The sequence below is a fragment of the Gordionus sp. m RMFG-2023 genome, chromosome 5, assembly GCF_954871325.1.
Source record: "Gordionus sp. m RMFG-2023 chromosome 5, tfGorSpeb1-WG-v2, whole genome shotgun sequence".
Lineage (NCBI taxonomy): Eukaryota > Metazoa > Nematomorpha > Gordioida > Chordodea > Parachordodidae > Gordionus > Gordionus sp. m RMFG-2023.
In genome coordinates, this window is record NC_088779.1 from 11,902,626 (window position 1) to 12,025,502 (window position 122,877).

Here is a 122,877-nt window from a genome sequence, read left to right on the forward strand (position 1 = left end):
TACACCGATTGAGCGCATCAATAGCATGCTCAGGTAAAATAGCTAAACGTAGTAAATATTTATACCACAATTCGAATTCACTGATTAAATTTATTTCAGTATCAATATCATAGAAATTAAATTTTGCTAAATATTTAATTTTACCAGTAGTGGCATTAGAAAACAAAGAAGGATCTTTGGGTAATAAAACTTGAAGATTGCTAAAGACTTGTTTTTTATCTAAAAACCGTACTTTTATTTACGATAAAGAGGTATCTAAGAATGGGATGATAATGGATATTTTATAATATTCTTAAGTTGAGTCAATATTTATTTTACATCTCACTAATTGCCTAGGTGCTAGACGAGGTTTAATTAGTGTTATATCATAAAATTTAGCCTTCGATTCAACGTCTAGATAAATATTATGAAAATATTCATCTAACATTCATTCTTATTGTATCTACCTGTTTATATATATTTTCTGCCAAATCAATAACCTGAACCACTAAATTTGGTTTATGTAAATTTCTACAAAGTAGTAAGCTATAGGAAAATAATTTATTGATGCAACTAGCAGCAATGATAAACTCTGATTGATCAATTGAATTCAATAATGATAATGATATCCCTTCTGACGACACATTACTTTTTTTCATGCTCAACCTTATTTAACTTTTGTATTTCTATTTCTTCTGTTCTACAAAATGGTAGTAAAAATGAAAAATATTTAAAAAATTATAGATATTTATTAATAATTAAAATACTTATTAATTCTAACTCACTAATAATTTTGAATTTAATAAAATAATTATATATAATAATAAAATTAATTACCGTTTGATTTCAATCTCTTTGACTAATAATTTTTCCATTATTAATATTTTTGAAATGTTAATGTACTCACAAGGAAAGGAAATTTTAATAAAATTTATTTAAAAGAATAAGTTCTATGTTGGTGATATTCAAATAGTTATGATTGGGGGGGGGGGGGGGGGGGCAATAATTTTATTAGCTTAAAATGATATTTATGAAAACAGTCAAATTTGCGATGGGGGGATCTTAAACTACGAAATTAGTCCTACCTCGTGGAAGCAAGCATCATTTTCTTCTAAACTTAGGGTGCGCTCTCCTCTCCAACATCCTTAAATCCCAAGGTCTTTATTTTATCAAAATCACGTGATATATTTAAAATATTACACGATCTCATTTGTAAAATCTAGAACTATTATATGACTCATGAATAGATCTATCAAAAAATCATTCGTCTTTCATTCTTTCTTCCTTTCTTTCTTTATTCGATTCAAAATTTACACATATACGTTTAAATATTAATAAAATAATAAAAAATTGAAGAATAATACATTAATATTTGACTCATATCATAGGCAACTTGTAGTGTTGTTAATCGATTAAGTCTAGTCGACGTAGCCTAAAACTGGAGTCTATCAATATGAGTCGACTAGAGGACGAATAGTTCTATGAACTTAGTCGACTAGAAGTTGAATAGTTCTATGAACTTGAGTCGTCGACTGGACGAATAGTTCTATGAACTTGAGTCGTCGACTAGTGGACAAATAGTTCTATGAACTTGAGTCGTCGACTAGTGGACAAATAGTTCTATGAACTTGAATACTAAAGGATGAATATTTTAAATTAGTTATTATTAAAAAAACATTTGTTTTTTTATATTTAACTTTAGGCTTCCAACTTGAGTCGTTATACGAAATATAATATACTTGAGTCGACTAGAGGACGAATAGTTCTATGAACTTGAGTCGTCGACCATGTTAAAAATGCAAAAAGTCTGAATGGAACCAACAATATTATTAATTAATAAAACATTTGTTCTGTTTTTTTTTATTTTTTACTTTAGACTTCCAACTTGAGTCGTGAACACTAGTTACTTATGTCGACTAGACAACGAATAAATTATTGGGAATGGGGAAGATATTTAAATTTAGTCTAGAATTTTTAAAGCTTTTATCAGAATTGTAAATAAATATTATAACAATTTAATATATTGTTGATTATAAAAATCGAAGGGGGAGGGGTGGGGGGGGGGGGGTATATTACTGTTTAAAACCTATTCATACTGTGATGTATATTGCCGACTTTTTTTAAAAGAACCAGAGCTCTATTGTGTCAAGACAAACATTGGTTTTATTTTAGACCTTTTGTTTTATCGGAATAATTTTTTATCCCACGAAAATAATTTAGCTGGCTCACTAATTTTATATTCCTATCCAGGCCTAAAAAAAATTTTTCAATAATTAATATAATTTGAATTTATTTTTTGTTTCTTCGAAATACTCCCTTTTTCCTCTTTTTTAATAATATATTATTTGTTTCATGGTACTTTTAAAATAAATAAGAATTAAACGAGATTTATATTAAAAATTGAGATCAGAAATGCTAAATTTTGACAAAAAAATAATATCCTGATTTTTTATGGACTAGATGATTTTCCAATATGACTAAAGCCGGACTCTCGCTTTTTGAAAAAATTTTTCTTAATTAATAATTACAATACAAAACGTATTTTGATCAGCCCCCCCCCCCTTGTCTTGTGAATTATCTATTTTCCACTGATAGAACACCAACTTAATCTTTTTTTTAGCAAAATTAAGGGCCACCTTCACGAATTTATTTTGTTTCAATTTCCTCTAGAGATCAAAATAGGTGGCTGCCTATTTTTAGAAATTAAAGTCTTTAATTTGTTCCACTTGATAATTAAGTTGATTAGTCACTTTGAAGCTCGTTGAATTGCATGAATATTTCCCTTTTTCCTCGAGAATTCAGGAATCAAACTTGGTGTATATAATCATGTATTAATTTTATCGTTAATAAGATAATCATTTGATAAGATTTTTAATTTACAAATTATCGTTCAATTTTTTTTAGATATAAATAAAATGGCGTTTAATAATCAAATTTCTTAATAATGAAAATATTTTGTGTTATAATTTATGATTAGGAAAAAAATTTAAAGAAAGGTGATTGGCAAGCTATTTTCCAGCATAATGAGAACCCTTCTAGCCCGTTTTTTAACTAATAAGTAGTTGAGTGTCTTGAGTTTTTTGTCATATTTTAAAATATTTAATCTCAATGTTCAAAAAACGACTCGGTCAAAATTCTAAAAATTTTGGATATTATGTTTACATATATTCTTCAATAAAATATATAATTTCATTTAAAACGGAAGACCTATTTTAGAGTTATATAGATTTCAAAACACGACGCTTTTAAGCAGATGAGATGAAGAAACGATTCTTCTGAATAAATTTAAAAATTGTGAAATTTGGCATTGAACAAAACCCTAACCAACACTAGGCCTTTCTGGCAACTTAATTGATATTCAATTAGTTGTAGAAAAATTTACAAGCTTTATAAAACAATTTTGATAACTAAAGTTGCATACTGAGGCCTAAGGTAATCGGGCAACTATAGACTTAATTCCTTTTGCAAATTTTTTATCAAACCTGTTGTGATAGTTGATAATATTTATTTTAAATTGAGGTTTAAAAAATATTATCAAATAGCCAAAACAATTTTTTTGTATATCATCATCAATCCTGTGCTAAACAAAATATTGAATATTCAGAATTAATTCCCAGTTTCAAATAAATTAAATTGTTAAGAAAAATTCTAATTGTTCAAGATTCTTATCTTAGCATGTCTGACTAAGACCTGAATGTGAGTGCGTACATAAATTATACAGTAGTCTATTCTCCATATAATTATGTCTGTTTTTATTTCAATGATACAAACAAACCTTGTAATTCAGATAAATTATTTAAAAAATGGGTGGATGAGTGTATTAGAGTAGGATAAGAAATATAGATGCAAAAGGAAATTCCCAGAATATTGTTCTGCAAGCATGATTGATAAATTCTATAAATAAATAAATAAAAACCAATAAAACATTGATACAATTTATCCACTTTATTCTCATTTATACAATTTAACCACTCACATTTATCCGCCTTAATCTCATTAAGCTTGGTTACATCCCATTAATTTTATTTATAATTTAATCTACATGTCCATAAGAGTTAAGGATTAATATTAAGTAGGTTTTGAAAGGTAAATATATTACGTTTTTTTAAATGTTTATCTTAGTTAAATATCAGCACATTAATTATATTAGAGGTTTAGGTCGGTTCTTAGTCCGCCCACCCCCGGTCGTCCATCTAAGTAGACGGGCGAGCGGGTTAATTTTTTAATATAAGTGTGGGCGGATAAAAACTTACAATTTTTATTTGTTATTTAAAATCATTTAAGTAAACATATAAAAAATATGCTCCCTGAAATTTCAACATTTTTAATACCAAAGTACCGATAACTTAGGATATTGTCGTCGAAAGAAATTAATTAGGTAAAAAATATATCGAAAATATGTTGGATATGATTTGCATGGTAGAATTTAACATCAACGTGGATGAAAATCTGATTTTACCCGTTTCTCCAAAAGCAAGAAGAATTTAATTAAAATTATTAAATTATAAATGCAATGAAATAGATAGCACCATGTCAAAATTAAGCAACAAATGGAAACATGTGGATGTTAGTGTTGTAAGAAAGCTCTATTCGCGACTTTAAAAAACGGCCCGAAGATTATAATTAAAATAACATTATGTAAGCCTACAGATTTTATTCATAGCTAGCAGAAATGTTTGGACATCTTGCCAAATCTAGATGCTTATATAATATTATTTTAGCTAAAATCTTAATCGGGCCTTTTTAAAAAATAAACCCAAATCGGGCTTTTTAACAACACTAATGGTTGTTACAGAGGAGAGCATTACCTAATGACATAACAAAATATTTAACTCTTAAAGTAACGAGTTTTTGTATAATTTAGCGAGATTCTAGGCTATTTAGTTTAGTTTAAAATTTATAAACAATTAATTTAAATTATTTTTCTTTATTTATTATTAATGGTTTCAACCCCAAACTCGAGTCTGTTGGACTAGGAAAAATTATATTTCGTATTTAGTCGGATTTGAACCTTTATTATAAAATTTCTTTCGGATCGGGATCTCAGACCTGACCAAAATTTTAAATTAAATTAAAATATTTTTATGGATATAATTTTTATGGAATATTATTTTCAAGAATACAAAATAAATATTATTTATTTTATAATCCTTTCATCTCTTAGAATTTTTCCTTTAGCTAAAATATTATACTTTTAAGTTTAACAGTCCACTAATAAAGCACGAAATTTGGCATAAAATTTAAAATTAATGCTTCCAATCGTTAACTTAACTTTAACGGAAATCATTTAAAGATACACGGAAAGATGATAAATACAAAATCAGGATTTTCCATAGGCGAGATCTAGCCAACGACCGGCCAACTAAAGGTCCCCCCCCCCTCCCACAAATAAATATAGAACCCTCTTTGGATCATTCTAGTCACGTCACTGTATACATAGCAGTTGTTCACATAGGGTTAAAGATCAATAAAAATATAGGCAAACCTAAGAATTTATTCTAATAAAGTAAAACATTAAAATATTTCTTAGTCCGAAATATTATTTCGCAAGAATAACATTACCGGATAATTGAATTCGTTTATTTTTATTCGATAGACAACAGAGTTGTTAAAAGATATTTTTTAAATGGTTCTAGATGCAGACATAGATAAATCGTCCAAAAATAAATATGAATACAGATATTATTTTTATTAAACTTATCAGGGTTAGCCGTTGTTCCCGAATAGAAACCCTTATTATGAGCACCAACATTTTTATATTTTGTTCTCATTCAATTAGAACACCATATACGTAATAAAAAAAATGTCAATACCCCTATCTTTTTAGTTCTTTCGAGCTAATTCTCATGTAAAACGAGCATTTATTTTTAAAAAAAAATTTACATTAAACTTGTTAGCAGAATATGTATAAAATGATTTTAAAATTCTAAATGAATTTATTTGCTTTAAATAATTTTGTGCTTTAATGGTATTGTTTTTATAATTAATGTGCTCATCGCTAAGCAAGGATTTATATATTCCTTAACGTGATAAAAATATCCTACACAATCTTGAACTGATATCTATAGTTTTAAAGATGAAAAAATAATATTTAATGAATATTTATATATATTTTTTAATATATTATTCTAAATATTTTTTAATATATTTTTATTAAATTATATGCTCATATGAGATAAAATAAATTTTGCATTATATTTTTGTTTGTAAGATAAAAGCGCATTAAATGAAAGTATATCAAAATGTATCTTAAAAGTACTTAAACAGATACATATACCTCAAAAATAGTATATAGATACAGATCAACAAATATTTTGTATCTAGATACAGATACTTTTTTATAAAGGCGTATCAACATACAGATATAACGGCATTTTTAAATCCTGATACTTAAACAACTCTGAGAATTAATATGATAAAGTCGAATATGTTACTTTAAATAGTAATAATTATAAAAAGAAGAATATTTACCAATAATAAGAAATCATTTTTTGGAATATCAAGTATACACTTAAAAGTTATTAGTTAATCTAAATTAAAGATTTCATATTTGACTAATGCCTTACGTGGGCGTATATTAGATATAGAAAAATATTTATTTTTTTATTTTATATTATAAGTGTTTATTCTGTCACTATGATTATTCATCCATGATTTTGCAACAGCACAGCATCCCATATAGAGGGAGGTATTCCAATCAAGAGGATGGTCATAAAGTAATAAATATGATAGTCTGATAAGAAGTGTGGTCAATTGGTTTTTGGTTGAAAAAATGAACCAGAACCAACCCAACCAAATGGGTCGACCTGGTCGCCCAAATCCAGAGACCCGAGCATCGACCCGAGTACCGACCAGAGCATCGACCAGAGCGCTAACTCCAAACCAACTTATTAGATTTCTTTTTAAAAAATTGTTCTTATAATCTGAAAATTATAAATTAGAGGATGAGTAAATCATTTCCATATTAATTAAATAATTGATATCGAATTCGAAATAATTATCTTAAGGAAAATGTCGTGTAAGAACACTCTCCCCGGTCTCTCTTGATCCTCGTCTCGGCATATTGATATAAAAATACTAGATATGTTTTATAAGATATCTCCATTTTTTAAGACAATACTATACTTGTTATGGTGAACAATTGAATATATAAAATTTAAATTGCTAAACAATTATAAATTTAGAAGAATTAAATAAAATTTCAGAAAATCTTTGTACATAGATGTGCCCAATTTGTTTTAATATATCTATTTATCTTTCTAAAAATAAATAATTAATTTGTTAAAAAAAATATCATGAGTGAATAGACTATATTTTATTTATTATTAATTTAATGACCCGTAAAAATATAATATATTTAAAGCTTTTACTTGATATCTATATTATTTGTTAAAATATTACTGATCAAGATCACCTATGCCAGCATTTTCGGCGGCGGAATGATCGGCTGGCGGCGGCGAATCGATTTAGACGTCGCCACAAAAATCGGCGGCGGCGCGGCGGCGTCAAATATTTTTCTAACAAATTTTTTTAATTAAATTTATAAATTCATTGGAAACATTTTTAAAATAAAATTTATACTTTATTATGTTTATAACTATAATTTAATGATTTTATTAAGTTATAATTATCATGAATAAATATTATTTTATTAAGATTTATAATAATGATCTTTTAGAGTTCAGAGTGAGCCCAGCTATAGAAACTATACGCTCGCTGGGTGTGCTCGTAGCTGGAACGCACAGGACCTTTCTATCACGTTGTGACCGGTTTTTACGAATATTAGAATGATGATCCCTCAAATGTATGAATAATAGAATAAATTTTATTCACAAAACAAGAAAAAAAAATTTTATAATCAAAAACCAAAAACAAAATAGTAATCATAAAAAAAACGAAAAAAAATTGTTAAAAAAAATTGTTAAAAAAAAATTAACTAAAAAAATGAATTCAAAAAAAAAGAATTGATTTTTTACAATTTTCGTATCCCTTTTATAGGGAAGCAATAATCATCACAAATAAATAATTAAAATTTAACAATCTAAAAATATCTTCTTATACAATTATAAAATACCTAATCCTGCCTAAAATTAAAATTATAAGATAAAAATACATTTTTAGAAATTATAATCCCATCATCATAATAATGACTTAAAATAATTAACTTTTATAAATCTAAAAATAAAATGTTAACGCCTAAAACATAAAATTATAAAAATAACAATGACTCATCAAACGCAATACATACTGACTTTACGAAAAATCAAATTTTACAAATCAAAGTCTCCAAATTATGACACTTTCTAGTTAATATTGAAAGTTTAGAAAGATCCAATGCTCTTATCTTCCAAAAATCTAAGACATCTTTTATCTCTAAATTATAAAGGCGAAAATAATGAATAACACTTTTTCTAAACTAGTTAAATAGTGTTGTTGTTACAGGCTATTGTTTTAAATAGATGAATGTTTCGTAGCCAATGACTTAAGATAATCGAGTTTTGAAGCAACTTGTGTCGTTTCACATTCGTTTAATTCGTCCGTGTAAGGCCGTAGAGAGGTAGCGTGTTGACATAAAAATTCAACCGGAGTAATATTTTTTTCCTTTAAATATTCATTTACTATGTTTATTGATTGAAAACGAGGATCCAAAAGTGCTCCTAACACCTAAGTAAAAAATTTAAAGGAGAAATAATATATAAAATAATTTATGTATTTTAAAATACTACCTGAAGATAGGTTATAATCTATGATCAAATTTAGTAAGCATATTTTGTTTAAGGGATGCTATGGGAGGACTATCATATTCTTTTACAATATGATTTTTAATTTCACAACGAAATAATAAGGCTAAATTTATAGTAACTCCTTTTTGGACAGATAAAAATTCAGTTTTTTTGAAGGTTTTAAGAAAATTTAAAAGTTCATGCACCAAGTCCCAATCGGAGTTAAATAATTTGAGATCTGATTTCTCCATTCTATTTAATAGAATATTTATAGGATTTTTCTTATTGCCATTCACACTTTCCAGCATTATTAAAATACTATGCCAACGTGTAGGCACATTTAATTTTAAGATTTTATGTTTTTTCTCATATGATTTTCACTATCATCATCAAACCTCAAACGATCTTCATAAAAAGGATCATTATCATCCAAATCTAAAATATCCGATGTATATGATATCTATTCAAAACATTTTCTATTTTCTATATCGTTTATATTTTCAAAATCCGCTGTTTTTAATCTTAAGGCAACTATAACTTCTCTCACTTTTTTAGTGAGATTTTCTATTTGATTAACTTTTTTTATTCCATACTACTGTCACTAGATTATGTAATCCATGCCCCAAACATAAATGATGGTCGTATTCTCCTAGACGAGCACTTTTATTTACATTGGGTCCTGCATCCGTAACCATTTGAATTATCTTGGACCCTAAATCAAATTCATTTTCAACCTTTTCTATTACGGAAAGAATAGTTTCAGCGGTATGTTTTTGAGTGACATGATGTGTCGCCAATGTATAAAATACAATATTAAAATTATTATCTATTTTGTGAAATGTAAAGGTGATATAATTTCGCCGTCTATATTTATCGGTCCACATATCAAAAGTTCTAACACAAAATTTAGGACCTTTATTAATTTGTTGGCATATGTATGCTTTCATTGATAAATACACATCATCTAATCCACTCCGGCTAAGTGTAGTTCTATCTGGTAATTCTTTGGTATCTGAAATAATGCCATATTTCTACATAATAAAAAGTTAATAATAAAAATATTATGCCATAAAAAATTCTAAATGTGGGATGTTATAAAATAATTAAATATCTTAACAGTTAAAATAAAAATTAAGATTGCCCTATAAAAAATTATAATGATTTTACAAATAACCTTTAGAAAATCTTGCATTCCAGTATTATTTATAGAAGAGAATGGCATTAATCCTTGCAACACATAAGAACATAATTCCTTACCAGAATCCATTTTTTATCTTTAATAGGGTCAGTTGTATCTTTTACAATGGATTTGAAAAATAACTTTAAATTTTGTTTAGATATTTCTTCTTTACATGATAAATCATGTTTATCAAGTAAATGTTTTGTTATATTTGATGTGCTGATATTTTTTGAAAAAGATTTGATTGGATAACTAATTATAAAATTTACAAATTTTTTAAAATAATCAAAAAATTTACTCTGAAAACGAATAATTATTTTCATTCTCACCATCTTTATCAAGTGCTATTTGCAAGCATATATTACAAAAGACTTTATCTGTAGCAACACTGTTTCTCTTATTATTTGTGTCGGTTTTTAATAATCCAAAATGTTTTCATGCAAAAGAAGGCTTTGTTTGCAAGGATATACTATATTTTGTTACAGGGTATTGCAATGCTGCATCCATCATAATTGTTTTAGTCCTGGTATTTTTATATGTTATAATGGCAACAAAATAAAATCATTAATTAAAATTTCCTATTATGATAAAAAATAAATTTTATATAACGAGTTTTAAATTTTTTGAAGCATCAAAATTAAAGAATAAAATATACAATTTCCTTTTCAAATTTAATGTCCTAATCTTATTTTATCTATCATGTTGGTCACAAACCTGCCCAAAGTGTGCAAATATGGATTGTTACAAATCAAATTTATAGCAAATAATATTTATTAATTTTAAAAAATAAAATCGCATTTTTAAATATCAAAAAATATTTAATATTTTTCTTCTAATACAATTCATAAATAATATATAAAATAAATTAATAATAATAAAAATGTAAAATTTTTTGGCGCGCGGCGTCGGCGTGGTCAAAATCACCGGCGGCGGCGCATATATGCCTAATATTTAATATTAAAAAAATTTCCCCAAGCCTAACCAAAGATCATAACAATTTTGGTAGTTGAGAACTGGAATAAATATTTTAAAAATCTAATGAATTTATACAATGAAAATCAGATTTTTATGGGCATTGGTTTTGGCCTGGAAAGTAAAAATATATTAATATTGGCTATTACCTGAGACCCATATAAATATTCGGTGTTAAATATTATGCCTAATATATTTACAGAATTCCCAAACCCGGATCATGCACATAATTATGTAGGGAAAATTTTCTCAAGCTAGCCAAAGACCATATTAGCTTTGGTAGTTGAGAACTGAAATAAAAGTTCTAATTCATTTATTTCGTAATGTAGTTAATTAATCGTAGTGCATTGAAGGATCTTTCCATCGATACTTGAGGACAAGGGTCAGCTAGACTTACTCGCTAAAGGAATATTTTGGATAATTGTAAAAATACTTTGATGGGAATGTAATTTTAGGCTATATATTAAGAAATTATTTTTTCTTGTAATATCCATTACATATTTAGAGTTAAACAACAAATAAATACATTTCGACTCATAATGTCAACTCCTGAGCCAACTTATCTAATCGGTTTGAGCCTTAACCAATTTTACAACTTTAGGATTCGTCTTCTATGCATAAAATTGAGCAAAATTTATTAACAATAAAATACTGGAGTTGGTGCTCTGGTCGATGCCCGAGTCTATGAATTTGGTTCAACCAGGTCGACCCATTTAGTTGGGTTGATTCATTTTTTTGACCAAAAACCCAACAAAAATCATACTAATTTTACCCAACCAAGCAATTTAACCACACAACTGATAAGTTATTTCTACTCCCAGTCATTCTTTAAATTGTCCAAAGCCCTGCTAGATCTTTTTATTAATTATATTAATAAATCAATCAATCCAGTGTTAGATATTATAGATAGTTCATCGTCCAAAGCCCTGCTAGATCTTTTTATTATTTTAATAAATCAATCGATCCAATTGCAGTGTTAGATATTATAGATAGTTGATCTAATATCTTGATTTTGAAAATGTCATATATAAGTGGTAATTTCTAAAAATGAAACCATTCACGAATAATATATTTTTGGAAAAGGGCAAGTATAATAGGAACCAGATTTCTAACTTGCTATCATTGTGGATAAGAAATAAATGCTAAACAAAGACTAAGTACTAATTCATTTTTTACAATTTGGATTCAAATCACTATACTATTATTAAACTCGTGATAAAGTATACAGGGTAAACAGCAGAAATATATATTTAAAAAACAAAACATTAATCAATTAGCCAAAATTAATATTCCAAAATTTAAACAATTCCTTAACTAATATTGTTATAACTCCAATGAACTATTTCCCAAAATATCTTACTTTCTTAATTAATAAAAATAAAGTAACATTATTTTAAGTAAAGAAATATCATTATTTTATCATTTAATGCAGTCAGATCAACATAATGCCTTACTATTATATCTTTTCAAAGATGCTTATTCATCAAAAGTATCTCAATAATTTAAATAACTACAAATAAATCTCATTACATTTTAACATCTTGATGCAAACAAATATCCTGGTGGATATTATAAACCAGTCACAACTTTTTTATTATTTATATCCATAATTTATAAATAGTAGTAATATATATTTAAAGTTTAAGATGTTTCCTCATCTAATATTTTATCTATTTTTTTGTGAATTTGATTAGCTATTCTATCTAAATCCTTTCTTCCTTGGCTTGTGAGTTTTCTACCACTAAATAAAGATTTAAAGCCTATCACTTAAGAATGTTTACCCTTTCACTTTATCAAGTTCAACTAAATTCATCTGTTCTAATGATTGTAATATTTTTCTAGAAATACATGCTGAACCTCTTGAAAAATGACTTGGTTTTACACCATTGTTCTTTCGAGCTATTTTAAAATATAAAAACTTATACATTGATAAATACCTCCATAAATTTTAGTAAAAGAACCAACACCTGCAGGTCGATTATATAAATGCCTAGCCATTGAAGCTAAATAATAAATATTATAAGAATGAAATAAATATATACCTGCTCTAATATAAAACCAATCGTCATTTATTGGCGCTAACTCATTGTGCTTTGCCAATTTTACATGATCAACAAACTCAGGGAGTTTTATTTTACCACTTCTGTAATTAAAAGCATATTTTTAATTGTTCTTAAGAAATCCAATAATATTTAAATTATATATCAAACATTATAGATATTTTCTTAAAAAGTATATAGCATTACGCAAACCAATATATGAGAGCATATTATGGGATCGGCAATGCATAATTATCTAAAATTAATTATTACTTTTTTAAATGATCAGATAGTTCTATGACAAATTTTTGTTGATCAACATCTTTAGCCGAAATACCTGGCATTTTATAAATGTGAACAAATTAAGCAATCTAATTGGGAACAGGTTTTTACATTGAAATTTTAAATATTTAAAAAAAATATTGTTAAAAAAAATTTTAATTTCTCTTATATAATATAAATAATAATTTATATAGGTAAAAAATTTAATCTGACTTAAAATATACAATCTCAAATTTAATTTATAAAATTATATAAAATAAAATAACAAACTAGAATAAATAATAAATTGTTACAACATAAAAGATAAAAATTGACATAGTTCCGACTGCAAACTTTAGGGGTAGACACCAGTGCGTCGCTATGGGGGCGCAGGGACTCGAGCACCCTGAAAAATTTGAAAAGCCCCTTTAAGCAAAAATTTTTTTTTAACGGCTCCTTAATATCCCCTTGAACTAAAAGTAATTTTTTTTGATTGCCTACTGAATGATTTCTTTTATAATTCTATTGAGTAATATATAGATTTAATTTTATAATTTAAAAATTAATAAGTCTATCTAAATTATTCTTAAATTAATACAATTTTAATTATTAGATTAGATTAATACTTATAAATAATATTTTCACTATGTCAGCTTGCAATCAAATTCTGTGTTAAAAATAGAATATTAATATCACTCACTAAATATTATTTTAGCTTAAACAGTTGAAGCTTTATTGACTTTTATTATTTAAATATTTATACCCTAATTAAATAAATATTAATTGAAAATTAACAAATTTAATATTGTAATTAGCCGAGTTCAAAATAACTAATCAACTATATTATTGATAATTAAATTTAATTACCATGCCTCCTCTTAAAATTATTTTCAAGGTCCAAATCCAAGTGTAAGAGATTTATTTATAAAAAGTAAGTAAACATATAGTTTATATTCCTCTATTAGATATAATTGGTTATAAAATATTAGGTTAAATACCACTTTTACAGGCGTATTTAACAGTTATATAATATATTACAGTTAATATTTTAATAAATTTTCCTAATAAATGCTTTTGATAATAAATATAAATTGCTATTAAATATTTAACGCCATCTATTTATTTAAATTTTTTTAAAAATTTAACATTTTATTTATCCAAGAATGGATAAGATAACTTTTCTTTTCTTTTTTATGTGTTTTTAGGAAAGCTCTTTTTTTCTCATTTGAAAAACAGTTTTGAATTAAATATTTTTGATTTTATTACAAACTACTTATATACCAACTAGAGGTGGTGCGACAATAATATATAAAATCTTAATTAATTTCTTTTATCATATAATATCACTTTTTTTTAATTTATAATTACAAAATGTTTCATTTCTAATATGTCATCCCTGCCTTGTAAATAACTTAAGGCTACAATACATTTGCATATTTTCTTCTAAAGATTTTTAGTGTTTTTGTTTTATCAATTTATCTAGCATAATAAATTCTGATATAAGTTTATATAGTGAATGTTTGACTATGACTGCAAATTAACCAGCATCTATTATTTGTGTGGCTATGTAATTTAAGATTACTATTACAGCTGCTGAGAGCATATGATTGCATAATTTATAAGAAATAATGGTCAACTGTGTAGTTGTTTATATATCATTAAAAATGGAAGATAATCTTTTAGAAATTAAATATTTCACAATTTTTTTCTCAATTACTTATCTAGCTTCCATCATGTCATTTAAGAGGAAGCTCTAACCACCATATAGTTTTATGATTTGGCATAGGCGTAGCCAGGGGGGGGGACAAGGGGAAATTTTTCCCCCCTTCAGAAATTTATCACTTTTTGTAAATATCATTTATAGCTAATAAAAAATATCCCCCTTAGTCCTCTCCCCACTCCCTGACCCTCATATATGTATGCATATATCTTAAATAATAATTTAAAAGAAAGAATGTAAAAGTTGATATTTTTTTATAAAACTATTCATCATAATTTATAGATTTTTGAGAAAATAAATTTATAAATATATAAAATGAACCAAAAATGTTTTTTAATAAATGGAATATAGGCCAAGGATAAGTCTCAAGACAGAAGTGAAATTTATTATAATTATTAATAATAGATCTATAAAATTACTAAATAATATAATATATCAAATATAATTTTTTATAAAGTGAGTAATTTTAATTTATTTATCTCAATAAAAGTAAAATATAATTATAAAACTATTGATAAAATTAAATCATAAATTAAAAAAATATTAAAGCACAATATAAACAGTGGAATATTATATGTCGTCGATTTACAATATATCTAATTATCAAATGACAATCAAGTATTTTTACCAATATAGCGAATTATATATTTTACAGAAAACTATAAAATATTGATAAGGACATCAGAAAATATCTTTTAAAGACATTGTGGGGTGAATAATATGAAGATTAAATTTATATATACTTAAATAAAATAGATGGCGTTAAATAATTGTATGCATATTGTTGCTATATTTAATATTAAGAGCATTGATTAGTAAATTTTGTCAGATTATTAACTGTAATATATTCTCTAACTGTCAAATATGTCTGTAAAATTGGAATTTTACCTAGTATTTTATAACTAATTCTATATAATAGGGTAAAATCAACTATATGTCTACTTACTTATTATAAATAAATTTCTTATAATTGTTTGGAATAAATTATTAACATGCTTTTATATTAAGGTATATACAATACAAGTAATTTATTATATTTTTATTTTATATAAACTAATAAAAATATATTTCATATTTGTTCCAGGCTTATTTTTTTTATTAAAATTTGTAAAAATATTTTATGACTATATATAGGTTAAAGTAACCCGGCCGAAGGCCGGGGAAAAGCGGGCCGAAGGCCCGCCCAAAAGAGGGTCTGGGGGCAAAGCCCCCAGTACTTTTTTGATTTCCCCCCCCTTATGAAAATCCTGGCTACGCCTATGTGATTTGGATTGGTCGTTTATATTCCTTTCTCCAAGAATTGTTGATTTGGTTAGGCCTATAAATTTTTCCTTAATAGTCCATTCTATAAAACATTGTCTCAGAGTGTTATATTAGTTTCTTGACCTATTGTCAATGTAAGTTGCTAATTTTATAATATGTAGTTTTTAAAAATATGTCATTGAGTCACATAAAATTATTCTGGTTAAATTAACAAGTTTATTCTTATTTATATATATTAGTTATTAATTAGCTTTTATAATAATACTTACTAATAATTTAGGGGAAAATCATATAATTCTAGTATTAATAACTTACATCTAATAAAAAATCAAGTACTGATTTTTAACATTTGAAGAAAAAGAGATCGCCAAAATACTTTTTTATAAATTGGAACTTGTACAAAATTTAAATAATCAGAATATTGAAATTCTAGATACTAAGATAATTTCGATGATGATATTGAAGATTTATTAAAGTCGCATTAAGCCATAATAAGAATAATTCTCTGGGAGAAAATTATAATAAACTAATAGATAGCCCGTCAAAAATATATCCAATTTATTTTATTTTTAAATCCCCCCCTCCCCATTCAGGTCAAGTAAAACCAATGTCATTGAGTCCAACCCATTAGGACTAAGAGTGGAAACTATTTTTTGAGTCAAAATATATTTAAATGAGCTTTTACCCAATATCAAAATTCTTTGTAAATATATTACTGATTACATATGATTAACATTTAACATTAAAAAATTTCAAGCCAGGTCCAAGCTCATAATATTTGGAAAAAATTTCTAAGCGTCCAAGACTTTATAATTTTTAAAAATATTTCTCAAGCCTAGCTCAACCCATAATAATTTTGAAAATTTTTTCCTAGCCCGGCCCATAATAATTTATAAAAGATATTCCCAAGTCAAGTGCAAGCAAATATTAATCTTGAGGAATATTTTCCAAGCCCAGTCGAACCCATATTAATTTTCAAAACTTTTTCCCAAACCCTGAGATTGTTAAATTTCTAAATAATTTATCAACACATGAAGGGGAAATCTCGGATTAGTGGGTTAACTCCTTTTATCAAAAAATTTGATAAGGGCTATCTATATCTTTATGTTAAGTACAAAAAAATGCTATCTATTTAAATTACAAAAATGCCATACAATACTAATGAAACTTATAAGCAATTTATTTAATTTTTTAAGAAATTTGTTTTTCTTGCCATATAAATTTAGGTATTTTTTTAAAAAATGATGAGGATTAATTATTATTTTGTGTGTCTGATAAAATTAAGAGCAAATCCTTTATGACATTTTAATTTATGATGGAAAAGCGACAAAATAAATCTGGGCAGTCGTCTGCAGAGTGAATAATTAATGTATAATATCATCCCATTTAGGGTTGTAGGTGAAAGTAGCGAATAATGACGGATTACCAATGCAGTGTACAACCCCATTGCGTCCTGGTAAAGCTGAGGCCTTGGGCCTCTGGTAAAAGAAGAACTCAAAATGATATTTTTGCTAAAGTGTCAGTTTTGGTATCCCCCTCTAAAATAGAATCATGAACGACATTGTCAACTCAACCATAAAACGGTCGTAAGTATTGTTATAAAGGCCATGACAAAACTACCGCATTTTTCCCATTAATAATGTTAATGAAATAGGCCGCACTACACATTCACGTTTGAACATCCCTCTAAATATTCATGAAAGTTCCTCACGGAATCGGATAAAGTATTATTTATATTAACTCCTAGTGAGGTGAATGATAGTGGAATTAAATGCTTATATTTGTTAAAAATTAGGCAGAAGTGGCATAGGGATTGTGGTAGTGGTTATAGAAATATCATTTAGAGGCAACTGGGTGAATATAAAATAAACATATAGATATAAAACATTAGATAAAAAAACAAAATAAACCTCCAGAGGAGTTCATAGTTCCTTATTATCTTGGCCACCAGTAACTCTAGAACGGGTAAGGCGTTTGTTGAATCGCTATTTTTTTCTTTGCTTATCTTTAATAATAGATTCATCATGTTTTGTAACAATGTGAGGGATTAAGATTGGGTTAGCCTAGACAAATAAAGAAATCAGCCATAAATATAAATAAACTATTGTTGAAATTAAACAAACATTAAAATACTGTAAACCTGTAGAGGAGTCAATAATAGAAGTATATTTCTAGTAGTTGGGGAGCTATAATCAAAAAAAATTTTTTGGGTGACTTATCAAGCCTATCATGTTCTTCTAAAGTTATTTTGCATTTGTTCATTATTAATGACTGATATATCAATATTTGAACAATTATAAAAAGGAAATAAGATGGGGATAGTTAACTAAAGTATAAACAAAACTATTCTCAAGTTAATTTTATAAGGTAGGATTAAAGTAAAATACCATTCGGAGAGTCCAATTGGCTAATTAAAAAACAATAGGAACCTTGTGAATAGATATAGAATAATTTAAATAATATAAATACCGTAGTTTGTATTTTGTTTTGGAATAATTGTAAAATCCTAAAGATAGAAAACCCCATTTTGTCTTTTTTATTGAGTTATATAAAAAAATTTAGTAAGAATAAAAAGAAGTATTGTTAAAAAAGGTAGGATCCTTAAGAATAAATATATAATTTTAATTGAATAAAAAAAATATTGTATTATATATATATCGATTTTTTGGATAGATATAAAATCCTATATAAAATTATTTATAATAAAAATAATGTACTTATTTTTGGTGAGTTATACAAAATAACCAGCATGCATAATAGAGCAATTGTGGATTTGACAAAAGGCAAGCTTTTAAAAAAGTAGGATCCTTAAAAATTGATATATTAATTTAGCTAAATACTAAAAATAATGTACTTTGAATATTTTTCTGTTAGACAAAATATTCATCAGAGATAAAAAGGCATATTGTGCGGCCCGACAAAATGGATAGCTTTAAAAATACATAGGATGCTTAAAATAGATATATAAATTTATTTAAATTATAAAAAATATCATACTAAGTATTGAAAATGGAAAATAGGGAAATTAAAAGGGAAAGGAAGTTAAAGAGAAAGAAATAGGAACTTAAAAAGTTTGAGAAAGGTGAAGATAATAAAAGAAATTAAAAGGGAAGGAAAGGAAAGGAAAATAGAATAATTTTTTTAAATTTTTTATCAGGCTGATTTTTCACATATTATTTGAGACTATTGTTAAAATAATTCATGTTAGTGACATCTTCAATAATGATATATATGTTGTCGGCGTAGCATAGCCAGTCTACATTTTGTAGGTTACTGGTATTTATGATGTCACTAATGAGTAGATTGAAAATGGGGGGGGGGGCACATCCTTGTTTTATACCACATTTATGTTTAAGAAAAGGTAGGGTTAATCTTTTGTGTTTTAAAACTATTTTCATAAATATTTATAATAATTTTGAATGTGTGTAGCTGGAATGAGAAAGTTTAAATTATTGATGACATTTTGTAAACTAAGGGTGTATGATGATTGTTTGATTTGTAAAAACTCATTTTTATAATTAAAAATATTATTTACCCTTACTTTGCTTTTCTTCAAAATAAATATGGGCTGAATTAATAATTAAATGATATTTATTTTTTGATATCAACCTTTGTAAAAACTTATTTTAATAAATAAAAAATAATAATTTACCAGGATAATTGTTGCTTAATGAGCATCTGTACAATCATTAAGAGAGGTTAAGACAAGGCTTGTTATCTAAAATAAAAACATAAGAATAATTTTAAAAATATTAGTGTATTAAACCTGAAGAGGAATCAATATTAGGTTCAACTCTCTAGAAAGAGTGGGAATATCATCAGAAGCTAAAATAGATGTATTCTAAATGTAAAAAAAATATAAGCATTTATAAATTAATTTACTTGAATATGAGTTGAATTAAGAATTGAATGATATTTATTTTTTGATATTAGCCCTTGTAAAAACTCATTTTTTGGAAAATAAAAGTGTATGATTGTTTGATTTGTAAAAACTCATTTTTATAAATAAAAAATATTATTTACTTTTTCTTCTCAAGATAAATATGGGTTGAATTAATAATTGAATGATATTTAATTTTTGATATCATAAATTAAAAATATTATTTACCAGGATTATAGTTGCTTTTTATTTGAGTCTTGCTTTTATAAAAAATAAATAAATTAATAAAAATAAATAAATAAATACGTAGCGATGACTTGACGTAGCGATGACATGACGTCACAATGACGTAGTGACGACAACGGAAAATTATAATATAGATGTATTGAAATAGAATATATAATTCAGTATTTGATAATATAGAGATATAAGAAAAAGATACTAATCTTTTGAATTATTGATAAAATGTTGCCAGTTTATAAGTTAGCTATAATTGTGCTAGCAGTTCCACTTCCAGATACGCAAGTATCCATAGAATGAGCATTTTCTAGCCTTAAGTTCATATTCTATTGAGAGAGAACAAAATTAAATATTGAATATTAGAGTTATCCGTTCTTTCTCTTTTTAAACATAAATAGTATCAATTTCATTATTTTATATTATTCCTCATTGTATTCGCGCATGTTAGTTTTTATCTTATTTATTTATGAAATTAAAAAAATTTATTTGTCCAATTTATATTTACTAAGTTTAATAAAAATAGATATTATATTATCATGGTTAAATTAAATAAGAAATTATAAAAATATAAATTAAAAAGATTTTACTATAAAATTAATATATATGTTTTATGATTAATTTTTTTTTAAATTCAACTTATAAACACCGAAACAAGCCGAAAAACCCCGTTATAAACCTATATATATTTTTTCACGGCTCAAAACCCTGGTCACAGGACAATTCAAATCCATCCACATAGATCTAATTTCCGACAATAATAGACTCGATGGTGTAACTCTTACTTCTTGGTTGAAAGAGCAATCTTTGGTATGGGATTATACATGTATAAATACGTTTAAAAAATCGAATGCAAAATACGCAATTATTGCGGCCGTTGAATCATCCAAACGTAATAATTAGTCTCAACCAGTAACGTTGCTAGGAAGAGTGAAAGAAGAGCCCCTCCCCTCATTTTGAAATTTTTTTTATCCACTAAAAAAATGATAATTTTGGATGAGGCTAACAAAAAAAAATAAGGCAATTTTAGATAATGTTTTAATGACTAAAGAAATAAAAGGTAATTCAATATAATTTTACCTTAAAAAAAGGTAATTTTCAAGAATGTTAGCTAAAAAAAATAACTTTTGATAATGTTAGTTAAATAAAAAAATTAGAGCCCCCTGAGATTGTAATGGCTAGTGGCGGCCCTGTTCCCGACTAGAAAACGTATCTTTTAACCATTGTCACTGACACATTAGGGAAATCAGGTTAATATCTCCCGAGATATGTTTATATAATTTTATTTCCAACCTGAGCTCTATGCCTGAATGGATTTGGACAAATGCTCAAGTGTTGTGAAACATTGAACACCTTTATTGGTCAATTTATTTTCATAAGTTTTTAAAATTTAGCAAGAGTTAAGAAATACCAAAGAATTATGTAAATTATTATTAAATTGCATTTTAATTTTGTTTTTAATGTAAATACTAGGATATTTTTAGTATTAATTCAAGTAACAATAAGGGTAAAATTTAGTGTTGTTAAATGGTTGGTTTTTTTCGACCACGACCCCGAGTCGAAGTCGTAAAAATTGGGTTAATGATGCTTACTACCAAGTGATTGTATGGAAATATTCTAAATACCAACATAATGTGCTAAATACCGACCAAAATTTATTAAAATGTAATATGACTTATTATTTAATATATTAATATAGAATCACGTGGTCGAGTCCGGCCTCCTATATATCATACCCCCAAGGATGGAACCACCAAGTTAGAATAAGAAAAAAAACATAATTATTATCGGGATTCGAACCCGTGACCATGGGATGAGTAAGCGAAGCTCTAACCGACTAGGCCATAGAGGCTTTCCAAAAATTACGATTTTTCAAATATATATTATAAATATATTTAGTAGTGCCTATCCAAATGAAAATAAACAAAATTCAAATTTGATAGATGGTACCTTAAGGTACCAAGCATCATTAACCTAAAAATTGGCCCAACCCTGAGCCAGGGTCGAACATTGACCACTACCCAGCCTGACCCATTGGGCCTGTTGAGCCGACCAGGGTTGGCTTACTGGATCGACTTGCTGGGTTGGCTTGCTGGGCTGGCTTGGATCGTCCTGCTGGGCTGGGATCGTCCTGCTGGGCTGGCTTGGATCGTCCTGCTGGGCTAGCTTGGATCGGCCTGCTGGGTTGGCTTGCTGGATGAGCCTACTGTGTCGATTGGTTGGGTCGACCTTTGGGATGGCTTACTGGGTCTATTTGTTAGGTCAACAAAATATATAGAAAATTAAACTAGTTTGTTTTAATCTGGGTTCATTGTTTTTGACATGTTCAAAAATCATTGGTTCTAGTAATAAATAGGCACTGCCATTATATTTTACTTCACGAGGAAAATATAAATGTAAAAATTTTTTTTAAATTTGTCTTAAGCCTAGCTAAAAATTTTGATACTAAAATGGGTCTTGTAGGCACTGCTTTTATATTTTACTCCACGATGAAAATAATTGCGAATTCTTTTTAAGACGTTGTTTTAAACCTAGTTAATTGTTTATGATATTAGGAGGATGTTCTAAAACATTTGGGTTTAGTAAAAAATTTTCACTGCTATTATATTTTTCTCCACGAGGAAAATAATTTTGAATTGTTAAGACGTTGTTTTAAACCTAGTTAAATGTTTATCATATTAGGAAGATAATCTAAAACCTTTGGATCGAGTAATAAATTTCACTGCCATTATATTATTCTGAAAATTATTTTAAAAATTTTTCTTAAGCCTAGTTAATAGTTTTTGCTACTAGAAGGATGTTCTTAAATCTTTGGATCTTGTAATAAATTGGCACTGCTGTTATATTTTAACCCACGAGGAAACTAAAATTGTGAGGTTTTTTTTATTCATTTTTTATAAAATTTTGTCAACCTTAGTTTAAAGTATATTTAGAACATTTTCCTCTTATATTAAACTTTTAACTAGGCTTAAGATATGTTTAAAAAAAATTTATAATTTATTTTTTCCTCAAGGAGTAAAATATAATAGCAATGCCTATTTATTACAAGACCCAAGAACATCTTTCTAGTATCAAAACCTTTTAACTAAGCCTAAGGTAATTTTTTTTAAAATTTAGCATTTATTTTTACCTTGTGGAGCAAAGTATAATGGCAGTGCCAATTAAATGCTAGACCCAAAATTTTTAGAACATCCCTAGGCTTAAAACAAAGTCCTTAAAAAAATTCTTAAATTTTTTCCTCGTGGAGTAAAATATAACAGCAGTGCCCATTTGACCAAAAGGTTTAGGAACATCTTTCTAGTATCTAAAACCTTTAACTAGGCTTAAGATATGTTTTTAAAAAAAATTATTTTACAATTTATTTAAACCTCGTGGAGTAAGATATAATAGCAGTGCCAATTTATTACTAATTATCCATTCTGCATAATTTTAATTTAAGCCTATATTAATAAAAGATTTTGAAATACAGTCGTTTTTCATTATATATAAAATAAGTTTAGTTTATTATAATCAATTAAATAAATCTCAATAACATGATAACCATCATTATAGATATGATATGAAATTCAAACTTTATCAAATTTTAATTGTAGCTGGTATTTATATTATAAAATAAGGCTCTATCAAACCTAAACAAAGATTAGTTCGATAGAAAAAATGAAATATGATAAATACGTTGACATCTCTTATCAATATCATTTTGTGCTAGTTATAATTACCACATTTGGTCCTCAAACTCAGTGTCTACATGGCCGGGGTGGGTAGGAGACAAATGCCTCCAAAATATATTGGCATTTTTGGGGATTGGTATTAATTTTGGGGGTTGATATTAATTTTTTGGGGGTAGGCATTAATTTTTGGGGGGTAGGTATTTATTTTTGAGGGGTAGTCTATCACTTGATTTATATTATTTTTGAATCCAATAACTTATATGATATGATGTATCGTTGATCTTATTCTGACAAATGAATTAAAAAGTGATCTGTTTATTAACAAATAATATAAAACTCTAAATTTTTTCTTTTTGAATTTTAAGCCTCTTTATTTATTTATTTACCATATTATTTTGCAATTTCACACTTAAAATATTAATATTATGCTTATTTGATAATTTTCTAAAAGTATAGGGGTTAATAATTTATTTTATATTTTAAATAATAAAATTTAGTTCCTATATATCAGTTAAGGATATAATAAATCATTTAAAATTTTAACAAAATACTTTAAATATTATTATTAAAAATAAGATTATCAGTAGGTAAACAAATTTTAACTATATTCTTTATTTAATAATTAACAAACATCCAAAGTTATCGACTATTCTCTGATTATATTTTCTTCTCATTTAATGATCAATCCCAATAGAAAAACCTAAGCAACTCTTCCTTGAATTTTTTTAAAATATTTTTTACGCATCTCTTTTTCTACAAATAAAAATGACTAAAATTTAATATATATATAATTTATTTATTTTTTATCGCATCCCAAAATTAATAACATTTCTATACTGTCATCTTACCTAGAGTGTGTCGATCAGAAAGTATAATCTATAATCAAATAATCGTTCAACCCTAGCACTTGAGGGCAATGCAATATTAAATTTAACATATATTTTTTATATAAGAAAAATCATCAAAAATTGTCATTTGATTATTTATAGATAAAAATGCGTCTAAAAGATTTTAAATAATACTATTTATTCCAAAAAAATCATTTCTTTTTTAATGTGTCTAAAATTATAATAGTAATGGTTAAAATAAAAATTATGTAGGGGATAAGTGCCATAAATGGCCATGCTTGCTGACTGGCCAGGTCAACATCCTTTAACATTTTATCTATTTTACTAAAATTGTTTAAAATCTGAAAATATTTATTTCAATAAGTATTTTTTTAGCAAGTTTTTATAAAATGTATTAATAGATATGGTTAATTTTAAACATGTTTAACAACCATGTAATAATTTATAAAATATTGAGTCTGATGATAAAATGAAAATTTAATATTAATTATTTATTGTAATTTTTTATTTATAATATAGTTCTTGATATGTTTGAGGCCTAAAAATATTTTCAAATAAACTCATCTTTCTCAAATATTAAAGATACAGCTTGATTCAAATTTTATTTTAAAAATTAAAGATTGGGCTTTACAAATTGATATTAAATTTGTTTGATATTAAATTTGTTTGATATTACTTTCATCTAGTTGATGCTACTAGTAGTCTTATTTGTAATAAAACCTTCGGTATACCATAAATTTATACCCTATGTTAATTTTTTTATCGAGATTAAAATATTTTGCGAGATCAGGAAAAGAAAATTCTATATCATCATCATTTTCCAGGGAAATTAGTTTGTTGATATGATCTGTACCCAAAATTTTTAAATATTAATCTCTATCGTCGACATTTCAATTTATTTTGAAAACTAGATTTATAATGGAGATTTTTAAATATAAAATTCAAAAAAAAATTATATTATATAAAAAGAATATGATTATAGAATTTATAAATATATTTCTATAATTTTATGTGTATTCGCTACCCATATTAGTAGCGAGCTACTTCTATAGCTATTATTTTTTTCTAAAGTAGCGCGATTAAGCTATCGCTACTGAAAAAACACGCTATATTACTTTAACGACACTGATTATAACCAACAAAAAATTAATTGGGGTTTAGCCTAAATGGCCTGAAAGGATGTAAATAAAATTTTATTGTCTGATTATAAGTGGTAGCTAAACATAAGATTCTTTTTAACAAAATCACTATAGCATAGGGGTTTAGCGAATATGGCGGCCGAAGGTAGTAGAATTTGTTGGGGTAGGGGCATGGGATGATTTTTAGGGGGGTTTGCCTCCATAAAATTTTCTGCCATATAGACGCTGCTCAAACTCGACCTATTCATAAAATTTGGCAGACAAATTTTAGTCAAAACAGAAGATCTTAAAGAAGGATTTTATTTTTGTCAAAGACTTGAAATCCAAGTCATTAAATTAAATTATTGCCTTATTAAGTCATTCCCCTCTTTAATATAATATAATCCTATCAATGTTATGAAGTATGGAAAAAACCAAAAAATTTTACTCATCTTTTATTTTGATTTCAATGAAATTTCATCCATTATAAAAATCAAATAATCTAATATATAGTCATTGTAATTTTATTTAATAATTATATAAAATATTTAACAAAAGTGTGAATTAAGTCACATGAACATATGCCAACATTAAAATTATGATGAATGGTAAATTTTACCCTTATATTTGTTAAATTAATAAAAAATTATTGCTGTAAATTAGTTAAAATTTAATTTTGTTTTAATATATATTATTTTCTAAACCCTTGCTAATAAATCGTGAAATGAAAATTAAAAAAAGAAATTATTAAAAAACATGAAAATAGACACCAAAACAGTGCCCAATATTTCTCAACATATTGAGCTTTTGTCCAAATGTTCTCTATTACACGCAATGATTACATATTAAAGATTATACAAAGCACTTTTAAAAAGAATAAATATAATCTATTTGTGAGTTTTAAAAAAATTCATATATTTAAACATCGCATATAAATTTGGCACCAAAATGGTAATATTTCGCCAAGGTCTTAAGAATACTATTTATAAATGATGATAAATATATAAGGTAAAATTCAAATTAAAATATTATGATATATAGGAAAATAGATAATATCTTATTAAAAAATAATACTAAATACCTTTTGAGATTAAATATCTCTAAATAATATGGTAACTAATTATTATTTTATGCTTAAATCAGAGATGTCGCTAAACATTACAATCTCAGGAGCAGAGTTGGTAAAGTAGCGCGCTAACTTTTTTGGTAGCTATAGCTAATAGCGGCTACTTTTTTTGAAAGTAGTTCCCTACTTTTAAAAAATATAACGAAGGTAAGTGTATTTAAATATAATATCATAATTAATTATAATTTTTATGATTTATTATTTAATTTTGAAATTAAAATGTAATTTCAATTTGTAATTTATATTTTCATTTGTATTATAAACCTAAATCACGTGTTAAATTTAAAATGTCATCGCCTATGGATATCCAAATCGTTGAAAGTGATTCAGACAATGATATTAATGAAATGGAAGATACCAGGGAAGAAAATGTTCTTAATAGCTATAATACAAATTTCCCATTCCCTAGATTTGAAAATTTTTTAAAATAAATATATAACCAAAACTGGTTTCAAATTTATTTGTTTAAAATGTAAAAAAAAAATATTTCCTCAAATCAATCCAGTAGCTATAACCTCAAGAAACACTTAAAGGTAAATTGTCATTTTTACATTCTAATAATATTTATTTTATAAGACTGTTCATGAGTTTTAAGGAAATGGAGAAACATCTAAATAATTTTGGTATAGGCTACTCTACATCCAAAAAGACTCATTCAATTCAAACCAAATTAATTAATAATGCAAATGACAATATTTCTCAGAAATTGGCTGATAAAGTTTGTTGATTTTATAATTTATACAGTTCAGCCAATGTCCTTAGTTGATAATCCATCATTTATTATGATGAATAAAACTCTATCCTCTGGTAGAATAATTTTGTGCCGCTAGACACTAATGAATAAAATAGCATATAACTTTAAAATGATGAAAGATGCTCTAATAGTAGAGTTATCAGAGATATCATATATATGTACCACGGGAGATTGTTGAACACAAAACAGAAGGTAAACTTATTTAAATTGATCTGATTAAATATTTTTGAGCTTATTTGGGAATCACAGGCTATTGGCTAGACCTTATAACTTTAAAAGAAGATCTGTGGCATTAGCCCTCAAAATGATAATAGGATGCCAGACATACGATGTACTTGCAAATAAAATTATTGTTAATCTATCTTATATTAAAAATATGCATATAAGATTAAATACGCCCTTACCCTCAAGTGCTAGTGTCGAGAGATTATTTAATAAGGCAAAACTTATACTTTCTGATCGTCGCTCTAGACTTGGGGATGATAATATTGAAATGATTTTATTATTAAAATGCAACAAATTACCATAAATATTTATTTTTATTACATAAATTTTTTTATAATCAAAACTAACTATATTTTAATATTTATAAATGTTGATTTTTATATATTTATTATACAATAACATTATAAGCAAAAAATAAAAAATTTGTTTGTAAATTTTTTTTATAAAAAGTAGCTTAAAAAGAGCTAAAGCTACTTTTAAAAAATAGTAGCTAAGCGAGCTACTTTTTTAGACAAATTGCGATAGCGGTAGCGCGCTACTTTTAAAAGTAGCGCTTAACAACTCTGCTCAGGAGGCTCAAAAAATTTAAAATATTTTTAAATTTATTTTTATCTAACATTATCTAAAATTACTTTATTAAGTTGTATAAAAAAAAATTCAAAATTTTGAAGGGCTCTTTAAATTTTTCAGGGGGCTTGATTCTCTAGGCCCCACCCCTAGTGACACCTAAATAGTTATTAATATATTTAACTTATAGAATAGAATCAAGTAAAAGAAATATATTATCACAATATCATAAAACACACCTGCAAATAAGAAAAGGAGCTTCTCAAAATCAGAGGTAACATTACTAATTTGGCGTGTACAGATGCGATGCAAAAATTTTAGTCTGATTGGCTTTCTTTTGCTAGAAAAACATAGAATAAAGCAAAATATTTAATAAAACCCTTAATTTTATAAATATCTATAATTTTTAAATTAGGTGCTCCAGAGATTTAGGAAAAGACAAAATATTAATTTCACACAATCTAAAAGAACGAGAGTGCAAATTATAAAATTTATATTAATTCCTAGAAGATTACGATAATGCAGAAAGGGATTAAAATAATGTCAGCCTCTCCATGACAGGATTTTTACCAGGTGAAAATCCCCTGAAAAACCTATACCAAATCGCCTATAAGATTTTCGCATGTTTTCACATTATTTTACACCTTTTTAATTATGATAGTACTCCTTTCATAAATTTTAAAAAGAATAACTTTCACATTATTTTACACCTTTTTAATTAATAGTACTCCTTTCATAAATTTTAAAAAGGATAACTTTTAGTTCTACTAGCAACTATAAAAATATTTTGAATATAAAAAAGTTATTTTTTAGATCATGAATAAAATTAAAAACCCGCTCATTTGCAATGAATGAATTAATATAGCATATTGTTTAACATGGATGTGAGTGCTGAGAATGTCTAACCCTTTTAAATTATTAAATAATATAATAGAAAGATTTATTTGGAAAATCATTTCTATTGTTGTTTGCAAATATAGATTTGGTCGATGACAGTGGCGTCGCTAGGGGGCGCAGGGGCTCGAGCGGAAGGGGGGAGTGGGTTTGATGAAAATCTTATTGCAAATTATTTTATTTAAAATATGGTTTCAATTTATAAATAATTATATACTATATGAAAATAAAATATATTTTAAAAAACAAATAATTGTTAATTTTAAATGATAACATGGTTTAAAAATATATATTAAAAATTATATTCTAAAATATTAAATAACAATAAAAATATATTGTAAATTTTTTCTCGCATAGTTAAATTAGATAATAAATTTTATATTGTTAAACTAATTAGATAGTTTTAAAAATTTAAATTAATTTTTTATAATTTTTAAATAAAAGAAAAATCATTTAATTTGATTAATTTTTTATAATTTTTAAATAAAAGAAAAATCATATAATTTGGGAAATATAATGAGAAAGTAAAGGTGATTTAATATGTTTGGGATTAAAAATTTTAAACCTAGAGTAGTTTCTAGATACGCTTAAATATTGATGCATCTACGATTGAGGATTTTTATAAAATAAATATTTTTACTCCCCTTATTGATACATTTTTATTTAAATTAAAGGAAAGATTTATTAGTCACATTTTTATTTTAAACAGCTTTTATTTTCTGTTGCCGGTTGAGTTTAAATACACTTGAAACGCGAGAGGATATTAAGAAAATCTCAATTTTATTCTGATGAATTATCAGGATCGTATGATAAATTACTTTGTGATGTCGAATTTTGGTATAAAAATTTTGACAGAATAGAGTACTCTTTGAGACCAAAATATGCTTTGCAGGCCCTTTTTTATGTATAATTGCACTTTAGATTCCCTGCCTAATATCAAAACATTGCTTTTTATCTTGGTTACCTCACCGATTAGCACATGTACTAATGAGTAATGAAAGGTCTTTTTCAACTTTAAGGTTAAAAACCTATTTAAGAAATACGGTAAAAGCTGTTTAAATAATTCGCAATATTAAATATTTATAAGGAGATTATTCTAGATAAAAATTTGATTCTAGACGAATTAGTCAAATCTCAGAGAAAAGTAGACCTCTCTTTATAAATTCAAATATAAAATAGCTATATTATTATATGATCTTAGTCATAAAATTTTTATATTCAAAACGTAATTAAAATGAATTCTTAGTTAATATTTATATATTATACTATTTTTAATAAAAATATTGCATTTGCACTAAGAATGATCTGCATCGGGCCTAATTTTTCAAGCCCGGCCCTGCCCGAAATTTTTTGGAAAAAGTTTTGCTGGCCCGAACCCGAATTCTTTTTAAAAAGGTTTTGTCGGCCTGGCCTGAATTTATTTAAATATAAAAATTCATTTTTATAATTACTCAAAATAAAAGATATATGTTATATGGCGTCTAGTTTTTATAAATAAAATCAATTTTTTTATTTTACATTGAAAACTAATGATATATATATAACTATAGATTGGCGATCATGCATAAAAAAACGTCCACACATTGAAATCAGCTGTAGCGCCATTTTGTAGCTTGTACGTTGATCAATGCCTCAATAATAATAATTTTTAAAAATTTTATATCTAATAAATTGTTAATAATTAAATGAATCCTAACCTTAACTGATCTTCAATTAAATTATATTGGTATTCTATAAAATAAAAAAACTCAACATTTAATCCAATAGTAGTACATAACATCATTGTTGAAAACTTAACACAAAATTGATATATTTTAAAAAAATTCCAAGGCCCAACCCCACCCGGCCTGAATTTTTTTAAGAAATTAGGCCCGATTTTTATACTTTTGCGGATCTCTAATAAGAAATATTTATGTTTTATTAATATACTCATTTGTATTAATTATATTATAATTGTTAAATTAGATTTTTTTAAATACTGCATAAGAATTACTTATACTTTATTGTAATTCTATTTTTTTTAAATATAGTTATTTAGAATAAATTTTTAATATAATCTGTATAAAATTTATACATTTTGAAATTTATTGAATTGTATAAATAATAAATAAAATCTATAATGAAATTCTCTGCAAATTTTTGTTATGTGCAAAAATTTAATTAAAATAATTATTTTTAACATAGAATAAGATATATTGGGTGATCATAAAAAATGGTAGATTTGGGGGGCGATTTTATTCTTATTTCTACACCGAATGGATTGAAATAATTTACAATTGACTAAACATTGATAAAATTTTCAGAATAATGCTTTCAGTCGCGTATTAATCATAAATTTGGCCAAAATTTTGTTACTAATATTTTTTTCATTTATGCTGGCTAATATAGTGGTTAGAAAAAAAATTTTAAAACCCCCCTCAATGGATCAATCCTGGCTACGCCACTGGTTGGGATATATAAGTAGTCAAGCTTTTTATATATTTTTGGCTTATTTGCCGTTAAAGGATTTAATAGTCTCGGGAATAGAGGAATTTTTAAAACATAAAAATGATGGGCTTCAATTAATTTTAAGTATTTATACAAATTTTTTGTAACACATCATGATTTTATAAGGACAATTTTGTAAATTCATAAAAGATTTTAACATTAAATAAGTAATATATAACATGTAATAAAATAAGTTGATTTGAATAAGATTTCATGGGTGTTAGGTCATGTCTAATTAAGCTAAACAAATTTTTAAAATCAACTTAATTATAATCGAAATCCTTCTTAATATGATTTTGGTGTTTAAACATATATTAGACTATAAGATTTTGAGTAAACATATATTAGTTTAGAAGCAAGCAATATTGGTAAGTTTTAAAAATGAGATTTAAATTTGCACATACATATGGATGAATTAATATTTAATATATAATTTTAATTTTTTGATTAATTATTATTGCAGTTTTCCTTAAATTAAATATAATATTTTACAACTTAAATGCTATTTTGAAAACTAAATATAAAAATCACATTTATGAATTTTAAGTTCGGTTATTTAAGCCAATATGATAACGGCCATTTTTATTTATATATTTTTTTATAAGTTAAAAAATGTTTTATTGATTATTTGATAATATGAATGAATAAAATAGATTACTATATTAAAAACTTTGGAATTCAATAATTTTCTACTTATCAATTGTACACCATGAATGATTTTGATGGATGGAAATAACTCAATAATTTCACCTAAAAGTTTATCAAGTGTCATAATTTATTATAGAGACCACAAATTATCACCTCTATATAAATTAAGTGTAGATCTAATTAAAACATATAAATACATAAATGGGGTAATAAAATATAAGATTATTATTATAGATGTCTTATGTTTTATAATTCATTTCATCATGCTTTTTTTTATGATAAAAGCTATATTATGCAAAAAAGAAAAAACGAACCCAACATACATTAGAAAATTTATCAAAAAAAAATAAAATATATAATGATGGATTTGATGATGAAAATCATGATTATATAGTTAGACATGGTGAGAAATGGTTCAATCGTTATCAGATTCATTCATTGATTGGGAAAGGTTCATTTGGCCAAGTACCTTTTTTGTTTTATTTATAAATTATAATATAATTAAATTATAAGGTTGTTAAGGCATATGATTTTGTTGAAAGAGAATATGTTGCAATTAAAATAATAAAAAACAAAAAACCTTTTTTGAATCAAGCAGAAATTGAAGTGCGCTTACTAGAACTTATGAATCAAGTAGATGATGATAATCAAAATTATTTTGGGAAAAATTTTATAGGTAACTATTAAATAAATAACATTTATAATCTCTTATATTCAGTTAAATTAAAAAGATATTTTACTTTCCGGAATCATTTATGTATTGTGTTTGAGTTATTATCATATAACCTTTACGATCTATTAAAGAATACAAACTTTCGAGGTGTTTCACTAAATTTAACCCGTAAATTTGCCCATCAATTATGCACAGCATTACATTTCTTATCTTGCCCATCAATAAATATAATTCATTGTGATTTAAAACCTGAAAATATTTTATTATGTAACCCAAAAAGAAGTTCTATCAAAATAGTGGATTTTGGAAGTTCTTGCCAAATTGGGCAAAGGGTACTTAAAATATGTCTTTAGTTAACCTGTTTATTTGTTAGATATATCAATATATACAGAGCCGATTTTATCGTAGTCCTGAAGTTTTATTGGGAATTCCATATGATACAAAAATTGATATGTGGAGTTTAGGCTGTATACTAGTAGAAATGCATACAGGGGAACCATTATTCAGTGGCCAAAATGAGGTTAGAATTCCATATATAATTTTTTATATGGATATTTGTAAAAAAAAAACACCAGATTGATCAAATGTTCAAAATTGTAGAAATCATGGGGACACCACCAAATTATTTATTAGATAAATGCCCCAAAACAAAACTCTTCTTTGAAAAAGAAAATGACAATTATCTTCCTAAAGTTAACATCAAAGATACAGAGAACCATCTAAATGTTAATGTAAATATCGCAAATATATATACATTTAAAATGAATGTTACAAATTAATTTCTGTTGTAATATATTGTTTAGTTTTAAATTACCTACAAAAAATCTTAAGCAATTTATTAAAAAAGGTATACCATAATTTTTTTATAAATTGAACCAATCATACCTAATATTTTAGAATCTATTTTATAATTGAGATTATTTATTGATCAAATGGTTAAAAATATAAATATATTTGTTAAATTTAAAAACAGCAATTAAAACACTTTGTACATTAGAATCAGTTGTAGACGCCATTTTTGTGATCTGCATAGAATTAATATATTTTACTTTAGTTTGGATATCCCTAAAAGTATGAGATCTATATATTCGTGAACACACTTCTGTTAAATTTAAAAACAGCAATTAAAACACTTTGTACATTAGAATTAGTTGTAGACGCCATTTTTGTGATCTGTATAGAATTAATATATTTACTTTAGTTTGGATATACCCTAAAAGTATGAGATCTATATATTCGAGAACACACTTCAACTAGTGGGGGACCATGAAAATATGTTGTACACTTCAGCTGATACAGGGGGTTATGAAATTTTCAATTTCTGGTAATAATGAATGAATGTATATTTTTTTAAAGAAATATAACGATAAATATTATTTAGTCATCTGCAAACCACAAAATGGCGTATACATCTGATTATGATGTGTACATTTTAAATAAATAAATCGTTAATCTAGGTTATTATTTATGTGTAGTCTAAACAATTAAAAGTCAGAAGAAACAAATTTTATATAGAGGCAAAAATATTATTAAAAATATTTGGGTTATTTATAACCTATTTCTTTACACAAGAAATAATTACAAAAAACAGTTCATTATAACGAAATCAGACTTAAAATGTGTAATATTTTAGTTATCAAATTTTTTAATCAATTATCTTGAAAATTTGCCGATTTCAGAATATAAAAAATTTAAAATAATTACATTTATTGTGCATTATATAATTTGTATTTAAAATTTATAAAAAAATAGTAAAAACTTGTAACAACTAATAATCTAATAAGATATATATTTTGTATGCATAATACATAATTTCATTAGGTCCAATTTTTTTTAGAATATATTATTGGTCTGGTTAATAAAAACTTGCAACTATATTTAATATCTCATTCATTAATAATTATACATTTGTTATTATATTATAAAGGAACAAAACCCCAAGAAAAAATTTTTGGATGATATATTGGGAGTAAATATAGGGGGTCCAGAAGGTAGAAGAAAAGGTGAAACTGGACATACAGTTCAAGACTATTTAAAATTTAAAGACTTGATTTGCAGAATGTTAGCTTATGATGCTGAAACAAGAATATCCCCTCTTGATGCACTAAGACATCCATTTTTCAAAAAATCACTTGACACCTTTGACAGTATAAACCAAAAAGATTTATACAGCAATAATAGTAAATTTTTACTGTTAAATATTAAATTAATTTACAATTTAGCCATCCACAAAACACAAAAAAATATTAATTCCTTATTACATATGATAAATAATGAAAATACTACCAATCCTTACTCTTTGATGCTACATAATTTAGATCCAAAGTTAAAAAATATGAGTGCGATAAATATGGATATTAACAATAATTTGGTTTTGCCTATAATACCATGCCATAACACACCTATTATTAAAAATATTGTCACATCCCCATTGCATTATGACTTCTTTGCAAATCCCTCATTACCACAGTGCCATGACTTAAATCATGAAAAACAACATATTCTCACCCATAACACAAAGACAAGCTTGAGTAATGAGCAAATAGGAAATCAAAATGAAATGTTTAATGAAATTTTTAAAATATTTTTACCAGAATATTATAAGGATCTTAAAACCAATGAAATAAATTATCCTAATATTAACTTAAAGAATAATGAATTTAACAATATTTATAATTATTATTATCAATTATATTTGGAATATCTAACAAAAGCTTTAATAAATGAAAAAATCTTGACACATAAATATCATCCAATAAAATATAAATCTGAATATGAATCTTCCATACCAAACATATTACCTTTAATAAATAATGGGCAAACAAATAACATTCATGATATTATATTTACCATGTTCGCAAACAACCCATTAATATTATCTAATTTTTTATTAACAAATTTTATGTTTAATCACAATAATGTCACCATAAATGATGCAGATATCAATGAGGGCCATAAAATAAATTTTAATAATTATTTTGATAATTATAAGTCCAACAATATTAGCAGTAGTTTGATTACCACTCAAAACAACCAATATAAAAATTTCCCATTTTATTTATCTTCAAATCAATTCCCAGGAATAAATTTATTGGATTCACAAATAAAAATGCATAAAGAGGATTTCAATGAAACTTTAGATGCTAACCTAGATTTGTGCTCTCAATATATAAATGCTAATGATAACAATAAAAATAACCTAAAAAATATTATGTCGTTTATATCATCGTAAAAGAATATAATGATAAAAATAATCTTTAAGCATAAATTTACAGGACAGAGCTGATTAAAATTTTTTCTTTATTATAACTGCCTCTTTTTTTATATATATATAGCAAAATGTTTATTATTACTAAAAGGTGCCATTTTTATATTGTATATAATTTTTATATATTATGTAAATATTGTACATTATATGAAATTTTTTGTATAAAATATGAAGCATTTATTTATTTTATATTTAATAAATTATTTAATTTATGTAAAGTAATGCTTCATTCCAGGTATTAGTGATTGGGTTAAATAGTTATTAGGGTTTGGTTAAATACATACTCATTCAATATTCAAAAAATTAAAACAAGTTTTTCAGGTAAATCTGACCTATAATAGTCAAGAATAAACTATCATTGAAAATAACACTTTCCCTCAAAAAATTTATCACATTTTTGTCACAAATGCTGTATTTGTAATTAATAAATTTTTTATAGGTTTTTGGCAATTTACCTATAAAATAATTAATTTTTTAATATATAGTAATATTTTTTTAAACCTTTATGGACCAACTTATAAACTTATTTTTGTTATGTTCTTTTGTTGATGCAAATTGGTTGAATGCTTAAGCTGGGTTTTTATAAAATTTTAAATTCGAAATTTTTTGTAAATAATTTTTTAAGTATAAATCTTTTGTTATTTTTTATACATAAAAAATCATTATGATAAAATCACAAATTAAAAAAATATATTTTGATTAAAATTTAGAGGATAAAAGTTTTATACATTTTTTTTAAACTCTAAACTAAATATAATTACATAATAACCTAATTCATCATACTGTTTGAAATAGAATATCTGCCATACATTGGAGTAGTTAATTTATTTATGCTTTGTTCAAAGTTGGAGCTATATTATCAAACTAAAACCTGGAGGTGATAGTTTTAGCTAAAAACTAAGTTTATTCATTATTTTATTAAAAATAGAGTAATTATTCAACTATAAATTGTTATTTTATTGATTATCTCAAAAAGAAATTCATTCATGGAAGGAGAATATTTAAACAAAAAAATATAAGTTTAAATTTGATGAAAGTTAATATTATAATGCAAATTTATTTATAATCATCAGAATTGAACCTAGTATTGAAATATATGCCTTATAAGTATAGTATTAATAAACCAAATTGATGATAAAACAATATAATCCTAAAAGTAAAATTTTTTTAAAGTAAGATTTATAAAAATATTAATAGCAATTACCTGCTAATAGTAACTTGGTAGTGCCTATTCTATCACATATTCTTACATCATACTTAATAACAGATATTAAAAAGTATGGTAAGTGAAAGATCAGATTTTATTGAATACATATTTAAAAAATATTGGCTTAGAAAATGAATATAAATAAGCTCTGCTTATATTGTCAAGCATTTTTTAAGCATAAAAAGTAAAATATTATACCTTATAATTAATTCTTGTAAATATCGATTTCTGACAAAGGATTCCAGACTATAATTATTTAAAATTAGAATTAATAAAATTATAATCTAAAAAAAACCTGATTTAAAAATCTTATGACTTAAAATTTTATTATATTGTTTCGCAATCTTAATTCAGTTAATGCTTTATTTCCAGTCTCCAAAATAACTGCTCTAAAACAAAGGTATGTGACGTCATGAACAATTTAAAGTTCTGATGACAAAACTTCGTAAAATTAAAACAATTTTGAGGTATGAATATTTAAGGTAGTAGAGAAGTGTTAGGCATTAACAAATATATAAAAATATCACATTTAAAATTTTATTAAATAATTTAATGATAAAATGTAATAAGCGCAATAATCTCAACAGATATAGTATGATATTCTTTTAATAGAAGTTTTTCGATATTTTAAACAAATCATTATATATTATATTCGAATAAAATATAGATGTTTTACAATGACATATTATATGTCATTGCTGTTTACATTATAATTTTATTTATTATGGAAGCAAATTAAATTTTTAACATCCGATGCATAGCTAAGATTTTTTGCAGAATTTTATTATAGATAAAAGTGTTATTATATATACTGGGTTTATATAACGTTGCTTAAAGCTCAATTTGGGTAGGCTTTTAAAAACGCCCTGATTATAATTTTCGACAAAATTATATTATTAAGCCAGAAGATTGTTATAGATGCAGAAAGGGGTGGTTATATTTGCCAAATCTCGAGGCTTACTTATATTCTGGCTAAAATCTTAATCAGACCGTTTTTAAAAATAGATTAAAATCGGGCTTTTAACATAATAGTTTACATATTGAGACGGATGTAAGAATATAATTATTGAATAAGTAAGACATACAAGACATTTAGAGAACTAATAGAAATAAGGGATATAAATATAAGTTGTAGTTATATAAATTAATTTATTTTCAACATATCATATTTACAGGGTTGGGAAAATTTTCAGAAAATTGTATTCGGATACAGATACTTTATAAAATTTTGTATTTAAGATACAAGATACTTTAGAAAAATTTCAATAAGATACAAGATACTTTTTTAAAAAACTTTAAATGGTCCAAATCAAAATGCATAAAGCTTTATTTTCTTATCTATAATATAAATTTATAAAAAAATATTTAAAATAAATTGTAGAAAATAACAAATTTATTATAAAAGATAATGCGATATTCCATTTGATAATTATATAATTAGTAAATAATAATAAATCAGCATCAATCAGCATTATTTTTTAATATTATTAATTTTTCAAATGATTTATCGTTCAATCTTTGACGATTTGGTTTATTAATCATATTAGCAAAGCTAAATAATCTTTCAACGGGGGCTGAGGAGGGTAATATTGTGTTATATTTAATAAATATTTCTTTTATATATTTATAACTATTTAACATATTTATACTCCGCATGTCATCTTTCATATAATTTAGGACCTCTATTTCAATATCATTTATCGAATTATTAGAATTGGATGTGGTACTTTCAAGGCAAAAGTAATCATCATCTTCATCAATTGAAGATTTTGTTGAAGTATTAATTTCAATATTATTTTTAAAAACAATTAAAACTTCATGTAATAACAAATCCTGAAGATATTTTTTTTCACCATCAATCCAACGATTTTTAAAATAGGGATGAGAAATAGTTGCCAAAAATGCACTTTTAAAATTGTTATCAAAATCATATATATTTTTAAATCTTTTATTTAAATAATTTTCTATAATGGTTTGCAAAATTGTAGATTGGTTTGAATTAAATTTGTAATTTTTTTTAAAGACATTTAAAATTGGAGCTGATTCTTTTCACTCTGTATTTTGTCGATCGCTATAGCCAATAGGGCCTTTATATTGCAATATTCTTCTAAATATTGAATTTCAATATCTCTTAATTTAGGAAATTCTAATTTTTGATATAATTCAGGAAGTTCGCCTTTAAATTTTAATAAACTATGAAGATTTTCATACAAACTATTCCATCTAGTGCAACAAGGTGTAACTAATTGTTTTCCTAAAACTGCTTTGATAAGTTCTGCAGTTTTAGGCCTATTATTTGCATTCCATAGCATAGTACATTTAGCTATTGCAGGATGATGAATTTTAGAAATGTTAGGAGAATCCTTAATAGCTCTCTCGACATCTGTTGTGGCAATTAGACTTATCGTATGGCACAAACAACGAATGTGTTGAGGCAATGTTATTGAGGCTTCTTTAGACCCTTAAATAAACAAATAAATAATTTTATTTGAATAAAATTTTTTACTAAATTTACAATATCATAATAAATTTTAACATTGATGTCAAAGTCATTATCTACAGCTTCCATAGAATATCCAAACTCCTTGAAAGCTTTCTTAAAGTTAGAGCCGTTATCTGTAACAGTTGCTCTAACTTTTTCGTCAATACCAAAGTCTCGATGAATTTCTTTATTAAGATCATCCTGAAGTACTTCAAAAAATTTGCCATTAAGTATGCTTAGTTAAAATTTATTGTTATAATTTTCGGTTGAAGAATCATCTGAAGACGAAGATAAACATATTATTCTATTTTCTTCTTCCATAATTTTAAAATAGACAGATATAAAACGATTCAAATATAGTAGTTCTAATTGTTAGCAAATTGCTATATGACGACCAACGTCATATATCAAAAATTATCTTAAAATATCTAAATTTTGATTAAATTTTTCATTTAAATCTTAAAACAATATCATTTTAAATTTTAATACTATTTTAACCAATATAAATTTTTTTTAAAGTATTTGTACCTTTTTGAATACAAAGTTGGTTAAGATACAAATACTTTTAAATAATATGTATCTTAGATACTGGATACAAGATACTTTCCAAAATTTTAAAAAAGATACAAATATCCGCGATACTGCCCAACCCTGCATATTTATAGTATATTAACTTTCAGGCAACGTATCAATATAAATGATTTGCTATAAAATTAGTTGGATAATAAATATAATTACCTTAGGTATCTTTAAATAATCGTAAATAATTCTTTTTATATAAATTAATTAAAATATAATGCAGCAACAACAGAGGAGCTGGGTTTAAAAAAAATATATATTATACTTTTTAAATTGAAATTTGTAAACTCTGATATAATGTTCAAATTCCATATTATATTATTTATTATGCATACATACCATAGGCGTAGCCAGGGGTAGGGGGGTAAGGGAAAATTCCCCTTTAGAAATCTATCACTTTTTGGATATCATTTTAAGCTAATAAAAAATATCCCCTTAGTCCTCACCCCGCTCCCTGACCCCCAAAAATGTATGCATATATCGTAAACAATAATTTGAAAGAAAGAATGTAAAAGTTTATAACTATTCATCATAATTTATACATTTTTGGAAAAAAGCATTTGTATATAAAAAAAGTGAACCAAAAATGTTTTTTAAGAAATGGAATATAAAACAAAGATAAGTCTCAAGGCAAAAGTGAAATGTATTATTATTATTAATAGCTCCATAAAATTACTAAATAATATAATATATCAAATATAATTTTTTAATAAGTGAGTAATTTTAATTTATTTATCTTAATAATAGTAAAATATAATTATAAAACTATTGATAAAATTAAATCATAAATTAAATAAAAAAATTAGAGCACAATTAGGTTCCGTATAATGATTTGGATCTTAGAAATTAAGAATAGGTATACGTCAGAAAGCGCATACGCCCTTTAAACGTTGTAGGTACAACAGAGCTACGCTAGGTATTTCTCATTTGCATCTAATTGAATAAAATAAAATTTGGGGAAAAGATGAGAAGCCCTTTACACGTTTGTGGGCAAGCCGCACGTACTTGTAGGCACAACATTTCGAAAAATGTTACTTAAACCTCTATAGGCTTTAATTTAAAAGGAGTGGGACAAATAAAAAGCCTATACCCGAGAACTACAGTATAATTTAATTACTTTAAAGGTGGGTGATGGCTGATTTTAAGCTTAATTTCTTTAATGTAAGTTATATCTGTAAATAAATATGATTAAAATAAAATAATATTTACCACCGGATGAACCGAACACAAAGCTTAATTTTAAAACATTGAAGAATTCAAATTTAAAATCGATTTAGAACACAACAAAATAGAAATAATTCCATTATTAAAAAATGAATCAGAATAGGTATAGTAAATTTAATTTAACTATGAGTAATATAGTTGATTAGTGATTTTAAACTCAGCTAAAGCAAATCGCTATATTAAATTGGATTTATTCTATTTTATATTAATAAATGATTATATTTATTTAATTAGAGTTATAAAATAATTTAAATAATAAAAATCAATTTAACTGTTAGTGCCATAATATTCATATATTGTTATGTATATAAATACCTATTAATCGTCATATAATATATTATATTTGTTATCTATTTAATATCGTATTTCAAACACTAATAATTCTATAATAATGTATAATTTTAAAATAATAATATACATATAAGTAATATAAAATTATTATAACTCTGAGTGATATTGTTATTCCATTTTTAAAACAGAATTTGATTGCAATTATTAACATAGTGAAAATAAAGTTTATAGTATTAATTTAATAATATTTTTTTTAAAATAATATTAAATCTATATTTAATACATAATAAAATTCTAAAAAAAATTAAAAAGGGGGCTATTAGCGAGTCATTAAAAAATTGTTCAGGGGACTATAAAAATTTCGAGGGGGATCGAGCCCCTGCAAGCATCTCATAGTGACTCTACTAAAAAACAACGCTTATTTAGGACCCGTAGCATCACTATGTGGGAGAGCGCAGGGGCTAGAGCCCCTTGAAAAATTTGAATAGCTCGCTTAAGCAAAAAAATTTTTCTAATAGCTCCCTAATATCCCACTAAACTAAAAATAAATTTTTTTGATAGCGCCCTCAACGATTTCTTTTATAATTCTATTATTATTATTATATATTAGTGCTGTAAACATTTCTAAAAAAATCGAACGCGTTCGCGTTCAACGTTTATTGACAAAAATTGAACGCGTTCACGTTCAAGTTCATGTTCAAAAATAAGGAACGCGTTCACGTTCAAGTTCATGTTCAAAAATAAGGAACGCGTTCACGTTCAAGTTCATGTTCAAAAATAAGGAACGCGTTCACGTTCATAAAACCGTTCAAAATTTTATGATAAATTTTTTTTAAATTTATATAATATAATATAATATAATATAATATAATATAATATAATATAATATAATATAATATAATATAATATAATATAATATAATATAATATAATATAATATAATATAATATAATATAATATAATATAATATAATATAATATAATATAATATAATATAATATAATATAATATAATATAATATAATATAATATAATATAATATAATATAATATAATATAATATAATATAATATAATATAATATAATATAATATAATATAATATAATATAATATAATATAATATAATATAATATAATATAATATAATATAATATAATATAATATAATATAATATAATATAATATAATATAATATAATATAATATAATATAATATAATATAATATAATATAATATAATATAATATAATATAATATAATATAATATAATATAATATAATATAATATAATATAATATAATATAATATAATATAATATAATATAATATGCAGATGAGGGGATTGCGGTATTATACTTAATAACTTTTAAACCTCCAATCCATTCTCTATTCTCAACAAAAAAAAGGATATCTCGAAATTAACAGTTCTCTAGGATTTTCAAGCATTTTTTTTCAATAACGCTATAAGTTTATTTTTAATAGGTTCATTCTGTGGAAGTTTTATCCATTGCCATTGAAGTTTGAATGCTGGATGTATAATTGCAGAAAGAACATATTGATCCTTATATATATGTTCAAATCTTTAAAATAATAAAATATATGTAATTAATTGCGAGTGAATGGTTTAATACCTTTTATCATTCCCATTTAATACGGCGTCTATCAATGATTGACCGTATTTGAGGCCACTAATTTTTTTAATTTTAAAATAACTATCGTTATTATTGGGGTCAAATATCTTAAATGCATTATTTCTTCAAATTTAATGATTTAACTTAGTTATATCATATAAAATCAAATAATTAATATTAAAATCAAATGTCGTTTTAAATTGGAACCTGAAGATTTTGACAATATAATACATTTTGGCCACATTTTACACTTGGTAAGCATTGGATTAGTTCCTTCAATATAGGATGTAAATGTAAAACATTTATCATATTTGGCCATAGTAATAATAATTCATCTGATTTTGGATTTTCAGAATCAGATGATGATGATTAAATAATAATATCCATGCTTATGCTAATCTATTAAATTAAAATATAAACAATAATATTCAAATTAATAAACTATGTGTTAAAAAAATTGAAATGTGAAAAGGAAATACGCAGCCGATTAAAAAATATAAATAATACATTTTTTTAAAAAATATAAATAATACATTTTTTTAAAAAATTCTGAAATATTAAATTTTTCAAATAAATAAAAATATTTTTAAAATTGAACGAACGTTAAATTCGAACGCGTTCGTCATAAAAAAGAAACGCGTTCACGTTCAAAGTTCGTCAAAAATAAAAGGAGCGCCTATCATCATTTTTTTCAAAAAAACGAACTTCGTTCCCGAACGCGTTCATTTTGAACGCGTTTGTTTACAACACTATTATATATATATTTGATTTTATTATTTAAAAATTAATAAAATTATCTAAATTTTTATTAAATGAGTGCAATTTTAATAATTAGATTAGATGAACACTTATAAATTATATTTTCACTATGCCAGCTTGCAATCAAATTCTTTGTTAAAAATGGGATATTAACATCACTCATAATGATTAAATATTAATTGAGTATTAACAGTTGAAGCTTAAGTGATTTTATTATTTAAATTATTTTATAACCCTAATTAAATAAATGTCATCATTTTTCGCCGAGTTCAAAATCCCTAATCAACTAATTATTCATTTTAAATTTTATTACAATGCCTCTTCCTAAAAATATTTTCAAGGTATAAGAAATTTCTTTATAAAAAGTAAGTTAGATAAATAGTAAATTAAAAAAATATATATAAATAAAATTAATATTAAAATCAACATATCAAATATAAAATACAATATTATATAAAAACGGAGGTGGGCTACAAGTTCCCAAAAAACATGAGTAATTATATTTTAAAATAGTGATTTGAAGGTTTTGTTTTAAAAAATAGAATTCTTTTGGTTCTGATGTAAGGGCTCTTGTCTTATCCCTTATATTTTTTAAGATCTTTAAAGTTCCGCTTGGCATATGTCCAAGGGAAGAGATTAAGATCGGTGTAGAAATATAATTTGTGAATTTGAAATATTTCATTGTTTTTTTTTCTCGGCTATATCAACCAGATTAGAATTTAAATTTTTTGGGAAAGAAGATACGCATGTGAAGTCCCAAATTAAGGATTTCCCTAAAGACCAAGGCACGGAAGTTAAGCCATCTGGTCTTAAGCCATCATCTAATGATAAATTTGTAGGCTCCAGGATGTTTGGTATTCGGGCCCTGATAAGAGAACGGCTAATAGCTAAATTAATTGCTGCATGCCTTGCATGTCTGCCTTGACTATATATATAAAATTTAGACCATGTCTCCCTTTGGAGTCGTTGATAATTCTCTATTACATAGAATTGGTTACAAAATATTAAGTAAAATGTCATTTTTACAGACATATTTGACAGCTATAAAATATATTACGCTTAATATTTTAATAAATTTATTAAAATTTGTATTCAATTCTTATTTTTAATAAAAAATATATTATTAAAAATTAAACATATTATTATTCACCCCTCAATGGATGTAATCCTAATTAGTTATCTATTTTTCTTCTCTTTTTTATGTGTTTTTATGAAAGTTATTTATTTCTTCTTTGAAAAATTTTTTTGCGTTAAATATTTAATACAAGTAGAAAGCCCGTCAAAAATGACGGGGAATGAGATTTTTATTCATTTATTTACGATAGATGTCATGCCAGGTCCAAGCTCACAATATTAGGAAGCATCCAAGATCTTATAATTTTAAAAAAGTTTTTCAAGCCCAGCTCAACCCTTAATAATTTGTAAAAGATATTCCCAAGTCAGGTGCAAAATATTAATTATGAGGTTCCAAGCCCAGTTCTACCCATTATAATTTTGAAAATTTTTTCCCACCTGGAGATAGTTAAATTTTTAATTGATTTGTCATCACATGAAGGGGAAATATCTGATTTACCACTTAGTTTACGGGTTAACTCCTACTCCTAGTTATATATGCAAAAAAAAACATATGAATTCCATAATAAGGGAAACTGGGACAGTCTGGGGAAACCACTTATTAGAGAATCATGATAAAATCAGGTCTGCCCTAATATTATTGTAAGAATCAAATCTTACTTCTTTTTATTGGAAATAACCCAATATATTGTTATGGAGAATGACTCTGGTACTTATTTTCTAGTTAATATGGCATCCTTACCGTGTAAATAACTCAAGGCTTCAATATATTACCATAATTATTTATTCTAAAGAGTTTTATTGCTTTTGTTTTATCAATGTATCTAGCTTAATATATTCTGATATGAGTTTACATCGCAAGTGTCATGGCTATGACTTAACCAGTGGCTATGTAATTTAGAATATTAATCCTGCTGCTTAGAGCATTTGATAGCATAATTTAGATGAGCAATAATGGCCAAGTGTCTATTATTTATATATCATTAAAAATGGAAGATAATCTTTTAAAAATTTATTATCTCACATTAATTTTATCTATTACCTATCTAGTTTCCATAATGTCATCTAAGAGGAAGCTTTAGTCACCATATAGTTTTATGATTTGGAATAGACATTTCTATTATCTTCTTCAAGAATTATTGTTTTGGTTAGCCTTACAAATGTCTCCTTATTAGTCTATTCTATATAAAATTGTCTAAAATGGTAACAAAACGTTATAGATATTAGTTTCATGAATCATGACCCCTTTTGTCAATGTATTGCTAGAAATTATATTGCCTTATGTGGTTTTTAAAAACCATTACAATTGAGGCAGTGCGGGAATTAATTAACCTTTACTTTTAATTCTTTAAACATAAAATTTTTGATATCCTCAATCGAAAATATTTAATATTGTAATAAATGGATAATATTATCCTGAAATGTCTTGTATTGTTTTGCTTTAATCATTTGTGTGCAAAATAAATTACAAATAAGAAATTCAGAATAATTGTTCAGAGTTTGCAAATTTCAATTAAAAAGGTATAATTTATGGGCAAAATAAAGGCTATGGGGCCTTCGTCCCACATAAAATATTTTTAAATTTAGCTCCTTATGAATGTAAAGGCTAGTGACGCCCCTGATAGAATAACTGATCAAATTGAACTGAAATTCAAAGTTATTTACATGGGATTGAAACATCCGCAGATTCTAAATCTTTTATATTATAATATAGCCAAAGAAAGTAGAGTTAATTATAATTAGAATGTTTCAATGCCAGTAAATTGATAATTAAATTTTTAGTGAGTATAAAAAATTTGAACCAACATTGAAATTATAGGAACTTGAAAGGAATTCCAAATTTATATTAGGAAGGAAATTTTAAAGGTCAGAGATGCAGCTACCCACGATTCCCCAAATGTTGATGGTAAAAATGGTAAGTCGAATAAAATTATTGAACAATCTTTGGAATTTAATGAAGATGGAGCTGAAAACTAATGTTAAAAAGCTTGATTTTGAGTATATTTTTAAAAACTACTCGATTAATTTTAGCCAAAATAATATTAAGAAAACCTCGAGATTTGGCAGATAGATATCCAAATCTTTCTGCCTGCCATGAGCATCCAGGTTAACATAATATTTTTTGATCATAAATCGGGCATTTTGACATCGAAACAATACCCAAAGTCAAAAATTACAATATAATAGTAAAAAGAATAAAATAAATATAAATCATAATGTTGACAAATAACATATATATATATATATGAAAAAAAAAGAATTATAATTATGATGATAAAATTTTCAAAAGTGAAAAGTGTTATTTATATGTTAGTAGTAAAAGTATAAAATAATATATATAATAGATAATTTTTTTAATTTGTATTTAATTTCTATAATCGAAACCCAATGATATATCCAGGAGGACCATTATATAAAATGTTGTGACAGCCTGGACAATTTTGGATTTTTCTTTGAATTTCAAGCTAATATTTATTTTGATCATTATTGAAAAAATGTTACAATATCCTAATGTGTGTATTTTAAGAGCTTTTCAATCAAAATACTAAATCTTTAAATAAAAGAATTAACAAGAAATTAAAGAAGTTGATTATGATATGATCTAATAACAAATATAGTACAGATAACAATGATTTATAAAATAGTTGTTAAAAAAATAGATAGCCACCCAGGAGAGATATAATATAAGAGCCTAAATTGACATTGAAAAAACATTAGATATTGTTTATAGTATACATTAGATATTAAAAATCTGAGGGCAAGGAAATGTGTAAAAAAAATCAGATCATGGTGGGTTTTAGTAAATTTTTAACAATCTGAGATGGGTCTGACTTTCATAAATTTTGAGCCATGCTACAAAATTTTGGGGCAAATTTTTTTTTTTAAATTTCAGGGCAGTCAAAAAATTTAACAGGCCAAGCTGGGAAACATAAAAATTATTAATGGACTAGGCCTTACAGACCTCCACTAAGCATAGTTGTAGAAAAATTATTTTTGCCTAAAGGTAGCTTGATTGCCCAACATACTGCTAAAAATTATATAAGAAAATGAAAAAGATGCTTTTGGAAATAAAGTATATTAGAGTATCATTTGTCAAATAAAATGAAAAAGAACATTTTGATAATAAAGTATATTAGATATAAACTATTGATTATTAAAATGCTTTTAATATAAGAAGCTTTAGATTTAAAGAAATAAAAAATTTAAAAACAAAATTAAATCTTGGCTCAAAATTGTCATGAAACAATAAAGTTAGTTGCTAAATTGTAAACAAAACCTTATTATATTATTTACTAAAATTATTTTTTTATAATAGTTTATTTATATCAAATGCATAATAATTGAAACATATTTATATAATTTAAGCATATTAAAAAAGATGACACAATTGGCAAAGGTTAATTATACAAAAATATCCTTTAATATAAATTAGCCACATATGCCAAATCTTATTCAAAATTATTTGCAAAATTATAAATAAAAGAATATTTTTGCCCATATTTATTAAATATAATTGTATAATTTATTCTCTTATTTTTATAATAAAGATAGATTCAATAAAAATACATAATTTTATTTTTGATGATAAACTAAACATATTAAAATTTAGCATTGATTAAATATAAATGATTTAATGAATCATATAATATAATAAAAATACAAAACATGTGGAAATAACAAATGATAAAATTATGGTTTCCTTTCTCTTTTTTAATGAGATTTTTTGAGACAATCTATTTATTATTGGAAATTTTTCAATAATGAAATTAACTTTTTTTGATATCTTTAGAAGATTTCTTTTCTGCAACTTTAAATTTTCCTTTGTAAAAAAAGCCATATCAATGTGATGATCAATCAATTTTTCTGAATTTTTTAAATGTTCCTGTTCTTTTAAATGTAAATCTGTCCTTCTATTTATAGGAGAATATTTATAATATTCAGGTATTTGTTGTTTTTTAATTAAATTAGTTGTAGATCCTATTAGATCTTCTCTTTGTTTTGTATGTTTTAGATTATTTTTCAATGTTTCAAATTCATTCTTATAATCCTGATATATTTCTCTATGCCTTTGAAGGGTATGAAAATAAGTAGGAGGAAAATTTGATTGAGTTGGAGTTGCTTGATGATTTTGTACATGATTGCCCATTTTTTCATTTATTTCCTCTAGATGAATTAACAATCTTTGTATATCATTTGTTATCAAATCAATAGAATTTGTTTGCAAATTAGAATCAATTGCAGATGAATCTTGGGTTACAATATCTTTAACTTGCTGAAAACTATCGTTCCCTTTTATGGACAATTTACTCAAGGATATTAATTTGGAATCTATTTCATACTCCCATTGCATAGCCTCCTTTCGATATAGTTCCCACATTCCAGACATTATCATTTACAATAAATACTCAACGAAATAAATAAAAGGACAGGTGCAAGTTCACTGAGCAGAAAAAATTTCTATTTTATAGATATAATATAAAATACTAATTTATATATTTAAATTTGTATTATATTAAATATATAATCACACATTTGATAATATTTTTCTCTTAATCTCGTAACCTCATTTTTTTAAAAAATATTATTTAAACTTCTCTTATCAGATCATACAATGGGACTGGGGTGATAATCCCAAAACTAAGCTGAAACTCAACCACACCTTAGGGGATGTATTTAGTGTTGTGGATTAGGGCCTACTGTTTTTCAGTAATATACCCTACTCATAGGGCATTTTAATGATAGAAGAATGACAGTCTTCATAGTCGTAGCAGGAGGTGGAAAACAGAAATCACCCCTCAGAAATTTGCCTATTACTAATATCCTTTAATTGAAAGAAATAACTTAACATTTATACAACTACAGTGAAAAGCGTCCATAGAAGCAAGGGGTACATTGCCTCCCTTGAAATTTTTCTTACAAAATTTTTAAATAAACTTAATATAATCTTTGTACTATGCTAATAAACTAAACTGACTTCGTTAAAAAATTAATATAATTTTTAGAACGTTAAAAAGATTAATATAATTTTTATAACGTTAAAAAGATAATATAATTTTTATAACGTTAAAAAGATAATATAATTTTTATAACGTTAAAAAAGATTTATATAATTTTTATAACATTAAAAAATTAATATTATTTTTACTATATTAAGAAATACACTATTATTTTTACTACGTTAAAAAAGTTACTATTACTTTATAAAATTTACTATTATTTTTACTACCCTACGTTAAAAAAATATATACATGAGGGAAGCAAATTTAATATTGCTTATTCTTTTTAATAAATAAAGATAACATGGTACTGTGTAATTTTACCATTAAAAAATATTCATTGGGGAAGCAAGTAAAAAAATGCTTATTTTTTTAACAAATAAAAGAGAATGAAATTTTTTTATATAATATTTTTTTCCTTACTTTTTTAAAATAAAAAATTTTTCGTTTTAAAATCCTTAATTAATGTTTAATAATTGTAATTGTATTATTGAAAATTTATTAACATTATCATTTAGCTCAAGATATTTTGATGCGAAAAAAATGATTATCGAAAAAGGAAGTAAAAACCGATTTTACAAAACTTAAAAAAAGAAATCAAAACTTGCATCCGTAATTTTTTTAACGATAAATATGAAAAATATGAATGGCTCACTGGATGTAAATTTTCTAGGTCATGCTTATTATTCCCAAAGGAAAAATATGCTTTGAATGATAAAGAATTTTCGGATATGAATAATTTTTCAAAGGCAGTTCATAGAATTGTTAGATATTACTATTAGTAAATTCCAAATAATCAATTTCCCAAAATATTTATTAGATAATTTAAACGACACTTATTCTCAATTTTTTGACTTACACAAGCTGGAAACCGAATTAAAGGTAGTGTTTCGGGATGTTGAATTTAGAAAGAAAGAGAATGTTAATGAAATACTTGAATTTTTAATATGCACCGATTTGAAAAGTTTTAAAGAGTTTTTTAAATTATGCAAATTCATCTTAACTTTGGCTTCAACAACAGCAAGTGCAGAACGAAGTTTTTCATCTTTAAAAAGAATCAAATCTTATTGCAGAAACAGGATGAGCCAAAATCGATTATCGAATCTATCTTTGATTTCGATAGAAAAAAAATTATTAAAAAATTTAAAATCTAGAGTTAACTTTTATAATGCAGTACTTGATCATTTTACTCAAAAACAAAGACGAATACCACTTATTTATAAATCTTAATGTTTTTATGGTTTGAGTTTGACTAAAATAAAAATAAAAATATTTTTCTGATTGCTTCCCTATTAGTAAACTTGACGCTTCGTCACTGTACAACTACATTACAATATTACTCGTTTTAATGAAACTAACTAATACATACGTAAATATATCATTATTCTTTAGTAGCTAAATATGGAAATTATTCAATTATTTAAATTGTCATTCTTATGTGTGTAATCAGTATTAATGAAAGAAATATAGGTTCTTATGCAACAACATATGCTTGCATTCAAAGAAGTTGGTGAACAGTCTTTATTTTTTGATGATATAATAAAAATATTAATGGATGTGAATCTTATGTTCTCAATGCAGAAACTTTATTTTAATATTTGGTATTGGCCGTTTAAGGGCCCATAGTGTGAATGAACAAAGATGCCCCTGGCTCTGTCCCCTTTATTCCTCTCCTAACAATCCCCCACCCCACACCACCCTCTTGAATACTGTGACACAGTAGGTTCCATTAACATTAAATCATGATAATATTGCAACATCAAGCATTCTTGAATATAATATCACTGATATCCATTTCACCATTACTTCTTTGACAAATTCCTTGGATTGCCCAAACCTCGTTTGATTTCCAGAATTCCAAGAGGTGCCAGACAAGTTGTTTTTACCATTGATAGGCTGTTAAAAAATTCTCCTCTAAGTATGCATGGTCAGCCTTTCTTTTATTCGGCCACAAATCTTTACAAATTCACTGTGAATAGTAAATATTTCACTACGAATGTTAAACTAGCATCTTCTAATATCAATTATGAACCCCATGATATCATAACTCATACGTGAAACAAACAGGACGATTTAAAATTCAAGGTGAAGCTAATCAATAACAAAATAAACAAGCTCGACATAAATGGTGATCTTAGACTGTGCAGCTCCTTTGACACACTTGCTTCAGTGGATGCAGTGTCATACCAAAGACTACTAGATAAACATCATAAACACCGGAGGCTATAATGATTTGTGAAACCAAGAACCCTTCTCCAATTTTCACTTCGTAATAAGTATTTTCAGTGAGATCTTTTCAGAAGACGCGGCCCCTAGATTTGAAGGATGCAACAAGGTCATCAATGGTAACGTCCCTGTCGCCCTGAGAAAAAAGAATGGTGATATCAGGCCTATAGCCGTTGGTGTGGTGCAGTATATAGAAGATTATGTTCTTTATAGCTAGCAGTTCTGCACAAGTCCCTAACATACTTCTTCCTCTTCAATTAGGTGTTAGAACTAGCTCAGGATGCAAAGCGGCTGCACATTTAACTCATATTTATGTTCAGGATGCTACAATCATTCAACACCTTGTTAAAATCTACTTTATAAATGTTTGCAATGGCATTCACAGAAAAGTAATCATTTCACAATTCATAAAACATTATCTTTTCATCCTATAAAAAACCATCCCATTTGGTATTTGGCCCTATATCTTAACCTCTTCTGAAGCTATTCAATAGGGTGATTCCCTAGGCTCCATATTATTTTGACTGGGTATCCATGATTTGATCACTACGTTACCCCTACATTTATGGTACATTGATGATGGGGTCATCTCTGGGAATTCTGCTGAGGTTGAAAGGCTGTTAATATTATTAAGGCTTCCACTGACAGTCTTGGACTTGTAATCAATCGTACCAAAACCTAATATTGTGAAATCAATACAATTCCATCAAACATTTTAGGCTTTAAGCCAATGACATATGTGTCATTGCTTTAAGCATGTCCCCTTGAAGAATTTATCGCCTTTGAGCTCTCTCATTGGTAGGAGTCAGTGAATTCTTTTTTATAGCGATATGGACGATATATTTAAAAATTTAAAACAAATTCTTCCCTGTCTCTCACAAGGCCTTTTTTAAATTAGGAACTTCTTCAACATCCTAAAATCCTTTACGCCCCACGATCGAGCCCATTATTTCTAGAGAAGGTGCATCTAGTAAGATTCAAAACCAGAATAAGAATAAATCTTAGTGACTACTTAAATATCAAATTTACAGACATTGCTTGGCATCAAGCCACACTTCCTTTCAAACATAACGGACTTATGGGCAAAATCCGTCAAAACCACAACAATATTTCCGAGATCTACCACTTGTGAAAAACACCGTTGATTTCCTTATTTCGAGTCTTTCACCTTTGGCTAGGTCCACATTCATTGAAATTATCAAGGATCGGGGACATGAATCTTTAGATGTTATTCCATCTAGCAATCTTAAGCTTGAATTGCACAATCACGAGCCCAGCCATGCTCTATGTGACAGGCTCAACATTCCTTTCCATAACCATATAAATGCAGCAAATGATATACTTATGCTGCCAATATGGCGTTTCATCCTTTACATTGCAATCGTAACCCCGGTCGGCAAACCCGGCATTCAAGGTGCAATCAAATTATATCTCTTGCACTTAGGTTAGCTGGTTTTCCCACCTCATTGGAGCCTTCTGGTTTTCCCGATGGTAGGCGTCGTGAAAAAGTTACACGTATTTCATGGTTACAAGGTAGTTTCTAATATGGAATTTTTCTCGTTTCGACATGAACTCCCCTTTCAATTTTAACCAGGACCCTCTGAACAGAGCTCAAAATTTTAAGATCACCAAATACAGCGCGATTCTTCTAATTACATTTTCATACCAATCATCTGCTCCACTTTAACAACATATGATGATTTTTGGCTGAAATGTTATTTTGTTATTATGATTTTTTTTTATTTATCGTTTACTAACTATTTACTTCATTAATTTTTATTAAATATTTTTTAACGTGTCTCTACTAAATACTTTCTAAAATATTTAAATAAATACAATTCTAAAATAAATTATAATAAATTGTGTTTATCTAAAAAAAAGAAACAATTTTTAACCTTTTATTTTTAAATTAAAGAAAAATAATTTTCACATTTTCCAATGAAAATAATTATATTATTTTTCTTTGTTATAATATTACTTTTTCTCTATATTAAAAATATTGCAAAATTTACAATACTGGGACATGTCACACCTTAATAGGTACGAGGGATTCACACAAAAAAACTAATATTATATGTTAATAACTATTAGATAATTAAACCATAGAGTCGCATGTTACAAAATATTTTAAATAATTAAACTGAGAGGATTTTTCCATATCATATCTATCTTCATGGTGAGTAGTATTGATATTATGAGAGTAATTGCTATGGTATCGTCCTTCGGAGTCAATGATATTTGTCTAGCTCATCAATAAAGTTAGATGGACAGGTCAATGAGCATAGTATGTTTTTTCCCAAACAGTCTGGTTAAAATTGGGGTATTGTTTGAGGGGACGGTAATATTGTTGTTTATTTCTGGAATTGTTTAATTTTCATCTTGACATTCGGGATCATGGTCACCTAGTATTTATTATAATAAATTGCATAGTAGCAAAAATTTGTAAATTAACAAATTTAATCAAAAATTATTTATTTTATAAATTTTTTATGTTGTTTATCCTTCTGTAAAACAAAAACTATAAATTTATTAAAAATAAGTATTTAAATTTATAATAAAATTTTTTTAAAGGTAAATAAACGTGTTAAATTCAAATCAACATTTTTCTTTTTGTAGTAGAACCAAAGAAAACTTGCACATGGTACCATTAAAAATTGAATTTATTCAATCAGCAATATTCATAATTAAGCATATAACTGGATAGAATTTGACTTGCTATTTCTATAATAATTAATTTGTAAAGAGCATGCATTCACTAAAATTTAAATATAATATTCCCATTCTGTTAAGTCTGGCAAATGAAATCATGTATGATAACTACTTCATTTATTGTTCTTAATTATCAAAAAAAATAACCAAATCAATATATTTGAGTATTTTTACAGATTTTATGATGATTATTTTAATATATTAGCTAAGATTAATATTTCACATCTTATATTAGGAAATAATATTAATTAATACTATATAATACATTCTAAATTTATTTTTTTAACAGTCAATTTGATGGTATTGCGTTATAACTAAGATTTTTAATGGTAGTTAGGTAATTTGTCTATATTAAGCTAAAATTATAACTTTATAATAAATATTATTTAAAGAGGAATCATCATTAATATAAATGACTAATTTGTAATATAATTTTATAATATTTCACTCTGAAACACTAAAGGGAGTAGAGATCAAAACCAAAATTTTTGGGCATGACTAAAATATGTGCCCCTAAAAACTATGCTACCCTATCAAAGAAGCTTAATTTAAATTATATTAATACAGAATCTTATTTAGTTTCATAAGATGAGTTAGAAGATGTTTTTTTTATTTAAAAAAATGGCAACATAGTAAAATTTTAAAAAAAATTTAGTCAAAAAGAAGAAATTAAGTGTATTTTCAAAATCTCAAGTTATAAATAATTTATAAACTTAGTATTAACATTTTTTTAATAAGTTATATATGATTCTACGTTCATTTTTCTATAAATTAAGCTTCTTTGATAGGGGGCACATAGTTTAGTCATGTAGAAAAGTAATTTTTTAAAAATTTTACTATGTTGCTATTTTTAAAAAAAAAACATTTTCTAACTCATCTTATGAAGCTAAATACGATTCTGTAATAATATAATTTAAATTAAGCTTCTTTGATAGGGGGCGTGTATTTTAGTCATGTCCAAATTTTTTGATCCAAACCTCTGACCTAATTTTTTTTACATAAGCCTGGCCTACTGTTGTCTCTGGCCTGAATTAAAAAAAAATATATAAGGGATAAATATCATTTTTATTTTGTGCATTAAATATAAATATTCAATAATAACTAATGACATGAAAATGAATAGGTAATATACCTCCTCTTGTAAAATTTCTTTAATTTTTCATTCATATTATAATTTAATCATGTGAAAAATAAAAAACAAAAAGGAAATTTAACATTAATATTTTTGGGGTCATAGACCAGGCCTATGTTTTATTGATGATTTTTATATGACCCTGACCCACAAGGTTGATGGGCTGTCCTGTAAAACTCCAAGTTAGAACCTGGCTTTGTGGGCTGATTTGTTTTAATTATTTATCTATTTTTACTAAGTATTTATTATATAAAAGGGGTTGACCAGATATTAGATATAGTGCTGCTAGATATTTATTATTGTTAGTTAAAATATGGGTCTGCATAAATTTTGAAACTGAAAATATTTTGTGATTTCTATTGTTTTTAATTTAAATAATTCTAAATAAGATAGTAATATTATCTCTTCTAAATTATGTGTTTGGGTGTAAAGTCTTCTTATAGAGTTAGTTTTAGTCAAAAAAATTTTTTTGAATCCAAAATATATATTAAATTGTTAATCTTGCAATATTATGATATTAAAAGCAAGTAAACAAACACATTCACATTATACAACCCATGCAGAACATATTTACATCTAAGTGTGTCTCTATTTTCATTTTTTATATAAACTTAAAATCACCCCATCTTATAATTTGGTTATGGTTTTTTCACTTTACTCTATTGAAGGTTAATGATTGCAACACACCCTTTTTTGCTATTTTATATTATAAATAAAAAAGCTTAAGTTTATTTGAGGCTGTTAATTAAAAAATATATTTAATTCAAAAAATTTTGAAACTATATCAGAAACATGAAATAAACCTTTTTTAAAATAAAAAAAATGAGTAAAACATATTTGTAAAATTGCTTTCCTTTCTCACTTTTATCTATCTTTTTCTAATATGGTTTATAGTTTATTATGTTTTAATTTATAAATTTTTTTGATGGTTAGGACTTTTGTCTCTTCCAGGGCCTAACATTAAGTATTTCAATTATAATTCTTTAAAACAAACATTAAAATAAATTGTATGATTGTAAATCATGGAGCAATTTTAATTTTAAGAAAGTGAAAATAACATTCATTTGGGCTATTTGACGCTTTAAAATAACAATAATATTACCCAAATTAAAAAAAATACATGTTTAACTTACTATCACCCAGGGGTTTGAACCGAACCCAAACCTGGAGAAGAAAACCTGAATTTATGGGAAAAACCTGAACCCCGTTTATAAAATTTTCAAAACCCCGAACTAGGGATGTACCGATATTTTATATCGGATCGGATCGGGCCGATATTTCGCTCATTTTAAAATATCGGTTATCAACAAATATTATAAAATTTTCCCATCCGATATAAAATGGCGCTTTTAACAAAATTTAAAAAAAGTTATATCTAAAAAACCATTTATTTTTATAAATAAAATCGAAATACATTTTTATGTTTAATTTTTTTAATAGAAATAATTAGTTAATAAACATTCTGCAATATAGTTATTTTTTTTCGCATTCTGTTTAAAAAAGTGTTCATTAATCTCTTCAGTATCTGTTTTTAGTGATGCTAGTGATATTAACAGTCCCCATCACCGCCGACATATCTCTGATATAAATCGATATATTAATTTTAAATATTAATTTCAAATTTCATAATATATTTTTTTATTACTAATTATGTAAATAGATTAATGTTATTACTTATTATATAAATAATATCAATTGAATTGAATATAAACTATAACTGACCATTATAATATATTTAAATGACATATGTTATGGTATAGTAAAATTATAGATGTTGTACTAATAAAAAGTATATTAAAAATTAAAACCGGTATCTTTGCAGAATATAAAATTAGATATGATATCGGATCGGTTATCGGCCGATATCAATTTAATATCTGAAATATCGGATCGGATCGGCCTTCAAAAAGTGGTATTGGTACACCCCTTACCCCGAACCGAACCCGGGAATTTTATTTGAACCCAGGTTCAACTGGGCTCAGTATATTGTTTAAATTAATATAATATATTTGTATAATTGTAAATATAAATATTAATAATTTACTTGACATTTTATAATATTTTCAAATTTCCATTTAAGTGAAGTGTTAATAAATTTTAAACAACTTAATTCATTTACTCCATTTTTAAATTTTTTTAAATTTTTTCTCAAAGATTCCTATTGGATTGTTAATAAATTTTAAACAATTAAATTCATTTATGCCATTTATTTAAAATTTTTAACTTATTCACAAAGATTATTAATTAGAGGAAAATGAAAGTAAACAAGTCAAAGTAAAAATTATTTTATTGGATATTGTTAATTTAAAGAAAAACGTCTAAATAAAATTTTTTAAATATATATGTACATGACTATGCTTTGTATTTTTAACTATTGCCTATAAATAAAATAAAAAATTTATTTTTACACCAAATTTATGTCTGTTTTTTAATTATGATTTAAATCTAGAATATTTTTTTTTATCACAAAAATTCTTAAACCTGGAACCCGGTTCAATATTTACCTGAACCAAACCCACCTATATTTTTTTAAACCTTATTCGCATCCCTGCTATTACCACTAATGAATGTATTAATAGATGAGATTGATAAAAATTTAATTATCTTATTTATACTATATTAAATTTTTTTTAAATTTAGTATATAATATATAATATTAAGATCAATATATTATTTCCTCTATATACATTTGGTACCATATAAACTAGTTATCATAATTAAAGAAACGTAGAAAATCAAGAGGTGTAATAGTCTCGGAGTCAGAACAGTGAAAAATTGGGCTATGATTGTCTTATCGTATATTTTTTAAACAAAGATAAAACATTAAATATTTTCTAGAAGTATAACCTTTATTCATCTAATTCAACACTGCAATATCGCCCTAAACTGGAATGTGTTTTTTTTAGCATGAAAATAATCTTCAAAATAAAAAGAATTTTTTTTAAAATTTGTGATTTCATTTTGAAAGATTTTTTATGCACGAAAATTACAAAATTTTTTAAAATAGAATTTGGTATTTTTAGGTAAAATTTGAAAATCTCTCTTTAAAAAATATTTTTTTCAGACTCTATTTTTAGCCTAGCATATTCAGTAAACTAACCAAGTGTTTGTATAAAAATTTTGGAAACCGATTTTATATAATTTTATATTTTTGCACATCAACCGGCTAACATGGTGTTATTATTAACGCATTTACGAATTTGAACGCGTTTCTATATTGAAATTTGTTTTCATTTTTTTTATTCTTAGCTTTAATATGTCATTTTACAAAAAATATCAGAGTTTATTATTTTTCGCATAGACCACTGGTATTGGTTGAAATGGAATCGGCCAATACCGATACTGACATCTTTGTCCAATAGTCGTTCGATATTAATTTTAGGCTGTTTCAAACTTCAAAAAAGTTAAAAAGGGATCGGCTACATACAGATCTAGAGCAAATTTAAATATAGTTATTTTATCTGCCAAAATCGACCTTTACTATCTCTGGGTTTCTTATTTAACAATCTCTGCCCAAACTTTTAGTTACGTGGAGGTTGACAGATATGTTAAAATTGAAGTATCTTTTTTTTGATGTATCCCAGATTCTTCATATCTACATTATTAAATGAATTTGCTTTTATCATTTATTTTATAAAATTTACTTGCATTTAGTTTATAAAATATTTCAACTGGGGGGGGGGACTCGCTGCCTCCATAAGATGGCGTCAATGTCTCTGTTTTTAAACAAGGGAATTGACATTGACAGGCCGTTTATAACCTAAGCCTAACCCATATATCTCACATCTTTAACACTAAGCTATATCTCTTTCTCTTAACTCATTTTACGATTTGGGCTAAAGAGTTTGTTTTGCACACAATATTATATGCAAAGTAAATTACTTTAAATCTATTCAAATCAAACACGGTTTTAAAGATGAAAATATACTTTTTTTAAAAAAAAATTATAAATTGCATCATTTCTTGGTAGCATATTTATCCTATTAATTTTGTCCTTAAGTTAAAATTTAAAACAAACCATCTTCATCTTTTTTAAAATTATTTTACGTTTTCTTCATATATTCATAATAAAATAGCTTATTCAAATCTCCTTTATAAATTCATCATTTTTTTTTTGTATTTCTTCAAAGTTCGTTATCCGATATCCAACACATTTTATTATTATTTTTTATATACAGACGTATAATACGTGTTGTTACTCATCTTCATCTCATCATTATGACGTAATTGTGTTTAGATTAAACATTATAAATAATATTTTTTTAAAAACTCTAACCCTCCCCCTCTCCGCCCTTCTCATTTTTTCACTTAAAATTTTGTTTATTTTTATTTGTTGTTAATGCCGATTTGTTTCTAGCCATGCTAAATAATTTTTCTTCTTATTTCTCATCATAATTCGTTTTTCTTAATTTTTTTTTTTAAATTTATTTATTTAATTTATTTCTCGGAAAATCATTATATATTATTTATTTTTTTAAAATTATTATTTGTCATTTTTTTTTTGAAATAAAATAAAAAATAATTGAAATAAATAAAGGGGATAAACGAACCAATAAAATAAAATATAAAATTTAATGTACTTTGTAAAACTACCGGGGTCAAATTTTTAGCTCAATGTGGAGGATGGCCTCCCCCGCCCTGATTTTAAAAAGATTGATAAATCTCTCTTCGGGCTTCTAAAAGTTATCAATAGTTTTGTCGGCTATGAATGTCGTCACGAGATTTTTAAACAAGGTAAATTATTAACCTCGGCTCGGAAAATTAAATCTTACCATTTTACGACGTCACGGCTTCTGATTTGTATCGCGACGTAATTACCTACTATCCCAAAATTCTCAAATTATTTAAATATTTTGATTTTTTAATAAAATATATTGATTGAATGAGTATACATATAAAAAAAATCATGTCTTTAAGAATTTACTTGCTCCATATGTATTCCAAATGTAATATCCATTTGTTTAGACCTCCACAATTTTCATTGTTTCTGTGAAAATAATAAGTTTTCATGGTTTAAAACCATCTATGCCTATGCAGGCAATAAATTGCGCAAATTAGCTGGAAAAAATAGTATTTTTTTTTCAAAATGGAATGAAAAAAAGATTGCATTAATTTTTTTATTAGGGAATAAAATTGCACGTGGCAGTAAGCTACATTAGGGCATCTTTCGATTTTATACAACTTTAAAGTTTAGCACTGCTTATTTTTTTATGAGGGAAAAGGAGATAAATTTGTCAGATTCTTAACCGGCTTTCCAGCCCCGCCCAAAAAATTTAGGTCCCCTTTTTAAATCGCTAAAAATTAGAATTCTCGCTTATATCTCCTATAAAAATTTTAAAGTAAATTTGAAATTGATGTAAATAGATGTTAGGGTGATAAACACATCTATTTAAATTATGTATTTAAAAAAAATATCTAAAAATGTTAAAAATATCATTCATATTCCTATCACAAATTTTGCACAAGTTACTCCGGCCAGGCGGTTAGGACCCCAGACCTGATCGTGACAATATTTTTTGACAAAAAAATATTATGCTTAGGCGATAGTAAGGGCGGTACTAGTATTATTTATCATAGAAATAAAAAAAAAATTTATCGATTTTTCGTGAAAGCAATTTTCATCATTTACATAATAAAAATTTTATTATTTTTTTCGTTTTTTATAAAAATAAAATGAATATATACAAAAAAATACATTTACATATTAATGAAGATGGAATGTGATATTTAAATTTTTTATTTTACACAATATAAATTTTTTTAGATCATAATATTTAAATTGATTGATTTTCGGGATATTTTCTTATAGAACCATTCTTTCTTTCATTCATTCATTTTTGACAATATCGTATTTCTATTTACAGATGTTAAAACTAAAAAAGAAATTCTCTTCATGAATTAATAACGGGGCATTTGTCTTTGGACACTCGATTTCAAAATCATTTATAACAAATCAAAAAAAAATGCAATAAAACATGAATCAACGCCGAAAACGGGTTGAGATATCCTCGAAAAATGTTATTTGCGATTTTTATGATGGCGGTAATTCAACCCAGGAAAGCTGCCGCGAAAATCTGGAGTCCAAAAAGGCCCATTGTTACGGTTTATGGAAGTTCGATGCCGAGACCGATGAATTCAAGATTATGAAAAAAGGTTATTAAAATATTATTTCATATATAATTTTTATACCTGTAGTCCCAGGCGGGACACAGCCTGGAACGAGCTAGATATAGTATTCCTAGAAAAAAAATCTTTGGGCATGGCCTAAAATGAATATTAATCTTTTCAAGTCTGCATAGCACAAACTGTTATAATGTCATCTCTGAATTGTTCCGTTAAAAACATCTGTCTGCCGTAACTAACGATCGGTCGTTAGTTTTCAATAGATGAGGAGAATAATATGAACCGATTCGTTTATATATACTTAGTGGTATTTTTATGACGGGTTTTATATCTTTTACGAGATATATTTATTTATAAACTGTTTTTTTAGGCGGTGCCCTAAATATTAGTGATCTGCACGGGCCTAATTTTTTAGGCCCGACCCGGCCCGAAATTTTTTTTAAAAAATTTTTCCCGGCCCGGCCCGAAATTTTTTTAAAAAATTTTTCCCGGCCCGGCCCGAACACGAAATTTTTTTAGAAACTTTTGCCGGCCCGGCCCGAACCCGAAATTTTTGCCGGCCCGGCCCGAACCCGAATTTTTTTTAATTCATCCTAAAGTAATAATTATATTTTTTTTAGCTTTTAGTTTATTTTTTATATTTAAGATTTTGTTTTTGCAAAAAATATCTTAGTAAACAGAAAATTTATTTAGTATTTAATTATTTATTTAAAATACTATCAAAAATACCTATAAACCAAAAATAATTATAATGTTAAATTACACAACTATATATTAGATTCATATTTATAATTATCATTTAAAAATATCAAAGCATCAACATTTTCTGGTGACAGTCTATTTCTTCTTTCGTCTAATAACCTTCCAGTCTTTGAAAAAGTTCTCTCTGAAGTTGTGGACGTTGCAGGAATTGCTAGAATTTTTCTAGCCAATTTTGTCATCTTTGGTAATCTAATTTCATTTTTATTCCACCATTTTAATATATCTTTTTCTGGATCTATATTTTCATTATTCTCTTTTATGTTTAAATTCTTATAAATTTCAAGCTCATCTGTTTCTTTTTTTTCATATTCTTCCTCATTGTCCTCCCATCTTTCATATTCATTGCCTGATATATAAAAATAATATAAATAGAACAATTTTAAATGTACCTTTAGATCTTTTAGGCGATTCCACAATTTGAGAAACGCCTTGAATATCCAAATCTATAATATCAATTGAAGGACAATATTCTTCAGAATTAATTATATTTTTGACTGAATTCTCTACTTCTAATATTTCCATTGATGATAACATTCTTAATTTTCTATATTTGGGGCATAAAAATGTCGCTATTTTATGCAAAATATTGATTTTAAATTTAGATAATAAAAAATTTTTTAAATTGGTTTTTATTTCTTTTATATCATTGTTTTGATAAAATGAATCATTTAAATCCTCGTGAAGAATATTATTAAAGCATAGCAGTACTTTTAAAGTAGGATTAATATCTCCTTCTAGTTCTTTAGTAGCTTTATCAAAAGGATATAAAATATCAATCAAATTTTTCAAAATAGATTTCTCCAAGTTTTCCATTTTATTAATATCTCCCTTGGATGATAAAAAATTGACGATGTCATCATATTGGTTAATAGATTTCAACATATTTAATTTTGAATTCCATCTAGTTTCGATATCTTGTTGTAATGTTTTGTCTAAATATTGATTCATACCGGTTTGTTTAAAATACATGGTTAATTTTTTAGCAGAAATAAGGGTTTGATATATATTAGGAGCGATAATTTTCAAAGATTGTTCCTTAAAGGTATTTCGAAGAACAGTATTTAATAGATGTGCGCTGCAATTTAATCTGGTGTATTTTTCTAGGGCTTTAATTATATTAGCTCCTTGATCAGATATAAATATTATATTTTTCACTTGATCGGGAATTATTCCAATTGCAGCAAAATTTTGTAGCATTTCCTTATGTATGTTCACGGCGGTTTTTTTCTCTTCTTTAAACTTATTCGTAAATAAAACATGTTTATATAAGGTTTCACCTTCGATATAATGAATTGAAACAGTTAAATAGGAAAACTTTTTAAAAGAATCTGTCCACATGTCTGTTGTAGCAGAGCATTTTTTATCAAATAATTGAACATTTATTTTATTAACCAAATTTGTTCTAATTTGATCCGTCATAACTATAGCATTTCTCGATAAAGTAGTTGGATGGGGAATAATTTCGCTACAGTCAATATTACCGTAAATGGAGCCAATTTGAATAAAATTTTGAGCCATTTTTATAAAGCCATCTCCAGTTATCGAATCAAAGGCACGCATGTCCTTGGCGCAATAATAGATCAAGGTATCACATAGTTTCTTTTTAATAGTTAAGGAAGAATTTAGATCTATTTTCTTTTGAATATACCTAGTTATTTTAGGAATAGAGGAATCGTCATTCTTAACGCACTTGTGACGTCTTAAATGAGAATTTCCAGATGTGCTTTTATATTGTAATATACTATTACATTTTTTACATTGGACGTAATCAAGTTTTTTGTTTTTATCATCAAATATGTCTTCAAAATTTTCCCATATATTGCTTTTACCTAAATGGGGCAAACAAATATATGTTCCATTTTGTATTTGTTTTTTTAAAAAAATTAAATTCATTTTTAAATTATATTTAAAATTTAAGTTTTATAAAAAAACATTTAAATTATTTTACCCATAATAAAATATATATGACATATGGCGTCTACTTTCTAAATAAATAAAATATATTTATATTTTACAAATAAAAAATGTTGCCGCCTTGTTTCTTAAAAAAAAGTTTAATTATATATTTATACCAAGAATAAAAGATACATGCCATCATATGGCGTCTAGCTTCTTCAAATAAAATTAAATATTTTTATTTTACAAAAAATATTAGTGCCAATATTAAAAATATTTTAAGGCCCGGCCCGACCCGGCCCGAATTTTTTTAAAAAATATTAGGCCCGACCCAACCCGAACCCTAATTTTTTTTTTAAAGTAGGCCCAAACCCGGCCCGAAGCCCGTTCGGGCCGGGTACGGGCCTGGCCTACTTTTGCAGATCTCTACTAAATATCAATAAATTCGATTTCATACACTTTGAAACTTTATTGAAAAAAAAAGAAATATATATATAAAGACATGTCCAAAATATTATTGTAGAAAATTTTTAAAAATTTAAACGATAATTAAAAAAAAGATTTTGAACATAGCCTTAAGATAGAGAAGAGACGTTTTTTTTGTTAGAATCTTGAAATTCAATTCCTATCATATGCTTTATTGCATATTTATCTATTTAAAATATTAACTTATTATTACTATGTTGTGATTATAAACTGTTTGTTTTCCTTTTAAGAAGAAAAGAAACCAATGGTTAAAAACATAATATTAAATGTTTTTTTTGAAGATACGTTTTTAATAATTTAAGCCATGTCTTGGTTCGTCTCATTTTTTTGAAACTTATTTCAATTTAGTCCAGACTATACAGATTTTGAACTAGGACTTAAATGTATATATTAAATGAATATTATTTGTATAATTTTTCTGTACAAATAGACAAAAGGACCCGTGATCTTTTACGTAATTCTAAATATCTTTCTTTTTAGACTGTTTGTAGGATGCTATATAGATAGCTAAAGAGACAATTTATACGAACCAGGACACGACCTCGGTGTTTTTTATTGTATAACCATAATATATTTAATCTGACGATGGGGACTGAAAATTTTGAATTCCGGAGATGTCACGAACCGAACCAGGACACACCTTAATATTTTTTGTTTTAATCATAATATAGTTAACTTGACGAGGGGGACTTAATATTTTGAATTCCATACATAAGGCACTGAATTGCACAAGTTTACTGGAAGTCCATTAGTTACTTACATTTTCTAATCATATTGAAAATTTTTTAAAATTAGATCATTTATCCGACGTGCCGTTTTATCCACTAACTTTTGCCCGACCTTTTACTGTGAATATTATTCACTTTCAGAGTTTGAAACCTGGACTAAAAGGGTTTCCATCAGGGATGTGAACCCTTCGACAAAAAAAAGGGTCCAGGTCCGGGTACAGGAATAAAATTTGAAAAGACCCGGGTTCAGGGCTCGGGTCCGGGTTCAGAGAAGATAAAAATAATGACTCAAAATAAGATTTTTTTTCATTCATTTATTATTATATTTCAATATATATATATAAATTCATAATTTACAAATGAAAAATTTAAAAATGAAATAATTTATATTTTTAGATGTTTTATTCTCGCACAATCATAATATCTTCTAAAATATCATCCTTGAGATTTCCACGTAAAGTAGACAATATATATTTCAAAGATGAAAATTCACGTTCTACCCATACCTAAAATAGATAGTTATCTTTATAAAATTATTGTACTTGTGTAGCCGGTTCAGCCATGAAGATTCTAGATAAGATATATAATCCGGATATATTGAAGAATTTTCTTTCCAGAATCTTAAATATTTATATCCTTATTTATTCTCTTAACTTCTGAGAACTTTACTATTAAAGATGCAATAGGCATTTTTTGATCTTTCTTTCCATCTGATAAAAATTTGATTTCTTTTTCTCTATCTAAAGTAAAATTTCAAGACCAACAATGTTTCTATCATTATTATTATTATCACTACAACCAGTAGGTATTGGAGGCTAAAATGGAGTTTTGCGTATGCCATAAATCCTTAAGATGGTCTTTAGCAATTTGTTTTTGCTCAATACTTAATAAAACTTGATATCGAGGATCTAAATATATAGAAGCGTATACAACACTATTTTGCAAATTTTATTGCCTCGAATTTTCATGTTTTCTAATATTTCGTATAAAAGAACTGTAAATTTTTCTAATCTAATCGGCATCTAATCCATATTCCATAAAAATCAAATAAACATAATTGTTCTGATTGTATTAATATTGTTATTTTTAAAGGAACTAATACACTAGTCCTTTATTTGGCAACAATCATCTTCCGACAAAATGACTTCACATGCTCCTATAATAAAATCATTACAGAAATCTTTCAAACTTAATCGTTTTAGCATCCATACAAATTGAGGACGAACTTGTTGTGCATTATCATTTAAATTAAAATATTATTACACAATTCACTTTAAAATAATCAACGTATTTCTATAACATAGCATATTAAAAAATTTACATAATAAAATATTATTACCTACACTAATGATATCAATCTCTAAATAAAATGGAAGTCCAGGAAGAAAATTGAAAGAAAAACGCGAAGATAAAATAAATGATTCCACAAAAAAGTTAATAAAATTTTAAAAAATTTATATTATTTTTTAAAAAAATATTTTTATTTTTAAAATTTTTTATGACACCTAGAATCCTTGGACCCTCCACTTTTAAAAGGGTTCGGGTTCAACCAAAATACAAGGTTTCAAGAGGGTCCGGGTTCACATCCCTGGTTTCCATTTAAAATATTTTACAAAAGGCGGTTCCGGTTCATAAAAATTAAAAGACGGGTAATACATTCGGAGTTTGACCAGCTGTTTCAAGAGACTATAATACGTAAAAATGCTTTTTTGATGTTGCGATTATAAGCGATCCTTTTTTTAAAAAATAAATTGCTTTTTTTAAAATTGAAACAAATTAGGCTGTTGGCTAAACGACGCCAATTGTGGCGAAGAACCCAAATGCTATTCAATAGAAACCAACCAACGTCGTCGTATACCTTCCCACGTATTTTGCTGCTGTTTAGGGCATCACTGCAACTCCGAACACAATAACTTACTGTCGTATTACGAGCGTGATGCGGCGTTTAATTTATATAGCAAAAATCCCGGTTATCACACAAGTAAGTTGCTATTCCATGTCAAATAGTAAGTTACGATTTGGCCTATCCCTTTCAATTTTTTACAAAATTTTACACACAAACTAATTTCATGTAACCTATACTCGAATTTTTAGTTTCCTAGTTTTAATACTTTTGAAGACATCACAGGTTAAACTAAAACCATATAAAATTACCTTTCCTCAACTAGTGTCTTTCATTGAATTAACGATTGATTAAAAACTACGAAATTGTATGTAACTAATAAATTTTTTATCAAAATAAACTCACACACTTTATATTAGAAACTAAAAATTATTTTTAAAACTTGAGATCCTCATAAATTAAAACGGGTTTCTCAGATTTTTTATAAAAATTTAAGAAAATATAAAAATTACCATCGTATATGAATATAAAAATTTTTTTGAGGGGCATTACGACTTCATAGGTAAAAAAAACCGTTAACTAATAATTTTATACTATAGGTGGCGTATTTGTTATTTGTCTCACCGTGGTTTGGTCCAATTTTTATTATCAGTTTAACTTGCTATTGCTATATATAAAACAATAATGATATAAAATTGAAAATTTTTATTTATTTTCAAATATAAATAAGTAAAATATAAAACCAATACACACAGTGACAATATATTTATATTTTAGAATAAGGTTAGCTTTATGAAAAATTTCCCCTAGTCTTTTTTAAGGAACACCTCGATTTATCCGATTTTTATTAAACTTTAAATCAAAGCTTAACCAAAAAATATTATCTAAGCCTCGATATTTCGCCAAAAAATAAACAACCTTACCCAATACACATGTTAGATTATTTGATAATCATTTATTTCTATTCTTACTTTCGAAAATTATTGTTCATAAAAAGGAACACAATCTTATTCAATTATTTATACTTATTTGATAATTATAAAAAAATATATTATCCTTTCTAGCAGTTCGAACCGGACACACCCGTACCGGATATGTTTTATATCATATATAAATAAGAAATGATATATAATTTTTAATGCCTGGTCCGCGAACAAGGCATTGGTCGATGGATGATGCTTTAGCCGGATTGTGCGGATCTCAATAAAACAAATATGGTTTAAGTTCTTATCTTATTTGATTTTTTCTATCATCATCAATTAAAGAATTTATGCCATTTTTTTAATATTGGAAATTTCTAAAGCTGAGCCCGAAAGGCGAGCTGGGGCCAAATTTTTTAAAAATAAATGACATCTAAATCTTTAAATTTTGGCTAATTTAGAGTTTATTTTGGATCAATACTTAAAATATACAGCCCGGCCCTAGGCCTAGCCCGCAGACCAAAATCTCATGGCTCAAGCATTAAAAATGCCGTGATTGGAAGCTTTTAGATCATTTTATTGTTTAAAAATAAGAATATAAAATACGGCCAACTATAGTATTAAAAATATTGCCATCTTTTAAACTAGTTTTTATCGATTTTACCTATAGTCGAAATGGCTCACATTCAATTTGGTACTGTTATAAAATGGTAATAATAATTAAAATTTTATAAAAATCAAAGTAATAATGCATCCAAATTGAGCATTTTTCGATACGTTGAATGGCAAATATAATGTTCAAATAATATCGTTTAAAATGGCGCAATTCTATCATTGCGTATGAGTTTTTTTAAAAAAAATTCCGCTTCAATTTAAAGAAGGGCGGCGTTTCATTTTTTTAGACGTTCATCATGGAAACACTATATACCTTTTTTTCTTTATTAGGATTTAAAATTTTATTATTTGGAATGGCCTAGTTTATAAATAATCACGAATTAATTGAGAATTGATACGCATTATTCGTAAAAATTAGAAGGGAGCGACGCAAAATCATGTCGATCTTATATAGCCCTATATTGTGAGTAAGTATGACTGACATATTTGAGTAGTAATAAATTTATGTGTCACTTAATCGAATAATATTTCTCCGTTATAAATTATTATAATATTGTTGTGCATCCCCTTTTCTCTTTAGGCTCCCGGACCTCATTACCCATTAGTAGCAAATCATTCCTCGTGGATTCCGTTACATCGCCCCCACCCTCCCTCACCTCTCACTCCGATCTCCCATCGTTTAATCATGGTTCCCAACTTTCCTCGCATGCCCTTTTAATTGCAGCTATAACCGTCGTTCCTATTTGTTTGCTAGCTCTGGTTGCTTTTCTAATTTTCGCTTGCAACACCCTCCGCCCCAGAAAGGCCAAGGCGAATTCACGCGACAAACATTTTTATGACGAGGGCGATGTATCTTCAACCTATGATCAACTGATATCGAGGGCTGATACATGTTTAAAAAATGATGATCGGTCTCTTGATATAGTTTTGTACCGTAGTATGGCCAAATTATGTTCGCGTCGTTATTACGCAATACCTTCATTATATCACCCCTCTAACGAGAATATTCAAAATATATTCACATATATTTCTAATTATAAGACTGCGCCTATCTTAAATTCTTCCTTGGTATCTATCGTTTATAAAGTTGAGTGGTCTAAAGTCTTTGGAGAAGCAAATTCTGAAAGTTTTAAAACGGAATTTGTTGTAATTAAAGCCTACGAGCCAGACCGAAGTGATTCCTGGATCCGAGAAATGAGGGTTTATGCGTTACTCATATTCGGTCTACCTTTTCATTCGGACACAACGAAAAGGGATAATAAGGATTTAAATTTCCAAAAATCGCAGAATAAATATGCTTATTCCCATCAACATCCAAATTTATTGCCACTTATCTACGGCATGAGTTTAAAATCCACAAATACTATTAAAGATATGAAGTTAACGGCAAACGGCACGAAGAATCTTATCGGCAAGAGAAAATCTAAGCTACATAAAAAATTGGATGAGGAATGGCAAATAAAATCGACAGCAAGGCATGATCTTACCGGGATACTAATTACGCCATATCAAGTGATCTATATATATTATAAACATCATACTTTAAAAGTTGTATACTAGTTAATATATTATAACTTGCCATAGTTTTTAGAATAATATATAATCTTAAATATACGTTTTAAAATAATCTACTGATATAACATTTATTCATCTGGATTTCTATAAAAAAAAATTTCACCTCACATTCTCTCCAAACATCTTTAGAAAGATAAATTCAATGGTACGCTTAAATTTATATTTATTGAATGAAATAAAAAAAAGGCACACTTTGACTGTGATGCGAAAGACTTTGATTTTATGGTACAAACGCTGTACCTAAACATGAAAACTTAAGAAAATCTTTAACTTATCTGAAAAATTTGTAAATATAAGTAATGATCAGTTCATGACTGTTGAGTGGCGTTTTTTTTTCTATACTATTTCTTAAAATTCAAAAATGCACATATACTCGAAAGATCGACCCATACTTTTAATTTTAACCGATACCCAAAATGATAATTAAGCTATAATTTTTTCTTAAAAGAGATTGGCCTATTAAGCCCTGAATTTTATAAAAAATATGTAATATCATTATCATTTTCAAAAGTATGGCGAATAGTATATTTGTTGTGATCTTTAATAAAAATAAATCTTCTTCCCATAATTTATAATCATGAAAATGATCAAAGTCCTAAAAAAACTATTATATCAATGTTCAATATTAATCATTCCTAACTTAACTTGATCCAAAATTTGAACTTTTTACAAAAACTTGAAATTGAACAAAACAAAAAATAAAAGTTGAATAAAAAAACAAGGAAAGAATTTAAATATAAAATTAACCTTACTTTAAGAATAGAAACATATTTTAAGGACGAATGTCAATCTCAAATTGGCACTTACCACATATTTATAATCAAAAAAATTGAACGGAAATTATCTTTATTATTGATTTTACCCTTAATATATCGGACATGTATGTAAGACTTACATTATTCTCCTTACATGAAATTTAATAGTTAGGAAAAATTTTTTTGGCGATCTATTGATTTAAAGTAATATGTTTTTTTATATAAACATCTTTTTTTATATAAAAATAATAACTATCTGTTATAAGATTATGACGTAAAAGTTAGGCGTACATCATTGGGACACGTTCAATCCCGAGAATAACGTCTTTTAGGCATGTCCCGATCTAAAAATTAAAGACCATAGGACTTTTGAATTTCTCCTAACAAACTTATTTAATACAACTCTTAATATTGAAAATAAATTATAAAACGATTTCTTAGGATAGCGGATCCCTCTACGATTACCTCGCTCATAATCTAATCAATTGGAAAATTTTGATAAACATAGCCATGGACATTTCTTCCGCTCTCGCTTATTTACATAATACCGATAATCTTTATGAATACCTTGACTCATACGCCCTTTGCAATCAAAACTACACAAATTATATTTCAAACAGCGCGAATCGAACCAATTTACGAAACGGGCGTTGTAACACGATCGGTTCCGACAGCAGCGATTTTCAAGTAAAGTACCTCCCCTCCGACTATATGAACACCTGCGACATTCACAACAATACGACCTCTTCATCCTACCTCGCAGAAGATGACGATGATCATGGCAATAATACGTGCAAAAATAATATTCATGATATATTCGATAACCATGACGATACACGACAGATGTATACTCAAATTAAGTCTAGGGAGCACCTCAATTTTACACCCACCAAATATTACAAACCTAGCATCGTTCACAAAGACGTTAAAAGCAAAAACATTCTGTTGTCCACTGAAAATTTTAGGCTGAAAGCCAAACTGTGCGATTTCGGCTCCGCCTTGATAATGGATAGTCGCGATACTGTCAATAAATTCGGCTTTAAAACGGAACAAAATGTTCAACAGGTGAACCTAACTTTAATTTTTCATACAAAAAAAATATACATTCTTTATTTTATAACACCATTTTACATTAAGAGAATACAATTATAATTTGGGAAATAATTTCCTGGTAATTTTATAATTGAAATTCAATTACTTTTATCGTTTTTTTTTGAGGGTGAAAAGTTTAAAATTTGATGTTAAACATTAATTAAGCAATTTCTCAAGTCCTAGAAATTCCTTTTCCTTTGAGATTAACTTATAAAAACAAGTTTTCCCTTTCCGCTAAAAAAACCTTATTCCAAGATATTGAATATTTCTCAAAATATACTTTATTTATCATTTGGTCTTTTTTCAATATTTATTTTAAAAATTCAAATTTTACTAATATTATTATTATTGAGATCGAATTAATATAATTAGGAAGTATTAGTCAAAATTATTAGATAACGTCGTTTTTAATTTTTGTAGAACTAAGATTTATATAATTGCAATATTTTACAGTTTGCAATACGAGTAATTTTAATTTCATGTTTTATCTACGAAAAAAATAAAAATATGCATTTATATTATAAATAACCATTAATATTTTATACACAATTTTTTAAAAATACATTTTTTTGTACCTCAATTTAGAATTTAAATTTTTATTTTCTCCATTGATAATTTTTACAGCATTTTAATATATTGGTAATAAACACATTTCATAAGTTTCATCATTTTAAATGGGGCATTTTTCAAAATAATTTTTTTTGTTTTACTGGAAATACGACTATTTTAAAAATAATCTTTGCATTTTCTTAAAGAAAATTTTAGGGTTACAAAATGTTATATAATTTGTTACTTTAAACCCTTTGAGTATTTTAAGATTCGCCAAAAGAGGAAAAGGTCCGAACGAACTTTTGAAGGCCCGTAACTCGAGATATATTTGAGCTAGGACATTAAAATTTGAATTTATATAAAATATACAATCTATTTAACCTTCAAACTAAATTTCATCCATTTTTAAAATGGTCGTCGGAATCACTAAGTGATTTGTCATGGAATTACCCAAATATTTAATTTAAATAAATGTAAATGCCTTTGTTTGTAGAAACTGGAAGGAATTAGAAAAGAGGATATTGGTAGATCTATTTCAATTATAATAATTTTTATTCATAGGAAAGGTTAGCAGTAGTGTTGTTAAACAGTTTTTCAAATTTGGAGATTCTGCCCAAATGGCAGAAAGTTTTGGATATCTATATGTGAAATTTTGAGACTGAAGTATTAATATTGGGTAAAATCTCGATTTAGCCGTTTTTAAAAATCGGCTCGAGTCGTTTAACAACACTAGATAGATAGCAAGCAGTATGTAAAAAGTGACCTTTTAACATACGAGCTAATATTTTGAATTAAAAATATTTGTTGATTATTATATAAAGAAGGGCACGCTAAGATATATGGCCCCTGAAATTTTGGAAGGAGCTATTTCTTACTCTATTGAAACTTTCCTGAAAATCGACGTCTACGCTTTCGCTTTAGTGCTATGGGAACTAATGACTAGGTGTACAAATATAAGTAAATTTATAATACTTTTCGATTAAAATCACATCTAAAATATCATTTTTTATAATTATCGTAAAATTTGCAAAGAAATTATTCTCTAGTATTTTCTAAAATATAAATATTTTAATGCTAACAAACAATAGATGATGCCACTTTATCTAACTTGGATTACAAATTGCCCTACGAAGAAGAAATAGGATCTAATCCTACCCTAGAGGATATGCAAAACTTGGTGTGTAATCGGAATGTAAGGCCAAAGATTGCGGAATCATGGAAACTTGATCCCGTTAGTATTCGATATAAACATTTTTATTTTTGAAAAAAGTTTTTTAAAAAAATCTTGCACCCCCCCCCCCCCAAATAAATGATAAGGGCTCATTGCGATTATACCTTGAATATTCGTATTTACATTTAACATATAATTTATGTTATAATAAATAAATTTGCTAACAGTTAGCCTCCCAGTTAGTCTCCACTTTGAAAGATTGCTGGGAAAAGGATCCCGAGGCTAGGATATCATCGATAACCCTACACGAAAGAATAAAAGCGATCGCACGATTATCATGAAAAAATAGATATTTTTCTTCGTTTAAACTTTTTTATCTTATTTTGTAAAGCGATCAAAATTTCATCATAAAATATTATCAACCTAAAAAAAAACAACTAATAATATTATTATAAATCGAGGAATAAAAAAATATTTTGTTTTCCTTTTCATTTTTTTTACACATAATTCAATTCAGGGAAATCTATATTTTACATGTAATTTAATATATTCTTTTTATAAATTGTATATAATATAAGTTTATTAATTAATGATTTAATCATGACAATGTAATATACCATATTCAATCTTAGGAAATATTTTTTTTATATATAAATATATATATTAAAATGCAAAAGAATTTTTAAGTTAATTTTTTTTATATAAATTCAATTAAAATGTCAACATATTTTATTATTATATGCTGGAATTATTATTTTTTATTTCTAGTATTAGATACTTACAATTATTTTTTGGGGGAATCATTGGTAAATTCCTTTATTTTAAATCAAACATACTACCTTCCAAAATTATACTTTGTTTTTTTAGAATTACGTCTACACGATAGAAATCAATATAATTAATTATTTATATTTAAAATAATTTCTAATAAAAAGATTTTATTCTTACAATTTCATATTAGTTGATTGTATGCGGATAAGCTAAGGAAATACCTGAATCAACACTAGTGATTTATCATTAAAAACAAATTAAAATCATTCGATTTTTATAATTAATTTTACATAACGAATAATCTAATAAATAATTTATCTTGTTTAAAAAAAACAGATTTCTTACTATCAGTTATTGTGAGAAATTTCTTTATTTATAAATTTGAAACGATTGGTTGTTTTAGATGGTAATAGGTCAATATTTTTTTTAAAATATTTTATTAACAGGAATTGTATAATTAAAAGATAAAATAAATATTTTTTTTACATAAAAAAAATTTCTTTACCCAGAATTGTTAAAAGTATTACTTTAAATACACAATAATGATGCATGGCGGGGATGAATTTATGATACAATGATTATAAGAAATATATATTCTTAATGTTTGTTGATAACTTTGGATATGAGCGGAAAGGATCTTAAAATTTTTCGTAGATCTTGATTTTCTTGATTTAGTAATTTGATCTTTTGGCATAACGAAAAGTAATTATCACTGTGTTCATCTTTCCTCTCTAAAATAGAATCATCTTGGGTGCTTTTTTCTTTAGAATAGGTGGTAGTGTCTAAAGCTATTGCTTTACACATGATTCTAGCCATTTCTTCAACTTTCAAAGCTAGAGTGTCAACTTTCTAACAAAATAATTAAAAAAAAAATAAATCTAATAAATATGCGGGGAATTATAAATTATCTTTTTCTTAAATTGATATTTAAATTCTGAAACCCTTTAAGGGTCATCTCACGTAAGATCAAACACCCCATAGCGGGTTACTATTTTTTAGTTATCAAAAACGAAATTTTAGCTCATTAGCAATTATATTATATTACACGAGATAATGGGATAGGTATAAAAATAAGCATTTTTTTTAAATACTTTTCTTATGTAAATAATTTGTTTTTAATTAAAAAGAGTTAGAAAACCACGCTAATTATTAGATATTTGTAATCCTATCAGTATAATTTGGTTTTGAATTTAACTATTTTTATACAGAAAATGAATTTCAGTATGTATGAGCCCAAATTTTTTACCCGCCCAAAATATTTACTTTTAGGCTTGAGTCTGGCACTATTTTAAAAAAATTTTCTAGGGCCAGACTAGCCAGATATACTTTTATTTTGTCAGGCTGGCCGATCTGCAGGGCTCCTAATGTGCAGACCATAAAAATATAAACCTAATAATTGTATTATACGTATTTGATTTGAATAGACATATCTACTATTAAAGACCACATGATGTGACATCATAACAATATCCTAGATGCAAGATACAAATCAAAATATAATCTAACCAAACTTGGGTTTGCCAGACATTTTCTTAAGACTTTTTATGAGTATTATTAGCTTGCTCCTACTATAAAATCAGAGGCGTTGATAGCTTTTTAAAAAAATGGGGGGGGGGAGCTTTAATTGCCCTATTTGGAGGAGCTTCAGCCCACTTCTGTTCCCCCTTGGCCATGTCTAGATTTCTAAAATTAATTATAATATACAGGTATTTATTAATGAAAATAATATCTAACACCAATAGAATCCAATTACCAATAAAATGTCCTTAAATAACCTCAACATATATTTTAGATCTCTTTAACAAAAAAAATTCAATATTTTTGCTGAGTTCGTCCTTTGATTGCATTTATTTTTCAAGATTATAATGGGACTAATACAAGAACCTGAAATAGCATTTGTTTGTATACTAATAAATATTGAAAAAAATGAATGTATAATAAATTTAAACTACGTTAGCATATTCTATGTATTATTTCTAGGGCTGTGCCGATATTAAATATCGGATCGGTACCAATATTTACCGTTTTCTGAGAATATCGGATCGGGCCGATACCTGTAAAAACCGATCCGATCTTTTTACTTTTCTTTTTTTTTGTTATTTTATGTTATGTATATCTATTTAACATTATAATATTTTCTAAATAATTTTTTTAAATTTTATTTCTTTTTTAAAATAGATTTTATAGTATTTTAAAAGTTTTTGTTATAAAAATAGAAAGGAACACCCAAAGTTTTATTCATTTTAAATCTTTTTAAATAACGTCAATTTTTTTATTTATACTGATTTTTTTCAATATGGTAACTGAATTATGGAAATATTTTACAAAAGACAAAGATAATTCTGCAAAATAGGTTATCTGCGGAATCATCTGAGTCTGCCTTCAGTACGGCAGGAGATATAGATAGTCTATATCGTAGAAGCTTATTCCCAGAAAATCTGGATTTTATAATTCATACAACATAAAATGGATATATTATTAAATATATATTTTTTTATTATAGTCTTAATTGTAGAAATAAAAAAAATTAAATTAAATTCATAATTCGATTATTTGCATAAAAAAATATTGATTTCTTAGTTACATTTGGTTCAAATGGAGGTGATTAAAAATTAGAAATATCGGATCGGTATCGGATAGGGTTTGAAGCAATATCGGAAAATATCAGATCGGATCGGTGAAAAATATATGGATCGGTACAGCCCTATATTTCATATGTGTAAAAATAAATAACTTTAAATTATAATATTATATTATTTTGATTTTTCACTATTTTGTTTTTTTTACTAAAGGTAAAAGGAAAGAAGCTGTAATAACAAAATGATGTAAGGAAAAAAATATTTATCTAAAAATAAGGTATAAAAATTTGTAGATTTAAATGGGTGTTAATAAAAATTGGGTGCAAATTTAAAAAAAATAGTGCTAATTAGTGAAGGTCATGGTCTAGTCTTTATAATTATTTTGTTATTTTATATATATTTTCCTTTTACTTATTTAATTGTTGTTTTATCATTTTATAAATATAAAAGTAAAATTTTGACAAACTTATTATATTCATAATATATTACAAAATAAAAATGAACTAAAAAATGCATAAAAATGGGTTAACTCATCTTGAAAGGTAATACAAAATAACATAAAAACAAAAATAAAGAATTGAAGAGTAGGGGAAATTTAAATATTAATAAAAGACCAGTCCACACTGAAAAAAAATCAAAAACCAGTCTGGACTGTGGTCAGAAACCAATAGGACAGGTGATTTTCACTAATACTAATCATTTTTTAAAATTGATGTTTTTTTTTAAAAATGGGGTGCTTTAGCACCCAAAGAACCTAGCTAATGACACAACCTGTATAAATTGTTTATTATCCTCAAAAGCCCAATAAAATTAAATTTAGATCAGACCTAGATTGGAGCTGAAGAAAATAGGTTCAGTGCAGGCTTCTAGCACTGCCTGTTTGCTATTTTTAACCTTGTACATAATAGTTCTTACAGAAAAATTATTTTTAAGGTTTAAAATTATTAAAAATAATTACAGGCAAAATTAAATGGTTTAATAATATTGAGAAATCTATAACTTTATCTATTGATGCATATATAATATAATTGTGATGAAATGCTTAGTCATTATATTTAGATTAAAAATTTTATAAAAAGTATTAAGGCCATGTCCTAGTTTGACTTAAGTCTATGTAGCTTCCACTAAACAGCCTAAAAAGTAAGAGATAATTTTTTTTAAGTGTGCCTCTCATTTAATCTTCTAAATAAAGATTGGGGATATTAATAAATAAATATGATAAAAAAAATAAAGCTACCTAACACTTAAAAAAACTTAGTGTCATAGTTCAAAAGCTGTTTAGCCAAGTATCAAAAATGAGTTAAACCTGGACCAGAGACCTTCATGGACCAAGCTGGCCCATAGGACAGGCTAGGTTTGGGCCTAATAATATGTTCTCTATTGGGTCTGGGCCAGGCCTATTTGAATTTTTTTTTAAATAAGCTTGGGCCGAAAATTATTAAATTTAAATTTGGCTTATTTAAAATAGTTGCTAACTTAAAAAGGTATTGCCATTTTTTCAACAATAAATTTTAGCATTGAAACAAAATAATTGCCTAAATACATTTAAATATTGTTTACTTTTATTAAATACAATAAATTAAATTTTTGAATCTGAGCTTGGGAATATTTTAAAATATTTGGGATGGGCCAAGCCTGGGTAAAAAATTTTTCTTCTGCAGGCCTGAACCAGACTGATCAAAAAATTGCCCATGAAGGTCTTTGACCAGGACACAGCCAAATGCTAGGCAAAATTTACATTATCTAATAAAATTTTCTTAATATAAAAGATATAATTAAGTAAAAAAATTTTAATTAAAAAAATATATCTTATTTTGAAAAGATGTGGTAGTAGCTACAAATTTTATTTTATTAGGGATAATTGGTTTGCATTTGCATCTAGGCCTGGCAATCATTGTTTGATTACTGGATTTACCAAATTTAATAAAAAATGTACTTTGCAATGCTGAATGGGATCATAATTAACATGATTAATTTGATTTATTTCCATTAATTTTATCATCTGATTTCTATACTTTTTCATGATTAATTCCAACATTGCTTTGTGCTCTTCTACATTCTGAAAAAAATAAATATATAACACATCTAAGCTGTACTCCTTTGAGACTTAAATTTTCCTTTTTTAATTTTGTAATATATAAACTTTCTAAAATAATTCTTTTATGATAATTATTTGATTCTGGTGATAGATTAATTTTTGATAATTCTTTGAGATCTTTATTCTAATAATTTATGCATAAACAAATAAACATTATTATTTGCTAACAAAATCTTTCATGGTTTTAATTTTATTCTTGATTGTCATGGCTTTATTAATTAGCTGATCATAACCTTTATCTTGTTGAGACAATTGTTTAACTAAAAACTCGGATTCTGCTAACATGTGAGAAATATAGACCGAACAAAAATGTTAAAGAAAGTAAATAATAAATTAGAACTGTACTAATCATTGCTCGAATAAAAAATAAAATCTTGTTGATGTGTTTATTACATAATCTTGTTATGAAATGTCCTTCACTTAAAAATCTCTTATAATACTACTATCCCCACATTGCTTGTCAGATTTTGTCCCCTTTGTTCGTCATATATCTTTATTTTGTTTTACACGATTTGTAAATTATATAAAAAGATTGTTATTGTTGCAGTTTTGTTTTACAAAAAAATGCATTCAAATCGTAAACAAAAATAATGTTTTATTAAAATATCCCCGTCTATGTAAATGAGAAAAAATCGCGTGATATTTGTAGATTTTTTCATACTTTAACAGTTTTAAAAAGTGGGATGTAGAACTTTTTATTCTTCGCTAGGGAGACTATGTAAATGTTGATTAAAGAAAAAGAATATATAATGGAGAAATTATGATGCGAAAGGGGATTATATTTTTTTAACTAAAATTTACTTTTTCTTTTTTATATTACTTTTTCTTTTTTTATATTAATTTTAAATTTCTTTTATTTTGATTATGTTTTTCACTTTGTATTTAATTATATTTATTAATTTTTGATAAAGGATTCAACTATAATTTTAGTATTTATTTCTTTTTATATTTACGTATTAAGTTCACAAACAAAATCTTTCAATTGTGACAGTGGTGTTGGAGAGAGGAGGCGACAGGGCAATTACAACTTTCAGTCTAATGCAAATCAATATATACGGTGGGACAAGGAGATGTGTCAAACTGCATTCTAATATAAAAAAAAAATTCCAGAAGAACGTAAGAAAAATATGTAAATAAAAGTGAAAAGGAAAAATTATTTTGTTAAGATTATGTTGATATATAATATAAAATCTAAAATTAAAAACAAAGAATTATATAGGTAACATTCATAGTAGATATGATATAAAGAAGTTTGTGTTTAGTTATTTAAAGGTGATAATTAGGAATTTTCTATTTAGAAGTTACTGGTAAACTAAAATCATTTGAATTTTGAAACTAATAGAGACTATGATATTTTAGATTTTATAAGTATTATTAATTGATCACTAGAAATAACTATGACAAAGAAAAAGAAACATAAATTGCGAAGGTTAATATTAAACTAATAGTTTGCTAAGATATAATAATTTATTAGAATATAAATTTATTGTTAGGAAATAGTTGATGTTGTAATTAAATTCTTATTGAAGATTTACGTTTAACTTTTATTTTAAGGGCTGCGAGAGATAAAACAACCTCAAGGATTTGATATGTGAATTTAGTATAATATTGGGTTGAAGATTAACCAAAAATCTTCATAAAGAGAAACGGCTTTCCTCATTAGGAAATTTATGCCGCAATCGAGCTTAATTAGAGATCGGATTTTTATTTTTTTGAATCATAAATAAGATTTGAGATCAATTATGAAACATTATTCTAATAATAGCAGAAAGAAAAACATGCTTTAGAAATATATATCCTTGTTTTTCAACAACATGTGTTGAAAACTTTAATGATTAGATTGCATTTGTTGTTAAACAAAGTAGGTGTGAAAACCATGATGATAGAGTTCAGTGGTTGTTCAACAAACATATATATGAAAAATATAATGATTAGACTTCATTAGTTTTTCAACAACGTGTGTGCGAAAAGAGATTATATATTTCAGCAGTTTTTTATCAAAGGATATAAACAATATAGAGAAGAAAATAAATAAAAGACTTGAACGCCAAATAAAGTAGGAGGAAATAAAGTTGCAATTTTTTTTTAAAAAAAAGAAGATATATTTATATTTTGGAAAAATATTTAGAATTTTTTTAGATTCAAAATTATCAAGAGAAATTTAGATTTAAAGGACTACTAACGCAAATAACTCAATGAAGATATGGGTCTGAACTTCATTGAGGGTAAAGGGGTTGTAGAATTTTATATAAATATATAATTATTTAGCATATTTTGACTATATTATTATTTTAAGATCTAATTTAGAGGAAAAAGTGAGCAAATATTTTGAAGTTAAGAAATTGATTATGTAAGGAAGAATTAGATTAGAGGTGATAACCTTAAGAAGGAGTGAACATATGATATATTTTAGGTAGTTCAAATTTGAGAATAAATGTAAGAAAAAGGGATAAAATAGTTCAGAAGTTATAAAGGGTTAAATATATTTTAGGTAGAGGTATTAGATGCGATTACCCGAAACCTTAAGACATAGATTAATGAGAATAAAGATATCTTAAAACAAAGGCGATATCCTGGCAAGTGCAAACCGTCTTAAAAGACCCGAAAGTCTAAAGATATATACGGTTTAGATGCCAAGAACTAATCAATAATAAGAGGACGTTAAAAAACAAGCGACTAGATAGAATAAATGGTCAAGACGTTCGTGCTGCAATCGTTACTCACCAATATAGCCAAGTCTAAGATACGAAAGTCGGCGATCATAGAGACAGGAATTCGTGGAAACCATCGTTAATCGCAGACAAATTATCGTCAATCGTTTACCGTCATTAGTTACCAGAAAACGTTCGAAACAAGCAAAGACTATAATAATTTACCAAAGGGATTAAAACGAAATATAATTAAAAGAGACTAGAAGAATTCATCGTGAATCATAATAACGGGCGTGAATCGAGTTCGTCAATTGTCTATAGAGATCAAGAGATAATCGTTTACAAGGGGTTGACAAGAAACAGAAGGATTCAAGAATTTCAGATTGTAATCGGATACAAACAGTCCTTAGAAGTGAAGAATATTAGACAATAGACAGCCGTCGTAAGAAAGTAGAAGACATTAAAGATTAAGACGAATAGATTTAGTGGAGATACAAGATCTGTAAAGTCGAAATCGAAAGAAGTTGGTCATTCGCTGATTGGTGGGTCTAACTTAAGTGGAAGGGTGTTGCAGTTTTGCTTTACAAAAAAAATGCATTATGCAAATCGTAAACAAAAATAAGGTTTTATTAAAATATCCCCGTCTATGTAAATGAGAAAAAAACGCGTGATATTTGTAGATTTTTTCATACTTTAACAGTTTTAACGTGGGATGTAGAACTTTTTATTCTTCGCTAGGGAGACTATGTAAATGTTGATTAAAGAAAAAGAATATATAATGGAGAAATTATGATTCGAAAAGGGATTATATTTTTTTAACTAAAATTTACTTTTACTTTTTTTATATTAATTTTAAATTATTTTGATTATGTTTTTCACTTTGTATTTAATTATATTTATTATTATTTAATGAAGGATTCAACTATAATTTTAGTATATATTTCTTTTTATATTTAGGTATTAAGTTCACAAACAAAATCTTTCAATTGTGACAGTTATTATATTTATTTTTTTCACTTAAAATTGTTTTATTATTTTAGATTTGTAAATTATAAACAAAGATTGTTTTTATATTTTATTTACTTGAAACTGGTCCTAGCCAGTTTTAAGGATTGCCAATACGCAGAGTTGGGCAGGTCCTCCGGAAAAAGAATCTAGATACAGATACAGATTCTTCATAAAAAATGAATCTTAGATACAGATGCTAGTATCTTTTTCAAAATATCAAAATGATACAAGATAAAAGATACTTATATCTTTTACTAAATTAGAGTATCTTAAATACAAGATACTTTTAAATTATCATTACCTATTAAATTAGAATAGTTTATAAATATAAAATACAGTTTTTATTATTTATTTGTGAAGAACATAGCATACACATAACATATAAGAATGAATATTTGCAATAATTAATAAAATATTTATTGATGAATTAATCATAATAACCAGGAATTTTAATATTAATTTTTGCCCATTAAGAGCTTAAATAGGGAAGGGAGAGTAGTATATTTGATGGGAGTTGAAAATCTGCAAATAAGAAAAAAAATTAAATCAAATGATAATTAGAATTTTCAGGTTATTTTCTGTGTTGTTCTAAATATAGATTATATACGAAGTATATGGCTAAATGGCATCTCTAAAAAAGTTTTATTTTATTCATTATCTTTAATAAGTATTTATCATTACTTGTTTGTGATATTTATGTATTTTTTAAATTAGTTTTATTTTCTAATATGACTTATTAATTCTTGCATTTGTAATATGATATATATATCTAAATATCATTTAAATCTCTTTTCAATTTTTTTTTATATATTTCTTGAAAAATCATTAATTATATATAAAAAATATGAAAATAATATACAACATTTTCTTTAATGCATTATAAATTGATTAAATTTTGTAAGTAAATACTGTAATGTAATTTTATTTATTTCATAAATAAATAAAAGTAAAATGTAACTAATAAAGTTTAATTTCTACCTTATTATAATTATTTTATTAAGAGCCTTTTAAAATTATCTAATATTATATATCAATTGTAGCTTAAATATTTCCTCTAATAAGAACTTGCTAAAATAATTAAATATAAAATATATTAGGAATGTGCCGATATTTTTTATAGGATCGGATCGGGCCGATATTTCACCCATTTATAAATATAGGATATCGGTCAATATTATAAAATTTAATCCGACATAAAAATGACTTCTTTAACAAAAATAAAATTTTAAAAATAGTTATATCTGAAATCATTTAATTTTATAAATAAAATCGAAATCCATTTTTATGTATATTTTTTTAATAATGATAATTAATTTATAAACATTCTAACATATTGTTATTTTTTTGCGCATTCTGTTTATAAAAGTGTGCAGGCACGTACGCAGCGGAGGGGGGAGGGGTCAGGGGGACAAATCCCTCCCCCCCCTCCAAAAGCCAAAAAATGCAGATGCCGGATTATATTTTTCAAAAATATTATTGTTAATATTAATTAACATTTGTTAATATTTATTCCTATCTCATATATATATTTAATTATATTTATTTATCACATTCATCTACTAAGTTATTTTATCAATTAAATTCGATTTCAAGTTTTCCTTGGCGTAATTTATCTATTATTTTCAAATTTTAGTGGCGTATTATTTATCTAAATTTCTAGTCAAATAATAATTATCTCTGAAACTCCTCGTCCAAGAGGGAGAATAAATTGCAAGCTTGTCCAACGAGGTCGAGTCTCCACCATTAACAGCTTTTATGGATTTAGAAGAGCCGATTATTAATGCTATTACTGAAATATCACAATGGCTTGAAAGAAATATTCCATCAGAAGCAAGAAAATTATTGGATTCAATACCTATTCCAAAGTTTTTTTCCCATTAGAATGTATTATTTAATTATACAACTATTTTATGTAATACTTTTCAAAAACATGACATTGACTTGATTAAGAAGATGAGACTAGCGGAGAGCATTTTATCAGAACTCAAGGAAATTAGAGCTAATGTTGATGAAGAATTTCATATTTATATGTTATTGTTGAGTCAAAAACAGAGCTATACATGTTTAATATGTGTCCCCCTCGACTTGCAGCAAGCAAGCTCATCGTCAAAACATTAATATAGGATAAGTAGAAGAGTATTAAAAAACTAATATCCCCTCTCTTAGATACATTTATAACCCAAATAAATGAATGGTTTTTAATTCGTCATGCAGCACTTACAAATCCGCAGATATTACTTTCACAAAAGCCTTTCCAACCTTTTTCAGATAGTGATAGAAAAAATGAATAAATATTTGTTAGATTTTTATCATGATGATGTTAAAGTATCTTATAATGCTTTATTAGCTGAATAACTATGATTAAAAGATTAACTATGGTTGATACAGTCCCAAAAAATGCTATGGATGCGTTGCATTGTTTCAAACACATTTTAGATTATATTCCCAATGTATTAAAATGGTTATATATATTAGCAACTCTTCCCATTAGTAAACTAATGAGAGAACATTCTCTTTTTTAGGAAGAATAACAGAGCCATGCAGAGGTGCCATTTGCAGGGCACTGTCCATATTTTTTTAGAATTTTTTTCGGCCAGTGTTTTTTTTTTAAAATTTTCAGGCCCCACCCGGCTTTTTTGAAAATAAAATTTTCAGGTCCCTTCTTATCTTATCTTATCTAGCACGCACGTTGGTCATAGACCAGCTCAAAATGAGTGATTTTATGAATGCCAACTATGCCGATTTTTTTTAAAGGATACCAACAAACCTTGTACCCAGTTGTAATTTAATAAAAATGTGTGGAACTTACCCTTTCCGATTTAGTAATAGTGAGATTTAGTAATGAGTATTATAAAAGAAAATATAATCTTATCTATTTTTGAATCCATAGAATAACCACATTAATAATATAAATTACGTCGTTGGATTTTTTTATAAACAAAATTTTTAATATATAAGAACAAAAAAATATAGAATCGAGATCATGAAGCTATTATGATTTATTTTATATATTGTTTTTTTTGTCGAATTGAATTGTACATAATTGTTTTTGGATTATGGCTAAAATTCAAGATTCAATAATAAATCCTCGATTTTACATAAAATCCAGTTTGTACGATGACCAAAATGCCCGCTAAGTCCAGTATTCTTTGACAATCCCTGACCATCGAACTCCTTCGATCCCTTTCCATCCCCGATGGGAGTTAAGAACATTGGCTGTTCAACCATCGGGTTGGAGGAGGGATCGACTGAGTTTGATAGTCCGGAATTGTCGGAGAGTATGACTGGGAACCTGACTTGGAGGATCGAGATTTATTGAATTTTAATTTTAGCCGTAATCCAAAAATTATATGTCTATGTATACAATTTAATTTGACAAAAAAACAATGTACTAAATAAAATCATAATTGCTACAATCTCGATTCTATATTTTTTTTGTTTTTATTTATTAAAAATTTTGTTTACAAAAAAAATCCATCAACGTAATTTTTATAAAGATTTTATACATATTGGCCATCCTTAAAACTGGCTAGGACCAGTTTCAAGTGAATAAATAAGCTTTGTTTAACAAGTCGGGTAAAAGAAAATAAAATAATAATACAGTTTTATAAGTAGAAAAAATAAATATAATAACAATCTTTCTTTTTATTTACGAATCGTGTAAAACAAAATAAAGATATATGATTGACATAGGGGACAAAATGTGACAAACAATATGGGGTCGTTTTGAAAGAAGTAGTATTATAAGAGATTTTTAAGTGAAGAACATTTCATAATAATAATATGCAACACTTATTAAAATATTATATTTTGTTAACATTATTAAATTATAATATAAAATAACCCTAGTGAATCAGCCAGGGTGGCCAGATGTCACAATTTAGCCGTGATTCTCACGATTTCATATCTAATTTTTTACTTACCCACGTTTTCTCACATTTCACGCTTTTCTCACTTTTCTTGAGTAAATTAAAATAATCACACTTAGTCTCACAATTTTCTCATGTTTTTAAATTTTTTCAAAATATTTTTAAATTTTTTTAAAATATTTTTAAAAACAAGTATAAAATTTTAAATTAATTTTTTTTAAAAATATTTTAAAAAATTGTATTTGTTAATAGTCAACTATCCAATCATATTCATTGATCAATTACTCACAACAGAAATTCAATTTTTAGAAAGTTTATCAAGTATAATTATAATATGAATTTAAATAACTTACATATCTTTTATAGATTTTATAAATCTTATATTAAAACTCGTAAAATTTTAAATGAAATAAATTAAGGGCAAATATTATAAAAAATCTAAAAAACAATCAACCGTATTCAATACTAACGGGTGCATAAAATAAAGGTAATATAAAAACATTTCCCTTATTACTTAGATACTTCAACAAAAAGAATGGAATAAATGTTTAATTACTTAAAAATTTTTCGTCTGACAGTGAAACCCCTAAAGACATATCTAGATGCTTGCCAGAAAATTTAAAATTCGCTGAACTTGGTATTGCTAATGTAACGGCCTATTGTACAGATAACGCATCTGTAAACTTTGGGAAAAATTAAAGTATTTGGACATAATTGAAAAACCATAGTAATAATAATATGCCAATGAGTTGTATATGCCACATTCTTCACGATTCGTTTAAAAAGGCCATAATTTTTTTTAAATATGATAATGAGAGTATAGTAATTAAATGCTATAATGAATTTAGCAACTCGTCAAAAAGAGTTACAATTTTAAAAGAATTGGTAGAATGGTGCAATTTAGAATGATCAGAATCACTTCGCCATGTTCCAACACGCTGGCTTACATTAATCCCAACGATTAAGCGGATGCTTAAGTATTTTCAACCCCTTAAAGAATATTTTTATCATTATCAGCAACCCCACCAATTTTGAAAATAATTTTTGGAGATGATTTTGCAGAGGCATATTTAGGTGTTATTCTTAACGTTGGCACTTTAGTCAATAACATAAATTTACAATTGCAATCTGAAGATGTGTTAGCACTATATATACATGATCTTATCTTAAAATTAAAGAATTCATTAAATTTAAAAATTCAATAAAATTTTTATGGGAGTATTTCTAAAAAATATTTTACAACATAATAATGATGTAGAAAAGGCAATAAATTTCAAAAATGAATCAAAGATATTTATAAAAAATATTATAGAATATGTAGAAAAACGTTCCGATATTATAGATAATATATGGAAATATCTAGCCCTATGACATTAAAATAATGTCCAGAATTTAAACAATTACAAAAAATCATTAGTAATTATAAAATACCAAACATAGATATAGAAATTCTCTTTGAGGAATAATCAAAATTTTATTCCTATTATGAAGAAAAATTATCAAAAATCTATCACATGAATACCCAAGAAAAATGAATGGATTTTCTTTCTAATAAAAACTCATTGATAGAGAAAATATGCAGTTTTCTATTTTCTATTCCGCATTCAAATGCTTCATCAGAGAGAATATTCAGTCTAATGACTATTGCTTGACGAAAAGAACGTCATCATTGGAAGCTGAACTTATGGTTAAACAAAATATAACTATTCATGTAAAGGGTTTTCAGCCTATTTCCACAGTGCCGATGGGAAATCTTTATTGCCTCTTTTAAAATCATCCATAAAATATTATAATTAATATTATGCTATATTTATAAACATGAGAAAATTATATATCATAATTGTTATTAATAAATCAATAAAGAATTTTCATTGTCTTTAAAATCTTGTTATATTAAATATACATATTAACTTAGATGAGTATGCTACATCAATTACCCCGGCCGAAGGCCCGCAAATTGGGGGATCTGGAGGGCAAAGTCTCCCATTAATTATTATAAAAAAAACTCACGTTTTCAAGTGAAGAATATCTGGCAACCTTCCAGCCCCAAACCTAAATTCTTGCCCGCGATAGGCCATATTTATTTTATAAGTAAAAATATTTTTGAATCACCCACAATTATTAAAATTTCAAAATCTGCGAAAGTAATGCTGATAACCGCAAACAAAATAAAATTATCATGAGTTCAGAATATAATATAATTTGAATATACCATTGACCAGATTAGTAATTATTATTAGACAAATAATTAGTGTATTTTAATTAAAAATATCTAGTTAATAAAAGATATTTTAAATATAAACTATTCTTGTTTTTTTAAGAGGAGTTAAAGAGTGTTTATATTTGCAATAAAGCAAATATTTGCTTTTCACATGTATATATATATGAAAAAATAATGATTAGTTTTATAATTTCCCATGCATTTGAAACTTCGCTATTCGTGTCTTTTTTTCGCAATTTCATGGATCTTAATATTATATTTTATTCTTAAAAATGAGGAACCTAAAAGAAGTTTTGAGGAAAACTATGCAGATCATTTTAATCAAATTATTAATCCAAATGCATTCTATGATAGCTATGCATTTTTTTCTCCCCCATCAAATCCAGAATACTGTAGTTTAACTAATTGTTTTAATTTTTCACGATGCAGAGATTTTACTATTTTTATTTATCCACAAACAATTAATATTTCGACTACCTTTGAATATTTATTGGATGCCCTTAGAAAATCAAAATATATTACTAATGACATATCTAAGGCCTGCTTATTAGTTCCTTCTTTTGACTCACTAGATAGAGATCCATTAAGCCCTCATTACAGCAAAATTGATAAGGATATTATTTTAAAAAATGCATATCAATGGAATAATGGAATAAATCATATTTTGTTCAATATGTACTCTGGAACTTATCCAAAATATTCTGAAAAATTGGATATAAATATTGAAAATGCTATGTTGATCAGTGCAAATTTGATAACTTACAAACATAGAAATAAATTTGACCTATCTCTTCCATTATTTAATAATAAATTTGTAGTCAATCATTTTAACAAAACCAAAATTCAAATTTATAATCCCAACAAAAAGTATTTATTATCTTTTAAAGGTAAGAGATATCTATATGGCTATGGATCTGAAACTAGAAATTCTCTACATTATTTACATGATGGTGAGGAAATTATTTTATTGACAACATGTAAACATGGAAATTGGGAAAAATATAAGGATGAAAGATGTGATAATGACAACACAGAATATGATAAGTATATTAATTTATTTAAACATCTTTATAGAAAATTTTTATTTAACAAAAATATTTTGTAGCATTTATATTAAGTTTAAGTTTTAAAATTTATTAATTAACATTGATATCCTTATCAAGCAGAAGGAGCTTATTTAGAAAATCTTTAAAAAAAAATCTAAAATTAGCAATTAATTCAGAATATTAGTTTGTATGTTAAAAAATCACATTTTTATCAACTGATACCTAGTGTTTTTAACTGGCTCTATTTAATTAACTTTAAAAAAGGGCTACATTAAGATTTTTATCAAAATATTATTACTTAAACCTCAAAATTTTGCCATGAAGTCCAAACCGTTCCCCATACATGGGCATAAATAAATAAGCCTATGTAATTTACTCTTGACCAAAATCTTTATTTAATTTAAAAATTGCCTTAACCTAGCAGAATATGACTTATTAGATATCTTAAAATTATTTTCTTGTTGCAGTTAATGTAACAAAAAATAGTGCACAATTTTTAACTATTTTTTTTAAACCTACAACAAATAAATTTTAATCACAATATTTCCATTAATATTCATTTATCTTTAAAACATGTAAACAAAATTTAAAAATAAAAAAAAGAATATATATATTAAAAGTGAATGTATATTTTAAAAATATCGATGGCTCTAAAAAGAGCTTATAGTAAAAATGTTCTTAAAAAACAGGTATAATTATGTTTAAAAATTTCTAATTGAAGTTTTTGTTTAAGAAAAATTGATTCACGTTTTTTGTTTGTAATGTTAAAAATTTTACTTGCTAAAATTTAAAAAAAAATAAAAAAAATATGATAATTGTGAGAAATTGCCATCTATGGGTTAAATAAAGTTATTTAGTATTGAGTATTTATTAATTTTTTTATTTTCCACATTAGTAAGAGGGTTTGAATTAATTGATGAGAGATGCAGGTTGCGTCCCAAATTAGGGATTTCCCATTGGACCATGGGGTGAGGTTTGTTGGTTCTAGGATGTTAGGTTTTAGCCTTATTAAGAGCGTTATGGATGATTTTATTTATAGTTTTATGCCAGAGGTGTTGGCTGCGGGAGCAGTTTAAGCCGTGTTTTGCGTTTGGTTGAACGGGTAGGTTGCAAAGGTGGCAAGTGTGAATGTGTAAGCGAGCATCCAAGTCTAAATCCTATGGTAACTCTCAGTTGGTCATTGGTTAAGATTATCAAGGGTTAGGCTTAGAAGTGCTTCGATGCAATTGTATTTAATTCTGATCATTAATTTATTATTATGAAATTATTCAAAAAAATATTATATAATCATGATAAATAAATTATTTAGTCAATATTTTTTTATTTTTTTTTCCCCATAAATTTTAAAGTATTGACACTTAAATATGCTTGAATACTATCTGTCAATATGTTTTGTTCACCCTTAATAGAATTCTTTTTTTGTATTAGTCAGATGCAAATTGGTGAGAAGCTCAGCCCAATTCTTGTCAAAATAGTTTTAAATTTTTTTGGGGCCTCACACTTGAAATAAGAAACCAAAATTTTGGGATAGGCTCATGCCTAAAAAATGAATAGGGTTCTAATCATTATTGCTATTAGCTAAAAACTTGCCAAGATGCATTTTCAATTCTTAGGAATGCAAAATTGTTAAAACCCTGCCTTCTTACTCAGGACTTCTTTAATATTATATAAAATTAATTCTTTTTTGGTTATTTTGGTACAATTTATAAAAAATTAAATATTTTAAATTTGAGTATATGACCAATTTATAAAATATATACACACTTGAATCAGGTTTATCCCAGTTTAGGATTTTATACAAATACAAGTAAGTTTAGTGTCCATTTTTAAAAAAATATTTGAAAAAATTTTTTTTTATTTTGTAACCATTTTCGTTTTTCTATATCCATGTTTAGGTGATAAGCAGATTTTCATATAGTAATGTTGTGTTGCACTGAAGAGCTATGATAGAACTTTATAATAAAATTTAAATAATATTTTTAATTAAAATATTTTTGAGATATATTTAAAATTAAATGTAGTTTATTTTGGAATTTTTGCTTTTTTAAGTGTGGCCAATGGACATATATCAGGAACTGAGCCAAGTTGAGAATTATAATCTTATATATCGTCATACAAATTTTTGAGTAAATTAAAGAGGTTTGGGTTGAGAATCAGGGTTTTTGATTGATTACATATGAAATGAATTTTGCATTTGTAGCATCCACCTGCACCGAAAAACCAAACCTCCTTAATCAATTTTTATTTAAATATTTTATTCAATAATTAAAATATAAAGCTCCTGATAAAAACTTAAATAATACGATTAGATTATAATTTCAATGAATCACACTAAAAATAAATAAATTCTAAAAACATTTAATTATTTTTATTTTATGTATCTAATAAATAATCATAATAATTTAAATAGCCTATAAAATACAGCAATTTAAAATAAAACGGGCTATTTATAGTTATTTATATTTTATTATATAAAATAATAAATATTATAAATGTGTCTTTAAATTAGAACTTGAAGATTTTGAAACTGATATTATACTTTTAGACATATTTTACATTTGGTAATGATAGAATTAGTTCCTTGGACATAGGATGTTACTGTCAGTATTATATTTGGGCCATAGTAAAGTTAATTCATCTGATTCTGAATTAGATAATTATGATGAAATAAGAACACAAATGCTTATGCTAATCTTTAAAATATAAATAATAATATTCTAATTAGAAATGTCAAATAAATTGATATATTTTAATATTCTTGCAAAAAACAAGGTGCTGATATTTTTAATTTAGAATATATTTTATAAAAATTTTTTAATTTTTGTATATTTAAATAAATTCGGGCCGGGCGGACAAATATTCGTTCAGGAACGGGCTGGGAAGGACAAATTTTTTAAAAAAATTTTCTAGCCAGGCCGGGCTTGAAAATTATTTTGTGATTAAAAATAACCCTTTTTTTTAAAAAAAATAGGATTTAACGTATTTTATTTTCAAATGAATAAAAATAAGATTTTTTAAAAAATTTAATGAACGTAAGGCACGAACGCGTTCACGTTCAAAGTTCGTCTAAAATATAAGGAACAAACCGTTCATCATTTTTTTTATTCAAAAAAAAATGAACTTCTCACCTAATTAATAATTTTGCATATATTATAAGTTCTTTCATATTTTGAAAAAATAATTCCTTTATCTCGTTACATTTACAAAGATATTAACGAAATGAGATTATTTTTTAAAAAATAATCTTTCTTGGTTAAAAATTAAAACTGAGAAATAATAAAGCCTCAGGTTTAGTACTCATTTGGTGCAAAACACTTAAAAACAGCAACCGATGACATAACTAAAATAAAGATGGTCTATATTATAGATTTTTTTCTACGGCAGTCATATTTAAATATCCTAAATGAACTATTTTATTAAAATTTATATATTTAAGTTAAGACAAAGGGCGCAAAAATATTTCATTCATTTTATGAAAAAGAGATATAGTAAAACAAAATGTGTATTAAATTTTTTAATCTAAAATATTATCAATTTATTTAAATATATTCGATAAACCATAGCATGCGCCTCCAACGGATAAAGTAATTCAAATACTTTAATTTTTCACAAAATTTATTTTAAAGGCTAATACCTTAAATTTAAAAAAAAGCATCCAAAACCCACCCTTAAATTAATTAAATTATACTGCAGTTCTCGGGCATAGGCTCTTGTTTTTGACCCGCTCTCTTTTTTTACAAAGCTTATGGGTGTCTGCAACCGGCTTACCCACAAACATATAGAGGGCTCCTCATATTTTACTTTGTACCCAAATTAAATTTTGTTCCAATTAGATGGAAATGTGGAAACCTAGTGTAGCCCTGTTGTATTTTCAACGCTAGAGGGCAATGCGCTATATATCACGTATCACGTAAATATATATTAATTTTTTTGAATTTCGTTTTTCGACATTATAATTTTAAAATTTTTTAATATAAATTTTTAGCTATTTTAAAATATTGTTGTTCTCAGCATTTTATATTTTAAAATTAATAATATATATTTAACTATTTTTTCTTTCTACCTAGAAAATTATGTAATAACTTTTTAACTTAAAATTTAAATTTTCCAAGAAACTAAAATTTTTCCTGCTTTTATCCGTTTCCTAAAAATTGTTTTTAAAATAAATAAATAAATAATATTATTGACTCTATGACTGCTGATATTTATTATATTATTATTTGTTCAGAAGAAAGTAATTTTTTTATGTGTTACTTGATTTATAGCGCTTATGCCGCCTATCGTTGAAGGTTCAACAGAGTCACGCTAGGTATTTCTCATTTCCATCATTAAATTAAATTGGATGAAAAATTAAAAATGAGGAGCCCTCTACACATTTGTGGGTAAGCCGCCTTACTTGTGCGCACAACAATTTGAACTGTTATTTAAACTTCCATAGGCTAAGAAGAAAAGAGTGGGCAAAACAAAAACCTATACCCAAGAACTTCAGCATAATTTAATTACTCTAAGGGGTGGCTTTTTAAGAATTCATTAGTGTAAAGTCTTCAATGATTAAGTATAGATATTGAGAGATTTAATGTTCATATCAATTTAATTTCAGTCTTGTTCAGATTTATTTCAAAACATTTCTATATTTCTTAATTTTGTAAATAAAATTATTTAACTTGTAAAAATTATAAGAATATATAATAACATTTTTTTTGCAAGTCAATAATTTTATTTTCAAATTAATTAAAAAATAATGTTTTCCATCAAATCTGGTCTACACTATATATTATTTAACTTCTGGTGTAATAAGATGTTCAATTTTAATATTCTAGTTCTATTAATATGGCAGAAAAAGTTCGGTAATAACTTTTTAATCTTGATATTCCATTATTTGCATTTATAAAATCCACTTCTAACTAAAAACCGAAACTCCATAATCGACAGGATTTATCAAATAATTTTTTTTAAAAAAAACGTCAATATCATTTATTTATACAAAATACTATTCTCAGAATAAAATAAATTGTTTTTTTAAAATAATTGTATTCTTTTGTTTGTTCATTAGAACTTCCTATTTGATAAATTTTTAGAAAAAACAGCTGATTATTCACGCCATAGCTCTGCATTCCCATAACACTTTTTCGCTTTTAGAATATTAAATAACTTGTTTCGAAGTTTACTATGGACAAATTTAAGAATGAAATTTTTCCCATTTTATCTTCTGAACGATTTCATTAGCAAGAATCATCATAAAAAATACAGTTATATTTTAAATCGAGCCTAATTCCATATTGATTCCTTTAGAGCCCCCCTCCCCTTCGAAAAATATTTTAAAATGTGCTCATCAAATTCTCCATATATTGACCTGACACACTCAAGTGTCGCCATCTTGGTAATAATATAAAATAATATTAAAAACTAATTATCGTTTTTTGTTGCTACCTCAATATTACTCATAAATACCTATTTATTTTAAACAGTTTTTATCAATTTTTTTTTAGTTAATAGGACTAACAGATTTTAAAGGGGCATTTGCCCTCTCTGTAACTCAAAAATTAAAAATCGTTATTTTTATTTAGTTAAATTTTTTTAAATTAAACAGATCAACCACATAATCTCTACAATTTATCGGAAAAACATTTATTAACATTTATTTAATTAATGTACCTTTAAAATGGGTAAATAAGTAGATTTAGTGAGCTGTATTTTTGCATTTAATAATTGTTCATTCTAAACAGTAAATAAGACACATATCTTATAGGCACTACTCCCCTTTAGCCCTTACAAGTCGACCCTTAGATCCGGCTCAGGCCTAACGATATATGTATTTTTTTAAATCGAGCCGGATTCGAGCTTTAAAAATATTTTTTTAAAAATAATGAAATGGCAAATTAGGTTTTTTTCTCTTTTAAATTTGAATTTCATTTAGGATTAAGCAATTTAATAATTTTTTTAAAAAGTTTTAGTTTAGAAAAAATACGCTTAATTTATACAAATTCGAATCGGCCCATAAGAATATAAAATAATTGAATTAACAGGGAGTTATCCCTCTACTCTAGTCGCCCACATCAAATTTGTACTATATTTCATTTTTAAGTAAAATCATGGACGAGTATTATGTGTAATAAATAGACGATTCCCAAGCTACTCACTTTTAGAATATCGCATGGTTCGGGTCGATTCGATCTAAATTAATAATTTTTCTTACTCGGGTCTTAAAAATGAATATAAATTTTGGTTCAGATTGTTCCTAATCTTTAGACGAAGTGCGGTTCATTTAGTCATAGTGTTTTAAATTAGAAACAAAATATCCAAAACTAGGAGTTTGGAACACGAAAAGCGGGAAAACGTTATTGAACATTTTAGCGATCCAAGAAATAAATTTCGCCGGAAAAAGTATTCTTAGGCCACTTCTCAGCTTGATTGTATTTGTTCTTCATTTCTAAATTCTATTCAAAGTAGCAGCCTAGCACCATTTTTTGAGTTTTTTTTTAAAAAAAAATAAATTTTGTCATAAGGATAATATCTAAAAAATAATTATCTAGAACAAATATTCTGAATTCTTAAAATGAAAAAAGACGACTCAGAAGGACAATAAGAATTTACTTGACTATAAAGAAATTTTTGTCGAAAAATACAAATTTAATTGAAATAAGCGCGATCTGAGTTCATTTCCGGTATTTTAATATAAATATTGCATTTTAATTCCTCCTATAATCAGGCCCGTGAATCCAAATTAAGATTCAGGAAGCTCTATTTAGCGAAAATACAGACTTAATTAAAACTAATTTTTTGAAAGATGTATGAATCAGCTATGGTCCATGATTTCAAGTTGCTGGGTTGTCCATAAATGGGTCCCTGTATACCTAAAACGAATTATTTGTTATTCGATATTTGATTCGATACGTATTTTACGAATACGAATAACACAATTATTCGATTCGAAAATTCGAATCGAATTCGAATAAGAAAAATATATTATTCGTTGAATAATTTTTTGATCGAATTATTCGAGATTATTCGACTAAAATAATTTATAGTATTAATATATAATGGAAAATAATCATATATAAATCATATATTATTATTAGGAATTATTTGAAATTATTTCAATTTAATAAAATCTCCTAGTGGAATAATGAAAATTGCGCCAAATTTTGAAACTCCATTTTAATTTATCTCATAATACACCATTACTTTAGAAATTTCTTTTATGATAGAGATGGACGAAGAAGGTAATTTATATAACACATAACATATACAATTATAATAAACTGTTAATCCCATCACATCAAGAATGACGGGCAAACCTGATATTTCTCTTTCATTTGATGATGGAGAAATCATAAATTTGACTTTTTGCCTAAAGTTTTTACCATTTTATTTGTAAAATATTGCTAATGCCGTGTTATCTAAAATGGCGAAGGACATATTGTCGATACAGGGATCTTCAACCCCATGTGAGCGACTCTTTTCTGTTGGAGCTCATATGGTTACAAAATACAGAATGTCGTTAAAGGAGGAAACAATCCGAAAAACTTTATGTTTGAAAAATTGGCTGTTGTCTGATTTATCTTCTACATTATAGATATGAATATTATATTGATTTTTCCACATTGTATATAAATATATTATACATGTATGCTTCTATTTTGTCTTACTAATAAAATTTGTTTGTCTTTATCCTTAGTTAAATTTTACAAAATAAATTTTATAATAGATCTTTTTTGATTCATGGTAAATAAAATTTTCGAATCGAATCGAATAATCATTTTATTATTCATACGAATACGAATAATGTAATTATTCGATTCGATTCGTATTTTGTAGGTATAGGTCCCTGTTTGGTCTGTGTTATAAAAATATTCAGTCAAACATTTTAAATGTGTAAACCTCAAGTTGGGTTTAGAATGCCTGTTATATACCTTTCTGAGTTAGAAATTTCAGATATAACATTTCTATTCAATTTCTAAAAAGAAGACAATTATTTTATTTTTTTTTAAAAATATTGTTTATTATTATTTTTTGCTACCACATAGATATGATTACGACTCGCTACTTACGAACAGCATTTTTTGCCTCGTTCCTCGAGGGAGAAGACTGGCCAGCTACCGTTTTTTAGAAGTTCTAAGGTTCGGTTGTATACCCGTTATCCTCAGTAATGGGTGGCTCTTACCCTTTTCAGAGGTCATCGATTGGTCCGAAGCCTCTATCGTCTACGACGAGGACAATCTTTACATGGTGAGCCACTTCTTTAAATCAAAATATAAATATTTTAAATTTAAAAACTAAACTATAATTTTTGAATAATTAATAGGAAATTTTTATTAAAATGATAAAATAAGGGAAAAAATAATCATACTTGACACACGACAAGACACTCTATAAGCATTTAACCCCCCCCCCCCCAACAAAACTGATTAAAACTTCATAATTCTTATTTTTTGTCGCCATTTTTCTGTATGGAATGGTCAAATTAAAATCATCATTCATTATTGAAGTGTTTAATATTTGTCGCATTTTTTTAAGCTCCAAACACATGTCAGATAAAACTAGCTTTAAACTATCATTCTACTATTCTTAAGGGGAGGGGACTGCAAACTGATGTATTTTTTTTATCATTTCATAAGTTTTCTTTCAAATTTCTAATCTTTTTCAATATATTTCACCCCCCCCCCCCCCTAGTTTGCTCACATTTTAAATATAAATTAATAAATTCTAGTAAAATGTATAATGACATCAATTTTATCATTTTATTCTCAAGACGAGCAGAATTCCCGCCAGGAATGGCGGGGAATTATAATATTTCCGTTAATCTGATGATGTATGAATCAGAAATCTTCCCTCTATTTGATGATCGATGATTCAGAAATTCTCATTTGTTTGATGATGGATAAATCAGAAATTTTCTCTTTATTAGATTTAATGATTGATAAATCAGGAAAATAAAGGTTAATTTCTGAATCATAGCTCTCGTCAAATATGACAGGGAATAGGAATTGCCTTAATTATCATGGGTGAATCCACATTTCCCCTTTATTTAAGATGGATAAATCAGCTTAAATCAAAAAAATAAAGGGGAAATTTTTGTTCTATCTATCATTGAATAAAGAAAAGATAAATTCCCTATCATTCATGAAGGGTGAAATGAAAAAATTCAAATATAAAATAACTAAGTGTTACATAATCGCGAACGATTCAAATATATCCAGCTTATATCTAGAAGAATATAGTGTAATTATGATATTTCAGTATGTTTAATTTGATTTTAGCTAAATTATTTCACCTCTTTATAAGGATTGGTTTAATCACCAAAAGTGGTATAATATTTATCACTTCAACTTATAATATTTACATTCAACCTTTGAATATTTTTATCTTGAGTTTTTATATTTACTCCAGACACAATTTTAATTTTTCAAAAATTTTCGATGGTAGAAAGAAAATTTCTTAGGTTATATAAATTTTTATATTGTTCTTTAATAAATTTCAAGTATCGAATTATTCCTCATCACCAAATAGAATGTATATATTCTTTTAGTTACAAAACAGAAATTCTGATTGTATGCGAAAAAATGTGTTCTTTCATATAACATCTCTGGACTGATTATAAAGGATCAAGCCACAAAAATTTCAAAGGCTGATTGTAAGTTTTATAAGTTGAAGGCATAAATATTTTACAACTTTTGGTATATAAACTAATGCCTATAAAGAAGTAAAATAATTTAGCTAAAATCAAATGATAATTATCTGAAATATCATATATTTCTCACATGAAGCTTTCAATTTCAAGTATCTCACTTCATCTCCATCAAACAATGAATACTTATATTCTTCTAGATATAAACCAGAAAATTCTGAATCGCATATGATTATGTGTTATGTTATCTAAGCATAAATTACAAATCAGGAGAAATGTATTATTCCCCGTCATTGTCGGATTACCTGCTCATTTAAATATAACTTTTTTTATATCTAAAAAATATTATAATATGACCACTCTATAAAAAGATGATAGATATTAGGGCTACCAGGTGCTTCAGTTTGACCAAACCAATTTTGTAAAAAATCTTTTAGAAACAAATTTTTGTGATATTTCTGAATCATTTTAAAATTAATCCTTTATATAGTCAAACAGAATTTTGATCAAATATTTCCCATGTTTCGCCTATAAAACCCAGGCGAGTACGCAGCGGGGGGTGACAGGGGACAACCCCCCCCCCCCCTTAAGCTAAAAAATGCAAATGCCGGATATATTTTTCAAAAATATTATTGTTTATATTAATTTTTTGTTAAATTTATTCCTATCTCATATTAAATATTTAATTACATTTATTTATCACATTCGTCTACTAAGTTATTTTATCAATTAATTCGATTTCAAGTTTTCCGGCGTGAAATTTACTTATTATTTTCAAATTTTTAGTGGCGTAATTTTTATCTACCCTTTTCAAATTTCTAGTCAAATAATAATTATTTCTGAAACTCCTTGTCCAACAGGGAGAAAGAAATTGCTAGCTTGTCCAACGAGATAGAGTCTTCGCCATCAAGCAGTAACAGCTTTTATGGAATTAGAAGAGCCGATTATTTGCTATTACTGAAATATCACAATGGCCTGAAAGAAATATTTCCTCAGAAGCAAGAAAATTATTGGATTCAATGCTTATTCCAAATTTTTTTCTCATTAGAATGTATTATTTAATTATACAACTATATGTAATACTTTTCAAAAACATGACATTGACTTGATTAAGAAGATGAGAATAGCGGAGAGAATTTTATTAGAACTCAAGGAAATTAGGGCTAATGTTGATGAAGAATTTCATATTTTATATGTTATTGTTGAATCAAAAGTAGAGCGTTAAAACATTAATATAGGATCAGTAGAAGAGTATTATAAAACAAATGTCCTTAAATATATTTATAACCGAAATAAACGAGTGGTTTTTAATTCATCATGCAGTACTTACCAATCTGCAGATATTACTTCCACAAAAAAAAATATTTGTTAGATTTTTATCATGAAGATGTTAAAGTATCTTATGATGTTTTATTAGCTGAATAACTATGTTTATTAACTATGGTTGATATAGTCCCCAAAAATTCTATAGTAATAATCTTAACAAAGCACGTTATTTTATAAAGGAGCGCCATCTATTTTTGAAAAAATATTTATTTTTTGATTTTTTAAATCGTAATAACTAAAAGCCTTATGGCTGTCCCAAGTTTAAATTTTTTTTATGAATAGATATAAGGTTAGAGAATAAAAAAATATTAAATTCAAAAAAATTTAGAAAGCGAAACACCTGGAGTTTTCATGTTTAAAATTTATAACGTAAATAAAAATCGCAACAATATTATTTCAAAAAAATCCTTTATAATAAAAGGCCTTTAATAGAGTTACAAAATGACATATAACTTATATTTTTAAAATCATTATTTTTTTTAACTTATATCCATTTTAAAAAATCGTATTTTTCGAAAAAAGGTCATTTTTGGCACTTTTGACCATCTCAGGAACTATGAGTACTAGGAGGCTAAAATTTTGGATTCGATGCTTTCAAATGATATTCTATCAGCATACAAAATTTTATCGAAATTATCGATTTGGTATGGAATTACCCATATACAACCCGGCCCAGATATTTTTATAAAAAAATTTTCAAGCCCCGCCCGGGTGTTTTTTTAAAAAAAATTTTGGGTCCGGCCCGTATATATTTAAAAAATTAAAATACGGTCCTTGCAGGTCTCTGAAAAACATACTAAGAAGTACTACTTCTGAAAGTAGATCGAAAGGTTTAGATCTTTTGAATATTCATAGGCATTTGACGATAAGCAAGGATGAGATAATTGAAAAATTAGCTCAATCCCAACTAAGATTGGTTTTTACATGTAAATATATAACATACAAAATACAATTATTCCTAAAAAACTTTTTGTATATTAATATATATTTCCAATATTTAAATTTTTTATGTATATAAATTTTCAAGGCTCAAAAAATTCTTCTATTTTAGGTCATTTAAGTGATTCATATAGTGGTTATATTCACTTTATATTTTATAATTCACATTTATTTTATAGTTTTTTTATACCGCCTGTTATATCCGTTTAATATTTTTTAATTCACATTAATTTAAAATTGTGTATTAGAAATAGTTATTAGTTCTAATAAATTTATGCTTTATATTTTTAAAAAACAATAATATTTCTTAAAAAATTTTATTATCCCCCCCCTGACCGAATTCCTGCGTACGCGCCTGATAAAACCAAATATTTTTGTAAATTTTTATATTTCTGAATCATTTTTATAAGTCACCAATAATTCCCAATCATTTGGTTAAAATATTTTTTAATTTTTATGATATTTTTAAATAAATTTTAATTCCAAATCATTTGTGTAAAAAATATGGTAATCCTATATGTGGTCTAACAGGATTTATGATCAATATCCCCGATGTTTCACCTCTAAAATCAAACCTTTTTGTAAATTATCATTTAAAATTAAATTTTTGTGATATTTCCAAATCATTTTTCTAGTTACCTATATTCCAAATCAATAAAAAATCTTATTAAAACAAATTTTTGTGTATTTCTAAATTAAAATTTTATAAGTTACTAATCCAAATCATTTATGTAAAAATAAATTAATATCATATGTGGTCAAACAGTGTTTATAATAAAATATAGCCCATGTTTCCCCTATAAAAATAAATTTTTTAAATAAATAATCTTTTAAAAGTAAATTTTTATGATATTTTCAAATCATTTTTAATCTATATTCCAAATATTTCTGTAAAAAATTTAATAAAAGCAATTTTTGTAATATTTTTAAATCAAAAAAGGTACCGATTATGTTTAAATATTTCTTAATGTATAATTTAATTATTATTGAACTTTATAATTATTTATGGAATGGAAAATAAATTGATAAAAAATTTACAATTTATAAGAAGTCTTGATGGCATAGTGGTGGGTACAGGTGCCACAAATGTTCAATATCATATTTTATTGCGGGTTCAATTCCACTTCATGGTTTATACTTTTTTACTAAACTGACAATTTTTCTGTGACATGGCTTTTATTCTATAAAGAATATTAATCTTTCATTTAAAAAAAATTAATGTTTTATTAAAATATTTTTAAAAACTTACTTAAATGGAATAAAATCCTATGAAATATATATTTTTAAATAGCAATTTTGAATTGAATAAATGTTTTTTTATGGTTCACCGGATTATAATTAGACAATTATTTAATGTAAAATAACCCCAATGTAATTATAATTTTTTTCTTTCTAAATTTGGAATCTTATGTCGACATCGCATTGTATCGTATATATAGTATCATATAAATATTCTTAACAAATATTATAATCACAAAAATAGTGTATTCAATTTTTTTTTAGGGAAAAGGATTGATGATTTTACCTTCGACTTCATACATAGGCAATTAAATTCAAGATAGTAATTTACTTCATTCATATATAAATAATGTGGCCTAATAACTTCGCTTTGCCTCTCATTTCTTTCATTAGTACGAATCTGAATTCGAATATGAATAAAGCACTATTCGATTCGAATTTGTTTTTGAATAGGCCTAGTTTTCAATATCGTTTTGATAATTTTTTTTAATTATAATATAATATAGGCTTTTTGATGCACTCGCTGTAATTTTTATCGGATCGGAAGCGATTAATGCTACTGTAATTTTTATTGAAAACCCCAAATTTCTGACATTTTGAAAGTTCAGGAATTTCATCGTAATAAAATATTTTAGAAAAACAATTGAATCAGAGGCTTCAAAGGTTTAGTGGCAAATGAGATTTTGATTTAAATAATTCCGCTAAGCAGTTAATACGGTTGTTGCCATAGATGTTAGAAAACTTAAAAAAATTTACCGGCCCGGTCCGGCCCGAAGTATTTAAATATAGAAATTAATTTTTATAATTACTCAAAATAAAAGACATATGTTAATGTTATATGTCGTTTAGTTTCAATAAATAAAATCAAATATTTTTATTTTACATAAAAAATACAATATAAAATTGAGAAATTTAGATATATTTTAAAAAAATTCCAAGGACCGACCCTACCCGGCTCGAATTTTTTTAAAAAATATTAGGCCCGGCCCGAACCCGATTATTTTAAATAGAATTAGGCCCGAGTTCGGGTACGGGGGGCCTAACTTTGCAGATCTCTAGTGTAGATTACATTCACTAGATTAATAATAATAAACGAAAACATATTAATGCCCATTTCCTGTCGGTTTAATTATAAAAATTTCACTCATGAGTCTCTTACTGGTTACCAACACAACTTAATTACATCTAGATATAGATGAATGGGACGAGACATTTCGATACACCAAAAAAATGTATCTGGAGAATGTAGACGATTTTTAGAATAAATCTATTTTTCATAAATGAAGTTATGGAATTTCTCTATTCCCCCAAAGACAAGATTCATTGATTTTAAAAAATCTACTTTAAAAACTATAATTTGTCAGCTGAGTATTATGGTGTTCTATATCCATTTTGTTTTAGTGTTTTATTTTTGATAAATAAATTCTTTAATACTATATTCTTATATATATCCTCAATAAAAATGTTAAATTAAAATATAATTGAGAATAATTTATATCTTCATGATTACATTGTGATCACTTATTAAAATATATGGAATACTATTTTTTTAAAAATGATTTCCTGAACAATTTAAAAAAAATGGATATAGAATATTATAATACTCAACCGACAAATAATTAAATCGATTTAATGTTTTAATTCAATTGATTCTTTTATATATTTTTTTTGCTAAAAAAAGGAGAAATGTCGATATTTTTTTTAAAAGTTTACAAATCATGAAAACAAAGAAAATTTCGCCTTAAATAAATGAATAATACTTTTTAATTTACATTTTAAAATTTTGTATATTCAGCATTTAAAAAAAACAAGTATTTTCATTCTTCATTGATACAAGATGCTTTATTTTATATTTTAAGAAAGTTTAGTTGTTTCCTTTAAATAAAAATTAGCTTACCCCCTTGCGATGAAATTACTTGCAAAATAAAAAAATATATTACCTTATTACAACTTATCTGTATTCAAGATTTTTGGTGACTAATTTACTATATACTAATTTGATTCTTCTACTCAGTGCTCGCTTGTAATGGGAGTAGTCTGAAACCGGTTAATACCGCCCCACAATCCTAAATTTTTTCAAAAAATAGTCACCCCGGGCTAGTTTTTTCAATCGACCCGGCTGATCTGCAAAATTCAGATTTTTTTTTTAAAAAATAGTCACCCCGGACCGATTTGATTCGCAAAATAACTAAGTTTCATTTCGGTGTTAACTATATCTAAATGCAGTTTTTTAGCTGATCTGCAAAACTCAGTTCTTTTTTTAAAAAAAAATATGTCTTGAACCGCCCACTGCTCACTAGGAAGTCTGCTATTTTATATTTTATTTTTAAAGCTCACAGATTTCCTTTATTCCATCACGGAGGACGAAATCATGAAAATGCGGAAGCAAGTTTACGTTATTTACAACAACTATTTCTCGTCCTTCCAAAAGATTGTCAATACGATCACTGAAGTAAACCCTTCTCCAGCGCGGATTGTCTTTTATTTAAACAATTTATTTTGTCAGACGCTTGTTATTTTTTTTGATAAATATATATCTAAAATAATGGGTATATCTCATTTATTTGGTTTCCATTGTATAGAAATGTAATCAGTTCCTATTGCATTATATCCTCTAAAGATATCCAGCCCATTTAATTTTTTTTAAAGTTTAAAATCAATGAATGCATGCTCCTCTTGAAAACTTATATGTTTGTTGTTTTCTAATTATAAAAATGGAATGATTTTTTTAAAAAATATAATTCTTTAGATTCTTAAAGATCGAATATCTCCCGCGCAGGCGCGCCCTCACGAAGTTTGGAACACGTATCCCGGAGCCTTGAACGTTGATTTTTCATTTTCCACCGAGATGAGAGATTTCCCATTTTATCAAAAATTAATCGAAGGTAAATAAAATTTCAAAAGATAAAAAATGTTATACTTAGGCCTTATATAGTTAGCGCTGAGTATTTTTCAAAAGCAAGCATATAATAGGTAAATATATAAACGAGGTCTTACTCTTTATGTTCAATTAATATGCCTTTATCACGTAATTTTATCTTGAAATTGTCGGGTCGCCTTATCAAACATTAATTTTTTAATCTAACTTCTGACTCAATTTCAATATGATGAACCGTTAGGTATACCGGCTCAGTTTGATTCCAGGTTTTAACAGACAAATTTGTATCAATTCGTCCGATATCAGAATTCCTCTTTATAAATTTCTGTTAATTCTAGTTCATTACCCCCCCCCCCCCCCTCCACTTCACTTATTAATCTAGCAAAAAGTATATTTTAAAAAACTTGCAATTTAGAAACAACAATTAAAAAAAATTGATTAAATATCTTTATTTTATTATTGAATATGAATAAAAATAATGTGCACAAATTGAGCGTTTGCCTTTTGCCGTACATTTTTAATAAAAAACGTAAAGAGTCCCTTGTTTAAATTTGAGACTACCCTTTCTTTTAATATCGTTAATTCAAAATAAAACTAAATTTAAAAAAAAACATAATTTTTTAAAAAATATTTCACTTTAATAGATAAGTATGTTATTTTTTTAAAACATTTTTATATAATACGAGCAGAAAGCCCGTCAAGAAAGACGTGGATTCATAATATTCACCTTAATTTGATGATAGATGAATCAGAAATTTCTTCATTATTTGATGATGGATGAATTATAAATTTCCCCATTATTTGGCGATGGATGAATCAGAAATTTCCCCATTATTTGATGATGGATGAATCAGAAATTTTTCTCTTTATTTGATGATGGATGAATTAGAAATATTTCTTTTTATTTGTTCATGGATGTTCCCGTTTGTTTGATGATGGATAAATCAGGAAAATAAAGGTAAATTTCGAATAGGAATTAAGTTTATTCACTAAAAGTGGTAAAATATTTATCACTTCAACTTTAACATTTACATTCAACCTTTGAATTTTTTTTAACTTGAATCTTTATATTCAGTCCAGACACAATTTTAATTTTTAAAAATTTTCGATGGCAGAAAAAATATTTTAACTATAATCAAATTTCTTAAGTTATACAAATTTTTATATTGTTCTTTAATAAATTTCAAGTATCTCATTTCCTCTTTATCAAATAATAATATATTTATTCTTCTAGTTACAAAATTTGATTGTTGTTATCTCTCATCTGGACTGATTATAAAGGATCAAGCCACAAAAATCTCAAAGGCTGATTGTAAGTGTTATAAGTTGAAGGCATATATATTTTACAACTTTTGGTATGCAAACTAATGCCTATAAAAAGTCAAATATTTTAGATAAAATCAAATGATAATTATCTGAAATATCATATATTTCTCACATGAAGCTTTCAATTTCAAGTATCTCATTTCATCTCCATCAAACAATGAATACTTATATTCTTCTAGATATAAACCAGAAAATTCTGAATCGCATATGATTATGTGTTATGTTATCTAAGCATAAATTACAAATCAGGAGAAATGTATTATTCCCCGTCATTGTCGGATTACCTGCTCATTTAAATATAACTTTTTTTATATCTAAAAAATATTATAATAATAGTGCGCACAAATTGAACATTGCAATGCAGCGTTTCAAAACGAATATAAAAAAACGTAAACGCAGCCATGTTTAAATTGATGCGTTAATTTATTTTTTCAATAATAAGCATTTAAATTTAAAACAAAAAATTACTACAAGACCTTTCTTACCTAGCAGGGAAAATATTTCTTATTCAATGGAATCAAAAATTCTTAGAGACGAATTAAAAAATTTCATAAATTATTAAATATTTATTATTGTATAAAATTTATTTATGAAAATATTTTATATTAAATTATGTTTACATATTTAATTTTTATAGACATTATGTTATTAAATGATATAAATAAATTGAATATTAAGAAAAATTTAATTGATATATCCATTAATCTCTAAAATGATATAAATTAATTGAATATTAAGAAAAATTTATTTGATATATCCCTTAATTTCTTGCATGTTAATTTGGACATGATTCTAGATGTAGCCCATTGAGCTATTTTAAAGCTTGGGGAATGAACCTCAAACTTATAATAATATTAATTGTATTCTCTTTGATACAATTAAAATTTTCATGAATTTAAGAATAATTTAATTATTTTATAGTGTAAAAACTATATCTAAATGAGATTTATCTGCTGCTTCTATAAATAGTTTTTCAATATCAACCATAGTAATTAAATGATATAACTAAATTAATTAAATATTAAGTAAAATTTATTTGATATATACCTTAATTTCTATTGCATGTTAATTTGGATACTATTCTAGATGTAGCCCATTGAGCTATTTTAAAGCTTGGGTAATGAACCTCAAACTTAAAATAATATTAATTATATTCTCTTACAACATGATACAATTGAATATTTCATAGAATTTAAGACATATAATTTATTTTATAGTGTGAAAACTATACCTAAATAAGATTTATCTGTTGCTTCTATAAATAGATTCTCAATATCAACCATAGTAATTAAATGATATAACTAAATTAATTGAATATTAAGAAAAATTATATTGATATATCTCTTAATTTCTATTAAATGTTAATTTGGACACTAATATAATTTGAATGTTAAGAAAAATTAAATTGAAATATGAAAATAATAGAGACAAATATAAATATATTAAAATTTTATTAAAAGAATCTAATGTCAATATAAAAATTAATATAAAATATATAATATATAATATAAAATATATAATATATAATATATTTTTATAATAAATAAATAATTTATATAATGCTATTAAATATGTCAATGCAGGTTCATTTGTAGGTGTTGGTAAGGTACCATTTGTCTTAAGATAGTGTAGAAATTTTAAAACCTCAGTTTTAAACAGCACTTGGTCTAGACTCTACAAGGCTATCCATAAAAAGTCTAAATAAAATATAAATAAATTATAGATAAAAATTAGCTTTACTGCATCCCAGATGACTCTTCTTCCAAAATTTAATAACCTATTAGCATTCAGTACTTTAGGTTTTTGTTGTTGTTGAGATTAACTTTTTGAGAATAAAAAACAAAATACACTTATAATTTTTTATGAATAGTAAAATATTTTATATTTATTCAAATATAGATGGTAAATAAAATCAATATAAATTTTGGATCAGTTATGTATAGGCTTTGTAGTATAACAGAACAAAATTTGAGGGTTGGCAAGCCCTACTCTTTATTTTCCAAGTAGTTATCAACTTACCTATAAAATAAATAACATGAATATTTAATTAAGTAGGATTTCCTATTTTCTCCTTATTCAGCTGATCCTTGAAGTTTGTCAATTCCAATGCTAATCTAATTATATTATATTTAAATTTCTTATATATTTATACCTGGAAACAATAACTGATAAATGTTCAATAACAATGAAACTTTTTTTATGGTAGTCCAGGATTTCTCCAAACCTATTGGTTATTTCATCGTTCCATATCCTATAAATATTATTATATCATTTAATAATAATTATTCTTACAATTTAGAAAAATTTTATCATTTCAAAATTAAAAAGTTTTGAAAAACGCAAGCAAGTTTGTGTTTTTAAAAATAATTTAGAATGAAAAATGGAAATGTTCTCAATTTGAACGAATGCATTTAAAATGCATTGTTCGCGTTTTGAAACGCTGCGTTGCAACGCTCAATTTGTGCGCACTATAAGACCACTCTATGAAAGGTTGATAGATATTAAGGCTGTGCTTAAGATTAACCAAACCATTTTTGTAAAAATTTTTGTGATATTTCTAAATCATTTTTAATCTATATTCCAAATCATTTGTGTAAAAATTCTTATAAAAGCTAATTTTTCTAACATTTCTAATTCAAAAAAGGTACCGATTAAATTTAAATATTTCAAGGCACAATATTAATTATAATTTAAATAATTTTAATAGATAAAAAAATACACAATTTATAAGAAGTCGTTATGGAGTAGTGGGTAAGCAGGTACCACTAATGTTAAAACATGGTAGTTGCGGGTTCGATTCCACTTCATAGCTTATTGCACTTTTTTACAAAACGTGACAATTTTTTCGTGTCACGACTTTTATTATATAAAGGATATTAATCTTTCATTTAAAAAAAAATTAATATGTTTTATTAAAGTATTTTAAAAAACCTTCTTCAAATGAAATAAAATCCTATAAAATATTTTTTTTAAATATCAATTTTGAATTGAATAAATGTTAAGTATTTATAATGTTTTGGTTCTCTACTTTTAGTATTTTCTTTTAACGGATCGGTTATGGGTACGGTACAGAAATTATAATGGTTCATTTCGGTTTGATTCGTCACCCTACTTAATATCGATCATTGAGAAGAACAATATAGATGAAAAAAACAAACTGATCTTTATTTTAAAAAATAATTTTTTTAAAATTGTTTTTATTAATCAAGTAACAAATTATATTTTACAATACTTCATAGGTCAAAGTTTTCTTGATAACTCAATATAACGCGTTATACTTTTTATTTTGTCACATGATATCCTTTTTTCATTTAAATCTATATCAAAAATGGTGTATATTTTAAAATACTATTATTATTTTATTAGATTTTGAATTTCGTAACACCTACGTCGTTTCGATTTTGGTATCTTCCCATCAACCAAATTTTAGTTCGGGTTCAAACTTGAATCGCATTTTTTTGCAATGCACGGATTCGAAGCTTGTCTCTCAAGTATAAACTAAAAATATTAGAGAGGATGCCGATTCGATATTAACGGATCTAATTATTTTAAATAATAACATCATGATGCAAAATAAAATATTATTTGGGATTAGAATAAATCAAAAATATACGTAAAATTTATATTTAACTAGTTATTCCATAATTTTTTTTTATATAATTAATAATTAAGATTGTATCAAATAAATAAAAAACTCATACTACATGAAACATGTGTCCTATAAAATAGTCCATTCATTCTGAAAATTATTTTAAGCATCATATACATCAATTATAAAATAATATTACCCCCCCCCCCCACCACCCCCCCCCCTCCCTCCCCCAAGATTTTTCTCAAAATGGTAAAAGAAAATAACGCATGCTTTATAAAGTTATCTATTAAGCTGTGTTTATTTTTTTACCGTTTAAAAGACGTCTTAACTGGAAGTCTACTAACGCACATATGATTTTTTATTATGAGTAGTAATTGGATAAAATTACAGGCCAGGGCCTAAGGAATCTTCTTAAGCAGTGAGATGTGAATTAATTTATTTTTGCCTCCTTCGAATTTGATATAAATTTTCGAGAAAAAAATCTTAGGCTAAAGTGGCAAGCTTAAGCTAAAGCTAAAAACTATTAACCATTTAAAACTCGGCTAAATAAATAGAGAAATTACCCAACTATAACTAACATCCAGACCTTGGCCAATGTGGTGCTTATACCCAAATATAAATGATTTTTCATTATGGGGTCTATTTAATGACATTTGTGGGGTTAAGCCAAATAAATTGGATTCAACCTCAAGGTTAAACAAAAAATCGACTTAAAACTCGACTAAGTAGTTTTAAAACTTAGATGTTTAAGCCGAGTTCCCTATTTTCCAGCACTAATTTTTGATTATTTAGGCGAAATATTGCAAAACAATTCTAGAGAAATTTCAGATTTCGAAACATTGCTAAAATTACGGTTGGAAACCTAAAATATTTGTAAAACATGCCCTCTCCCTGTAATTAAATATGTTTTAACCCTTTAGGTTCCCTCATAAAATTAATATGTTGCAACACGATATTTAGTAATTTTTTTATTGATTCTAGTATAATATAATATAAAACACACAAAAAAAGTTTTTTAAATTCAAAATGGCGGCTCTCCCTGGTGGTTTCAAATTCATATCATTGACACCTTATGGAAACTTTCGAAACAGTTTCTATTTTTATTTAGACATAGTGGTACGTTGCATGATTTGCACGACCACCTTGTTCTTCTGGGATTTAACTTTGTACTACAGAAGGTACACCTTCGTGAGGTTCCTGCCTGAGGTTGATGAGCTGAGTTTTTTAGTCTAATTTCTGGAAGGATATAAGCTTTATTATTTTTTCTTTGCATTGATATATAAATATTATCATTATGAATATTATCATCCCTATTAACATTTTTACAGTATGCCAATTCGCTAGCAATTATTTGTCTTCGGAATTCTTTCGATGAGAGTTTATTATCTGTAAGAATATTGTATATTATGAATGAATTGATAATCGCCGCATCTATCAGCCAAAAAAATATTTATAGTCACCATTTTCGCCACTTTCGCGAAATTTCATATAAAGACTTGAAATGGTCAACAGACCCCATATATTTATTATACATCTTTATCATTATTGGACATTTTACGTCAAATACTTCCCCTTTTTTATTTTTTCTCTTCACAGTATCCACTGATCTCGGATCAATATAATTGGGCATTATAAATACGTCACGATTATCTCGCCATTTAATTATACTTATATTATTTTTGTCACTTCTCCAGTCAAACTCACCTCTTTTTAATTTTGTTTCCATATTCTTTATGGGCAAGTATCTCCTATTTTTGTTTAGTGTTCCGGTAGCATATATACCTTTCTTTTTTAAATCGATCAATTTCAATTTGATAAGGTGTATCCGATTCATAATCATCACTATCAATTTGGTAACGTGTATCCGATTCATAATCATCTTCGGAATCAGTGGATGAGTTGTCTAACGAAGAACCTTCAGATGGAATGTCCAGATAATCATCCATATATATAACAAGCTAAAATTATTGCGAAATGAGTTGGCAAAATTTATCAATTATTTAAAAAAATAAATATTAAAAATATTGTTGTTAAGTGGCAGTGGTTAGTTTAATATACCACATTAAAGAGATCAAAATAATATATAAATATTATTTATTTGAGCAAAAATAAATATTAGAAAGATAGATAAAATAGTGAGGAATATATACATTTAAAAATATTTGATAAATATACTTACTTATAATTAAAATTGGAATTTTAAGAAAAATCATCGTAAAAAACGTATTTTGAAATAAAGGCGCGAAAAAAAAATTAAAAAATAACTCCTCCACAAACATATGAAAAAGAATATCTTTTAATATATATTCGTGGTGGTTTCATTTTATATGATTAACTCCTTTAGAAGATATAAAGGTTAAAAGGTGGTTTTATATTTGCACTACCGCGACCGAAAGGGTTAATCATATTTTATTTAATATATCAGATCGATTAATTTTCCCAATATCGATTGATCCCCTATATTCATACAAATGTCTGATCGGCTCGATACAATATATAAAATCGATAAATTTTTAATAAGTATCATGAAATATTTGTTTTAAAGTTTGTCACTGAGAGGTTTTTATAAAATGTAAATTAAAAAAAATATTAGGGGATCGAAAATTATTTTTAATAAACAATAGAATAAAAAAATATTCTATATTTTTATTAAAAAACTTTTAAACTATTCATCATTATTTACAAGATTGTACTCATATGGTTAAGTCCAGCAACTCCTCCAATATCTATAAAAAAGCTTCACAATATCCCCGTGACGATATTACATCCTCCTCACAAGGTAAGTATTATAACCGCTTTTCAACTCTTTTTTAAAAAATATCAAAGCATTTGTCTTAAATACAGTGCAGATAAATGACTTTCCAGGCAACTGTCAGATCATATTTATTTCTTTCTATCTTTATATCAGCACTTCCCTCTACTATATTACTCAGAATTCAATATTTTATGTTTATAAATTGATCTAAACATGATAGGACAGGGGTCGAGCTAAATTTTGGCATCACGCTGTTTACCGCAACACCGATGCCATCTTATCTCTGGACGAAAATGAGACTATCATCAAGGATGAGATGAATTTCGCTTTCGATGTTTGGAAAAGCTTCCCCAATACCCTGGTAGGTTACAGGGCTTATTCCCATAATCGCATTATCTCTGCCCCAGAAGGCTCCAATATTAAAAACATAGTAAACAATTTGGATACAGATCCGGGTAATCGTTATAGCCTCGTGGCTACCAGTGCTGTCTTTTATCACAAGTATTTATTTATCCTTAGGAGGGGGAGGGGTAATTAATTTATTCTGCATACAACTGGAGTGGGTAAATAGAGCATGGCACATTTTTCTGAATACAACCCGAACCCATCTTTTTATGTGCTTTTGGTAAAATCAAGCAGATTAGCAACTAAAATTGTGAAATTTAGCATTATACTTTTTGAGCAAAGCCTTAGCTAACATAAGGCCTTGACAAAAAATGTGAAATCCTTTTATTTAAACCAAATATTAATAATTTTTGTCTAAAAATTCTTTGTTAATTGGTTGTACATAAAAAAATTTATACCATGATTAGGCTAAGGAAATTAATAATTTTAGCCTTTCAAGTTCCAACTCAACACATAGAATGATCTTAAAACAATAAATTTAATTCAAAATATTTATATTTTTACCTTCATTTAGTTTTGAACAATGTATTAAATAATTTCATTTTTCTCCTTTTTCTCGCTTTAAATAATCTTCACATGGCTAAAAATTGATTACATTTTAAATATAATTATTTGATTAAATAATTATAATAATTCCCAAATTATCGTTACAATTACGCTTTTGAGGGCAATGTTGTCTTCCAAACGCCTTTTTTTACCTACCCCCCCCCCCCCCCAAGAAGCTATTAAATTTTTATTATTATAAATGAATTTATTTATATATATCATTTTATTTGCAAAAAAAGTACACAAAATAATGCTGTAAATATAAATTTATAGAATACAAAGGCTACATAAAAATATAAAAAACCATCGTAGCGTAAAAGAATCTATATCTTCTACAATGACAATAGATTGAAAGATTATCAATGAAAATTTGAGATTAATTAAGCCTCTGATGGGAGGTGTTCCTCTCATAATCCGTAGTCATCGATCTTACCCTCGAACATTCGCGAATAACATTTTCTAGCACCAGTTCGCAAGGACCTATAGTAGCTCTCTTTGATATGTTTAAAAAAAGAGTATTGCTTGGAATATTTTTTCTTTTATTGATGCTTCACTTTTCAATGATGATTCATCATTTCGATTTCAATAGCATAATTGATATCATAAGTACTTCGATAGAAGCATGTTATCTGAGTTGATTAGGATAATAATATATGTCACAGGCAACTCATAATTATAATAAATATATTAAAGGGTGTTAACAAGTTAAAATATTGACAACCTGGCCAATTGACAAATTGAGATGGGAAAATAATTTCCTTTACTACATTTGCATAAATCCGATTAATTTATAAGCTCAAGCTGGTTAAGTATTTTATGAAATTTATATGAGCGTCATATTTTATTACACAATTTACCAGAATTTATATTTTTTTTGGTAACATGTAAATTAAGAATATTTTTCTATCAAGTTTTTTAAAAAAATCAATAATTTCTTCAAGATATTATAATTACCTGTATTCGCGTCTCTCCAACTTAACCCACGACACAATCTCTCGTTATACTCTTAAAGGAAGCTTATGCAGCGAGGATATACCTATGAACATGCTCGTTGCCTCTATAACCTCGGCTCCTCCTATTAAAATTGGTCCTAGACCTTTTTTACCCCTTTCCGACACGTTTTCTACCCACTATAGGCAAATTCAAACGGACCTACTCGAAAATTGTTTCATTGAATTGGTTGATAATACCTCAACGACAGATTTTCCGGACTTCCCTCTAATCCATTCAATGGTTCGGGCTGACCCTCTTTTGTACAAAGACGACGTTGATATTAATAGGAAAAAATATAAGGCTATGGAGTTGGTCGCCTGATTACATTTTTTTTAAAAAAGGTATACTTTTAAAATTAAAATGGCGAATTAATTCTTCCCTTCCCACAGTCTTAACAATCGGCGTTTCGGCGTTGGACTTAGTTTAAAATTTGCATTATGTTTAAGTGTATTCCCTAAGTATTATATCATTGATTCAATCGTTTAATACGATCTACACTTGATATTTGTATATTTTTAAACGAAATCTTTTTCTATTGCATATATCAAAAAAAGAAACACTTATAATTCATAGAGTGACGCGTACCATTATTAACAAGATAATTTCACTTTCGGACATAACAATTAAAAAAAATTTTTTTATCATATTAGTATTTTATAATTATTTAAATTTATAATAATATATCTGCCCTCTGAATAAATTTTTTTAAGTTTATTGTAAATGTTCGGAAATATTTAATTATTTTAAGAAGAAAATAAAAAATATTTTTTATCGAAATGCAAAACACTATATTTTTCCTTAAATTTATTTTTTTTATCCCCCCCCCCCGCCCCTCCCCCAAGAACTAGATAAAATAATTATTTTGATTCGCTTTAAAATATAGCCAAATAAGTATATATTCTTCAATCAAAAAAAATATTACAATAACCCTGCATTTATAAGTATAACTAACAAACTTTAGACAACCAAGTCATATCATATTCTATTTACTTATATTTGTAGAAATCTGCTCAAACAACCCTCTTTCTAAGAACTATGTCGTTATGTAAATAAAAAAATATCAGCTCAAAAGAGTAACTTAGGGTAACTAGAATTTGATTGGCGAAATTCATAAAATCTTTTAATTTCTTTTTTACTGCGTATATTGTAAATTTAAAAATGGAATAAGGAAATCACAAAAAATTGCAATGATCTCTTATATATATTTTTTAAATAAAATACTGTATTATACATAATTTTATTTTGGTTGTAAAATTATCGAAATGGGCTTTACAAATCAAATCAACTGAGAAATATTGTGATTATTATTATTATTATATAGTACATATTATAAATTTGCCTTATTTTTAAATGTATAATATTATTCAATCGAGTCACACAAATTTATTATTATTATAAATATAGTCAGATTCAATAAATCAACATTTTAAAAAGGTCTACTTACAATTTTAGAGTTTTTATCAATGCCTGTTTTATTTAAAATGTTATGGTAACTAATATCAATAGTGTTGTTAATCGACTGAGTCGAGTCGACTTAGTCGAAAACTGAGTCTAAGTTTTGGGTCTAAAAAATAGACCCAAACTGACTTGAATGAACTCGCGTGAACTCAAGTCGTGAACTCAAGTCGACTTAAGTCGTGAACTCAAGTCGACTCAAGTCGTGAACTCAAGTCGACTCAAGTCGTGAACTCAAGTCGACTCAAGTCGTGAACTCAAGTCTATATACTTGAGTCGACTAGAGAACGAATATTTTTATAAACTTGAGTCGTCGACTAGAGGACGAATATTTCAAATTAATTATTAATAATTAAGATTTGTTCTGTTTTTTACATTTTTTTATTTTAGACTTCCAACTTGAGATTTAAATAGGAATTATATACTTTAGTGTAGTCAACTAGAGGACGAATAGTTCTATGAACTTGATTCGACTAGAGGACGAATATTTCAAATTAGTTATTTCAGGCGCGTACGCAGGAATTTGGTCTGGGGGGGGGGATAATAAATTTTTTAAGAAATAATATTTTTAATTAAAAATACTAAGCATAAATTTATTAAAATTAATAACTTTTCTAATACACAATTTTAAACTAATGTGAATTAAAAAAATTATATATATAAACCGGCATTTAAATGTGAATCATAAAATATAAAGTGAATATAACCCACGATATGAATCACTTATAAATGACCCAAAATTGAAATTTGAATTTTTTGAACTTTTAAAATATATAAAGTATAAAAAATTTAAATGTTGTAAATATAAATTAATACACAAAAAGTTTCTTAGGAATAATTGTATTTTGTATGTTTTGAGCTAATTTTTCAATTATCAATCCTTGCTTGGCGTTAAATGTCTATGAATATTCAAAAGATCCAAATCATTCAATCTACTTTCAGATGTTGTATTTCATAGGTATGTTTTTCACAGACTTGCAGGCCCGGCCCCCGAATTTTAATTTTTTTAAATATACCCGGGCCGGGCTCGTAATTTTTTTTTAAAAAAACACCCGGGCTGGGCCTGAAAATTTTTTAAGAAAAAATATCCGAGCCGAGTTGTATATTTTAAAACCAAATATTTGAAATCGCCATTATTAGCTATAAATATCAAAAATAAATATAATTTATTTTAAAAAATTCGGGCTGGGCTAGCCGGGCCGGGCCTGAAAATTTTTTTAAAAAAAACCCAGGCCGGAAAAAATTTCTAAAAAAAATCTGGGCCTGGTCCTGCAAATGGTACCTCTGCAAGGCTCTGTTATTCTTCTTAAAAAAGTGAATGTTCTCTCATTAGTTTACTAAAGAGCTGCTAATATATATATAACCATTTTAATAATTGGGAGTATAATCTAAAATGTGTTTGAAATAAAAAGCATCTATAGCATTTTTTGGGACTGTATCAACCATAGTTAATCTTTTAATCTAGTTATTCAGCTAATAAGGCATCATAAGATATTTTAACATCTTCATGATAAAAATATAACAAATATTTATATTTTTTTTCTATCACCATATGAAAAGGTTGGGAGAGGGGACATTTGTTTTATAATACTCTTCTACTGATCCTATATTAATGTTTTGATGATGAGCTTGCTTGCTGCAAGTCGAGGGGGACAAATATTTAACACGTATAGCTCTGCTTTTGACTCAACAATAACATATAAAATATGAAATTCTTCAACAACATTAGCTCTATTTCCTTGAGTTCTAATAAAATGCTCTCCGCTATTCTCATCTTCTTAATCAAGTCAATGTTATGTTTTTGAAAAGTATTACATAAAATAGTTGTATAATTAAATAATACATTCTAATGAGAAAAAAAATTTGGAATAAGTATTGAATCCAATAATTTTCTTGCTTCTGAGGATATATTTCTTTCAAGCCATTGTGATATTTCAGTAATAGCATTAATAATCAGCTCTTCTAACTCCAAAATAGCTGTTACTGTGGCGGAGACTCGATCTCGTTGGACAAGCTTGCAATTTTTTTCTCCCTGTTGGACAAGGAGTTTCAGAGATAATTATTATTTTATTAGAAATTTAGATAAATATTACGCCACTAAAATTGGAAAATAATAGGTAAATTACGCCAAGGAAAACTTGAAATCGAAATTGATTGATAAAATAACTTAGTAGATGAATGTGATAAATAAATGTAATTAAATAGATATATATATATGTATATATGAGATAAGAATAAATATTAACAAATATAAATTAATATTAACAATAATATTTTTGAAAAATATAATCCGGCATCTGCATTTTTTGGCTTTGGGGGGGGGGGATTTGTCCCCCTGTCCCCCCCCCGATGCGTACGCGCCTGAGTTATTTCAATTAAGATATTTGTTGTTTATTACTTTTTTTTATTTTAGACTTCCAACTTGAGTTGCAAATAGGAATTATATACTTGAGTTGACTAGAGGACAAATAGTTATACTTATATGAACGTGAGTCGACTAGAGGATGAATATTTCAAATTTTATTAATTAAGATATTTGTGATCTATTTTTTACATTTATTTACTGTAGACTTTAAACTTAAGACCATGAATACGAAATATATAATTGAGTCGACTAGAGGACGAATATTTCATATTTGTTATTATTAATTTATTTATTTGCTCTGTTTTTACACATTAGCTGTTTTAATTTTCCACCTATTAAAATAAGCTTAAAATTATGGGATCCCTAAAAACAGTTTCTGACGGAACTCACTACCTACCAGATGTCAATTAAATAACAACTTTTTTGTATCTTTTTTATTAATTATTTATCAAACTGCAAAAAATTTTCATTGGGTTGTGTCCTAAATTATCAAAAATTAAATTCACAAACTTTCGAAACTTATTGAAAATATATAAATAAGATAAGTCTATATTTTTAAACATACAAATAAAAACATTTACAAAACATACTTGACAATTTTCTAAATTTTAATACTTAAACATATACAATTTTAAAATTTTTTTTAAAAATTTTGGATAATAGCCTTTAAAACGAGTTTTATTTTGTAGTCACAAACTTTAAATAACAATATCCCATTAATTCACATATGTGAACCATCTTTTAAAACCAGCGAACACTGCTACAACTTATTAACCAAATATTTTTTTTAGTGAATGTATGGAAAAAATTAATAAATTTTTTTTAAACTTTCCCTTTTTCTTAACATTTAAAAAAAATTTATTAAATGGTGTCTTTTTTATCCAAGAGTCTTTATTTTATATTAGAAAAAATCTATTATATGCCATTATTTTTTAATAATATCATATTTGCTACAATTTATATAAAGTAATTAATGAGACAGTCAAAAAAAAATCTAAGAATTTATTAATATTCTTTTTATTTTTACGGTTTATATTTTTTTAAATATATTTAGCCTTTTCAATATTAAAATTTATTTTGTAAATATACAATAACATTGCACAATACAATAAATAATATAAAATATATTTTATTCTGTAAGACTAATATCCCAATTATTTACGATTATAATTTTGTTCTTAAAAATACCCCTCCCCCTCCTTCCTTGATTTAATATTTTTTTAAAAAAAATTTTTTTTCTCTATCAATGAAAAAATAACAATTCTTATTCCCCTCCCTTTTTTTCCCCCCAAAAATTAATTCCATAATAAAAATATTTATTTTTTGTTTAAATAATTTCATTCCCAAGTCAAAATTAAATATAAACCCTCCTTTTCTTTACTTTATTATTTATATCCTTGTTTATAAAAAAAATATAAGAATTTTAAATTCTCATTTGATAAATTTTTTGGAGAATTTTCTTATAAATAAACAAGAGTTTTACAAAAATCTTCAAATAAAATTTTGAAGATTTTTTTCGCCCAAAATTTTGAGGAAAAAATCTTTGAAGATCAATATTTTGCGAAGATTTTTTCGCTAAAAAAAATTTTGAGCTTGCTCAAAGAAGATTTTTGAGCAAAATATATTTTTTGTAAAAAAATCTTCTTATAATTTTGAGAAAATATTTTGAGAATTTTATAATAAAATAAAATCTTTTGTAAGGAAATCTTTATTAAAACATTTTTGAAATTTTGATCAATTCCCCGGATGTTATCAATATTTGTAAAGAATATTGACCAAAAATGTGAACATGTCATTTCAATATATATTCTATTTAGAATTCTCACGTCATTTCTTAC

General features: G+C 26.0%; 6 protein-coding genes and 1 long non-coding RNA gene across 8 annotated transcripts; 3 read left to right on the forward strand and 4 right to left on the reverse strand.

The window, feature by feature from the left end:
- Positions 1 to 12,413: 12,413 nt before the first annotated feature.
- LOC135929618 (small ribosomal subunit protein eS19-like) lies at positions 12,414 to 13,298 on the reverse strand. The gene is made up of 5 exons (XM_065466286.1): positions 13,167 to 13,298; positions 12,897 to 12,997; positions 12,792 to 12,857; positions 12,636 to 12,753; positions 12,414 to 12,595 (listed from the first exon to the last, which is right to left on the reverse strand). The coding sequence occupies exons 1-5, from the start codon at positions 13,235 to 13,237 to the stop codon at positions 12,496 to 12,498; spliced, it is 456 nt and encodes a 151-aa protein (XP_065322358.1). The 5' UTR covers positions 13,238 to 13,298; the 3' UTR covers positions 12,414 to 12,495.
- Positions 13,299 to 32,529: 19,231 nt separating this feature from the next.
- Positions 32,530 to 36,645, forward strand: LOC135930441 (dual specificity tyrosine-phosphorylation-regulated kinase 1B-like). The gene is made up of 8 exons (XM_065467238.1): positions 32,530 to 32,798; positions 32,878 to 33,057; positions 33,106 to 33,268; positions 33,311 to 33,597; positions 33,639 to 33,785; positions 33,841 to 33,996; positions 35,193 to 35,445; positions 35,488 to 36,645. The coding sequence occupies exons 1-8, from the start codon at positions 32,658 to 32,660 to the stop codon at positions 36,495 to 36,497; spliced, it is 2,337 nt and encodes a 778-aa protein (XP_065323310.1). The 5' UTR covers positions 32,530 to 32,657; the 3' UTR covers positions 36,498 to 36,645.
- On the reverse strand, positions 32,696 to 38,201 carry LOC135930442 (uncharacterized). The gene is made up of 4 exons (XR_010572768.1): positions 38,036 to 38,201; positions 37,939 to 37,986; positions 37,738 to 37,789; positions 32,696 to 33,061 (listed from the first exon to the last, which is right to left on the reverse strand). It is a non-coding gene; the product is annotated as an uncharacterized LOC135930442 (long non-coding RNA).
- Positions 38,202 to 49,235: 11,034 nt separating this feature from the next.
- LOC135929706 (Golgi SNAP receptor complex member 1-like) lies at positions 49,236 to 50,223 on the reverse strand. Its single transcript, XM_065466410.1, has one exon. The coding sequence runs from the start codon at positions 50,161 to 50,163 to the stop codon at positions 49,402 to 49,404; it is 762 nt and encodes a 253-aa protein (XP_065322482.1). The 5' UTR covers positions 50,164 to 50,223; the 3' UTR covers positions 49,236 to 49,401.
- A 5,525-nt stretch (positions 50,224 to 55,748) lies between these two features.
- LOC135929462 (uncharacterized) lies at positions 55,749 to 75,945 on the forward strand. The gene is made up of 8 exons (XM_065466064.1): positions 55,749 to 55,801; positions 62,699 to 62,987; positions 68,610 to 68,810; positions 70,788 to 71,719; positions 72,979 to 73,602; positions 75,000 to 75,135; positions 75,267 to 75,409; positions 75,577 to 75,945. Exons 2-8 carry the CDS (start codon positions 62,810 to 62,812, stop codon positions 75,688 to 75,690), a joined length of 2,328 nt encoding a protein of 775 aa, XP_065322136.1. The 5' UTR covers positions 55,749 to 55,801; positions 62,699 to 62,809; the 3' UTR covers positions 75,691 to 75,945.
- A 686-nt stretch (positions 75,946 to 76,631) lies between these two features.
- Positions 76,632 to 81,100, reverse strand: LOC135929522 (uncharacterized). The gene is made up of 4 exons (XM_065466135.1): positions 80,966 to 81,100; positions 80,796 to 80,921; positions 80,636 to 80,758; positions 76,632 to 76,969 (listed from the first exon to the last, which is right to left on the reverse strand). Exons 1-4 carry the CDS (start codon positions 81,080 to 81,082, stop codon positions 76,718 to 76,720), a joined length of 618 nt encoding a protein of 205 aa, XP_065322207.1. The 5' UTR covers positions 81,083 to 81,100; the 3' UTR covers positions 76,632 to 76,717.
- Positions 81,101 to 91,084: 9,984 nt separating this feature from the next.
- On the forward strand, positions 91,085 to 118,565 carry LOC135929266 (exostosin-1-like). Of its 2 annotated transcripts, XM_065465770.1 has the most exons (9): positions 91,085 to 91,590; positions 99,620 to 99,821; positions 107,057 to 107,176; positions 107,474 to 107,609; positions 112,295 to 112,419; positions 115,207 to 115,299; positions 115,496 to 115,776; positions 117,168 to 117,560; positions 118,222 to 118,565. In XM_065465770.1, exons 1-8 carry the CDS (start codon positions 91,220 to 91,222, stop codon positions 117,538 to 117,540), a joined length of 1,701 nt encoding a protein of 566 aa, XP_065321842.1. In that variant the 5' UTR covers positions 91,085 to 91,219; the 3' UTR covers positions 117,541 to 117,560; positions 118,222 to 118,565. The 2 variants fall into 2 exon arrangements, with proteins under 2 accessions (XP_065321842.1, XP_065321841.1); XM_065465769.1 differs by lacking the exon at positions 118,222 to 118,565 and having other exon boundaries at positions 117,168 to 117,767.
- Positions 118,566 to 122,877: the final 4,312 nt, after the last annotated feature.

Bases quoted from the DNA above. Each gene is read 5' to 3' on its own strand.
- LOC135930441 (XM_065467238.1), top strand. From the start codon at position 32,658: ATGATTTTGATGGATGGAAATAACTCAATAATTTCACCTAAAAGTTTA. The intron at 33,269-33,310 runs GTAACTATTAAA...TCTTATATTCAG, and splicing joins TTTTGGGAAAAATTTTATAG to TTAAATTAAAAAGATATTTT. The intron at 33,598-33,638 runs GTACTTAAAATA...TTTATTTGTTAG, and splicing joins CTTGCCAAATTGGGCAAAGG to ATATATCAATATATACAGAG.
- LOC135929706 (XM_065466410.1), bottom strand. From the start codon at position 50,163: ATGATAATGTCTGGAATGTGGGAACTATATCGAAAGGAGGCTATGCAA.
- LOC135929462 (XM_065466064.1), top strand. From the start codon at position 62,810: ATGAATCAACGCCGAAAACGGGTTGAGATATCCTCGAAAAATGTTATT. The intron at 71,720-72,978 runs GTGATCTATATA...ACGATTTCTTAG, and splicing joins TACTAATTACGCCATATCAA to GATAGCGGATCCCTCTACGA. The intron at 75,136-75,266 runs GTAAATTTATAA...AACAAACAATAG, and splicing joins GACTAGGTGTACAAATATAA to ATGATGCCACTTTATCTAAC.
- LOC135929618 (XM_065466286.1), bottom strand. From the start codon at position 13,237: ATGCCAGGTATTTCGGCTAAAGATGTTGATCAACAAAAATTTGTCATA. The intron at 12,858-12,896 runs GTATATATTTAT...TTTATTATTTAG, and splicing joins TTGGTTTTATATTAGAGCAG to CTTCAATGGCTAGGCATTTA. The intron at 12,596-12,635 runs GTAAACATTCTT...ATCTTTATTTAG, and splicing joins GAACTTGATAAAGTGAAAGG to TGGTAGAAAACTCACAAGCC.
- LOC135929266 (XM_065465770.1), top strand. From the start codon at position 91,220: ATGTACTCTGGAACTTATCCAAAATATTCTGAAAAATTGGATATAAAT. The intron at 107,610-112,294 runs GTAAATAAAATT...TTATTTTATTAG, and splicing joins TTATCAAAAATTAATCGAAG to ATTTTGAATTTCGTAACACC. The intron at 115,777-117,167 runs GTATTTATTTAT...AATTTCTTCAAG, and splicing joins AGTGCTGTCTTTTATCACAA to ATATTATAATTACCTGTATT.
- LOC135929522 (XM_065466135.1), bottom strand. From the start codon at position 81,082: ATGTTAGCAGAATCCGAGTTTTTAGTTAAACAATTGTCTCAACAAGAT. The intron at 80,759-80,795 runs GTACAGCTTAGA...TATTTTTTTCAG, and splicing joins AAAATTTAAGTCTCAAAGGA to AATGTAGAAGAGCACAAAGC. The intron at 76,970-80,635 runs GTACATTTTTTA...TTATTTTGTTAG, and splicing joins ATCCCATTCAGCATTGCAAA to AAAGTTGACACTCTAGCTTT.